The sequence below is a fragment of the Oncorhynchus keta genome, chromosome 18 (genome assembly GCF_023373465.1).
Source record: "Oncorhynchus keta strain PuntledgeMale-10-30-2019 chromosome 18, Oket_V2, whole genome shotgun sequence".
Classification (NCBI taxonomy): Eukaryota; Metazoa; Chordata; class Actinopteri; order Salmoniformes; family Salmonidae; genus Oncorhynchus; species Oncorhynchus keta.
In genome coordinates, this window is record NC_068438.1 from 21,330,642 (window position 1) to 21,474,820 (window position 144,179).

General features: G+C 44.3%; 4 protein-coding genes and 1 long non-coding RNA gene across 21 annotated transcripts in view; 2 read left to right on the forward strand and 3 right to left on the reverse strand.

Moving 5' to 3' along the window:
- tada2a (transcriptional adaptor 2A) overlaps nucleotides 1–7,738 on the forward strand; it is a 12,111-nt gene extending 4,373 nt beyond the window's left edge. Inside the window, exons 7-15 of the mRNA XM_035792185.2 lie at nucleotides 246–318; nucleotides 448–511; nucleotides 2,771–2,814; nucleotides 4,758–4,868; nucleotides 5,438–5,509; nucleotides 5,700–5,832; nucleotides 6,269–6,312; nucleotides 6,687–6,766; nucleotides 7,112–7,738. Coding sequence (XP_035648078.1) covers nucleotides 246–318; nucleotides 448–511; nucleotides 2,771–2,814; nucleotides 4,758–4,868; nucleotides 5,438–5,509; nucleotides 5,700–5,832; nucleotides 6,269–6,312; nucleotides 6,687–6,766; nucleotides 7,112–7,297 — 807 coding nt within the window. The 3' untranslated portion in view covers nucleotides 7,298–7,738. The remainder of the gene's footprint in view (nucleotides 1–245; nucleotides 319–447; nucleotides 512–2,770; nucleotides 2,815–4,757; nucleotides 4,869–5,437; nucleotides 5,510–5,699; nucleotides 5,833–6,268; nucleotides 6,313–6,686; nucleotides 6,767–7,111) is intronic.
- Nucleotides 7,739–18,680: 10,942 nt separating this feature from the next.
- LOC118397448 (dual specificity protein phosphatase 14) lies at nucleotides 18,681–28,699 on the forward strand. Of its 2 annotated transcripts, XM_035792188.2 has the most exons (3): nucleotides 18,681–18,991; nucleotides 19,248–19,376; nucleotides 26,541–28,699. In XM_035792188.2, exon 3 carries the CDS (start codon nucleotides 26,663–26,665, stop codon nucleotides 27,290–27,292), a length of 630 nt encoding a protein of 209 aa, XP_035648081.1. In that variant the 5' UTR covers nucleotides 18,681–18,991; nucleotides 19,248–19,376; nucleotides 26,541–26,662; the 3' UTR covers nucleotides 27,293–28,699. The 2 variants fall into 2 exon arrangements, with proteins under 2 accessions (XP_035648081.1, XP_035648079.1); XM_035792186.2 differs by lacking the exon at nucleotides 18,681–18,991 and having other exon boundaries at nucleotides 19,083–19,376.
- Nucleotides 28,700–33,590: 4,891 nt separating this feature from the next.
- On the reverse strand, nucleotides 33,591–81,084 carry synrg (synergin, gamma). 10 transcript variants are annotated; one of them, XM_052467615.1, is made up of 24 exons: nucleotides 80,998–81,084; nucleotides 71,458–71,498; nucleotides 70,467–70,603; nucleotides 69,594–69,721; nucleotides 69,280–69,385; nucleotides 69,002–69,116; nucleotides 68,092–68,358; nucleotides 66,699–66,977; nucleotides 64,925–65,002; nucleotides 64,562–64,758; nucleotides 61,673–61,927; nucleotides 61,376–61,512; nucleotides 57,608–57,723; nucleotides 57,143–57,208; nucleotides 55,114–56,112; nucleotides 48,169–48,741; nucleotides 46,800–46,966; nucleotides 46,521–46,574; nucleotides 46,318–46,414; nucleotides 43,794–43,942; nucleotides 40,610–40,720; nucleotides 40,281–40,319; nucleotides 36,094–36,126; nucleotides 33,591–34,776 (listed from the first exon to the last, which is right to left on the reverse strand). In XM_052467615.1, exons 1-24 carry the CDS (start codon nucleotides 81,030–81,032, stop codon nucleotides 34,645–34,647), a joined length of 4,311 nt encoding a protein of 1,436 aa, XP_052323575.1. In that variant the 5' UTR covers nucleotides 81,033–81,084; the 3' UTR covers nucleotides 33,591–34,644. The 10 variants fall into 10 exon arrangements, with proteins under 10 accessions (XP_052323575.1, XP_052323574.1, XP_052323580.1 ...); XM_052467614.1 differs by having other exon boundaries at nucleotides 64,925–65,005; XM_052467620.1 differs by lacking the exon at nucleotides 68,092–68,358 and having other exon boundaries at nucleotides 64,925–65,005.
- A 9,978-nt stretch (nucleotides 81,085–91,062) lies between these two features.
- Nucleotides 91,063–120,680, reverse strand: LOC118397449 (hepatocyte nuclear factor 1-beta-A-like). Of its 5 annotated transcripts, none has more exons than XM_035792190.2 (10): nucleotides 120,132–120,680; nucleotides 117,234–117,433; nucleotides 116,629–116,899; nucleotides 116,019–116,254; nucleotides 103,811–103,962; nucleotides 102,166–102,292; nucleotides 101,668–101,862; nucleotides 101,252–101,370; nucleotides 95,853–95,897; nucleotides 91,063–93,779 (listed from the first exon to the last, which is right to left on the reverse strand). In XM_035792190.2, the coding sequence occupies exons 1-10, from the start codon at nucleotides 120,494–120,496 to the stop codon at nucleotides 93,759–93,761; spliced, it is 1,731 nt and encodes a 576-aa protein (XP_035648083.1). In that variant the 5' UTR covers nucleotides 120,497–120,680; the 3' UTR covers nucleotides 91,063–93,758. The 5 variants fall into 5 exon arrangements, with proteins under 5 accessions (XP_035648083.1, XP_035648084.1, XP_035648082.1 ...); XM_035792191.2 differs by having other exon boundaries at nucleotides 101,686–101,862; nucleotides 116,007–116,254; nucleotides 120,132–120,679; XM_035792189.2 differs by having other exon boundaries at nucleotides 116,007–116,254; nucleotides 120,132–120,679.
- Nucleotides 95,904–101,196, reverse strand: LOC127908682 (uncharacterized). Of its 3 annotated transcripts, XR_008068021.1 has the most exons (4): nucleotides 99,840–101,196; nucleotides 99,111–99,272; nucleotides 97,005–97,139; nucleotides 95,904–96,464 (listed from the first exon to the last, which is right to left on the reverse strand). It is a non-coding gene; the product is annotated as an uncharacterized LOC127908682 (long non-coding RNA). The 3 variants fall into 3 exon arrangements; XR_008068020.1 differs by lacking the exons at nucleotides 97,005–97,139; nucleotides 99,111–99,272 and adding an exon at nucleotides 98,274–98,381; XR_008068019.1 differs by lacking the exons at nucleotides 97,005–97,139; nucleotides 99,111–99,272 and adding an exon at nucleotides 98,274–98,381 and having other exon boundaries at nucleotides 95,904–96,491.
- Nucleotides 120,681–144,179: the final 23,499 nt, after the last annotated feature.

A 144,179-nucleotide genomic window follows, 5' to 3' on the forward strand; every position in this document is an offset into this window, starting at 1 on the left:
TACATTCCATTTTTGTGTTCTGTTCCAAGAACATATCCCCATGTCATAATGAGTATGTTCTCATACTCTTGGCATATTATGATTGGAATCATAGGAAGTACTTAAAGATCAACAAAACCCTTGCCACCCATGTATGAATGAAGATATTAGTTCTCCTGATGGCCGCCTCACTGCAGTCTTACTGTACTCTGACTCATCTCCTTGTACCTCTGTGATTCTCTCCTGCTATTTGTCATCCTGTCTAGGAATTTGACAACTATGCTGAGTGGGATCTGAAAGACATTGATTTTGTGGATGATGACTCAGACATACTACATGGTGAGTTGAAAGTGCTATCATTGTATTTGAATTGAGAGAAAAGTCCAACCCTGCTTATGTTTATTGTACATGTACTGTGTTTTAATATCATCATTGCCTTGTCTGACAGATTTGTCTGGTTCTTTCTAGCGCTGAAGATTGCCGTTGTTGACATATACCATTCAAGGTTAAAGGAGAGAGGAAGAAGAAAGAAGTAAGTTGAAATATTTTGCGTTTAACTATAAAGATGTAATGGACTTATTCAGCTCAAATTCTTAGAAGCTTTGCCCTTTATCATATGCCTGTAATACTCTGCAAATGTTGCCACAATAACATTTTAATTGCTTTCCAAAATCACAAATGTGATACCTACACTAGTAACGTAACACTCTACACTAGCCTGTTAAAGAGATCATCACTGAAGCACTGGTTCAGAATCACCGGTTGCTATTAATGCTGAAAGGCTTAAACATTACACAACTCAAATTTGACTATTGTTTGACCTGGCCACCTTTTTAAATGAATTTGAGATGTTCATGGATTGTCACATTCCGTCCGTCAGTACTGGTCTTGGCCCCAGTGGTCAGTCCATTCATGTGGTAATACATCCATCATTAAATCGGACTTAACGAATTGCTGCTCCCCTAACTCTGTGGAATGGCATGTGGGGCAGGTATGGTATGTTAGCTGGCCAGAGCTCCCAGGACCATGCATGCGTGTCCCAAATGGCATCCTATTCCCTACATATTGCACTACTTTTGGTGGGCCCTGGTCAAAAGTAGTGCACTATGCAGGGAATAGTGTGCCATTTGGGATGCAAACACTGCTAGCCTACCCCCAGCTGGTGACATTTGTATTTTATTTAACCTTTATTTAACTAGGCAAGTCAGTTAATAACAAATTCTTATTTACAATGACAGCCTACCCCAGCTAAACCTTAACCTGGATGACGCTGGGCCAATTGTGCACCGCCCTATGGGACTCAATCACGGCTGGTTGAATTGAACCAGGGTCTGTAATGACGCCTCTAGCACTGAGATGCAGTGCCTTACACAGAACCCAAACTGGCTGTGTGCGTGCGCTATTGTGCATACATTTATTTTGTCCCCCTACACCAAACGCGATATCGACATGCAGGTTAAAATATCAAAGCAAACTCTAAACCAATGACATTAATTTGGGGACAGGTGAAAAATAATTAAACATGTATGGCAATTTAGCTAGTTAGCTTCCACTTGCTAGCTAATGTGTCTTATATATGCTAGCTTGCTGTTGCTAGCAAATTATTTATTTTTTATACAAATATTGGTATCCAATTGTTAGTAGTTACTATCTTAACTCATCGCTAGAACTCCCGTATGGGCTCGGGAGAGACGAAGGTCGAAAGCTATGCGTCCTCCGAAACACAACCCAACCAAGCTGCACTGCTTCTTAACACAGCGTGCATCCAACCCGGAAGTCAGAGGAAAAACCATGCACCTGGCGACCTGGTTAGCGTGCACTGCGCCCGGCCCGCCACAGGAGTCACTAGTGCGCGATGAGACAAGGATATCCCTACCGGCCAAACCCTCCTTAACCCGGACGACGCTAGGCCAATTGTGCATCGTCCCACAGACCTCCTGGTCGCAGCCGGCTGCGACAGAGCCTGGGCGCGAACCCAGAGTCTCTGGTGACACAGCTAGCACCCAGGATGCCCTGTTGCTAGCTCATTTGTCTTGGGATATAAACATTGAGTTATTTTACCTGAAATGCACAAGGTCCTCTACTCCGACAATTAATCCACACATAAAACAGCCAACCGAATCGTTTCTAGTCATCTTTCCTCCTTCCAGGCTTTTTCATCTTTGAACTTATATGGTGATTGGCATTTACACATTCACAGTATTACCACGACAACCAGCAAAACATTTGGTCTTTCAATCACCCACGTGGGTATAACCAATGAGGAGATGGCACGTGTGTACCTGCTTCTATAAACCAATAAGGAGATTGGAGAGGCAGGACTTTCAGCGCGATCTGCGTCAGAAATATTTTAGCCCATGGCGTTGCAGACGCTCGTTGGCGTGCGCGAGCAGTGTGGGTGCAGTAATTGAATAACATGGATTTCTACATTTATTTTGCGGCGCACGCGACGTGTCCGTTCTGGTCAGCATGTTAGTCCGCTGCGCCACTTGGGAGTGGTCTAATGGCAAAGTCCCAAGGCAGTGACCTGCAGGCCACAGAGTTCAGACGCAGTAGGCCTCACTGTCCGGTCCTGTTTAACATCACAGGAAGGCTACTTGTTGCAAAGCTGTTCTATATCACAATCACAACTTCAAGCTATGTGGTTCAGGTTCAACAGCTATATGCTACCATCACTCATTCAATTAATGTCAGTCTAAACCCACTACTGTTTTCACTCACTCTACCAGCCTGAGAGTTTGCTGGTATTTACCAATACCAGTTTACCTTATTAATGTTGTGTGTCTTCCAGGATAATCCGGGACCATGGACTGATCAACCTGAGGAAGTTCCAGAGTAAGTGCTCTCCTAACAGATTAGAGCTGGGTTGCAGAACCACCAGCAGACCAGGCATTAATATAACACCCAGACTGAATATGCATTATGTATCCATGGTTGCAATAATGATCAACAGTAACCTGTGATCCCGGAGGCACTGCCAGTGCTCTTATTTACAATGGACGCTGAGACGAGTGCCAGAGTGCCACAGCATAATTATTGCTCCACTATGAATAGATGCCTATGAAATGAACACTGCAGGTCTAATGACCAACTGTATTGGAGCTTTGAGCTCTTATTGATCCCATCTCTATGGCAGCGTTTCATCTAGCTTGGTAATATAATCAATGTTCATGTCCCACTTTTTATTCATGGAAGATGGGAAGGCAAGAGACTCCCTGAATAGATGTGTCCAATCAGTCCTCTTTTTCCTTTACTGCCCAGTGCAGTGCTATATCCAGGTCGTGCCCTGGGAAATTGGCTGTAGTTTTATGGGTGGAGGAGGACACCCTTACGTTTTTATTTATTATTTACCAGCCTCCAGTCACTACCGCCCACCTCCTCCCCCTCTCTCCTCTTATCTCTAGTCTTTCAAGACAAAAGAGAACCCAGAGTTGCCGTGGAGCTGCAGCCTGGTTGTCATGGAGACTGTCAAAGTGTGTGTGTCACGGTAATAGAAGCCGTTTCCAAGCCAGTGTCGTGCCTGGTCTGATCAGGCTGTTGCTCCAGGCAGTTTGACCAACAGTCTCACTCCCCTTATAGACATCAGTACCTCAGGACCACCAGTCCATTCCTGTTATGGAGTGTTTCAAATCTTTGACTTCGCTCAGCAGGACATTGACTCTACCTGTGTGTGTTTTGCTGCTATCTACACGTTCCTATCACTGTACAGCCTCCAAATCAATGAGGAACTCAGCTGCCAGCTTGAAGACAGACACAGATGTGCGGGCCACCAGCCTTGAGCTGCTGTCATACTACTACCCCACATTCACTGTGAACAGAATATAGAACTATCCAAGAAATTGCCATGTCTGCAAAGCCACCAGAGTCCATTCAATATATACCATAGGTATACAGGTAGATTCTTACGGCACAAAGTATGAAGTGGCTTTGAATAAATGGGTAATATGTTGCCGTTTGGGACACAAACACTAGCAATGATTTGAAAGGAGAGCAGCAGCAGCCCTTGAAGGGGGGTGAGGTGAATAGGGTGGTATGGGGTGACCTGCCCATCGGGGGAGCTTTTACATCGGCCATGGCAGGGTATCTCATTGATGCAAGGGGGTCACTCCATGTGCGATGTCTGGACATTTCCTCCTCTGGTGTTCCGCAAAAGCCTCTAATCTAACAATATTGAATGTGATACAGATCTCCAATACAGATCACTGCTGTCAAATTCTCTACAACAGGGCTGCCAGCCCCTCTTCCTGGAGATCTACCAAGTTTACAGTCCAACTCCAATTTACCAACTCATTCTAGTTATTTACTGCTCACCAAGACCTTAACTGGTTGAGTCCGGTATGTAGGGTTGGACTGAACCTACAGGACGGTAGATCTCGAGGAAGAGGGTTAGCCTGAACCTACAGGACGGTAGATCTCCAGGAAAAGGGTTAGCCTGAACCTACAGGACGGTAGATCTCCAGGAAGAGGGTTAGACTGAACCTACAGGATGGTAGATCTCCAGGAGGAGGGTTAGACTGAACCTACAGGACGGTAGATCTCCAGGAAGAGGGTTAGACTGAACCTACAGGACGGTAGATCTCCAGGAGGAGGGTTAGACTGAACCTACAGGACGGTAGATCTCCAGGAAGAGGGTTAGACTGAACCTACAGGATGGTAGATCTCCAGGAGGAGGGTTAGACTGAACCTACAGGACGGTAGATCTCCAGGAAGAGGGTTGGGCAGCCCTGCTCTACAATAACAGCTACATATCACATGACCATTGTGTTTTTGTCTTCCAGTTCTGGAGCGTCGCTACCCTAAGGAGGTACAGGATCTGTATGATGCTATGAGACGTTTTGCCAGGGTGGTGGGCCCCATCGAACACGACAAGTTCATAGAGAGTCATGCATGTGAGTTTAACATTATGATATTGTACATGCACACACAGTAGACATTTTGATGTTAACACCAATATAATTGTTTCTTCCAACCCCTCCCCCTCTGGTCTACACAGAGAGCAGTCACACATCCAGTGTTCCCCTGTGTTTAATATTGTGGGTAACACTAAGGTCATCAGCGTGGTAATGAGCCAGTCAGATTATCTCCTGTCCCAACGCAGCAGCAGACCCCAACGGGGTGACTGGATGTGTGAACTCCCTTTGAGTGAGAGGCGTGTGTCTGTGCATTTCTGTCTGTGTCTGGGGATGAGACATCATCTCGTTCTGATTGAAGGGCTGGGGCTTCAGAATAGCATGGCGCTACTCCATTGTTGTGTCAGAGAGAACAGCCGTAGAGCCTACCTGAGCTACAACTCTGGTCTGATCAGCTCTGATGTTGGGAAGCACAGATCTGAGGGGTAAAGAGTTTCTCACTCTGTCTGCCTTTCTGTTTGTCCACCTGTCTGTCCGCCTGTCTGTAGTAGAGACCGGTGAGGTGAGTGTGGACAGGCCTCATTGACCTCGTCCTCCTTGTCTTTCAGTGGAGTTTGAGCTGAGGAGAGAGATCGGCAGGCTACAGGAGTACAGGAGGGCAGGCATCCAGTCTTTCTGCAGTGAGTCCAGTCTACCCATCTAACCCCATCACCAGGGCCCATACAGCTCTAAAAATTAGTACAATTTGTAGGAAAATTGTGCATTTTGGGACATAGCCAGAGCCTCATTAGTAACTCCCTTGTGTCAGCCAAGACCCAGGGCTGACTGACTGCCCCAGTAACCCCCTCCCTCCTCTGTGTCCCCCTGCAGGTGCCAAGGTGTATGAGCGTGTGAAGCAGGTGAGGGAGGATGAGCGGAGGAAGCGGACCATGCTAGTTGATGTGCTGCAGTACATTCAGGACGGACGGGCCTGCCAGCAGTGGCTCAGCAAACAGGCTGCCATGTAATCCTTCCTCCTTACTCTTGTGCGGTGTTTCACTATCCATTCCTCTGGATCCTGTGGTTGTACATTCATGTTCAAGTCAATCACTAGCCCATCTGATTCCACTAATCAAGGGCTTGATAAGTTGACTAGTTGAATTAGGGGTGCTAGCACCGGACTATAACTGAGATGCCACCCACCTACTCTGGTTTATTACTGTGTGCTTGGCTCTAACGGCAACAAGTAGTGCTTGATTGTTTTGTTTTTTTAAACAAGAATAGCTCTACTTATCTTAAGCCCAGCTCTTGGGTATTCTCCAAGTTCTGATAATTATTCTTCATGAAGAAAAATAACAAAACTGCTAGTGTGTGTGATGATTCATTCTCTTTCTGGACGAGGATCTCAGAGAGTGAGAATTGTGTGTGTGCTGTAGTGACGCTATTATCTCACTTCACAGTGACGCTGGTATCACTCCTGTTGTCACCACCATCACCACATCAGGTAAGGACTCTTCATCTCCCACTCCCTCCCTTCTCTCCAACTTTTCTTGTTATGGCAACAGGTGGAGTCACGTTAATGCATTCTCAGAGATGCTCATTCAGAAATACGCTCGACAAACAGGACGGATATGTGTTTTTGTCTCTAGCTTTATCTTTCCGTTGTTATTCTGTAACCTCCAGTGCACAAGTAGGACACATCTATGTACACTCAGTCATTTCCATCCATTTACACTAATTTGCCTATTGTAAATATTTGTCTTTATTTTCCAACAAAACGGATTACCTGGATTCCTCAACCTGTCAGGTTGTCATTTAAAACAACAGAACAGTCAGGTTTTATGTCGGTTTAAATGTGTGTGATTAATTGTTCCACAGCAACAGGCAGGAGATGCGCCCCTCCTCTCAACCTGACTGGCCTGCCAGGGACAGAGAAGCTCAACGACAGGGAGAAAGAGGTACAAATAGAATTGCATATAAAATCCATTCTATTACATATGAATTCTAGGATCTCTGGATGTAAGGCTCTCAGCCCCACCAGGAAAGTACATGAATTCCCTACATAGTGCACTACTTTGAGTAGTACACTCTAACCCGAGTTTTGACTAACCTGATTCACCTTATTGGCCAGCTAGATTGGGGTTGGTGCAAAAATCAACATTACATTAGCTCTCCAGGAACAAGTTTGGGGAATACAGTGGAATTTGGGACGCAGTCATGAACAGAGGGTTGGGGTCATAGTGGGTCATGGTGACTGGTATTGTGTTGATGTAACATGGCGTCTCTCCTGTGGCTGTCTGCAGTTGTGCCAGGTGGTGCGTCTGGTGCCAGGTGCCTACCTGGAGTACAAGCAGGCTCTGCTGAACGAGTGCAGGCGGCAGGGTGGTCTACGGCTGGCACAGGCCCGGGCACTCATCAAGATCGACGTCAACAAGACACGCAAGATCTACGACTTCCTGATCAAGGAGGGCTACATCAACAAAGCCTAGGCCAGCCTGAGAGACAGGGTGTGTCCTAAATGGGACCATTTTCCCTATATAGTGCACTACTTTTGACCAGAGCCGGGTGTAATTTGGGACCCATTCAGAGTCAGGACTGTTCCAGCAGGGATCTTGGCTGGACTGGACACTAACTGATCCATTTTATACTCATGTTGTTTTGGTGAAATGATGTTGTCACGTGCTGTGAGAACTAAAGTTTCAATGGCCCTCCTTTGTTTGAATGTTTGTTTTTCTATCGTATCTCTAAATTTGTCATCAACTTCAGGTCTTACATTTTGCATCAGTCTTGCCTTGTATATGTTCTAACTTCTAACCAAACTGACATACCTTCCTATTTGTACAGTACTTTATTGTCAGTGACACAGCAGCAGATAAGAAAATAACAGTGTATTTATTTCTCCTGTAATAAAATGTTTTATGTAAAAAGTATTACAGTATATGGTGTAGTATTTTACTTATTATTGTGTAATAGCAGTTACCTGTTTATTAATGCTATTACATGATAACCAATTTTCCATCATGCTGAGTTGCTTTATGTAAGCAGGTCCTGTTCGTGACACCTCTCCCAGACTCCCAGTTTGACAATGGGCTCCATCTCTGATTTGATTCATTCTCTGCCAGTGGAGTGGGTCTGGGGGTCGTATACATAGTGTTTCAGACCCCCTCCCCCATCCATATAACTTTATTCTTTAAGATGTAAAACTGATCCTCGAATCGGTGCTCTTAATTCGATGTTAAATGAATATACGTTTTGGTGTGACGAGGGAGAACTACCACCTAGATCCAGCCAGCCCAGCGGCCTCTCCCTCCTCTCTCTACTCTGATGGCATTATCAGAGCAGCGCTTTCAATCTGATTACTGCCCCAGATCCCTCCTTTGATGATAAGGAGGAGGCTGCTTCCTGAAATGGAGGCCTTGGGCCTGGAAATGTGCTCCGCTTACAGGGAGGAAGAAGCCACAAAGTCTGTTTTGCAGCCTAATGTTCTTTCTCTTGTGAGGTTGTAGGTGTATGTGAGAGCTTAAAAAAGGTGTCAGCATTTATTTAACCTTCTTTCTGCTGCAGGGCATGTTGGTGTAAGCGCTGCCTCCCAGGTACAATGACTGGGCTTTCGATCAATGTGACTGCGGGGCCACGTGAGCCCTTATCTGCCTTCCAAGTGGGCCCAGGTTAAAAATAGTGCACTATATAGGGAACAAGGTGTCATTTCGGACATACACACTGCCACCCGCCTACCTCCTGGTGTCTGCCTGAAATTGTACATTATTCTCAAAGTGCTCTACTTTTGACCAGAGCCCATAGGCCAGGCCTGGTCAAAAGTAGTGCACTATAAAGTGAATAGGGTGTCGTTTGGGCCGTAGACAGAGTCAGGTGTCATGGGAGGAAATCAGGATGAGGTTCTGTGGGTGAGACAGAACATTTATCAGGCAGTAAGAAGCTCTGGGACATTCATTTTGAAACCAGGGTCTCATGGCCAGGTAAACAAGTTCATTTGTTGGGTTGTCTGGAGTTCTCTCTGGATTTATTGCAGCAGTTGACTTAGATGAGTGCTGTATACCAGGGTTTCCTAAACTCGATCCTGGGGCCCACCGTGTGCACTACACAGCTGATTCAAATAACCAACATCATCAAGCTTCAATTATTTGAATATGCTGTGTAGTGCTGGGGGGTGAAATATGCCCCCAGGGGAGGCCCCAGGACCAAGTTTGGGAAACCCTGCGGAAAACAACGGCCGGATGTTATTTGGAATAAAAAACTCATCAGTAAGTTTAGTTGTTCAAAATACAACAAAAGCTGTTGACGACGAGCTGTTGCTCGTCTTGGGGGGAGTGTAAAACCAAACAGGCTGGGCCCAGCTACAGTGTAAAACCAAGCAGGCTGGGCCCAGCTACAGTGTAAAACCAAGCAGGCTGGGCCCAGCTACAGTGTAAAACCAAGCAGGCTGGGCCCAGCTACAGTGTAAAACCAAGCAGGCTGGGCTCAGCTACAGTGTAAAACCAAACAGGCTGGGCCCAGCTACAGTGTAAAACCAAGCTCAGCTACAGTGTAAAACCAAGCAGGCTGGGCTCAGCTACAGTGTAAAACCAAGCAGGCTGGGCTCAGCTACAGTGTAAAACCAAGCAGGCTGGGCTCAGCTACAGTGTAAAACTAAAAAGGCTGGGCTCAGCTACAGTGTAAAAAGCTGGCTGGGCTCAGCAACAGTGTAAAACCAAACAGGCTGGGCTCAGCTACAGTGTAAAACCAAACAGGCTGGGCCCAGCTACAGTGTAAAACCAAACAGGCTGGGCCCAGCTACAGTGTAAAACCAAACAGGCTGGGCCCAGCTACAGTGTAAAACCAAACAGGCTGGGCCCAGCTACAGTGTAAAACCAAACAGGCTGGGCCCAGCTACAGTGTAAAACCAAACAGGCTGGGCCCAGCTACAGTGTAAAACCAAGCAGGCTGGGCTCAGATATAGTGTAAAACCAAGCAGGCTGGGCTCAGCTATAGTGTAAAACCAAGCAGGCTGGGCTCAGCTACAGTGTAAAACCAAGCTGGCTGGGTTTAACTACAGTGTAAAACTAAAAAGGCTGGGCTCAGCTACAGTGTAAAACTAAAAAGGCTGGGCTCAGCTACAGTGTAAAAAGCTGGCTGGGCTCAGCTACAGTGTAAAACCAAACAGGCTGTAAAACCAAGCAGGCTGGGCCCAGCTACAGTGTAACACCAAGCAGGCTGGGCCCAGCTACAGTGTAAAACTAAAAAGGCTGGGCTCAGCTACAGTGTAAAACTAAAAAGGCTGGGCTCAGCTACAGTGTAAAAAGCTGTCTGGGTTTAGCTACAGTGTAAAACCAAGCTGGTAGGGTTTAGCGACAGTATAAAACCAAGCTGGCAGGGTTTAGCTACAGTGTAAAACCAAGCTGGCAGGGTTTAGCGACAGTGTAAAACCAAGCTGGCAGGGTTTAGCTACAGTGTAAAACCAAGCTGGCTGGGTTTAGCTACAGTGTAAAACCAAGCTGACAGGGTTTAGCTACAGTATAAAACCAAGCTGACAGGGTTTAGCGACAGTATAAAACCAAGCTGGCAGGGTTTAGCGACAGTATAAAACCAAGCTGGCAGGGTTTAGCTATAGTATAAAACCAAACTGGCAGGGTTTAGCTACAGTATTAAACCAAGCTGACAGGGTTTAGCTACAGTATTAAACCAAGCTGACAGGGTTTAGCTACAGTATTAAACCAAGCTGGCAGGGTTTAGCTACAGTATAAAACCAAGCTGACAGGGTTTAGCTACAGTATAAAACCAAGCTGACAGGGTTTAGCTACAGTATTAAACCAAGCTGGCAGGGTTTAGCGACAGTATAAAACCAAGCTGGCAGGGTTTAGCTAAAGTATAAAACCAAACTGGCAGAGTTTAGCTACAGTATTAAACCAAGCTGGCAGGGTTTAGCGACAGTATAAAACTAAGCTGGCAGGGTTTAGCTACAGTATTAAACCAAGCTGGCAGGGTTTAGCGACAGTATAAAACCAAGCTGGCAGGGTTTAGCGACAGTATAAAACCAAGCTGGCAGGGTTTAGCTAAAGTATACAACCAAACTGGCAGGGTTTAGCTACAGTATTAAACCAAGCTGGCAGGGTTTAGCTACAGTATTAAACCAAGCTGACAGGGTTTAGCTACAGTATTAAACCAAGCTGGCACGGTTTAGCTACAGTATAAAACCAAGCTGGCAGGGTTTTGCGACAGTATAAAACCAAGCTGGCAGTGTTTAGCGACAGTGTAAAACCAAGCTGACAGGGTTTAGCTACAGTGTAAAACCGAGATGGCAGGGGCAGCAGGCAGATGTTAGTGTCAGTGCTCTGTGTGTGGAGATGCCATTTCTCTCTTCACCCACACACTGTCTGTTCATATGCACTCACCATCCCTCCCTTCCCCCGTCCATCCCTTCACCCCTCCCTACAAAGGTGAAGTTGTACTGACTTCCTTTTTGGGAAACTCTACTCTGTACATCCATTGAAGCTAAAGTGCATGCGATAGCTCCACTTTCTGCATTTTGCATAAAGCACAGAATGCAAGTGGAACCTGTTTTCCCCAGCACACAGTACTGTTGTTTTTCATTTTTGCAGCTGTTAATATACACTATATATACAAAAGTATGTGGACACCCCTCGAATTTGTGGATTTGGCTATTTCAACCACACCTGTTGCTGACAGGTGTATAAAATCGAGCACACAGCCATGCAATCTCCATAGAGAAACATTAGCTGTAGAATGGCCTTACTCCATCTCTCCAACAAGTCAGTTCGTCAAATTTCGGCCCAGCTGAAGCTGCCCGGTCAACTGTGAGTGCTGTTATTGTGAAGTGGATACGTCTAGGAGGAACAACGGCTCAGCTGCGAAGTGGTAGACCACACAATCTCACAGAACAGTACCATTGAGTACTGAAGCACGTAGGACGTAAGAATTGTCTGACCTCTGTTGCAGCACTTACTACCGAGTTCCAAACTGCCTCTGGAAGCAACGTCAGCACAAGAACTGTTCATCAGGAGTTTCATGAAATGGATTTCCATGGCTGAGCAGCTGCACACAAGCCTAAGATCACCATGAACAACTTTGTGGCAACAGTTTGGGGAAGGCCCTTTCCTCTTTCAGCATGACAATGCCCCCGTGCACAAAGCGAGGTCCATATATGATTTGTGGAAGAACTTCACGGGCCTGCACAGAGCCCTGACTTCAACCCCATTGAACACCGTTGGGATGAATTGGAACGCCAACTGCGAGCCAGGCCTAATCGCCCAACATCCCAAGCTCAATAATGCTCCTGTGGCTGAATGGAAGCAAATCCCGGTAGCAATGTTCCAACATCTAGTGGAAAGCCTTCCCAGAAGTTTGGAGGCTGTTATAGCAGCAAAGGGTGGACCAACTCCATATTAATGCCCATTGCTTTGGAATGAGATGTTCGACAATCAGGTGTCCACATACGTTTGGTCATGTAGTGTATGAGATGGATTGAAATGGATGGCATCAGTGCCCTTGTTCTAGTAGTCTCAACTACTAGATTAATCAGTTAAATTCTGTCTGCCTATGTTCAGTCATCAAGGAAAATCAATAGCTTGCAATACATCTGACAAACATATATTTGGATGAATAGCACTCACAGCTCTGTTGTGTACACATACACAGTAAGCACAAGACACTGTAAGATAAGATAAATTGACTCTTCAGGATCATGCACAGGAATTAATGTTTATTTGCTGATATTTTGCAGAGTCATCATTCAGTGCCTGTCAGGTCTCACCTCACATGATCTCGTTCTGTGCAGTTCTCAGTGTTGAAGTGAGGAAGCATTTTACAAAGCCCTAAGTATTGTGTAAACTCTGAAGAGACATTGGATAAAAACACAGCTCTCCTAAAGAAATGGGCATCTTGGTTTTAAAGCATCCCTCGTCTTCCTCAGTATCGATTTTCAACTTTGCTTTGAACTGCAGTGTTATTTGGTGAAAAGGGAAGAGAGATATTTCCTTCCAGTTGGTTGAATAAACAAGCACTCTTGGCTTTTTTTCTGGTCAGTGGAGTCCTAGGCTGTGTGCCAAATGACACACTATTCCATATATAGTATACTACTTTTAACCAGGACCACTAGGGTCCTAAATCCTATATAGTATCCCACTATTTAGGGAACAGAGTGCCATTTGGGACATACAGTGCATTCGGGAAGTATTCAGACCCCTTCCCATTTTCAAAAATCCTCATCAATCTATACACAATACCCCATAATGACGAAGTGAAAACAGCTTTTTAGATTTTTTGAAAATGCATTAAAAATAAAAAACAGAAATACCTTATTGACACAAGTATTCAGACACTTAGCAATGAGACTCGAAATTGAGCTCAGGTGCATCCTGTTTCCAATGATCATCCTTGAGATGTTTCTACAACATGACTAGAGTCTACCTGTGGTAAATTCAGTTGATTTGACATTATTTGGAAAGGCACACACCTGTCTATGTAAGGTCTCACAGTTGACAGCGCATGTCAGAGCATTAACCAAGCCATGAGGTCGAAGGAATTGTCCTGAGAGCTAATTGTGTCGAGGCACAGACCTGGGGAAGAATACCAAAAAATGTCTGCAGCAATGAAGATCCCCAAGAACACAGTGGCCTCCATCATTCTTAAATGGAAGAAGTTTGGAACCACCAAGATTCTTCCTAGAGCTGGCTGCCTGGCCAAACTGAGCAATCTGGGGAGAAGGGCCTTGGTCAGTGAGATGACCAAGAACCCGATGGTCACTCTGACTGAGCTCCAGTTCCTGTGGAGATGGGAGAACTCTCCAGGACAACCATCTCCACAGCACTCCACCAATCTAGGCCTTTATGGTAGAGTGGACAGATGGAAGCCACTCCTCAGTAAAAGGCACATGACAGCCCACTTGGGGTTTGCCAAAAGGCACCTAAAGGACTCACAGACCATGAGAAACAACGTTCTTTGGTCTGATGAAAACATGATTGAACTCTTTGGTATGAATGCCAAGTGTCACATCTGGAGGAAACCTGGCACCATCCCTACGATGAAGCACGATTGGTGGCAGCCCGGAATTGAACCTGATCAAACATCTCTGGAGAGATCTGAAAATAGATGTGCAGGACACTTCCCATCCAACCGGATAGAGTTTGAGAGGATCTGCAGAGAATAATGGGAGAAACCCCCCAAATACAGGTGTGCCAAGCTTGTAGCATCATACCCAAGAAGACTCGAAGCTGTAATCGCTGCGAAAGGTGCTTCAACAAAGTACTGAGTAAAGGGTGTGTATACTTACGTAAATGTGATATTTTTGTTTTTTCTTTGTCATTATGGGGTATTGTGTGTAGATTGATGAGGGAAAAAATACATTTTAGAATAAGGCTGTAACATAATAAAATGTGTAAAAAGTCAAGGGGTCTGAATACTTTCTGAATGCACTGTAACCCTGCTTCTGTTCCTGCTGAAAGGAAAACCACCCTGCTCCCTCCTGCCTGGACCCTTTCCACCATTATTACTAGGCAGTGATTAACACAGAAGTGAACATGTCTGCCATTGTCAACACGCTGGGTTCCCTTGGCAACCAGGTCTCAGGCATTCTAGAGTTTAAGTCTGGAATGCCTAAGGGGAAGGAGGAGCAATGAGGGGAGCTGTGTTGATAGCCACATACTCGTATATGCACAGCCACACAGCCACACAGCCACACACACACACACACACACACACACACACACACACACACACACACACACACACACACACACACACACACTCACACTCACACTCACACTCACACTCACACTCACACACACACACACACACACACACACACACACACACACACACGTTCTCTCTTGCCCTGTTGCTCATGCTCATCTGCTGGGCAAAAGAGTCGTGACTAACCAAAGCAGAATTGGAGTCTGCTGTAGCACTGACACCCCCCCCCACTTCTCCCCACATCCCTGTCCGTGTTTCTCCTCACTAACTGAGTCTGTAACCAAAGCCGAAGAGCAAGCAGCTGCATTCCATTAAACACATAACACAGTGTTTTTACACTCAATGTGGCACGCTTATTGAAGACATTTACTCTCAAGCATATTAATTATCAATCAGTCAAATTGTTATCCTATTAGGACAAAGAGCAACAACGAAGCTTGCAACCTCCCTCCTTTAGAGCTCTTTGATGCTCTGGCATCACAGGTTCTGCATGGTTTTCTTTGCAGTAGCTAGCAGCAGGTAAATGTGTTGTTTGAGGTGGGAGTAGTCCTGGTGACAGGGAGACACCATGCTGAGCCCAGACTCTCCTGCTCTGTTGCCAATGCAAACACTTACGATCCCAGGTCTATTTACTGTGGTTACAGCTGGAGCAATGCAGGGAGGGAGGCGCCCGCGGGATCAATGGCAGCAGCCAGGGCTTAATTTAGACCGCCAGCCAAGTCCAGCACATCTACTCTCCATCGCTGACCACAAAACACTTTCCACACGCCTCGTCTTACCACCTCACTGCCAAGGAGGATAATGCGTCAATGGCAGTCCCAAAATAAATGACAGAACAATCCGTGGCTCTTCCCTTTTGGTTGAGATAGTGTTGCAGCAAGGCTATGTGACAGAGCAGAGGATCAGGGTGGATCAGACTGTATTTTCTCAGATATCATAGTATTATCAGAGTATCAGGTGCTGTCTGAACTTTGTCCTACTAAATAATCTTTACACAGGCCTTTAATTCCACTATAGAGACTGTACTGTACCGACGTAAAACTCTGTGGAAAGATGCCATGCTGTCTAGAGACATGCCCATCTAAACCATTGACGCTCCCTGACAGACCCCCATACCCAAAGCCAGTCTCCTCTCACTCTAACCCATCTGGAAGTCTCTCTTTGTGGGAAAGCCACTCAGCTGAAGGGGCCTCCTGGCATGGAGGGTTCTGGGAGAGAGCAGTACAGTCTTAGACAAGAAAGGTGCTATGTAGAACCTAAAAGGGTTCCTTGGCTGTCCCCATAGGAGAACCCTTTGAAGAACCCTTTTTGGTTGTAGGTAGAACCTTTTTGGGTTCCAAGTAGAACCATTTCAACAGATGTTTCTACATGGAACCCAAAAGGGTTCTACCTGTAAACAAAACAGGTGCTCCTATGGAGACAGCCGAATAATGTTTTTTTTCTAAGAGTGTACTAACGTCTCTTAAGGGGCAAATCTCTCTCAGCTCCTGCCAATGCTTCTGGAATAACACTTATATTTATTCTGTAACGCTCTCTCTCACTGGGACACTAAAATGGGTTAGCTATCACGTCCAACATTCTTCCTAAATTATTAAATTTAACCTGGCTATCATGCCATGTTTTAATGTTCTTAATTTATTAGTGGGATTCAAGGTTCTCTATATGAGCCATTGATAAGCCATAGAGAAACAAACTGCATTGTTATCTAGTAGTTATACCCCACCAGTCTTCATTATTTACGTGGTTACATACTACAATGTTATGTGAAAAGATGCCTGTGTGTGAAATGTTTGACACTCCAGCAGGTGTGACAGACGTCACTGTGCATGCTTAACAGCTTTGCTTCTACAAGTCTGCTACAAACAAACTCTGTTATATACAGTAGGCAGCCGGATTCAAGTCATTGTGGCCCTAGCGCAACCTGAACCCTACGACTCATCTGAGCACCTCTCTGAGTAGCGGGTAGTGGTACCGCCCACCCATTTGGACCAGACAGCTCCATTGAAATGAGGTTGCAGGTGCTTGTTGTTTTGGGGTGACAGTGAGTGTACATTCTTAGCCTCCATTGCAGAAGGCTCTGGAACCATATTAAACCACCTCACCATCTCACCGCAATGCTTGTGACACATCTGACATTTCTGTCTCAATCGAGTCTCTCTCCCCCTCTCTGCAGCCTCCAGCACTCATACATGCTTTCCTCTCTGTGACTCTCTGTCTCTGTCCCCAATGGCACCCTATTCCTGATATAGTGCACTAAATAAGGAATAGGGTTCCATTAGGGACGCATACCCTGTCACTCTCCCTCTATCTTTTTTCAGTGTTGTCCTCCCCCTCTGTCCAAACACTCCTTATTAAATCTTACTGCTGGCTTGTATCTCCTTCATTCTATTGGCAGACATTACTATTTGCTCTGCTATCACAATTAGCTCCTTTCCAATGCATTTCTCTTGTGATTATTTGATTAGCACTGACATGTAGCATGCAGGAGCACCTGTCTCCTGCACCTCGTCCTGCCCTGTTCAATGAAATATGACAATATAGAAAGAGGAACAATGTATGACTAGCTTTCAGCACCCTGTGTGTCCAAAATTGCACCCTATTCCTTATATAGTGCAATACTTTTGACCAGGGCCCATAGGGAATAGGGCACCATATGGGACATACAAAGCTTTTCACTCCCCCCTCCTCCCTCCCCCTTGTTTCTTTGCCGTCCTGCCCATCCAATCTAGCCAGGCAGCCAGCTCTATATCACCAGTGTTGTGTTGTGTTGTGGCTGCACAGTCAGGCAGACCACTGTTTGTTTCACAGTTGATTGACTTTGGTGATTATCAGCATTGAAGGTAATTAGGAGTGACTTAGAGCAGGGACCATGCTTGGGTTTATGGCTAGGATAAACCCCCCCCCTCAGGATCTCTTTAAATAACATTAACTTTGACTGCATCCCAAATGGCACCCTATTCCATACATAGTGCACTACTTCACCAATAAGGCTCTGGTCAAAAGTAGTAAACTTTATAGGAATTACGGTCCCACATGGGACGCAGACTTTGGCATGCAGCAGCCCTGATATAGGCTGTGTATGGATGTAGTGAAGACAATGTAAATCGCAATGGCTTTATGGAAAGCCCTACAGGGGCAGCTTTTCTGCCTGGTCTGAGCTGTGCCATGGGTCATGTACGGTCATCCCACCCAGCCAGCAGACTGCCTCAGCACAGCTCACAGCTTGGGCTGCCTCCGCCTGCTCTGCTCCACAAGGAAATCAAACACATTACTCACAGGATAGGGCCTATAGTAACAGGCCTATGGAGTCCAGTCTTTGTGAAATAAATGTACCTCATTGCTTGCAGTTATTGTGTGTTTGTTGTTACGTTTCCTGAATCACATAATTCAAATGTAATGTGAAGAATGAAAGGATACCCAAAGGCAGAATAAGGTCAAGCGGTACACTGTAGTGCATGGAATTCTCCATCCTGTGTTCATTCTCTGAGCCTTTCGTTCAATCCCTTAATGAGACCAGCCAGACCTTCACAAGGGCTTGGTAACTGTCCAACAGCATTTATAGAACTGGGATGTCTATGGTTGAGTGCATTCCAAATGGCACCCGTTTCCTAATGTAGTGCACTACTTTTGACAAGGACCCACAGGACTCTGGTCAAAAGGAGTGCACTATGTAGGGAATAGGGTGCCATTTGGGATATAACATAGACATAACAGATCTGATTCCTGCTAAAGGTATCAGGTTTTCCTCTAATCTTTTCTATCTTTGTTTTCTTTGACTCCTTCAAACTCTGACCATGAGGGTCACTGGCTGTTCTGACAAACAACAAACACTGGCATTGTGTCTTGGTTTGGAACGTTTCAAGTTCAAGTATGCTTCCTTGCAGTTATATTAGTAGACATCGGTCAACTATGGCAGCCACAGGCATGAAAGATTATAGCAGAACATTTTATTGCTTTCGGTTTCTCTTAACGCATGGCCCTACTTTGACCTGTGGCTGTGACATTTTTTCAAAGATGCAGTTGTTCCTGTCTATGTTTTCAAAGAGAACTTCCTTTTGGAGAGATATCCCATGTGACCAGCTATGTGATGCAATGTAGGTGAAGTTCTGTAGACTACCTAGTAGCAAGTCAGATTTCACCACAATTTCATGAAAAATAACGTGTGGTACTCCCAACCTATTGTACCCTATCCATTGCAGGTTACACTGCACTAGATTATCTCTGCCTGTATCAAAGGCAATCATCTGGAACTAGCCAGCCATTTTGTTTTTCCCGCTAAAGCTGATCAGACTGAGTGAGGACATTTGCCCCATCTCAATGAAGACATTTCTGATGGAAAAACGGATGTTTTTGCAATAGACAAGAATAACATTTCAGCATTATGCCCACAACCAAAGCATGTATTTCAGTGGTCCAAACTCTACGTTTCCTTACTGTAGCCTAATTCACAATCATGCCTCCGACTCCGAGATCAGATGGTGAGTGTAAACATCTCTTTCTAGCTGTCAAGACAGCTTCTTCGACTGCGTTGTTTAGAGGGGAGGCGCTTCATATCTACCACCTAGGTTTTTGCTTCAGTACCGAATTTTTTCCTGCGCGACACAGTTGCTGCGCGAACGTTGGAGAGCTGGCTGAAAACATTTCATTCGCATGGAGTTCTCTCTCTGCTCACTTTGACATTTTAGTGATATTGTTACATAATAATTCATTAATATTCTATTTATTTCCCACAAGGCTACGACTGTGTGAATTCTCTGCTTTGCCAAATGTTCAGAGTTTTAATCATCTGCAACCGCATGCCTGGAGTGGTGTGTTAGCAACGCGCTTGGAAAATCACCGCCTCGGGCAAAGTAAAGTGGTTTGGTAAGTTGGTTTTATACTCTACTGTATGTAGCCTACAGATCAAATATCTAGATTTTGTTTTATTCTTGTGAAGATAATATTTTATGTAAAACTCACATATTATGCAAAGCATAGCCTATGCATGTCTTTCTGAATGATTTTCTACAATATCTTATTAGAAGCAGAGAAGGTAGGATATACTGCTTATCAAAGCCTGACAGTAGCCTATTAGTCAAGAGACCAAAACATGTTATCAAGCCTATATCGCTCTATATATATTCGCAATTCATTTGAATAATTTGTAGTTATTTTATTATATCCTGCTCATTTGGTGTGTGACTAAAAGGGGAATAATGTGTTTGCCCTACAATCAAATATACTAGTTAGTGTGTGATTTACAGGACATTACAGAAATCACAAGTCATTGTATTCTTGTTGTCTACTGGAATACTGTTCAACACATGGCATACACGCACACCTATTCACTTTGCGCGCACACACACGCACGTACACAAACACACTGTAACAGGTTGAGGTTTCCACTCTATGAACGTAGAAGGGATGAAAAGGAGAAGACTACTCAATAAAACAACCTTCCATAAGAAATACAGTATCCTCTTTTCCATGTATCTCCAACCTCTTTTTTAATACTGTACAATGTCATAGTCTGATCATCACAGGTAATACTATACCTGTGACATAAAAATAGTAGGAGATTGTACAATACTCACTCACTCACTCACTCACTCACTCACTCACTCACTCACTCACTCACTCACTCACTCACTCACTCACTCACTCACTCACTCACTCACTCACTCACTCACTCACTCACTCACTCACTCACTCACTCACTCACTCATCACTCACTCACTCACTCACTCAATCACCCCCATCGTGCCAGCTGGCCATAGGGCAGCAACAAAGGCTCTCTATGTTAGCAAATGCATTATAAATAAAGTGATACCTATCATATCATTTGTACTGTGTATTCTGCCACAACAACCAACGGATGTGTTCATTCTTTGTGTCTGTATCGACTAGAGAGAGAGAGCGGGATCAAATGATATACATTGAACAAATCAAACAGCATAGGCAAAACAAAAACAACATTTAAACAGCCTTATCTTATGGTCACTCCTCCATAATGTCCTGTCATTAAATGAGCTGGTGCTGCTGGTGGCTGGGGTCCACTTCTCTACCTGGGAGAGAGAGGGACTTTAAAACCCCAGGGCTGGACTCCCTGTGTAGCCAGTTACACGGCAGCTTCCACAGACAGGTGACAAATTGGTGGTGTGAATGAGCAGCACCCAGTCGATGGTGTCACAGGGAGGTGGTACTCTGCTCAGACAGGTGCCAAGATAGCCTAACCCTGACCTCAAGTGTGAGGTGTCATCTCTGATATACTGGAAAACATGCATAACCAACCAGACCAGATTCTCATCTAGCACTTCAAGTTAGGTTGAAGAGGTTCACTAATCGATGGCTGACCCGGCGAAACAACACATTTCTATGCATCTATCTGGTGAAAGTAACAATATATAATCTTTAAAAAAATATCAGAATCAGCTAAACGTGCAGAGCCCTTTATTGTACATAGAAGGCTCTGGGTAGGTGTACAGTTTCTCACAGCTCCCATTTAGCGATAGAATAAAGAGTAACTCTGTGGGAACACTGTCTATGAGGGTGAATTAATATGGATTGCGTTGTGGGAAAACAGCACACTGCTGCTTACATCCCTTTGTGTTCTGTTCAGACAGCCACTTGTTGATTCAGGAATTTTCAGTGTTTTCAAACACGTCTTGTCCGGCGGGTGTGATTGTCATTGAGCTGCTAAGCGAGCTGCACATGCCCAGTTCAGATCTGGTTTCGAATGTCCACATTTTTGGTGGGGGAGACGAGCCAATTTACGAGGCTCCATTTTCTCTGCAATGTCACTCACATTCCCCATTTGTGCTGTCGGAGGTGGAACCAGATCTACGCGAAATCTCCCCAAGCAGAGAGAGAGAGTCGATGTGCATCAGAGAATCTGTGATGGGCCTTGTGTTGACAGGCCCTGAAACACACACTGAGTGATGGGCTGTGTGTTTGCAATGCAGATGTAGGAGAGCCAAGTGAAGTCGAGCACCAGACACATGGCAGGCCCGTGTGGTGAAAACGGGCCCCGATGTGCCTCGAAAGCGGATGGACAGGTAGATATTAGTGTTAACACTGTGGAAGGTGCTAACCACTTGTATAAGCGTCCTGTAAATGTGTCTCAAGCTGCTCCCTCTCTCAGCTCTATTTTCCACTGACATATTTATTCTGGAGAATTAAACGACAGAGCAGATTCGATTGACAGAGAGGCATCTCTTTGCTCATCTCTGTGATAGCCCTTGCATAGTCTTCGTCCCTCCTCTTCTCCACTCCCTGCCTCATCAGCCCCTCTGCCCAGGCCAAGCCAGATATAAATAGCTATGTGGATGGAGGGAGAGAATGTCAGCAAAGCCAGTGCCATGGCACATCAGCACTTTGGAAGAGCCAGGCAGGAGTTTTGTGCTTATTTTCTGTTTTTTCATTCCCTCCATTGCCCTGCTGTTTTTGGCCGGCAGGTACTGCCTCACGCTGGTCACATGAGCTCTGTTTATACCTAGTTCTAACATGCAGCCTTTGTCCTGATCTTCAGGTGTTGATGATTAAAAGACGCATTTCGATCTGATTGTGATGAGATCTTATAAGTGTAAACAGACAAGATCAGGCCATGACAAAAGGACGGATGTTAACCGCAGGTATAAACAGGGCTTGGGTCACTGCAGCAAAACAGTTGGCCTTTATTCTGACTATGGACTAAACTTAGCCTTAAAAAAGATGCACAAAATTAATCTCAGGCCAGTCGGTGTATGTGGTATCTCCCAGGGGAGTCATGTACCACAACAATCTGAGGGCACACAACGTACGTAAGCGTGCCGAGGGGGTGATTTGATCATTTTGCTTTTTCAAACACCTGAAACAGCTTTTTCCTGCAATCTAGAGCCATACTCATATCATACTATGTAAAAAATGTATTTTTCTGCATATCTCAGCATACCTCATATCTCAGCATACCTCCTGTTTGTATCCTCCTGACTGGTGCTTATTATGCTTCTCTCCATCATTCTAAAATCTGGTAAAAGATTGAAAGGAATGTGAGTCTTATTCAGTACATTCAGTAATTGCTTCAAAAGTCTACCAGCCTTGCCAGCAGGCATGACAGATAAGATAGCTAGACAAGCTAGCTACTCTAACTTGATTGACAGCCTGAAAGGTTCCCAATCTCCCAACCTATCTGGGTTAGCTAAAGCCAACTTCATACAATTGCTCGGTGGACAGAAGTATTACAGAGAAACAATTTTTTTTCTGTTCATAAAGATAAAATAAATTAAAAGAAGAGGACAAATCTGAGGGGACACGTGCCTCTGTGCCCCCTATGGGCATGACGCCTCTGGCATATCCTGTCCACTTTCTCCCATTAAATATCATTTTGAATCAGTCACTATCTGTCTATACACAGTCATAAACTGCTCCTAGTATTGCTGTCACTGCAGGTATTTTATCACCAGCGGCAACTGTGAGAAAGATTGTGGTCAGCTGCACCTAAGTGTTCCATGGCAACCACTGCATTTGTGAGCAGTCAAGGTGCAGACCAGAGTGAATGGTAGCTCGGGAACCGGGCTGAGAAGATTTCTATGCAGTTAGCATCGGAGGGAAATAGGATAGCAGGATGTGTATTAGTCCTGGGGAGGGAGAGAAGGCAGGGGGATAAGGGAGACAAACAACTTGCTCAAACTGGGCCATATAGGTTCATTGATGGGAATGCAGCCTCAGCCCCCAGGCAGAATGACATTCCTGTGCTGTGCACTAAAGCAGAAGGATATTCCTGTTACTACCATTAAAACTAAGCTCTCTGGTACACAGCAGGCACTATCTGTCCTGGTTAGTGGCATTATGATATGTGTGTGTGTCATACAGAGAGAGCCTCAAAAAACAACCACATTGAGGTGGAGGGTGACATGGGGTGTGCAGGTGCTTTCAGCACAGACGGCAGATTTAATTCCTATTTAATGTGTTTGATTTGATCTGTGTGGCTTGTTAACCAGATTGTGGCAGAGAGGGAGAGAGACAGCTCCCCCGGCTAGTGTGCAAGGTGTGGATGGGATTGCGCACGACGGTGCAACAGTGTGTGAAGTAGTGCCTTAAGCTCTGTGCTCCCCCAGATAACGAACTTCAATTTAAATGCAGATGGATGAAGGGTCCTACTCATCAGAGACTGGAGCGATGTGATCTGTATGTAGGAGAACTAGAGGAGCTGGTGTTGTGTATCTGCCTCCAGAGGACTAATGTCCATATGGTAGATGGAGGCAGGGGGAGAGAGACAGACAGAGGGAGAAATAGAGGGTCAGAGAGAAACAGGGGGAGTCAGAGAAAGACAGGGACGGAGAGATAGGAAGGAAGGAAGAGGGAGGCCAACCGAGACAGGAAGACAGACGGAGAGACATAGGAAGACATAGGGAGACTTTATTTTCTATTTTTATTTGACCTTTATTTAACTAGGCAAGTCGGTTAAAAACAAATTCTTATTTACAATGATGGCCTACCAAAAGGCAAAAAGCATCCTGTGGGGACAGGGGCCTGGGATTAAAAAAAAATAAAAATACAATATAAATATAGGACAAAACACACATCACAAAAAGAGAGACAACACAATTCTAAATAAAGAGAGACCTTCGACAACAACATAGCAAGGCAGCAACACATGACAACACCGCATGTTAGCAACACAACATGACAACAACATGGTAGCAACACATGGTAGCAGCACAAAACATGGTACAAACATTATTGGGTACAGTCAACAGAACAAAGGACAAGAAGGTAGAGACAACAATACATCACAGAAATCAGCCACAACTGTCAGTGTCCATGATTGAGTCTTTGAATGAAGAGATTGAGATAAAACTGTCCAGTTTGAGTGTTTGTTGCAGCTCGTTCCAGTTGCTAGCTGCAGTGAACTGAAAAGAGGAGTGACCCAGGGATGTGTGTGCTTTGGGGACCTTCAACAGAATGTGACTGGCAGAACGGGTGTTGTATGTGGAGGATGAGGGCAGCAGTAGATATCTCAGATAGGGGGGAGTGAGGCCTAACAGGGTTTTATAAATAAGCATCAACCAGTGGGTATATACAGAGATGACCAGTTTACAGAGGAGTATAGAGTGCAGTGATGTGTCCTATAAGGATCATTGGTGGCAAATCTGATGCCGAATGGTAAAGAACATCTAGCCGCTCGAGAGCACCCTTACCTGCCAATCTATAAATGATGTCTCCGTAATCTAGCATGGGTAGGATGGCCATTTGAATCAGGGTTAGCTTGGCAGCTGGGGTGAAAGAGGAGCGATTACGACAGAGGAAACCAAGTCTAGATTTAACTTTAGTCTGCAGCTTTGATATGTGCTGAGAGAAGGACAGTGCACCGTCTAGCCATACTCCCAAGTACTTGAGTGAGGTGACTACTTCAAGCTCTAAACCCTCAGAGGTAGTAATAACACATGTGTACACCATAGGGAGACAGGGGGGGACAGGAAGACAGAGGGAGACAGAAAGGCCGAAGGAGACAGGAAGACAGAGGGAGACAGGAAGACATAGGGTGGGGGAGATATAGGGAGACAGGGAGGGACAGTGGAAGACAGGGAGAGACATAGGGAGACATAGGGAGACAGGGAGAGAAAGGGGAAGACAGAGAGACATAGGGAGAGACCGAGGGAGACAGGGAGAGACATAGGGAGAAACACATAGGGAGACACATAGGGAGAGACATAGGGAGATACATGGGAGAGACAGGGAGAGAAAGGGGAAGACAGGGAGAGACATAGGGAGACAGGGAGGGACAGGAAGACAGAGGGAGACGGGGAGAGACAAGAGAGAGAAAGGGGGAGACAGACTCAGCATGCTGTGGGTCCAAGGAGGGTGCTTATGTGGGGTGGGGAGGGACGGCAGGAATGAGACATTAGATTGGCACCGTAAGACAGTAGCTTCAGTAACAGCTCTTACTGTGCAGGGGAACAGTGTTGTCTCTCTGGAGCTCCAGTGCAGTGAAGAGAGGGAGTCACATTGAGCAGGTTGGCACATTTCAGACAACTATTCTGGTTCCACTTACTGGAAGCCACTGTGTGACCTGTTACAGGAATAAGTCCCCAGTCCAGTGCATTATTTTAGTTTGCTGTGTTGTTCAGTTTGTTCTTGTTAGCCTCTCCTGTGCTGTGATGAGGCAACTGGCTCTCTGGCTCCCCTCTATATATGCCTTCGAGGCGTTTTACAGCCACTGACCCACCACCATACCTTCCCTGAGGGGGTAAAAAGACCCTGGCTGGTACTGGCACTGCAGGCCACACACCCATCTCTCTCTCCTGGAAAAGCGATGGATGACTTGGTGCAACATTTGCCATACACAGAGCTGTTCTGTCACAGCACAAGGTCATCCAAAAAGATCAATATACATCATTTGATGAGTCATTGCAAATAGCTTTAATGGCACCATCCGATGTAATTGTGTAGGTAACTTCCAAAATAATGGAAACATTTGAGTAAATGAGGGATACCAAGTATATTGAAAGCAGGTGCTTCCACACAGGTGTGGTTCCTGAGTTAATTAAGAAATTAACATCCCATCATGCTTAGGGTCATGTATAAAACATGTAGGGCAGGCCATTATTTTGATTACCGTGGATATGCCTCCATAGGATGACAATGCCTCCATTCACAGGGCACAAATGGTCACTGAATGGTTTGAGGAGCATAAAAATGTCACCCATATGCCATGGCCGTCTCAGTCACCAGATCTCAACCCAATTGAACACTTATGAGAGATTCTGGAGTGGCGCCTGAGACAGCATTTTTCCATCATCAACAAAACTCCAAGTGATGAATGGTGTCGCATCCCTCCAATAGAGTTCCAGACACTTGAAGAATCTATGCCAAAGTGCATTGAAGCTGTTCTGGCGGCTCGTGGTGGCACAACGCCCTATTAAGACACTATATGTTGATGTTTCCTTCATTTTGACAGTTACCTGTATGTTTGCCAGTTGAATATTTTATTTTATTTTTTATATTTAAATGGAAAAAACTGATGCCCAATTTGGTCTGAAATTGGGATGTGTGCCTTTGTTGTTCCAGGTAAATCTCCTGCTGTCTGGTTCTGCTGTTCCAACATGACCTCAGGCCTCTGAAGACCTTTCTGTTATTCATCCTCCTGCTCTCTCTGTACCAATCTCCTGTCACTCTTACTCTATTCTACAATGGGTTCCCGCAGTCAAGGCAGCTTTTTCCACCATCACCACCACCACAGCTCGGTGGTGCCTACGGCCGTGCCAAGGCTTCTCACAGAGAACAGCAGTCTGCTAGGGGGCATCGCCCAGATCACCCCCAACCTCTTCCTGAGCCGGGGAAACGTGGCGTCCAACCGCAGCCTGCTGCTGTCCAAGGGCATCACCTGCGTGGTTAACGCCACTATCGAGCTGCCCAACTTCAACTGGCCCCACGTGGAGTATGTAAAGGTACCCCTGGCGGACATGCCCCACTCCCCCCTCTCCCTGTACTTCGACAGCATAGCTGATAAGATCCACAGTGTGGGGAGAAAGCGGGGGGCCGTGTTGGTGCATTGCGCTGCAGGGGTGAGCCGCTCAGCCTCCCTGTGCCTGGCCTACCTGATGAAGTACCACCGTGTGTCTCTGGCCGAGGCCCACGCTTGGGTCAAGTCCCGCCGGCCAGTCATCCGGCCCAACGGGGGCTTCTGGCGTCAGCTCATCGACTACGAAAGGAAGCTGTTTGGCAGGAACTCTGTGAAAATGGTACAGACACCTTACGGGGTGATACCTGACGTCTACGAGCGGGAGCGCAGGAATCTGGCACCCTACTGGGGCCTGTAGAGGAGAGCTGGGGCCTCGCCAATGGGAGGGAAGGAGACGGAGATTAAAGTGAGCAGGGCGGATGACCGACTCTGTTGCATCCCAGTCCTTCTCCCCTCCAGTCCTCCAGGGCTGCCAGCTCATGCATGTTCCCCCAGCAAGAGATGCAGAGTGAGATGAAGCGTGTGACTGTCTGTCTTTGTGAAGCTTAATTAATGAATGCATTGGGATGTAGGGAGTCTTAGTAATCAGTCACTACACTGCAGACTGGTTACTGGTGGGTGATGCTACACTAAACTGCATCAACCCCAGTCTGTCTGTCTCTGAGAGGGAGCAAGGCCTCCTCAAGTCTGGAATCCTCAGGACCAAAGGAGTAACAGCACCACGACCAAGCCAGACCCCAGATCAGCTGAAATGGCCAGACCCAGACTGTGACTTTGGAGTCTAGCTTGACTCCCCAGACTCCAAAGAACAAGAGCATTCTGGGAAGGTGTAGGTGGTGCTTTAGACTCAGCAATTCTGACAGGCAGCGGTGTGACTCACTGAAGTCCCGACGTAAAGTCATGTGATAGTTTTGTGCCAGTTTTGCTGTTGTCTTTAATGTGAGAACTAGCAGCAGCCTGTTCTCAGTTTAAAACTGTACAGAAATGTTTTGACAAATTGAATTATGCTCTTGGGAGATATTTGAAATCAAGAAAAGAAAATATATGGTGCCCAATGAATATTTAAAGCGGTTAGTGTATACACATTTTTAATCAATACAGTGTGTACACTTAAAGGTCCCTATTTACTATGGGGATGATATTGCAGAATATACTGTACTGGTACTAATATTGTACAATATTATGCTGTTTTAGAATGTCACCACCCTCTGTTAAGAGGAAGACAGTACTGTGTTAGGGACTTGGGAGAAACAGTTTCTATTTCCCTCTTTTTGCCTCGTATTGATGTTTAAGTGAAAAGAGGTCCTAGAAAGAATACAACCAGACAGTCCTGGGCTTAACTGGTGTACTGTCATTGATAAACCTTCCTCTTTTTGGGGGTTTGGAAGAAGTCTATACTCTATACATGAAAAGATTTTAGATAAAATACTAATATTACTGTAGCAAGTGGACAATGCCCTTGTCACAGGCGTAAACTTGACTTTCTGGTTACATGAATTTAGTGCTCTACTCAATCTATGGCTGAAACGTTACAGATTGTGCAATAGAAATGTAAAGGTAATTTCCGATTATGCAGCGTTTACCGTGAATGCAGTCTATGCGGACATTGCCTTTACATTTGTATTACGCTGTAACTCTGAACTTCAGCGATACGGATTGAATAGAGCCCTTAGTTTCATGCCCTAAGGCATTGAATGATTAACAAGCTAATGTAACTGTTTGTGTTCGAAATTTATGACAAAATAAAATAAATTACTGATATGCATTATTGTCAGTTTATACTTTGCCTTGTACATATGGAATAAGAATTTGGGGGAGATTTTCAAGTCCCTCACTCAAGCACCTGATTCATTTTTTTGTTTTAGCTGGGCTGAAGTGTGTTTTGGGTACTCTTATTTTTTTTATTTGATTGATAATGGTCAATATTCATCCTTGGTGTTGGTAAAGTCATCATCAGTTTGAGAGCTAATCAGTTAATTGTAACTGACCATGTTGATACTCATTGTAATATTCATAGTGATACTCACGTTCATTTGTAAGAAACATTGTTTGTCAGGTTTATTATTCAGACCAGTGGCGAATAAAGACGTAGTGAGGTTAACAGGACAATCAGTTTAGAATAATTGCAGCATTTTTCACTTTTGATAGATCCTGTTAAAGTCCTGCTATCCAGCCATGCCAACAGTGAGGATGGAATGATTATAACGTGGCTCTCTATAGCAACAAGAAGTTGCTGTAAAACATGATTGAATTTCATGGCTAATTTCAAAATATACATTCCTACAACTTAACCGTATGCTCTCTGTGTTTCTGTGACTTGAAATGTCTTTAATAGAGAGGTTGATATAAAAGTACTCTGTACACCGGCCCCTTCAACAGAAGACCATGGGTGCATCCCAAACGGCACCCTTTTCCCTATATAGTGCACCTTGTTTGACCAGAGCCCGATGGTGTCTGTTCGCAAGTAGTGCTCTAGAAGGGGAATAGGTTGTCATTTGATTTGGGATGCAAACTATTGATGTTACTCACAACCATTTTCCCCACAGAAGTCTTCAGATGTCACAGAAACGGTCTTTTCATTTGGAATGGCCACAGAGAACCAGACAGACAGTGATGGGGACTGTCTTGTGGCCCATTCTACTGAGGGATCTCCAGAATGGCCTACACAATAAACACCATTAACCACCCAGACACTGCCTCCATCAGCTGACAGGCCAGGCATGATGAAGATGGAGGAGGGATGGGTCCAAGTGATACATTTCTGTACCAGCTTGCTTTCCCCAATGGATTGACGCTCTGTGTGTGTGTGTGTGTGTGTGTGTGTGTGTGTGTGTGTATGTCTCTCTGATTCTCAGGGAATAGTTAGCCATCCTAGAGTAAACACATTTTTCATTAGCAGAAGCAGAATATGACTATTAATCAGGAAACCAGTAAGCAGAGCGATCTACATCACCCTGAACATCAAAGGCAGTAGACTGGGCAACAGTGCTGTAGTGCGGGCCATGCGGAACAAACTGCTGTGATGAACTTGGATGAGATGTCATTAGGCTGTAGGAAGGAGATGTGACTGGCAAATGAGCTCACAAAAACCTGCCTGCCTGCAGATTATTATGCTCTGCAGAGCTTGGAAGGTTGCACCCACACCGAATTTGTCTCTTAGAAGATTCTCCATTTTAAATTAGAATATGATTAAATGCAAATTATGTGAACAAGCAAATAATATTTCTTATGACACTAACATAGCAGTAATAGTAGTTACGTTATGTTGCATCGCCTCTCTGTAAAAAAGGAAAGCGTTCCTATTCCATCAATCTTGAACTTGAATTGATGCCCTGAACACTACAGATGTAGAATCTTAATCTGAGCCAGTTTGTTACAGCAGGAAAATAATCATGCAGCGACAGGAAATGTGAATTAACTAATTATGTGCATTACAATTCAGGGATATTTTTTGTAGAGGTTGATTTTACTTTAGGGAACATCAAGTGTCAATTGTTAGTGTGAATGACAAACTCTAGAAGCCTTTTAAAACCTTGATTTCACGACAAGTTTGCATTTCCTGCTGTGCAAGTAAATTCTCAAAATAGTGATCAAATTAAGATCCGACATCTGTATAACAGGTGAGGTTCGATTTTTAATTAAAGCAGCTTATACTGTTTTTTTCCCCTATTATATAAAAACCACGTACAGACGAGAGCATAGCCACAATATTCGGACAAATAATAATCACGCTTGTCACAGCATTGATGGCATAAGAGAAGACTGCCTAAAAGGGACATGATCTTCTAAAGCAGCAATCAATCCTCACACGGATTAAAACTACAGTAACCTTGGTAACCATCACCAATGGCAACGGTGCTGTTAGTGATGAATATTAACACTGAATCAATGCCTGGGCACAGTAATCAATTGCTGTGGCAAGTGGGCGTTGTGTAGGAAAAAATTGTGGAATAGGAAGAGAGAGAGTGTATTGTATGAATGATAGACTGAGTTCATGTCCATTTGAAATTGAAACTCAATAGAAAAATTGAGACAGAATGTGATGGGTGAGGAATAGCCCAAGCATCATCAAAGCACTGTGACAAATACAAATTGATTTGATATATTTGTCCATTACGAAACACTCTCTGTGTGTTCATTCCAAAACCATTTGGTACAACGACAATCATGGATGTTTCGGCAACCGATCACAGAATTCTTGCTCCGTCTCCATAGTCATATAGTTAAAGATTGAAGTTCAATCGAGAGAGAGAGACTAAGTAATTCAATTTAAGCAGGGTTGGATAAAGTCATTCTTTATCAGTCAGCGTTTGACTGTGATTCTAGCTTCTCTTCGAGACTGCCTTTCACTATCCATTCCCTTTTAGAATGAACTCACTGGGTTGTCTGGTTCAGATTATAGAAATGACATAGATGCTGAATACTGCTATCTATTTGAAAGAAAACATTTATAATAAATGAATGATTAATACATAGTAAGGAATTCTAATAGTTCCATCTTGTCATAGTTAAACTGAACAATTGAAAGTGTCTATAGGAGATATGACAAATCTTGTCAGTGCTTTCTTCAAATACCAAATAGTAATAAAAATACTCACTAGAGAATTAACGATAAAGGCAATTATTTATATCAGGTGACAATGGGCAGAAAATATGAAAGAGCCTGCGGCTGAAGAATAGCAGTCAATACAGTAGGGTAGCACTCCCATTCTCCTGAGGTGATCCTCTGAAGCACAGCCCAGCAGACAATACTAGGCATGAAGACAGGGCATGGGGAGAGACGGGTGGATATGCTTTTCAAATTTACACAGCCTTATTATTCAATAATTGATTTGTAATTTTCTGTAATCCAACAGCTCACAGTGAGTAGAGGACACGACAGCGAGAGGAATTCATTTTCAGCAGAATGTTCAATTAGGGAATGGCGAGAGATAAAATGTATGTTGGAGAACACACACACACACCTGTCCTGGACACACGAGACAGAATGATAATGAGACTGGTCCCATGCATGGTGCCACTGTAGGCATCTTTTTCATTTGATTGTTTTAGCGCGCTGTCCTCCAGCAATGGCACAGCAGGCTTGTCTGATGATAATGTACACTGCTCAAAAAAATAAAGGGAACACTTAAACAACACAATGTAACTCCAAGTCAATCACACTTCTGTGAAATCAAACTGTCCACTTCGGAAGCAACACTGACTGACAATAAATTTCACATGCTGTTGTGCAAATGGAATAGACAACAGGTGGAAATTATAGGCAATTAGCAAGACACCCCAATAAAGGAGTGGTTCTGCAGGTGGTGACCACAGACCACTTCTCAGTTCCTATGCTTCCTGGCTGATGTTTTGGTCACTTTTGAATGCTGGCGGTGCTTTCACTCTAGTGGTAGCATGAGACGGAGTCTACAACCCACACAAGGGGCTCAGGTAGTGCAGCTCATCCAGGATGGCACATCAATGCGAGCTGTGGCAAGAAGGTTTGCTGTGTCTGTCAGCGTAGTGTCCAGAGCATGGAGGCGCTACCTCCGCCTTTGTGTAAGGAGGAGCACTGCCAGAGTCCTGCAAAATGACCTCCAGCAGGCCACAAATGTGCATGTCTGCTCAAACGGTCAGAAACAGACTCCATGAGGGTGGTATGAGGGCCCGACGTCCACAGGTGGGGGTTGTGATTTACAGCCCAACACCGTGCAGGACGTTTGGCATTTGCCAGAGAACACCAAGATTGGCAAATTCGCCACTGGCGCCCTGTGCTCTTCACAGATGAAAGCAGGTTCACACTGAGCACATGTGACAGACGTGACAGAGTCTGGAGACGCCGTGGAGAACATTCTACTGCCTGCAACATCCTCCAGCATGACCGGTTTGGCGGTGGGTCAGTCATGGTGTGGGGTGGCATTTTCTCCCCCCATGTGCTCGCCAGAGGTAGCCTGACTGCCATTAGGTACCGAGATGAGATCCTCAGACCCATTGTGAGACCATATGCTGGTGCGGTTGGCCCTGGGTTCCTCCTAATGCAAGACAATGATAGGCCTCATGTGGCTGGAGTTGGTCAGCAGTTCCTGCAAGAGGAAGGCATTGATGCTATGGACTGGCCCACCCGTTCCCCAGACCTGAATCCAATTTAGCACATCGGGGACAACATGTCTTGCTCCATCCACCAATGCCACGTTGTGTGATTTTGTTGCCAGCACATTCAACTATGTAAAGAAAAAAGTATTTAATAAGAATATTTCATTCATTCAGATCTAGGATGTGTTATTTTAGTGTTCCCTTTATTTTTTTGAGCAGTGTATTTCATTTGGTCACAAAGTGATAGAGATGAAGTCTCTCTGGTCTCAGAAAAAGCATGCTACTGAGTGAAATAGAAAAGGTGAGAATCTCAATCCATTTGGCATTTTAGGAGAAGTACTGCTTATATATTGCAGCAATAGACTCTGAACATAATTGGTCCAGATTAAACGACGGATGATATTGGGACAATAGAATGCCTTCAGGATTCATGTTGACATTCAAACCAACCTTCTCAATTATATCAGAAAAGATTAGAAACAAAAAACAATTTGGCCGAATTGTGTAATACTCTGTAAATTGATTAGTATGGTAAAAGGCTTCCAGGTAATACATTAATTGATCAATGACCATGAAAAGTATTGCATTTATGCATCAATGTATTATTTATGTAAATATCATCACATCCCCATCATCATCAGTGCAAGTATATATACACTGGCACAGCAAGACAGAAAAACAAAACCTACAGCCAACAATCTTTAAGAGTTAAGACTCCCTTTCAAGTCCCAATGTCACAAAAATGTTCAAAACAGCACATGAACATTAATTTAGATAAAGCAGTCCCTATCCAGCAATACAAAAACATTCAAAAGCAGTCAATGTCACACATACTTAAAATGGTAAATATAAATTAAAAATGTTAACAGCCATGGAATATGCTTTCAGAGACCCGACCGTCAAAGTGATTCAGTACCAGCAGTGTAATAATACAAGTGACATCAAGGGAAACAACAGATAGCTTTACATCTCAGTTTGTCTCCAAGTTCCTTCAGTCTTCAATGTTAGTATATTGCAGTTTTAATAGTTTGGTATGGACTTGTTGAGAACAGGAAGAGTGCATTACAGAAAGTGTTGAGAGACCCACAACCATATTCATATAACTGTCCACATTCTCTCCTGCTGACATAGGGACTAGACCTCCATTGGGTTAACATAGCACAACATTGGTTAACTATCTGAATACTGTTTGCCGAAATAAATCAAGCCTGCCAGAGAAGTCACAAACATCAATGCTAAAAGGCTTCCTGTAACTTATATTGCATTATACTGTATATGAGACCAGACAAAGGAAAAAAGTAACAATGACACCATTAATAAAGTACAATTTTACAATACATTATGATGCAGAATAGGCTTTACTGTGTCAAGCCTTGAATTTGTACAAACTAGCAGATGTGCACTTCTTCACCACTGCAAAGAGCATGGAGACTCCCTCAGAGAGAGAAGGAAAAGGAGAGAATAGAAGGCTAATAAATAAGAGAATTCCAGTGACCTCTGAGGTCTCTCTCGCTCTGATCTCTGCGCTCGCAGCCCAAGGTGAGAGGCTGTGCGGTGTGCAGGGAGAACCCGGCTGCTGAACCTCGTCGGTGTTGATTACCCGGCGCCCGTTGCCATGGCAATGGTGTCCAGCGCTCAGAGCAGGTCGGGCAGAATGAGGCCCGGTGGTTTGGGCTCCACGCAGTTAATCCAAAAATTGGCACAGCTGGCGTGGTACTGGTGGCCCCCGTACAGCAGCTTGAAGTTGTCTGTCTCTGAGTTGAAAGCCTGGCGGAAGGGTCAAAGAAGGGCGAAATGGGGGTGATGGTTAGGACAACAAGGTTCAACTGAATAGTTAATAAACAGATGAACCTGGCAGGAGCTCTGGCTAACAAATAGAAAGCAGTGGTAGAGATAAATCAACAGGAACTAAATCATTCATCTATGAGAGTAACGCTAGAAGCAGGGATTTGAGGGCAGCTTAACCTGCATATCTCCACTGTGGCACACAAACAAGAGGTCAACAAAAACGGACCCTTTGAAAAAATATGACTCATGTTTGGCACAATGCTCGGTCTACTGATCAATAAGAGTGTTGCTCATTGCTCGATCTCCTGACAGTTAGTTGAATCTATCGAGATAGCTGAATGGCACTCCCACATAACATCTGAATATAGCCGTTGAGAAAAGTGAGTGAACTGAGAGGGGCAGAGAGCTGTTATGTGAGCTTGCATTTAGTTAGCTGAGCCCAGCAGAAGCAGCAGGTTGGTGATAAGGAGGAGATGCTAATGTTGGTGTTGTGCAGTTTAAGAGTTTGCATCCCTGATGAAATATCTGAGCTAAAGCATGAAAGAGAATGTGGTGAATCCTATCCTCCCACAGACAGACTGCATATACAACAACCTGGGAACACACACACACACAATATAGTATACTCATACCTGTCCACATACTCACAAACCATTTACAGTACATTTACTATGCTGCGCACATCTGTTGCCTTTCTCACATACTCCCGACACACACTCAGGTTTCACAATGTATTCTCGTTTCATCTGCCTCATCCAACTTCTTTCCTACAACCTTTATTTAGCCCGCCTGCCAAAGCCCGGTCTGTTGGAGAGGGAGTGGGGAAAAAACAGAACACAAAGGCATAACCCCTCGTCTCCTTCTCCTCTCTCTTCTTCAATCCCATCCCCTCTCTCTCACCTCGACCTCCCCAGTCCTTGCCTGCATAACCGGGATTATGTGCAATTTACCCATCAAACATGATTGTGCCAACAGACATGTAATGTGGGAGAGACATAACAGAAGTAGAAAGTGCTGGAGAGAGGATATGCTTGGAAGAGTTAGACCATTGGATGGTAGAATAAAACCTAAATGAAAAGGTCAGCATGATTAATCCTAGGTGTTAATTCTAACTGTAATCTAAAGGTTAATGACCCTCCATTAGGAGCACCTATAGGTGCTATAGGGCTACAGACTAGCGCTATAGGGCTACAGACTAGAAACACCACCTGTTAATGAGAGGGGCATCATGCATAAAGGTGGAGGCTACAGTCTACTGCTGCTTAAGAGGCGAAAATAAGTGAAGCATACCCTTACCCTTAACCTCTTGTCATGGTCTTTAGCCAGTGCCTGTAAGTAGCATAAGAGGTGTCAGCATTTTCCTGGTTTCATGCATTGTCCTGAGTAAGCAAAGTGAAACTGTACAGTAACTGAGGATCAGTCCGTCAGTATGAACGTAACGTTGGTACACCAAAGGAACTGAAAGAGCAACCCGTCTCCAGAACATTCCAAGAGCCCCAAAGTGAAAGAATCTAAAGTACCACCCTACGATCATCCATCTCATTTTCCAATAAACATCAAACAGGGATGGGCATCTTTGAAGCAGGATTCCAGACTCTGCAATAGATTTGAGAGAAATACTGTGCAGTCTGCAAACCCATTGAATTAGGCGCCCACTGCCAAGTAAACTTCATTTAATATTATTGGCCTTTTCCAGAGAAAGTCATAACCAAATTAAACTAAAAGATCACTTCAAATCCTCAAGATATTTCAGAATCTGACATTTATGAATAATAACGCAACATGCTGCATAAATTATTATTTGGAAAAAAACATCACTTTTACTTTTAGGAATAATTGCACTCATTAGCATTTATTATTGGGAGAAAATAGCAATACTTCATTAAACTCAAACGATCACAGAGTTTTATAGCTTGCTGCAGTCTCCAAGTTTATTTTTTATGTATTTATTTAACCTTTATTTAACTCGGCAAGTCAGTTAAGAACAAATTCTTATTTACAATGACGGCCTATGGGACTCCCAATCGCGGCCGGATATGATAGAATCTGGATTCGAACCAGGGACTGTAGTGACGCCTCTTGCACCGAAATGCAGTGCCTTAGACAGCTGTGCCACTCGGGAGCCCAAGTAACAAACTATGTTTAGATCCAGATGCTATCTGTTGCTTAGCCTGATAGCAGATACACTACATGTTCAAAAGTATGTGGACACCTACTCGTCAAACATCTCATTCCAAAATCATGGGCATTAATATGAAGTTGGTCCTTCCTTTGCTGCTATAACAGTCTCTACTCTTCTGGGAAGGCTTTCCACTAGATGTTGGAACATTTCTGCGGGGACTTGCTTCCATCCAGCCACAAGAGTATTAGTGAGGTCGGGCACTGATGTTGGGCGATTAGGCCTAGCTCACAGTCATCCCAAAGGTCTTCGATGGGGTTGAGGTCAGGGCTCTGTGTAGGCCAGTCAAGTTCTTCCACATCGATCTCGACAAACCATTTCTGTATGGACTTCGCTTTGTGCTCGGAGGCATTGTCATGATGAAACAGAAAAGGGCCTTCCCCAAACTGTTGCCACAAAGTTGGAAGCACAGAATTGTCTAGAATGTCATTGTATGCTGTAGCGTTAAGATTCCCTTCACTGGAACTAAGGGGCCTAGACCGAACCATGAAAAACAGCCCCAGACCATTATTCCTCACCCACCAAACTTTACAGTTGGCACTACGCATTGGGGCAGGTAGCATTTTCCTGGCATCCACCAAATCAAGATTAGTCCGTCGGACAGCCAGACGGTGAAGCATGATTCATCACTCCAGAGACCGCGTTTCCACTCCTCCAGAGTCCACTACAGCCTACGCTTTGCATTGTGCATGGTGATCTTAGGCTTTTGTGCAGCTGCTTGGCCATGGAAACCCATTTCATGAAGGTCCTGACGAACAGTTCTTGTGCTGACGTTGCTTCCAGAGGCAGTTTGGAACTCAGTAGGGAGTGTTGCAACCGAGGAGATTAATTTTTACACGCTACGAGCTTCAGCACTCGACGCTCCCATTCTATGAGCTTGTGTGGCCTACCACTTCACGGCCTAGCCGTTGTTACTCCTAGATGTTTATACCTCACAATAACGGCACTTATAGTTGACCAGGGCAGCTCAAGCAGCGCAGAAATTTGATGAACTGACTAGTTGGCATCCTATGACGGTGCCATATTGAAAGTCTGAGTTCTTCAGTAAGGTTAGTCTACTGCCAATGTTTGTCTATGGAGATTGCATGGATGTGTGCTCGATTTTATACACCTGTTCAGCAACGTGTGTGGCTGAAATAGCCAAATCCACTCATTTGAAGTGGTGTCCACATACTTTTGTATATATAGTGTATTTATGTGCTTTAGCCAACCCCCTTGTCATGCCATATTGACATGACGTCAAACATGACTTAGCAGATCAGTCTGGGTTTTAGCTAACAGGCTACATGTGTAGCTGTTGCCCATACCTAACTCAACATATGAGGATGATTGGACGAAGAACTTGGAGACAGGCCTCCAATGGATAAGATAAAACCCAGACCCGAGTCAGCAGTATCAAAGACCAACAACCTAGCTCCAGTCTCTCAATGGTGCCCATCATAATATTATGCCAGTGATGCCATCACCACCACATGCCTATCTCTAGTTGGTAGACAGACAGAACCTACCTGTACTCTGAAGGACAATAGTATTATCAGCTTCTGTATTAAAATGCTTTCTGTGATTTCATTATTCTCAGAGGGGATGCTATTCTGTGTTTGGCTTTTATGCTTTCTTACGAATGATCATGTAGACAAAAATGTAATTAAAAGGTGAGTTATTCATCTGATGTCAGGGGAATACAAAAAAACAACAAATATTATTTAGCCTGAGTCACTCCACACGAGAGAGCGAGAAAAGCACAGAGTGTGTGAGAGAGATAAGATAGAGAAACAGAATGATAGAGAGAAATTGCATTACAGACAAACAGAGACAGACAGGCAGGCAGAGAGACAGACAGAGAGAGAGAGAAATACCCTAACCCTCAGCAGATTTCTTAGCTCCTAAGCTCCCGGCTCCTGCCTGGTCTGATGCGTGAGGCTGTGAGCCACATCTGCTGTCTAAACTCAGTCCAGACTCCAGAGTCACATCCCTCTCAGCCATCCTCCCTCTGCCTCGCCTCATCAATCTATCTGGCTAAATGATGCAGGGGAACAATGCAAGAAACAATCAAAGCAATCTTGCCCTGCAGACCGTACAGTCAAATATATTATAAATGGTCCCCAATTTGACACCTAGTTACTGATGATCAGGTTTTGACAAGTGGAAAAGAAAGTGTCACAATAAACACATTTTAAATCATAGTAGAACTCAAATGATGAGATGAGTAGTTAGAACACACAGATATTGATGCGTATGGCATAGACTTGCTGTTAGTAGCTGGTAAGAGGTGAAGTGAAAGGTGGCCGTCAGATGAAGGCATCAGCGCTACAAGCCTGATAAAGTTGAAAAGTTGAATGCTTCACTGACCCTCCAGAAACCTTCCCACAATTCCCTCAGCCCAACCAGAGGTGCCAAAAGTACAACTTTACTCTTATCACGTCCTGTCTGTCTCCTTTAACTCTATTTTTACCTCCCTCTTTTTCTCCTTCTCTCCCTTCCAGCAGAGTTATCATCTTAACAGTTATCATCATCTCGAATAGGACTCAGAAATGAAGATGACCTGAAATTATTGTGGAGGGGAATTTGGTGTAATAGGATAGCCTGGTCATTTCTAATGCATCTGTGCGTGAACACAGTGCTGCATCTGTGCGTGAACACAGTGCTGCGTCTGTGCGCGAACACAGTGCTGCGTCTGTGCGCGAACACAGTGCTGCGTCTGTGCGCGAACACAGTGCTGCGTCTGTGCGCGAACACAGTGCTGCGTCTGTGCGCGAACACAGTGCTGCGTCTGTGCGCGAACACAGTGCTGCGTCTGTGCGCGAACACAGTGCTGCGTCTGTGCGCGAACACAGTGCTGCGTCTGTGCGCGAACACAGTGCTGCGTCTGTGCGCGAACACAGTGCTGCGTCTGTGCGCGAACACAGTGCTGCGTCTGTGCGCGAACACAGTGCTGCGTCTGTGCGCGAACACGGTGCTGCGTCTGTGCGCGAACACGGTGCTGCGTCTGTGCGCGAACACAGTGCTGCGTCTGTGCGCGAACACAGTGCTGCGTCTGTGCGTGAACACAGTGCTGCAGCTGTCGGCACTGGTAACGTCTCAAATGGCACTCTATTCTCTAAACAGTGCACTACATTTGACCAGGGCCCATTGGGAATAGGGTGCCATTTGGGATGCAGGCAGTGTGAAGGGAGGGAGCTGTGAGAAGAAGAATGTGCTGTCATTTTGGCACCCCATCGCCTGTCTGTCAGTGGAGAATTTGGCCCCCAGGCCCCCAGTAGGAGAGACTGAAGTGAGATTCAGTTGACAGTTCACTGCATCATACTCTTTTAAACAGACGTCCAATAGTTGTCTCTTCTTTGCTCTGCAAAATGTTCAAAGTCAAAGAAATGATCATTTAGTTATTATGCGTCAACCACTAGTTTAAAAACAACTGGCAAAATGGCAAAATGATTCATGGTTTATTCAACTTGAGAAATGTGTTGGAACATATTTGTAATCAAATGTTTCAACAGTTGTTGGGTCCATCTGTTGAGGGATTGAGGGTGTGTTGGTTGGCAATCGTGATTGTGTGTTGACTGAGAATTAGTGTATGTTTACAGTATATATGTTGACTTGACACAAGTGTGTGCCTGTACATGAGTGTGTGCAGACCTTGCTGCGTGAGTCCACGTTGAGCAGGCACACCCCACAGGCCAGCTCCTTGGCGTTCTTGATGCCGTGTCTCAGGATACAGGAGGAGAAGTCCAGCGAGCTCTCATCAGGCTGTACAGAAAAACACACAGATGCACACACATTTTAAATACTTTATTTGAATCCACAAATCAAATTACATTCAAGAAGGATTCAAAACATTTCAAAGGTCTTTGTATGCATGGACACTTAAGGACAGCTGAATAACAGAGCCAATTGTTTTTGCTTTAGGCAGGCCTGCAATCTGGAGGCCACGTACTGTAAGCCTATGTTTGTGATTGAGACACACACAGGTTGGTGTCAGATTGATCACCTGATCATAGGACTCCACTGTGGGGCACACTATGTTGCTATGCCTCACATCAAGAACCATTTGTTACTTCACAAAACACTGCATGAAATGAGGGATCTACGGTTGAAATTTTAGGAAATGTACCATATGTGCAAGGATTTTAGTCGGGTGCTAACCAATTTACATTTAAAAAACAAGTTATTTAAGCAATAAGGCCCGTGGGGGTGTGGTATATGGCCAATATGTCATGGCTAGGGCTGTTGTTAGGCACGGCACAACGCATCAGGGCGCAACGTGTTCAGGGCGCGAACGACCCGGTTTGTACCTGGATACAGACCACAGTACACATGGATTTTGTGTTGTAGATACAATGGGGCAAAAAAGTATTTAGTCAGCCACCAATTGTGCAAGTTCTCCCACTTAAAAAGATGAGTGGCCTGTAATTTTCATCATAGGTACACTTCAACTATGACAGACAAAATAAGAAAAAAAATCCAGAAAATCACATTGTAGGATTTTTAATTTATTTATTTGCAAATTATGGTGGAAAATAAGTATTTGGTCAATAACAAAAGTTTCTCAATACTTTGTTATATACCCTTTGTTGGCAATGACAGAGGTCAAACGTTTTCTGTAAGTCTTCACAAGGTTTTCACAAACTGTTTCTGGTATTTTGGCCAATTCCTCCATGCAGATCTCCTCTAGAGCAGTGATGTTTTGGGTATGTTGCAGGGCAACACAGACTTTCAACTACCTCCAAAGATTTTCTATGGGGTTGAGATCTGGAGACTGGCTAGGCCACTCCAGGACCTTGAAATGCTTCTTACGAAGCCACTCCTTCGTTGCCCGGGCGGTGTGTTTGGGATCATTGTCATGCTGAAAGAACCAGCCACGTTTCATCTTCAATGCCCTTGCTGATGGAAGTAAGTTTTCACTCAAAATCTCACGATACATGGTCCCAATCATTCATTCCTTCACACGGATCAGTCCTGGTCCCTTTGCAGGAAAACAGCCCCAAAGCATGATGTTTCCACCCCCATGCTTCACAGTAGGTATAGTGTTCTTTGGATGCAACTCAGCATTCTTTGTCCTCCAAACACAAGGAGTTGAGTTTTTACCAAAAAGTTATATTTTAGTTTCATCTGACCATATGACATTCTCCCAATCTTTTTCTGGATCATCCAAATGCTCTCTAAGCAAACTTCAAATGGGCCTGGACATGTACTGGCTTAAGCAGGGGGACACGTCTGGCACTGCAGAATTTGAGTCCCTGGCGGCGTAGTGTGTTACTGATGGTAGGCTTTGTTACTTTGGTCCCAGCTCTCTGCAGGTCATTCACTAGGTCCGCCTGTGTGGTTCTGGGATTTTTGCTCACCATTGTGATCATTTTGACCCCACGGGGTGAGATCTTGCGTGGAGCCCCAGATCGAGGGAGATTATCAGTGGTCTTGTATGTCTTCCATTTCCTAATAATTGCTCCCACAGTTGATTTCTTCAAACCAAGCTGCTTACCTATTGCAGATTCAGTCTTCCCAGCCTGGTGCAGGTCTACAATTTTATTTCTGGTGTCCTTTGACAGCTCTTTGGTCTTGGCCATAGTGGAGTTTGGAGTGTGACTGTTTGAGGTTGTGGACAGGTGTCTTTTATACTGATAACAAGTACAAACAGCTGCCATTAATACAGGTAACGAGTGGAGGACAGAGGAGCCTCTTAAAGAGCCAGAAGTGTTGTGAGAGCCAGAAGTCTTGCTTGTTTGTAGGTGACCAAATACTTATTTTCCACCATAATTTGCAAATTAATTAATTAAAAATCCTACAATGTGATTTTCTGGATTTTTTTTCTCATTTTGTCTGTCATAGTTGAAGTGTACCTATGATGAAAATTACAGGCCTCTCTAATCTTTTTAAGTGGGAGAACTTGCACAATTGGTGGCTGACTAAATAATTTTTTGCCCCACTGTATGTGGTAGTAGAGTGGTGGCCTGAGGGCACACACTTCATGTGTTGTGAAATCTGTTGTGAATGTATTATAATGTTTTTAAAATTGCATAAGTGCCTTCATTTTGCTGGACCCCAGGAAGAGGAGCTGCTGCCTTGGCAGAACACTGCTCTAAGGAATACACATTTCTCTTTTCATTTATTCATTAACCAGCTCAATAAACTGAAGTAGAAATGTGTCTTTAATCTGGGAAATGAAATGAAATACAGTCCATTAGTCTGTTGGCAGCAGAGCTGTGTGAACAGGTGAGTGTGCCCAGACAGCTCCTCTCTCTCTGAGGGCAGAGCCTGCAGAATCAGAAAGCAGCTGTGGGTCTACGGTCTGAGATAACTCAGATTACTACTCACTCACTCCGTCTCCCTCTACCTCCCCCTGTCCCTCTCCCTCTTTGCTTCGCTAATTCTCTCTCTTTCTGTACTGACATTATCTCGAGTCAGGAGATGGTCGGTCTGTTTTATCTGCTGGCATTTGAGAAGCAATGTTCTTTGTGAGGCTGACTGAGGCAGTGAACTGTCAACTGAATCTCACTGCCTCTGTTCTCCACACATCACTACAGCCTACAACAGACTGCTCTACACTCCCCATCCACACAGCTACACACACTAACAGGTACCACCATAGGGCTTGGTTTAGTACACTGTCACACAATCAAGGTTTCATTGACAATCCTACTTTGCATGAGTCAATGATAATCCACTCAACATTTAATCAGGAACATTTTCTAGACAAAGCAGTTAGTTACAATTAAGTTTCAATTTCTCAGGTCGATGTGTAGCCTAACCCACTGCATTGGAGGAAGGGAGGTGTGTGTGCGTGTGCGTGTGCGTGTGTGTGTGTGTGGACGGTGTTTCTTACCGCCAGGTTGGCCAGGGACATGAAGCCCATGAGGTTGTTCCAGACGCGGCTGATGTCCTTCAACAGCTCCTGCAGCTTCTCAGAACATACGGCTGTGGCCTTGATACCCAGCTCCACACGCTTGGTCACGCGGTACACCTCCACCACACCTACCACATAAACACACTTCGACGTTAACACACAACCTTAACACACCTGCTCCCTGTTCTTTCCCACAGCCAGCTCCAACATCAGCCAAGGTTAGACAGTGAGAAATACAACAGGGACAATAAAAAAATGTTTCCAGGAAAACAGCTAACAGGTCTACAGTCCCCTATGTTGAAACATGCTCTGAAGTTGTATCATTAGACTTTTGGCAGTGCCACGAGAAATACCTGGAGGATAACAGCAGCAAACATATTAAAATAGCCCTCTGAAGCTGGATCAACCTGACATAATGTTGGCTGTAACACTACGCTCTCTCTAAGGGTTAACGTGGAATGGTGATTGACAGAGTTGTTGTTCTCCGTTGAAAGGGGGACAGCTCAGAGTTTTATAATGGTGTGTTTTTGGAAGAAGGCTCACAGCAGTGGTGGTACACGGTGTTCTGTTCTCAGCCCCTCACAATGCTATGTGTGCCTGTACCAATCTCACAGCTCATTAAAAAGAGACACCGTTGTCTGTCTGTCTGTCTGTCTGTCTGTCTGTCTGTGCGTATCAAATGACACCCTATCCCCTTATAAAGTGCACTACCTTTGACCAGAGCCCTATGGGACCCAGTCTAAATGAATAAGGTGCCATTTGGGATGCATCCACAGTTAGGCCAAGCACAGATAAGCCATCACTAGTACACACAGTGTGTCAGGCCAGCAAAGATAAGCCATCACTAGTACCCACTGTCTGTCAGGCCAGCGAAGATAAGCCATCACTAGTACCCACTGTCTGTCAGGCCAGCGAAGATAAGCCATCACTAGTACACACAGTGTGTCAGGCCAGCAAAGATAAGCCATCACTAGTACCCACTGTCTGTCAGGCCAGCGAAGATAAGCCATCACTAGTACCCACTGTCTGTCAGGCCAGCGAAGATAAGCCATCACTAGTACCCACTGTCTGTCAGGCAAGCGAAGATAAGTCAGCACACAGTGTGTCAGGCCAAAAGATAAGCCATCACCAGTACCCACTGTCTGTCAGGCCAGCGAAGATAAGCCATCACTAGTACCCACAGTCTGTCAGGCCAGCGAAGATAAGCCATCACTAGTACACACAGTGTGTCAGGCCAGCAAAGATAAGCCATCACTAGTACCCACTGTCTGTCAGGCCAGCGAAGATATGCCATCACTAGTACCTACAGTGTGTCAGGCCAGCGAAGATAAGCCATTACCAGTACACACAGTGTGTCAGGCCAGCGAAGATAAGCCATTACTAGTACCCACAGTCTGTCAGGCCAGCGAAGATAAGCCATCACTAGTATCCACAGTCTGTCAGGCCAGCGAAGATAATAATATAATATAATATATAATATATGCCATTTAGCAGACGCTTTTATCCAAAGCGACTTACAGTCATGTGTGCATACATTCTACGTATGGGTGGTCCCGGGGATCGAACCCACTACCCTGGCGTTACAAGCGCCATGCTCTACCAACTGAGCTAGTATCCACAGTGTGTCAGGCCAGCGAAGATAAGCCATCACTAGTACCCACAGTCTGTCAGGCCAGCGAAGATAAGCCATTACTAGTACCCACAGTCTGTCAGGCCAGCGAAGATAAGCCATTACTAGTACCCACAGTCTGTCAGGCCAGCGAAGATAAGCCATTACTAGTATCCACAGTCTGTCAGGCCAGCGAAGATAAGCCATTACTAGTATCCACAGTCTGTCAGGCCAGCGAAGATAAGCCATTACTAGTATCCACAGTCTGTCAGGCCAGCGAAGATAAGCCATTACTAGTACCCACAGTCTGTCAGGCCAGCGAAGATAAGCCATTACTAGTACCCACAGTGTGTCAGGCCAGCGAAGATAAGCCATTACTAGTACCCACAGTGTGTCAGGCCAGCGAAGATAAGCCATTACTAGTACCCACAGTCTGTCAGGCCAGCGAAGATAAGCCATTACTAGTACCCACAGTCTGTCAGGCCAGCGAAGATAAGCCATTACTAGTACCCACAGTCTGTCAGGCCAGCGAAGATAAGCCATTACTAGTACCCACAGTGTGTCAGGCCAGCGAAGATAAGCCATTACTAGTACCCACAGTGTGTCAGGCCAGCGAAGATAAGCCATCACTAGTATCCACAGTCTGTCAGGCCAGCGAAGATAAGCCCCCAATAGGATCCACAGTCAACTCTGTAGTGCTGGACAAATCTGTCAGAGGGGATCAGGCAGAGTTTGGGGTTCTCGCTGAAGACTGTTGGGCCTTTTTAAAGCTCAGGACCTCCCTTTCGGTGTGTGTGTCAGTGATGTATGTGTGTCAGTGTTGTGAGTTTGTCAGTGTGGTGTGTGTGTGTGTGTGTGTTAGTGTGGTGTGTGTCAGTGTGGTGTGTGTCTCACCCAGTAGGTACTCCATGCCCTGAGCAGACTGGATGACCTCAGTGCAAACAGTAGACCTGCTGATGCTGTTCAGGGTGTTGTTGGCTTTAGTGATGACCTGGGGACAGAGACAGACAGCAGAGTGGGTTAGGGTTACACACACAAACACATGTGCGGATATAGCAAAAAAAGGAGAGGAGGAACAGTCCTGTACAATATCTTACCTGTAGAGCACTCACCAGACACCTCTGCCACTCATATGCATAGCGCTCACTCTCCTGAAACAACATGCAATAGTTGTTAGAATGAGTTCAGATATATGAGAAGACATTTATACATTTCCATAAAAAAATACAAAAAAACAAACGTATTAAGGCCAAAGCCTCTGTGGTTTGCAACTGAAATCAATGTCTACTGAATATGTAAACCCTCCACAGAGCATCTGGATAATTGGCAAATGTAGTTAACATGTCTGGGATAGTGTGACTGTGTGTGGGTCTCACCTCCACCTCCCCAGTCAGGTCCTTGTACTTGTCTCTGATGACGGGCAGGGCAGGCTTCTTCTCACTCAGGGTGCTGGAGCGGTCTCTGAAGGGCTGCTCCGGGGCCGGGGAGGGGGGCGAGCGCCCAATCTCCTTCTCCCCCAAACTGTGGCTACGCTTGTGGGAGCCTGAGGCAAGGACAAGTGTACAGCACTTTGAGATATCAGCTGATGTACGAAGGGCTATATAAATAAATTTGATTTGATTTGATTTGAGTAGCGAGTGTCTTGATACGTACATATATAGTATATACAGGCAATGTCTGGCATACATACAGTATATACAAATGCCCTTTTAAATGGTCACTTATACCAACCCAGAGATGTTGGCTAATTCCAGATATGCACCTGTTTGTTTATTATGGCATAATTGGGACTTTTTACCCGAGCTCATATTCTGTTGTGGCTAATCACTTCCGGACAAGGACACAGACAACAAACACTTAATTTACAACAAATGATAATTATGCACAAAACAGCGCCACGGCACCCAACGCAAGTATGAATAATTAATGAGGGCTCACTCACTCACACACACAGAAAAAATGGACAGATACATACACACAAACACGAAAATAGACAGGCACACGAAAAAAGACACAGTCACATGTTGAGCCCAAACTATTCAACACGGGCTTTGTCTGTCTGAGTCTGTGTGTGTGTGTGTGTGTGTGTGTGTGTGTGTGTGTGTGTGTGTGTGTGTGAGAGAACCAGGTAATCATCTCCTGCAGAGACATGCATCATCTTCCCCACAATTTGACAGCAGTAATACATTCCCCCACTACCACACACACACACCGATCAGATAACCATTCAATAAGGACAGGGGAATAACAACTGAAAATTAATTACATTTAACTGGGAGAGAAATCAATGAGGCAAATGAGCTTTTATAACTTTGGAGGTAGAAAAAGCTAATGAACTATGCATGAAACATAACACTGGAAAACAACAGTAAAAAATGAACACCCAAGGAGTGAATACAGTTAATTTCGTATAGGCACAGATTTCTTGGCCTTGTTGTTAATTCATCTGCCTGTGTACCAAGGATGTGCACAACAATGCCATCTATTGTCTGACAGTGGAACTGCACTGAGCTGTCGGAGGGGCCACAGATGCTCCAATAAGAGGTGATGAAAGTCCTGACATCAGGGCCAGCTGATCTGATTCACACCACTACATCAGAACTAGAAGGCATGTTGTAACTGGATGCAATTTACATTTTGAAACCAGCATTTACTGACTGAGGATCAGAAAATTAATGTATATCTACTTATCAGTTGACTTCCAAAAATAAATAATCGAAAGAGAGTACAGGTCAGATGACTCACCTTGTACAGAGAGGTCAAAGGTGGCGAGTTCGCTCTTGATCATCTCTTCACTGGACTTGACCTTGGTCTGAGAGCTGGCCTTCAGAAAGTCTGACTTCCCAAACTTGGCCTTGTCTCCATGAAAGGCCCCGAACTCATCTGAGGCCTCGTTCAGGTTCACCTCAGAGCCCGGCTCGGCCGCAGGGGAGTCTGACTTCTCCGACACAGTGCTGGCAAAGTCCCCAAAGTCATCATCTTCATCCCCACCCAAACCTACCGGCTCACAAGTTCCAAAGTCAGCAAAGGCCTCAAACTTGCTGTCGGTCGACACACTATCGTCTGTTGAGAAGGTGGTGATCTTCGTCTGGCAGGTGTGTGTGATGGGGATGTTTTCTGTGCTGCCGAACGGCGTCTCCTTCCTGTGGACTACGTCTGAGGAAGGGAAAGAGGAGGAAACACCAACACCGTCCAGGACCAGATGCTTCTTGGCCTGACCCTGAGCAGACAGGCATTCCTCTCTTTCTGACCAATCATAGCTGGCCAGCCTGCTGACTGCTGAAGTTCCAAAGGGGTCAAACTTCATGTCGTCTCCTTCTGTAATGACAACACAAAATACACACTGGTGGCTCTAAGTGGGAAAAGCATAGTGTGCTGAAATGATGGCAACTAGTCAGTCAGTCATGATAGAGTGACAAGGCATCTGGCGAAGCTTTGATATGTTATATGAAACATACTTACTGTGGAAGCCATATTCTGTTTCTGATGCTGAATTTGTGTTGACTTATAACAAGCAGCTTTACTTTGGTCAGAGTAACACCCCATCTCCCCTACATTGTGACAGTGAGATCATATGCACTGCATTTAATCTAGTGTTGCACTATAGTGTGTGTGTAAGGGTTCACTTATTAGGATGTGATCACCAGCTTAAAGGAGGGATAAAAAGCTGAAATTGATTGTGTTCTAAAAATGTATATTTCCAATTGGTGACATAGACGACAGAAAATATAGGGGTACAACATACGTCGCTCACATACAGATACAGACTCACTTGATCTGTACAGTCGTGGGCAAAAGTTCAGAATGGCACAAATATTAATTTTCAAAGTTTGCTGCTTCAGTGTCTCAGTGTTACTATAGAATACTGAAGTATAATTACAAGCATTTCATAAGTGTCAAAGGTTTTTATTGACAATTACATTAAGTTGATGCAAAGAGTCAATATTTGCAGTGTTGACCCTTCTTTTTCAAGACCTCTGCAATCCACCCTGGCATGCTGTCAATTACCTTCTGGGCCACATCCTGACTGATGGCAGCCCATTCTTGCATAATCAATGCTTGGAGTTTGTCAGAATTTGTGGGGTTTTGTTTGACCACCCGGCTCTTGAGGATTGACCACAAATTCTCAATGGGATTAAGGTCTGGGGAGTTTCCTGGCCATGGACCCAAAATATCGATGTTTTGTTCCCCGAGCCACTTAGTTATCACTCCATCATGCTGGAAAAGGCATTGTTCGTCACCAAACTGTTCCTGGATGGTTGGGAGAAGTTGCTCTTGGAGGATGTGTTGGTACCATTCTTTATTCATGGCTGTGTTCTTAGGCAAAATTGTGAGTGAGCCCACTCCCTCGGCTGAGAAGCAACCCCACACATGAATGGTCTCAGGATGCTTTATTGTTGGCATAACACAGGACTGATGGTAGCGCTCACCTTGTCTTCTCCGGAGAAGCTTTTTTCCAGATGCCCCAAACAATTGGAAAGGGGATTCTTCAGAGAAAATGAATTTACCCCAGTCCTCAGCAGTCCAATCCCTGTACCTTTTGCAGAATATCAGTCTGTCCCTGATGTTTTTCCTGGAGAGAAGTGGCTTCTTTGCTGCCCTTCTTGACACTAGGCCATCCTCCAAAAGTCTTCGCCTCACTGTGCGTGCAGATGCACTCACACCTGCTTGCTGCCATTCCTGAGCAAGCTCTGTACTGGTGGTGCCCCGATCCTGCAGCTGAATCAACTTTAGGAGACGGTCCTGGCGCTTGCTGGACTTTCTTGGGCGCCCTGAAGCCTTCTTCACAACAATTGAACCGCTCTCTTTGAAGTTCTTGATTAACCGATAAATTGTTTATTTCGGTGCAATCTTACTGGCAGCTATATCCTTGCCTGTGAAGCCCTTTTTGTGCAAAGCAATGATGACGGCACGTGTTTCCTTGCAGGTAACCATGGATGACAGAGGAAGAACAATGATTCCAAGCACCGTCCTCCTTTTGAAGCTTCCAGTCTGTTATTCAAACTCAATCAGCATGACAGAGTGATCTCCTGCCTTGTCCTCGTCAACACTCACACCTGTGTTAACGAGAGAATCACTGACATGTCAGCTGGTCCTTTTGTGGCAGGGCTGAAATACAGTGGAATTTTTTGGGGAGGATTCAGTTCATTTGCATGGCAAAGAGGGACTTTGCAATTAATTGCAATTCATCTGATCACTCTTCAAAACATTCTGGAGTATATGCAAATTGCCATCATAACAAACTGAGGCAGCAGACTGAAAATTAATATTTGTGTTATTCTCAAAACTTTTGGCCACGACTGTAATTGTGACAGTGGAATATTTGTTTTGATAATATCAATAGGTTTAGGCTAAAGTGATACTTCGGTATTTTGGCAACGAGGCCCTTTATCTACTTGTGGATACCATTTTTATGTGTCTGTGTCCAGTATGAAGGATGTTAGAGGTAGTATGGTGAGCCAATGCTAACTAGCGTTAGCACAATGACTGGAAGTCCATGGGTATCTGCTAGCATGCAGATAGCGCAATGACTGGAGGTCTATGGGTAACGCTAGTTAGCAATTGCACTAGCTAGCAACTTCTTTCAAACCGTATGCCGAGACATAAAAATGGTATCCACAAGTTCATCTGACTCTGGGAAGTAGATAAAGGGCATCATTGCCAAACTCCCAAAGTATCCCTTTAATTGCTACTGAAAAGGAGAACATGGCATTGACCTCTATTCATGTGATGTGTCACATGTAAATTAACCAAGGGTTGAGTTAGCTGTCCTCTGATACAAATGAAATAGATGTCCTGAGAGGGTTGGCTGCTGGGGCTGAGGTAGATTGGAGATCAGACAGTTCTGAGGCAGATAAGACAGGATATGAGGCCCTGCTGTAGAAAACCTCTCCGTGGTTTTCTCTAGGTGTGTGACAATACTGTAGCACAAACTATTAGGAGCAGACAGTTCTGCTAACATGACAATACAAAATGACATCCATTTCATGAGATTGCCATGGCAACGTCAGCCGTGGAGTGGAGCAGTTCTGTCTGTATTGATTATCTACCCCACAAACTGTGTTGTACAAGCAGAACACTGTTCAATTCGGAACATATCATGCAGGAATCATATAATTACTGGCAACACAAACAAGCACACATTCTTACAAGTGCTCACAGTCACACACTCAGAGATACACACTCCTAAGATACAGTATAACCTGCAGGCACGTGTGGATCCCCGTCGGCATAGCCTAATGCGTGACACAACCCTTGCACACAAAAAAGCAATTTGTGAAATTGACAAGGAACTAGTGTAGTAGTAAGCCGAATGTAGCTAGATCATAATCTGCCCTCAGGATAGGGAAGGGAGAAAATAAGACGGTACGCATTTCAGCAATACCAATAGTAATATTTATTACGACAACAAGAGAGAAAGATCACAAAATACTCTGAGAGGTCTATTGTTACAAGAGGTTTGTCAAACTAACACTTGTAAAAGTATATTTGAATCATTTAGAATACTACGGCATGCAGAGTCAGAAAAGAAGAAAAACAAACGGTAAAAGAAAGAAAAGCCCCAGAAGAATATAGATGCAGAATGAGAAGGCACAGTCACAGACTAAAATTAGTACATCTCGGTAGAAGAAGACACACTGTAGTTATACTAACAGGGTGGAAAGCAACAGGTTGATTGATAGAAAGAGAATTGAATACAGAACACTTGAAAAGCCAAGGTGATTTAAAGGACAGGTTCAAGGCAGGAGAGTGATTAACCCTTTGAGGACCTGAATGCTTCTCTACTGTTCTCGCCATGATAGTAACTCAAATGTCAACAGCAGACTTTTGAGATAAAATAAATAAGGGTTTTGTCAATTTTAAATCACAACTGTTTGTGTCTTACTACAATTACATAACGTCAACATCATATACATAGGATATATTTCAATGGTCTAATACATTCCATTGCTGAGAATTTGGAGGAAAGGTACGGACCTCCAAATCCATTATTTACCATGTAAACTTGTCAAGTGATCTAGCTACATTTCTCTCCATTTGTGTTTTTTGCATGATTCTTTATAAAAACCATTCTGCTCAAGCTCTCAAAGGGTTAAATAAAACAAGTGGACTATCCTACCACAAGAACTTAGAGAGGGTATTCATCTTGTCCAATCACATGTGACAAAATAGATTTAAAGAGACAGTATCATTTTTCTCTCGATACCTGTTTGTTCTAGGCTCCTGTGTACAAGCTCTTAATAGTAGCCATTCAATAACTAACAACCAGATGGGGTTTCTCAAGACAACAATCTGAACCAACCTAAAATATTTTCCATAACTTGCCTATCCTCATATATACATTTCATCTTCAAATAGTTTACACAACACATTGTTTAAAATAATATCAGGAAGTCTATCTAGTTTGAAAATAAATATGAATTTTCCTGTAATAAAAATACACTATTAAATCTGTATACATAGTCTTTTTTTCTTTCCTTAATAAAAACAACTAGTAATACTGTTATGCATAAAAATGTCATCTTATAATATGTTCTTGTCAATTTCACAAATTGAACAGGCAGGCAAAAGAAGCAAGGCAGGGAGGGTATCACTAACTTCAGTGTGTTCTCAGAGAGCCTGTTCATGGACCCACACATAACAAAACATACCTGAATAGCAAAGACAAATGAAAAGGCTTCCTTTTGAGCTGCTCTGACCCAAAGGAGCACCGGTTGGGAAAAATAGATACTGTCTCTTTAAGGTTGGTTACATTTTCTCCAGGATTGAACACAGTGCAAGCATGGTGAGGCTTTCACACTCCAAGGCCTGCTACTGTACGCTTTCTCAGCGATGAGATTGGTGCTGTCCAAGAACAACAATACTGATTGGATGAACGTGGGTCAGAATAGAAGGAAAAGAAATTAACAGGTTCTGGGGAATGTTTTCAATGCTCCACTACACTATCTTCATCATATTAATGGCAACCATTTTGCTGCAGCTCTGGGATCAGTTGCCATTGGTTATTGTCTTACTCTCTCCTTCGAGAGTAGCCTAACCATTTCAGTTGATTTATTCTGATGTGCAATAGAACTGAAACAAATAAATTGTCATCATTACATCAATCATTTCCGATTTAGAATAACTCAAATGGTCAATTCCTAGATGGAATTTGATTGAGATGCCCCTTGCCCAAACTGCTAAAACAAATGAACTGATATGTTGGCTAGTGTTGAAATATTATAGTTTATATAATAAGGACATCTCACTGCAAACTGGGTGCTAAAAGGAGTGTGCTGCTCAAACACAGAGGCTGTAAGGAGAGACCTTGTACTTGAAGGAATATATGAGACATGACATGGAAGATGAGATGCTTGGTAAATTAATTATGATCATGGGAAGGGAGAGGAGAGGGTGCTGATATGGACAATGCCTGGACATTAAGGCTAATTAGATTCCATGAGAGCGTTTCCATTTAGAGGTTCAGGGCAGGGCAGACCCTGAGAGCAGTGCCTTTGTGCCTCTGTCTGCTATGCCGACCTTTGACCACTTTGTAGTGATGTGGGCTGTGTGAGACCACTTAGGATAAGGGAGTTGGAACAAAAGCACTAAGGGAGATTGATACCCAACACTGGGAGTGCCAAGGTATACTATATGGGTACTCTCACACACTGTAGGAAAAAAAAATTAAAAAAATCACTCGTACACATACAAAACACAATCAACCAATCACACTCACACATACCAACACACAATGAGCAATCAAAACAATTTACTCAATGCAATATTAAACTGTAGAGGTTGAGGTGATTTCTGCCATTCATAAATACGTTCTGCCTTTTCCTAAATACTTTCTTTTCACATAATAAGTATGTCCACTATCAGGGAACATCTTTCCACATGTTTCTTGTACGCCTCTTATTATCATCATGCTTGATTTGATAACTGAGCATTAAGCGTCAACATAATATAATCAATCTGAGGAAGAATTTGGCTTGCTGTGATTAAAATGAAAGCCTATTGCAGCATACAGGAACTGGCCATTCTGAAAGTGATGAGAATATATAACATCTCCTGGTACAAAGGCCCATCACCATTACATGGCCCTGTGTTTATCTGCATTTAGCTATTTTAGTCTCATCCCTCAACACACACATAATCACGACTAGGGAGACAACAGGTGCATTGAGGTGATGTGCAATGTGGGCTATGACAGCACAGACAGGGAATGAAGGCCAGTGGTAGCATAGAGCAGACTGACTACATCACATCAACCTGACTGTCTCTCATCGACTCTATATGAATGGAGCTAAGAGGAGGCAGAGAGGCCTGTGCTTTGTGTCTGTGCTACAAACGCTAAACAAATTAACAATAAATTAATTAATCTAAAGTACCTTAATATGTTTAATAAATAAATATTAAGTGAATAAATACGCTGAAACGAATACCAGGTAATGATGGGTTTGGGAATGAATGACTGGTGGGTGTGATGAGATATGATAATAGTGTGTGGCGTTTGACTGTCTCATGATTCAGCAGTGATGTGGATGAGCTAGCTCACTGCTTTGCCTTCTAGTCTAACTCCTGGTTTAGTGCGAGCTAAGGGGCACTGAGGGGGGTGGAGACAGAGGGGCCACCGCCAGGCCTACGATTGGTTCTTTATGTGTGACTGGGCGGGGTCTCACCAGAGGAGGCGCACTAGTTCCTCACCTGTGGCGGGGGGTTGGTGGGCCGAGAGGCCCAGCAGATCCAGAGAGCTGTCTGACATCACGTGCTTCAGGTCTCCACCCATGTCTGACAGCTTCATGTCCAGCTGCACTGAGAGAGCGTCCTCAGAGTCCTCCTTGCCCACGCTGCTGCCCCCGATGGATGGGAGGTCTAGGGACTTGACTGAAGCCGAGTCCTCCTTGCCTCCTTGTTTGAAGGCTGCCACCTTATCCACCAGGCTCTTCTCCGAGGCCCCCAGCGCTGTGCAGAACTTGGACGACTGGAAGTCGGTGAAGTCATCTGCTTCGCTCCTGAGGGAAGAGAACGAGCCGCCGGCGCTGTGCTTGTTGTCGTCATATGCCAGGCCTCCTTCCTGAGACAGCTGCTTGAACACGTCATACTTGTCAGAGCCCTGCTGGGGGCGCTGTGGAGTGGTGGTGGTCTCTCCTCTCCCCCGTGACCTCCCCTCTCCAGACCTCAACCCCTCACCCTTGGCCTCCCCCCCAGAGCTGCCGAAAGCCATGAAGTCTGCAAAGTCATCATGAGACGCTGCCACACCTCCTCTCACACCAGGGCCAATAGGAGCAGCCTCCGAAGAGGAGGTGGGGCCAAAAAGGGAAAAGTCACCAAAGTCCTCGGCCCCACCCCCGGGGGGCTTGGCCCTGCCTGGTGGGAGCACTAGGGAGGGGGGCACAGAGGGGAAGGGTCTGGGCTTGATCTCAGCAGGGGTGGGTGCTGTGGGAGCCATAGAGGAGAAGAGATCCAGGTCAGCCATGTTGAGAGGGTTTTTAGGCTGAGAGAGAGAGACTGCTGGTTGTTGTTGTTGATGTAGCTGGTGTTGTAGTTGCGGAAGAGACTGAGAGTTCGGGAAAGCAGGAGGGAAGGCTGGCTGAAACATTTTGGCCTGGTCTGAAGGTTCTAGTGGAGAGATGCTGTCGGCGGTTTTAAAGTCTGTGAAGCCATCATCCACACTGACAGACTTGAAATCGGCAAATCCTTCCCCTGCGAAACAAACAGAATAATTGAAAGGCATTGCAAAAGCATTTAACACAGCAGCCAGACAGGGAGGACATTGGCATGACACAGAGTAACATCAGTCGCCTCACTTCCAGTTTTTTCTCATTTCACAATCCTACAAGAAAGAGTGGGGATTAGTTACGCGTCTGTCACATGGAGAGACCTGCGCTGGGCTGTAGTCCGAGACACTGCTATGAGAGAACAGCAGCAGCAGACAGCAGTGCACAAACCAGGCTGGGCTGTCTACAGAGACAACACCACCACATGCACTTGCCATCTGTCAGTCCCTAACTGGGACAGCACATGATTAAGCTACGACTTCAGAGGAATGAAGTCCCTTCCTACAATCTACAAAGACTTCCTCAGTATGTTTTTAGATTTTTAGAACCACACAATCATGACAGGAGGGCTATAAGAAAACCTACAGAGGAAAAGTGGGTAGAGAGAGTTGTGGTTGTAGGGGCTGTTCACACCACTGCTGTTTTGTGGGAAAGATTGAACTAATGGGCTCACTATGGAGAGTGAGCCTGGCAGGCAACACACAGGAAAGGTCACTGCAATCAGACTCAGGCAGGACTTACTGGAGTCATGGGAGCTGCTGTCCCCATCAGAAACTGTTCTAGTGAAACAGGGAACAGCAGGAAACAGACCAACATCAGGGCTACTGCTGAATGTACTAAGTACTCTGGAAATGTGTGCAACATAAAAGCACACAGACCACTCAGATATTATACAAACAGCATTCTTCTTGGTACACAGTCTCTCTCCAACCTATTTCTGTCTACCTACAAAAACAAGTCATCCAAATAATTTTTTCCTCCAAGGCTGCTGTGACTTTGTGTTTGAAGGTCTGTCAGTTTCTTCCTCTAGCCATCTGTTGAGTACAGGGACCATCTCAGAGCCCAGTCCCACAACGCACTATCTGTCAAAAGGCTTGGAAGCTGTGGGGTTTGGCTTGTGAACTGCATGTGTGTGACCCAGCCCAGAGCCAAGGAGGAGGGAGAGCTCTACTTACCTACTGGTTTCCTGTCACCTGGTGGCTCTAGCTGTCGGAACACACTGTATTTGTCTCCGTCAAAATCTGGGTCAAACGAGATAAACAAAGCAGGTACGCTTTCAACTGAATGATAAATGACAGCGTATTTGGCAGGCAGGCAAATGTACTGTACTACAATACCACTCAAATACTATTAGGCAAGTATTCTACGACAAACATCAGAAATGTCTTCTATTTTCTACACATCTGTTAGTTGTGGTGGAGGATGTGTATCAGAAGTGATTAGTTGTTGAGGTGTGTGTGTGTGTGTGTGTGTGTGTGTGTGTGTGTGTGTGTGTGTGTGTGTGTGTGTGTGTGTGTGTGTGTGTGTGTGTGTGTGTGTGTGTGTGTGTGTGTGTGTGTGTGTGTGTGTGTGTGTGTGTGTGTGTGTGTGTGTGTGTGTGTGTGTGTGTGTGTGTGTTGTAGGGCCAGATGAGTGTGTACCTGAGGCAGGCTGAGTGGGCTCTGGAGGCTCCTCCACAGAGAGCTGCTTGAAAACAGCATACTTATCAGAGGATGACGAGGAGGAGCCAGAGACCGGAGTCAAAATGGCAGGAGCACTGCAGACAGACAACAAACCATGCTCAGTCCACAGGGGAGTCTGGGGCTGCGTCCCAAATGGCACCCCATTCCCTACATAGTGCACTACTTTTGACCAGGGTCCTGGTCAAAGGTACTGCATTGACCCCATGTATGTAGGGAATAGGGTGCCATTGGGGACACACCGTGGGGTCAATGCTGCGCCCATCTCCTCTACCTTAATCCCCTTAAGCTGCCTGAGCTGATTGGACACATACAATGGTGAAATTCCACTGCAGTTGTACACCATACTGGACCGCAGATGAGACCCAGGAATCAAAAGCCTGGAGGGAATGAGGGATCTCTCCTGAAGCCTTCCACTGAACATCATCTCGTTAAGAGCCATTGTACTGCTGCTGTCAGAGTACACCTTTCTATCCTGACTGGCTGAAGATTCAGCATGGGGCTTCCTTTAAATTAGAAAGGGATCTGAAACCGGGGGGATTGGAGATACGCAGGAGGAAACAATTAAGCTTTTGTTTTTGAGGAAGTGGAAGGGGATTGTAAGTGACTATGCCACTCAGACGTTAGATCCTTTATTTCCACATTCTCTTTGTCTTATAAGATAACGGGCTTTGGGCTGCCTCTCCCTGAGAGACAGACTCCCCACGCAGGGATTGAACAGTAATATAAAGCAACTCTACTGTCCACTGAAATGGATTCATTAAGAGATGGCGAGGTGCAATTGTTATGCTGGAGAAACTACTACAAGCAACTAAGTGACCATGTACTTGTTACCCACAATACCTGGATAAGATGTAGAATTCAGCTTTACTTCCATACAGAATGTGTAATCTCATTTAAAGTAATACCAAACACTGATCCAGCCACTGAAGTCAGTCACTCCAGTCACTCCACTCACTCACTCACTCACTCACTCACTCACTCATTCACTCACTCACTCACTCCAGTCAGTCCGTCAGTCCGTCCGTCACTCACTCACTCCAGTCAGTCAGTCCGTCACTCCAGTCAGTCACTCCAGTCAGTCAGTCCGTCACTCCAGTCAGTCAGTCCGTCACTCCAGTCAGTCAGTCAAGTCAGTCAGTCAGTCACTCCAGTCAGTCACTCCAGTCAGTCAGTCAGTCACTCCAGTCAGTCAGTCAGTCACTCCAGTCAGTCAGTCCGTCACTCCAGTCAGTCAGTCAGTCCGTCACTCCAGTCAGTCAGTCAGTCCGTCACTCCAGTCAGTCAGTCAGTCAGTCCGTCACTCCAGTCAGTCAGTCAGTCCGTCACTCCAGTCAGTCAGTCCGTCACTCCAGTCAGTCACTCCAGTCAGTCCAGTCAGTCAGTCAGTCAGTCCGTCACTCCAGTCAGTCAGTCTGTCACTCCAGTCACTCCAGTCAGTCAGTCCGTCACTCCAGTCAGTCCGTCACTTAGTCACTCCACTCAGTCACTCCAGTCAGTCAGTCAGTCAGTCCGTCACTCCAGTCAGTCAGTCCGTCACTCCAGTCAGTCACTCCAGTCAGTCAGTCCAGTCAGTCAGTCAGTCCGTCACTCCAGTCAGTCAATCTGTCACTCCAGTCACTCCAGTCAGTCAGTCCGTCACTCCAGTCAGTCCGTCACTTAGTCACTCCACTCAGTCACTCCAGTCAGTCAGTCAGTCCGTCACTCCAGTCAGTCAGTCCGTCACTCCAGTCAGTCACTCCAGTCAGTCCAGTCAGTCAGTCAGTCCGTCACTCCAGTCAGTCAGTCTGTCACTCCAGTCACTCCAGTCAGTCAGTCCGTCACTCCAGTCAGTCCGTCACTTAGTCACTCCACTCAGTCACTCCAGTCAGTCCAGTCAGTCAGTCCAGTCAGTCAGTCCAGTCAGTCCAGTCAGTCACTCCAGTCCGTCACTCCAGTCAGTCCGTCACTTAGTCACTCCACTCAGTCACTCCACTCAGTCAGTCAGTCACTCCAGTCAGTCAGTCCAGTCAGTCAGTCCAGTCAGTCAGTCCAGTCAGTCACTCCAGTCAGTCACTCCAGTCAGTCCAGTCAGTCACTCCAGTCAGTCCAGCCAGTCAGTCCAATCAGTCACTCCAGTCAGTCAGTCACTCCAGTCAGTCAGTCACTCCAGTCAGTCAGTCACTACAGTCAGTCAGTCACTACAGTCAGTCACTCCAGTCAGTCAGTCACTCCAGTCAGTCAGTCACTACAGTCAGTCAGTCCGTCACTCCAGTCAGTCAGTCCGTCACTCCAGTCAGTCCGTCACTCCAGTCAGTCTGTCACTCCAGTCAGTCCGTCACTCCAGTCAGTCAGTCCGTCACTCCAGTCAGTCAGTCCGTCACTCCAGTCAGTCAGTCCGTCACTCCAGTCAGTCAGTCAAGTCAGTCAGTCCAGTCCGTCACTCCAGTCAGTCCGTCACTTAGTCACTCCACTCAGTCACTCCACTCAGTCAGTCAGTCCAGTCAGTCAGTCACTCCAGTCAGTCACTCCAGTCAGTCACTCCAGTCAGTCAGTCAGTCACTCCAGTCAGTCAGTCCGTCACTCCAGTCAGTCAGTCAGTCCGTCACTCCAGTCAGTCAGTCAGTCCGTCACTCCAGTCAGTCAGTCAGTCCGTCACTCCAGTCAGTCCAGTCAGTCAGTCAGTCAGTCCGTCACTCCAGTCAGTCAGTCTGTCACTCCAGTCACTCCAGTCAGTCAGTCACTCTAGTCAGTCCGTCACTCCAGTCAGTCCGTCACTTAGTCACTCCACTCAGTCACTCCACTCAGTCAGTCAGTCAGTCAGTCACTCCAGTCAGTCACTCCAGTCAGTCCAGTCAGTCAGTCAGTCCAGTCAGTCAGTCCAGTCAGTCAGTCCAGTCAGTCACTCCAGTCCGTCACTCCAGTCAGTCCGTCACTTAGTCACTCCACTCAGTCACTCCACTCAGTCAGTCAGTCCAGTCAGTCAGTCACTCCAGTCAGTCCAGTCAGTCACTCCAGTCAGTCACTCCAGTCAGTCAGTCACTACAGTCAGTCACTCCAGTCAGTCCGTCACTCCAGTCAGTCAGTCCGTCACTCCAGTCAGTCAGTCACTCCAGTCAGTCCGTCACTCCAGTCAGTCCGTCACTCCAGTCAGTCCGTCACTCCAGTCAGTCAGTCCGTCACTCCAGTCAGTCAGTCCGTCACTCCAGTCAGTCAGTCCGTCACGTCAGTCCGTCACTCCAGTCAGTCAGTCAGTCCGTCACTCCAGTCAGTCAGTCCGTCACTCCAGTCAGTCCGTCACTCCAGTCAGTCCGTCAGTCAGTCAGTCACTCCACTCAGTCAGTCAGTCAGTCCAGTCACTCAGTCAGTTAGTCAGTCCAGTCACGTCACTCCAGTCAGTCAGTCACTCCAGTCACTCCAGTCAGTCAGTCACTCCCTCCAGTCAGTCAGTCAGTCAGTCACTCCCTCCAGTCAGTCAGTCACTCCCTCCAGTCAGTCAGTCACTCCCTCCAGTCAGTCAGTCAGTCAGTCAGTCAGTCAGTCAGTCACTCCCTCCAGTCAGTCAGTCAGTCAGTCACTCCCTCCAGTCAGTCAGTCAGTCAGTCAGTCAGTCAGTCAGTCAGTCAGTCAGTCACTCCTCCTGTCAGTCAGTCAGTCACTCCCTCCTGTCTGTCAGTCAGTCAGTCACTCCAGTAAGTCAGTCAGTCAGTCACTCCAGTCAGTCAGTCAGTCAGTCAGTCAGCACTGTACCTGTTCTGGTGCAGAGAGGATGTGGTGGTGGGGAAGGTTTCCCCTGACTCCCCCTGGAACTCAGTGAAGGGCTGATCCCCTCCTCCTGCCCTGGGGGCCTCCTGGAAGTCCTGGAAGTCATCATCGTCTGCTTTCCCCTAAACACACCACCAAGACGATGGACACATGAGTGTCTACTAAAAGTGTCTACTAAATGGCATAAATTAAACATACTATTATACATAATGTGAAATGAAACCACATGTATCTGTATATACTATGGAGAGGCTTGGTTGGCCCATTGGCTGGATGTGTTACCGGTACATGTGGGAAGTTGGTGATGAAGTTGGTGGGTGGTTGGGCCGAGGGTAAAGGAGCAGCAGGAGGAGCCCTGCCCATGACTGTTGGTGCAGACATGGCCATGGACACAGGGACAGAGGGCTGAGTCATCATGGGCTGCTGGTGTTGGTGCTGGATGACAGGGGCCATAGCCATGGCCAGGGCAGGCAGGTTGGGCACCGGGGGAGAGGGGAACTGGCTCAGGATCTCCACATTCATGGCTGGAAGACCACTCTGCAGGGGAGGGATGAACAGGGATCAGTGGTCAGGTTCAGATGAGGCTGCGTCTCTAGAATGATGGACTGTTAGTGTGACATTACTGAAAGTCCAAGTTAATGTGCTTAATGCGTTAATGTGGATTTTCACATGTTAGACATTTACAAAGTTACTTAAACGGGGGCATTAAACATCGCAAAGTCACCGTGATCATATATTATACAGACAATACTGTCAGTATGAGTGCATCGTTATTATAAAGCAGTGATGCTGGAAAATTGAGATTTTTTCATCCAACTCAATCACCTATTAACATTCTATTCCATCCAGCAGGAACCAGACAGATGTTTTGCTGAAATAAATTATTAATTAAAGTCAAGTTCCATTTTAACAGCCTCCACTGGCGCGGCTTCCCAAACCTTTTCATCACTCTACAAAGGATGCAGCTCATGGCGGCACTCCCTCAAGGCTCTTACATTTACATAACTAAATAAGTGTTATTATTCTCGCTGTGGCAGGTGGCGGTGGAGTGCAGATTGAGTTGTGAGGTGCCTGGGGGTGCTGATGAGCGGCAGGGCAGATAAGAGGTCTGCTGTCACACTATAGGCTGAGAGGAGATCCAGTCACCTTCACCTGGCTGCCTGAGCTCAGTCACACCACCACCACCACCACCCTCTCAGAGCAGAGATTCAGCACAGTCACTCACTATCAGTCTCAACTGCACACGTCGTAGCATGTCTCAACTGCACACGGCGTAGCATGTCTCAACTGCACACGTCGTAGCATGTCTCAACTGCACACGGCGTAGCATGTCTCAACTGCACACGTCGTAGCATGTCTCAACTGCACACGGCGTAGCATGTCTCAACTGCACACGTCGTAGCATGTCTCAACTGCACACGTCGTAGCATGTCTCAACTGCACACGTCGTAGCATGTCTCAACTGCACACGGCGTAGCATGTCTCAACTGCACACGGCGTAGCATGTCTCAACTGCACACGTCCTAGCATGTCTCAACTGCACACAGCGTAGCATGTCTCAACTGCACACGTCGTAGCATGTCTCAACTGCACACGTCGTAGCATGTCTCAACTGCACACGTCGTAGCATGTCTCAACTGCACACGTCGTAGCATGTCTCAACTGCACACGTCGTAGCATGTCTCAACTGCACACGTCGTAGCATGTCTCAACTGCACACGTCGTAGCATGTCTCAACTGCACACGTCGTAGCATGTCTCAACTGCACACGTCGTAGCATGTCTCAACTGCACACGGCGTAGCATGTCTCAACTGCACACGGCGTAGCATGTCTCAACTGCACACGTCGTAGCATGTCTCAACTGCACACGTCGTAGCATGTCTCAACTGCACACGTCGTAGCATGTCTCAACTGCACACGTCGTAGCATGTCTCAACTGCACACGTCGTAGCATGTCTCAACTGCACACGTCGTAGCATGTCTCAACTGCACACGTCGTAGCATGTCTCAACTGCACACGTCGTAGCATGTCTCAACTGCACACGTCGTAGCATGTCTCAACTGCACACGTCCTAGCATGTCTCAACTGCACACGTCGTAGCATGTCTCAACTGCACACGTCGTAGCATGTCTCAACTGCACACGTCCTAGCATGTCTCAACTGCACACGTCGTAGCATGTCTCAACTGCACACGTCGTAGCATGTCTCAACTGCACACGTCGTAGCATGTCTCAACTGCACACGTCGTAGCATGTCTCAACTGCACACGTCGTAGCATGTCTCAACTGCACACGTCGTAGCATGTCTCAACTGCACACGTCGTAGCATGTCTCAACTGCACACGTCGTAGCATGTCTCAACTGCACACGTCCTAGCATGTCTCAACTGCACACGTCCTAGCATGTCTCAACTGCACACGTCGTAGCATGTCTCAACTGCACACGTCGTAGCATGTCTCAACTGCACACGTCGTAGCATGTCTCAACTGCACACGTCGTAGCATGTCTCAACTGCACACGTCGTAGCATGTCTCAACTGCACACGTCGTAGCATGTCTCAACTGCACACGTCATAGCGTCTCAACTGCACACGTCGTAGCATGTCTCAACTGCACACGTCATAGCATGTCTCAACTGCACACGTCGTAGCATGTCTCAACTGCACACGTCGTAGCATGTCTCAACTGCACACGTCGTAGCATGTCTCAACTGCACACGTCGTAGCATGTCTCAACTGCACACGTCGTAGCATGTCTCAACTGCACACGTCGTAGCATGTCTCAACTGCACACGTCGTAGCATGTCTCAACTGCACACGTCGTAGCATGTCTCAACTGCACACGTCATAGCATGTCTCAACTGCACACGTCGTAGCATGTCTCAACTGCACACGTCATAGCATGTCTCAACTGCACACGTCGTAGCATGTCTCAACTGCACACGTCATAGCATGTCTCAACTGCACACGTCATAGCATGCAGTAGGCCTAACTATTGAAGTGAAGTAAGGTGCAATGAAATATAATATTAGGGACTGTCCTTTACTTCACAAGAAGAAAAGATCACAGTGAAGGATGGTCTTATGTCCCCACTGACAGAAAAACCCCTAAAATCTTTCTGTTGTTAATAACTCCGACCCTTTAAAAAACACAAGGTGATGCAAATGCCTACCTGTGCCACACCAATCAGAGCAAGGACTGTGTAGAGCTCCTCCTTGGTCAGCATGCCAGGCGTGGTGCGATTGGCTGAGGCCCAGATCTGGCCCAGTGCTTCCCTGGGCAGGCCTGAGGACATCAGGATGGGGTAGAGCTTGGCTGTGTCGATGCCCCCCGGAGTCATGGTGAACTGCAGGACCTTTTTGAACATCTCTGGAAAGGAGAAAGATAAGGCATAGCAACAGGTCAAACATATTACAGAAAGACTGGGTAGAACTAGGAGGTTTTCTCTGATTGACTTGTTGGAAAGGATTTGAGTAGACACAATAGACCATAATACATAATTGGTAGAAATCTGTTCAAAAACGTAGGCGTTTACCTGGGATGAGGCTGTCGTTGTAGAGCCAGCCTGGTACCATGGGCTGGATGTGCTCTTGTTGAGGGTAACCACCAACACCTGCTGTCAGCAACACAGGGACAGTTAGGTTAGGAGCTGAAGCAGAGACTTAGGGCTGGGTGTACTACCTGCTCTGCATCTCACCAGACCAGAGCCTGCCTGTATAGTATTCTCCACATGACTGGAGATCTAAGTAGAAGTGTAATGCTGCTCTGCACTGATTCACTAAGGATGCATCCCAAATGGCACCCTAGTGCATTACCTTTGACCTTTGGCCCATATGGACCCATAACGGGAATCAGGTGCCATTTGGGATGCCACATCCTAAGCTTCCTGGTGCTTCATACAACTATTCATCTGTCCTTGGACCAGGACCAACTACTCCAACAGCTCCTGAGAGGGAAGAGAGGGTTGGATTTGGGTTGTCAAATAAATAAATGAGCCTGTCTCTGCAATTCATACTAACATTGATCTAAATCTTCTGTGCAACCATGAGGTCATTTTTTCATTAGTGTACTAGGGTGGAGTTAGTGTAAAAACAGGTGTAAAAGCAGCTCCTAAAATACACTTAACAAGGTGCATTTGGAGAGGAAGATGCCTCATTGGAAGCCTCAGACTAGTACGTCGAAATGACAAATGTTGACTCAAGCAGCAAATCCTCTCATCAGACCTCTATGATGAGGAACCTCCACATTTCCCTGGGACAGACAGCGAGCGACTGAGGAGAAAGACAAACGAGAGAAAATAGATAGTAGCAGAGTGTCAGAGCAGCTGAGTGGCAGAAAGGCAGAGCGGCAGAAAGGCTGAGCGGCAGAGGGGCTGAGCGACAGAGGGGCTGAGCGACAGAGGGGCTGAGCGGCAGAGGGTTGAGCGGCAGAGGGGCTGAGCGGCTGAGTGGCAGAGCAGCAGAAAGGCAGAGCGGCTGAGTGGCAGAGCAGCAGAAAGGCAGAGCGGCTGAGTGGCAGAGCAGCAGAAACGCAGAGCGGCTGAGTGGCAGAGCAGCAGAAAGGCAGAGTGGCTGAGTGGCAGAGCAGCAGAAAGGCAGAGCGGCTGAGTGGCAGAGCAGCAGAAAGGCAGAGTGGCTGAGTGGCAGAGCAGCAGAAACGCAGAACAGCAGAAAGGCAGAGTGGCTGAGTGGCAGAGCAGCAGAAACGCAGAGCGGCTGAGTGGCAGAGCAGCAGAAAGGCAGAGCGGCTGAGTGGCAGAGCAGCAGAAAGGCAGAGCGGCATGCAGAATCCGACTGAGGCACCAGCTCTAGACCCACGGGACTCCAGTAGGTACGGGTCAATCCAAGCGTAGCATCTCATCCATGTTAAACCCAAGCAGTCAGCAGTCAGCAGCACGCGTGCGTCAGTCTCTCTCTGACGGCGTCAAATGACACCGATTCCCTACAGAGCTCTATTTAGGAAATAGGGGCCAAGCAGAAAGATTCCTCAGCTATATAGGAGAGTCCCGAAGCACTTACCCAACAAAACAGGATGAATGACATCAAGAGCTTTTAGGGTTGGTTAGTATGATTTCCATTACAGATAGGACAATCAAGAGAACCATCAGGGGTAGAAGACAGTAAAATCACATTGTCTCAAGTCTTATTAGTCAACGTTGAAGTGTTTGCTGCAAAATAAGAGAGAGGAATCAGGGGCATTCAAACATTCGCTTGAAAAAACAGGCCCCATGCTCCGCGCTGATTGTGTGTTAATTCTGCAGTGATCGAAGGCAGAGAAAGAGACTGTTAATAAATGGTTTCTTTTCTCACCACCATCACTACTGGTTTGGGGAGGAGGGGGGTCGGCTGCTGGTGAGGGGGCTGTGGACCCCAGTGCTGGTGCCTCTGGTTGTGGTGTTTCTATAGTGAAAGCAGAACTCAGGTCCCCAGGAGCCTCAGCCCAGTTCCGGGCCTTGGTGCTGGAATGAAACTGGGCCGAGACTGTAGCTCGGTTAGGGGCCAGGGTCCTCTGGGACTTAAAGCTAACCTGGGCCTTCTTTTCAGCCGTTAAATCACACGAGGAGAACAGTTTCTCTTCCAGGGACGGGCCTAGAGAGGTGGGTGAGGAGGAACACAGCTGATTGATATCACAACCATTCATAATGCCTGTTTCTTAGTTCTATTGGCCCCTGAGGGTAGAGCAAATTTGGATTCAACAGAAACTGACCATCATTACTTTACAGCTGTCAGTCAGTATGCAAATCTCAACTCAGGGACACTAAGAGTGTAGAAATGTAGTGCTTCAGCAGCTTCACACATTACACGACAAATATGTTCAACTTCTGCACCTAGATGGAGCCACTGGCTACTTATTGAATGCTACTGATAGGCTAGTCTATCACTTTCCAAATCGGTGGCACTGGCAGCATATCAAAGAGCTAGAGCAGTGGTGTCAAACTCATTTTGCCCCGGAGGCCGCATTAGGCCTTCAGCGAGGTCCGGAGGGCCGCACTAAAAATTGGTTGGAATTTTCGATGGTCCATGTCTGTTTAGCTTTCATTTCGGTGATTATAAGTGAGCTGGAAACAGTCAAGAAACTGTAGGAATATAGGTCCATTATAATTTCTACAGTTTCTACCTGGTTTTAGTCATTAAAAATGACCACCCGCGGACAGGATTGGACACCCTCGCATGCCGGATCTGGCCGTATGTTTGACACCCCTGTGCTAGAGCAGGTTTGCGCCATCTAATTGGCTCATAACAGATGGGAGACAAGTACCAGCTCTGTCTCCTGTCCTCCTGATGTGTTTACTGTCTGTCAGAATCTTCCATCTCTTCCTCACTAGAACTGACTTATCAGAGCCTCTGCCAGCCAGAGTGAGCAGTGACAGTCACGTGTTACTGGGAGTATTCTACTAAATGTCAGTACTGATTTGAATGGAGGCAGAACTGGTTGTTGGGTACAGCACTCACACGGTTTACTTTGTAGTGTGCGTTAACTTAAAGGCTGAAGCGATCTGACCATCTGTCGTGCCGTCTGTATGCTTACACACAGTAAACTGACTACAAACCAAGTCTGACGCTAGAGAGTCTTCAACACCACGATGCGGTACGGCTTATTGTCGCATCAGCAGCACTGGTCACAATTTCCACACTGTGTTATTGGTTGATTATGAACACTAAACACTGACTTAATAGGTTGATGTGAACAAAAAACAGTTACCTTGAAATGCAGATGGGGAGCTGGAGTTGACAGTAGAGTGTTGGGTGGCAGTAAGAATGGACATAGAGGCAGGGAGGGACTGGGGGAAGGGGGCAGAGGAGGGTCTCTGACCAGGACCTGGGTCTAAAGAATGGGGATGGGCCTGGGAGGAGGGGGGGAAGGAGGAAGAAGCATCTAAGGGACCCTGCATAAAGTCACTAAACTCGTCATCGGGGAAAGCAGGGGGGAGGGAGTGAGAGGTGACAGAAGAGTGAGATGGCGATGAGTCTGTAAAAATGGAGAAATAATGATAATGGCAGAACAAGACAACACAGGCTACGATGACGGGAGGTGGACACGGTGCACAGTGCTATAGTAGTGAAACAAAGGCTAGTTTGTGCAGGATCAGAAAATGTATGACACATTTAAGATTTCATTTTATATGTTTATCATATGAAATAATAAATATGATAATGTCCATAGTTAGTATGAACTAAGGATGTCAGATCAGTTAATACTAAATAAATACGGTGTTTAGTTTGATGTTTGCTAATAGACAACATTCTGTAACGCACAAGGTAATGACAGTGAGAGACACAGTAGGTCATGTTAAAGATTTTTTTTAAAGTGAAACGTGACAGAAAAACAGAAGATTATGTTGGTCTCCTACTAAGTATGATATAATCTTTGTGAGAGACAGAGGCAGATACAAACTGCTCTGTCCATTGCAACAGCTGCTGTCACATAGGCTGGTGACTGCCAGCCTGTCTGTCTCGTCTGGGTGTGTGCCTACACCCCAGAGGCAGCCTTATCATTCTCAGGGGAGGCGGTTCAGTCAGGCAGCAGGGGAGTGGAGCTGTGTCCTGACTTCTGGAAGACAGATGCGGAGGAAACACAGAGTGAAGGACAATGACTGTACTGATGAGTGTACCTGGCTTCTTGGGGTGTGAGGATGGCGTGGGGTGCATCTTGGCGTCTCTGCTGAACCCGTCCAGGTTGCCTTTGATGGCCTCCAGCGCGTCGTCCCGACTCGCCCCCATCTGTCCCTGTGGATGGGACAAAGCAGGGCTCAGGAGGGGAATGTGTCTAAACTGACAGCATGGATGCATTCTACATTGCACCCCATGTGTCTTTATCACACTGTGGGAACTGGGACAGAACGAGGGCAGTACTGAGGCAGTAGCCAGGCATGATGATGATGTGGCTCACCTTGGGTTTGACGCTGCTCAGCAGCCTCAGCTTCTGTTTCTGCTCCTCAAACTGCCTCCTCTTCCTGTCCTCCTCCAACATCCGCTGCTGCTGCTCTAGACGCTTCCTACACAACATAACACACAGAGAGCATACAACTAACACACACTGACCACATAGACAGACAGAACAACATGTAGAGAGAGAAAAACAGAGGGGAAAGAGAGAGAGAGAGGGAGGGAGCGAGGGAGGGAGCGAGCGAGCGAGCGAGCGAGCGAGGGAGGGAGGGAGGGAGGGAGGGAGGGAGAGCAAGACAGACAGAGAAAGGCCCTTACTGGTGTTCCTCGGCCATCTGTTTCTGCATGTCGGCAGTGTACTGGGGCCCGGGGCCCCTCATGCTCATGAACTGTGGCTGGCCCATGAACTGCATCCCTGGGGCCTGCATTCCCATGGCCATCCCACCCTGCACAGAATGAACGCACGCACACACACAAAGCGGAGGTCTCGTTAGCAATCATAGCATTCAATATTATCACAGCAGTAGCAGGAAACCAATGCATTTCTAAAGTGGTTGTCATACAGCAGTCACTGCATAACTACAACCACTTAGACTGGGTAAAATGTGTGCTATTAACACTATGCAATGCAGAGATGTCCTAACATGACAGCAGTGAATGGAGGAAAAGTTGTCATTTGATAAAAGAAAGAGCAAAGAGACCTAGATAAAGGCAGAGGATTTGGTAAGGATGAGGCAATACCCTGCAAAGGGCTCCTTCTTCTAAATGTCTAGCCTGAATGAGAGAGGTAGCTTGAGGCAGTCTGCTCTCTTATAAAGAGCAGCATTACAGGAGAGATGGTCTTGCCCTTCTTCTTTTGGCTAATTTAAAACCTCAGAGGACCACATTGCCAGTAATGTAAAACAGAGTACCTTCACTCTAGAGTAGGGGTGTCAAACTCATTCCACGGAGGGCCGAGTGTCTGCAGGTTTTTGGTTTTTCCTTTCAATTAAGACCTAGACAACCAGGTGAGGGGAGTTCTTTATTAATTAGTTAAATTAATTAATCAATCAAGTACAAGGGAGGAGTGAAAACCCGCAGACACTCGGCCCTCAGTTGAATGAGTTTGACACGTGCTCTAGAGTAATGAAAGGAATATGTTGTGGCCATTGCCTTCAAATACACACACTCGTACACGCACACACAACCCACCTGCATAGGCATGGCACCAGGAGGCATCTGGCCTCCGAAGTTCATTCCCATCATTCCTTGCATGTTGGGCTGCATTTGGACTTGAACCATACCAGGGAATCCCTGTTGTTGCTGCTGCTGCTGCATGGGCATCATACCTGGACGAAAACACACAACAAATGTCCAGTCAATCATAAGCTCTGCAAATGGCTATACTGACAAAGGGTTGTTGCAAACCGTAAAGATAACATGTACTATATAAGTAGAGTTGGCCCAACTGGACTGGAGTGTGCTAATGGAACTCCCCCAGACATAGGCTAGATGAGCATTGTGCCAGTGAATTATTATTTCTAACACATTTTCTGGACAGCGAAGAGTAAACAGAGGCTTGGAAACAACCCAATCTGTTTTGCCTGTGTGAGTGGAGTGCTGTGACAGCTCAGAGTAAAACAGAGGAGTACTAGGGAATAGAACTAGAGAGTGCGTTTGTTTGCACAGATGCTCTGGCTGACAGTCCTCCTGGAGCCTCCACATGATTTACCATATAACGCCCCAACCGGGCTGAATAATGGGTTATGGCTCATCCAAAGTGCTGCATGCATTCTGATGCGTATTGAAACATCTAACGACCCCCAACACAGCCACAAGGGGGTGTGTGTGTTTGTTTACCTAATAATCTATCAGGAACAGATAGGACATAAGCCTAGGCCCTATGTATTGTATTTGACTGATGGTGTTGTTGATAGTGCACAATGCACATCTGAACTGACTTCACTCTGATAGATAAACATCCTTATGAGTTATTGGTTAGGTCTATTTACTGAATTTAAAAATGGCTCAAGAAACCAGGGCACATAGGAGAGTGAAGTGCCTGGGGAGATTTGGAAAAGTAGTGCTGACTGACAGGACACGTCACAAATGGCACACTATTCCCTATATATAGTGCACAACTGGTCAAAAGTACTGCACTAAATAGGGAGCCATTTGGGTTGTAGAGTGTAGGATGACTCACCTTGTGGCGGTCCCAGGCCCCCTCCAACAGGATAAATAAAACTGCAGGAGAAGGAAAAACACAGGTCAATAACACAGCTAGAGACAAGCCTAAAGGGAAGACTAATGGAGAACATTGAGGCTGAAATCATTCAACTGTCACTCATATAGGTTCAGAGATGTTAGAAATCAAACTGGATGGACAACAGAAATAGAGGAAGGACTGAAAACAAACTAAATATAACTATTGTAAAAATGGATTGTGTCTGCAAAATGTGTATAATATGTATAAACTGAAGGTAGTGTCATTGTTTATTAGTTTACTCCAATTGGGGGAGGGGTGGTAAGGTTTGGGGAATAATAAAGGAATATTTTTTTTTTATGTGTGTGTATGTATATATATATATATATATATATATATATATATATATATATATATACACACATACATATATATATACACATACATACATACAGTTGGAAGTCGGAAGTTTACATACAGGTTGGAGTCATTAAAACTCGTTTTTCAACCACTCTACAAATTTCTAGTTAACAAACTATAGTTTTGGCAAGTCGGTTAGGACATCTACTTTGTGCATGACACAAGTAATTTTTCCAACAATTGTTTACAGACAGATTATTTCACTTATAATTCACTGTATCACAATTCAAGTGGGACAGAATTTACATACACCAAGTTGACTGTGCCTTTAAACAGTTTGGAAAATTCCAGAAAATTATGTCATGGCTTTAGAAGCTCCTGATAGGCTAATTGACATAATTTGAGTCTATTGGAGGTGTACCCGTGGATGTATTTTAAGGCCTACCTTCAAACTCAGTGCCTCTTTGCTTGACATTATGGGAAAATCAAAAGAAATCAGCCAAGACCTCAGAAACAAAATGGTAGACCTCCACAAGTCTGGTTCATCCTTGGGAGACATTTCCAAACGCCTGAAGGTACCACGTTCAACACTGACTCAGTTACACCAGCTCTGTCAGGAGGAATGAGCCAAAATTCACCCAACTTATTGTGGGAAACTTGAGGAAGGCTACCTGAAACGTTTGACCAAAGTTAAACAATTTATAAGGCAATGCTACCAATACTAATTGAGTGTATGTAAACTTCTGACCCACTGGGAATGTGATGAAAGAAATAAAACACACGACTTCAACTGTGTGTATATATATATATACAGTGCCTTGCGAAAGTATTCAGCCCCCTTGAACTTTGCGACCTTTTGCCACATTTCAGGCTTCAAACATAAAGATATAAAACTGTATTTTTTTGTGAAGAATCAACAACAAGTGGGACACAATCATGAAGTGGAACGACATTTATTGGATATTTCAAACTTTTTTAACAAATCAAAAACTGAAAAATTGGGCGTGCAAAATTATTCAGCCCCTTTACTGCTTTCCTTTGACCTGGGCTTGATGTGGAGTGAGAGATTCTGGCTCACATCTGTTCTCCCTCAGATTTAGCCTGTAGCTTTACAGAGCTTTAATAGCAGCGCTATGCTACGCAACCACAGCAAATGAAACCCCCTGGAATAACAGTGCAGATTAACCCAGAGTGAGATCAGCAGTGCCAGTGATGCGAGCTGTGGGCTCTGTATAGGCCATCGTAGGACTAATTTAAGGCTTGAGCCATGCCACCCGGTGCTTCTACCACAGTAACTAGCGTACCAGATCCTTGTCTATCATTAGGCCTAATATGCTTACTTCTTTTCACTCTGGTAACAAATTTCAACAAAAGCACTGATCATTCAATATTAATGAACACCTAATATGAGCCTTAAATTATGTAGTGCATCTATCTATTGCAATGTGCACTCACTGCACAGTAACCTAATGTAAACCATACTTTTGAAGCCTTTCATACTTTAAATTCTCTTGGCATTTTGGACACAATTAATGAATAATGTGCACACTGAAAGTTCTGGAAGCACCAGTTGTCCTATTAGCTAGGTTGTTGTCCTACATCTTAGTCATGTACCCTCCCAAAATCAGATTAAACAGCTCGGCTTTCAAACATTAATATGATACTTAACTATGAACCTGTCTTGAGCAATTCATCCAAGTACAATTTCTCAGTCTCACTCATCCAACCACTTTGAATGAAGATTAATGCTACATTTAGCTGAGGTTTTCCCACAAGCTCAACAGAACTCCAAAAGTGATCTAGTACATGTTGCTATAGTACAGCTCTCCTATCGCAACTCCCTATAGGCCTAGTGGTGTGCTAGTCAAATCATACTTTATTTGCCACATGCGCCAAATACAACAAGTGTCAATGGGTCAATGTAGGGTCAATGTAAATTGTCCGTGGCAATTTTTATGAGTTGTTCAGCAGTCTAATGGCTTGGGGGTAGAAGCTGTTGAGGAGCCTTTTGGTCCTAGACTTGGCTGACAATTTTATGGGCTTTCCTCTGACACTGCCTATTATATAGGTCCTGGATGGCAGGAAGCTTGGCCCCAGTGATGTACTGGGTTGTTCACACTACCCTCTAGCGCCTTACAGTCAGATGCCGAGCAGTTTCCATACCAGGCGGTGATGCAACTGGTCCGGATGTTCTCAATGGTGCAGCTGTAGTACCTTTTGAGGATCTGGGGGCCAATGACAAATCTTTTCTGAGGGGGAAATGGTTTTGTTGTGCCCTCTTCACGACTGGCTTGACTATGTTTGCACCATAATGATGTGCACACCAAGGAACTTGAAACTCTCGACCCGCTCCACTACAGCCCCTTCGATGTTAATGGGGGCCTGTTCGGCCCGCCTTTTCCTGTAGTCCACAATCAGCTCCGTTGTCTTGCTCACATTGAGGGAGAGGTTGTTGTCCTGGCACCACACTGCCAGTTCTCTGACCTCCTCCCTATAGGCCGTCTCATCGTTGTCGGTGATCAGGCCTACCACTGTTGTGTCGTCAGCAAACCTAATGATGGTGTTGGAGTCGTGTTTGGCCACACAGTCGTGGGTGAACAGGGAATACAGGAGCAGACTAAGTACACACCCTTGAGGGGCCCCAGTGTTAAGGATCAGTGTGGCAGAGTCTTGTTGCCTACTCTTACCACCTGGGAGAAGCCCATCAGGAAGTCCAGGATCCAGATGCAGAGGGAGGTATTCAGTTCCAGTGTCCTTAGCTTAGTGATGAGCTTCGTGGGCACTATGGTGTTGAACGCTGAGCTGTAGTCGATGACCAGCATTCTCACATAGCTGTTCCTTTTGTCCAGGTGAGAAAAGGCAGTGTTGAATGCCATTGAGATTGCGTCATCTGTGGATCTGTTGGGGCGGTATGCGAATTGAAGTGGGTCTAGGGTGTCCGGGAGGATGCTGTTGATGTGAGCCATGACCAGCCTTTCAAAGTACTTCATGGCTACCGACGTGAGTGCCACAGGGCGGTAATCATTTAGGCAGGTTACCTTCGCTTCCTTGGGTCCAGGGACTATGGTGGTCTGCTTGAACCATGTAAGTATTACAGACTCAGTCAGGGAGAGGTTGAAAATGTCAGTGAAGACACTTGACAGTTGGTCCACGCATGCTTTGAGTATACGTCCTGGTAATCCGTCTGGCCCAGTGGCTTTGTGAATGTTGACCCGTTTAAAGGGTTTGTTCACATCGGCTACCGAGAGCATTATCACACAGTCATCCAGAACAGATGGTGCTTTCGTGTATGCTTCAGAGTTGCTTGCCTCGAAGTGAGCATAAAAGGCATTTAGCCTGTCTGGTAGGCTCGCATCACTGGGTAGCTCGCATCTGGGTTTCCCTTTGTAGTCTGTAGTAGTTTTCAAGCCCTGTCACATCCGACGAGCGTCAGAGCTGGTGTAGTAGGATTCATTCTTAATCCTGTATTGACACTTTGCTTGTTTGATGGTTCGTCTGAGGGCATAGCGGGATTCCTTATAAGCGTCCGGATTAGTCTCCCGCTCCTTGAAAGCGGCAGCTCTAGACTTTAGCTTGATGCTGATGTTGCCTGTAATCCATGGCTTCTGGTTGGGATATGTTTTGACGTCATTGATGCACTTATTGATGAAGCCGATGACTGAGGTGGTGTATTCTTCAATGCCATTGGATGAATCCCGGAACATATTCCAGTCTGTTTTCTAACAATTGCTAGTAAAACAGTCCTGTAGCTACGAATAATACAGATGAGAACTCTCTTGGTAGATAGTGTGGTCGACAACTTAACATAAGGTACTCTACCTCAGGCGAGCAATACCTCGAGACTTCCTTAATATTAGACATCACGCACCAGCTGTTAATGACAAAAAGACACACCCTCCTACCCCTCGTCTTACCAGAGGTAGCGTCTCTGTTCTGCCGGTGCATGGAAAATCCTGCCAGTTCTATATTGTCTGCTTCTTCATCCAGCCACTTCTCCGCGAAACATAAGATGTTACAGTTTTAATGTCCCGTTGGTAGGATAATCTTAATAGTAGGTCATCAATTTTATTTTATAACGATTGTATGTTAGCAAGGAGAATGGAAGGCATTGGGAGCTTATTCGCTTGCCTCCGGCTTCTCAGAAGGATCCCCTATCTGCGTCTACTTTCCCGGCGTCTTTTCTTCACGCAAAAGGCGTGGATCTGGGCCCGTTCCAGTGAAAGCATGATATCCTCCTCGTCGGACTCGTTAAAGGAAAATGTTCTTCCAGTTCGCGGTGAGAAATCGCTTTTCTTATGTCCAGAAGCTATTTTCGGTCATAAGAGACGGTAGCAGCAACATTATGTACACAATACACAAAATGCAAAAAAAATTGGTTGGGAGAATGTACTACGTCAGCCATGTTCTTCGGCGCCATCTTTTCTTTTCTTAGACCCATGATATGTCAGACTTTCTGGTCAAAAGTAGTGCACTGCATAGATGATAGGGTGCCATTTGGGACATAACATCAGTGCTATGCCAGGCAGCAGGGTCAATGAAGAGTAGATTCATGCCTCTGGCTCCTGTTGACAGCCTGGTATCAGGATGGGTTTCATTATTTCCAGGCTTGCTGCCAGCACATCGCTTGCCTGCTCCTCTTCCCTGGCTCAGTGTGCCACATTCTGTCATCAAGTAGCATGCCTACACCACACACTATCAGTCATACACAACACAGCAGAGCTATACACAGCTAGCCCCGGTCACGTTCGCTGATCTGAGACCACTCTTCTTTAACTGCACTGTTGATTAAGGGCCTGTAAGTACGAATGTCATGGTAAAGTCAACACTTGTTGTATTCGGCGCATGTGACAAATAAAGTTTGATTTGATTTTATACACTCCTCACTAATAGGGAAGGGGGAGAGGCCTGAATAATACCTATAGAACCAGAGAAAGTCTTCTCTACAGATCTTAGGTTTCAATATGGATTAGTTCAGCTGCTCAGCACTCTAAATCAGCACTTCACCTATATCTGACCCCCACCAATGGACTTAAAGTACACCAATGCCAGGACAAGAAATGTCTCCAGAACATTTGTTAGCCAGAGACAAACATCACCTGTTATTTTCTATGAGACCATATGTGAGATAGGCTACTCTGGCCAGCCTAATCTGTAAACCTAATCTTAAACTATTTGGTTTCCTCAGCTGCAGTATCTGTATCACCTGGCTGGTCGGGTTCAGAGGCATGTAGCAGGCAGACATTCATTATTCACACTGCTCAGCTCAGGCCCAAGCTGGTGATGAAAAAGTCATGAGGCGAGCCTTTTCATCTCCACTGTAGGACGAGCTGCTGCTTCACCAATATCAACAGGCTCATGCAGGAGTCAGCAGGACTCAAGATTTAACTAAATATTTACCATTTATCATAGACCTCTACTTCAATCACTAATAACTGAGAGGAGATTTAAAACCAAAGCCTTATTTCACTACAACAGCTCAGGTTTAACACTTGAACTGCCTGGCCTTTCAGCCTAGAAGTACGCTGGTGATTCGCTGATCCACCTCTACGCAGAAAACACCATTCTGTATATATCTGGCCCTTCTTTGGACACTCTGTTAACAAACCTCCAAATGAGCTTCAATGCCATGCAACACTCCTTCCGTGGCCTCCAACTTCTCTTAAATGCTAGTAAAACTAAGGGCATGCTCTTCAACCAATTGCTGCCCACACCTGCCCGCCCGACTAGCATCACTACTCTGGACGGTTCTGACTTAAAATATGTGGACAACTACAAATACCTAGGTTAGACTGTAAACTCTCCTTCCAGACTCACATTAAGCATCTCCAATCCAAAATTAAATCTAGAATCGGCTTCCTATTTCGCAACAAAGCCTCCTTCACTCATGCTGCCAAACATACCCTCATAAAACTGACTATCCTACCGATCCTTGACTTTGCGATGTCATTTACAAAATAGCCCCCCACACTCTACTCAGGAAACTGGATGTAGTCTATTACAGTGCCATCCGTTTTGTCACCAAAGCGCCATATACTGCATATACACTGCGATCTGTATGCTCTCGTTGGCTGGTCCTCACTACATATTCGTCAATAAGTCTTTGCTAGGTAACGCCACACCTTATCTCAGCTCACTGGTCACCATAGCAACACCTACCCGTAGCACATGCTCCAGCAGGTATATTTCACTGGTCATCCCCAAAGCCAACACTCCCTTTGGCCGCCTTTCCTTCCAGTTCTCTGCTGCCAATGACTGAAACTAATTGCAAAAATCACTGAAGCTGGAGACTTATATCTCCCTCTCTAACTTTAAGAATCAGCTGTCAGAGCAGCTAACCGATCACTGTACTTGTAAACAGCCAATCTGTAACTAGCACACCCAACTACCTCATCCCCATATTGTTATTTATCCTCTTTCTCTTTTGCACCCCAGAATCTCTACTTGCACATTGTCATCTGCACATCTATCACTCCAGTGTTAACGCTAAATTGTAATTATTTCACCTCTATGTCCTATTTATTGCCTTACCTCCCTACTCTTCTATATTTGCACACACCGTACATAGATTTTTCTATTGTGTTATTGACTGTACGTTTGTTTATGTGTAACTCTGTGTTGTTTTTGTCGGCAGTGTCTTTGTCGCACTGCTTTGCTTTATCTTGGCCAGGTCGCAGTTGTAAATGAGAACTTGTTCTCAACTGACCTACCTGGTTAAATAAAGGTGAAATATATATATTTTTTAAACACACTAGAGAACATTGAGAACTTAACTTTTATCCTTTTAGGATATTCATCAGATTCATATCAAGCACCTAGACTTGAATAATAGCGCATAAACAATTGTAAAGCATGAATTGCATGAAGAAATATTGGTGAAAATATATGACTAAATATAACAATAAAAAAACGTAGGCCTAAAGTAAATTCGACACTTCCAGCCAATGCCTCATTAACATTTTAAAAGTCTAATAAATACATTTCATATATGCTTTCGGAAGAATAATCATTTGGTTGTGCTTTTAAAGGTCTTAGGTAACATTAGAAAACTAAAAAAACTATTATTTCAAAGAACATAATAGCATTTTCATTAGTTTGTTATTTTAGGCTATAAGTAAGTCCATCACAAAGAACTCTATTATAATTTTGTTTCGGTAGGTCTATAGAAACATCGCAGAAATAAGAAAAAGTATTTAAAAGAAAATAGAATAACATATTTTACATGTATTATGTTACTAGTCTTTGCTTAGTTGCCAGAGCAATGTTGAACGCATGGACAACACAAATATTCTTGGAAAAAGTGATATTCGAAAAATAGAGCTGCACCTCTTGAATTGAGTTACTTGACAACGGTATCATAGAAACTGCAGAATATGTCTTTCTGATACTATATAGAAAGCAAAAATGTTTTTACACACATGTGACTCTGAAGATGCACCCACCCATCTCTTCATTGTACAATTTGACAACTGATAATATTATCACTCAGACTATTGTCAATTTAATCTTGTCTATAGGCTATGTCTATAGGCTAACTCTTATTGTGCGTGAAATTAGTTTTGGTATAGTTTAGGTGTAGTTTCGATGGGCCGGCTACGCGGGCTGACTGGCATCGTTTGTTTCCCCTTGGATAGCCACGGACAAGTTTTGCATTATTCTCAAGGCCTAGTGCAGCACATAGCATGTTTTCATTTCCCTTACAATAAATGTGATTAATAATATAGTTAAATAAATAAATAACTCAGTACTGTAACAGCTTCTTTTTAGCAAAGTAAAACATCAAAAGAAAATTAAATTAACCTACTGTGCCCGGTCAAATTATTTGCCATAAACATGAGTGCCAACGCTGATAAATAGGCGTAACACAAACTCATCATTACAATATTGTCTTTCCAAATTAAATCAACCTCTTCAGCCTCCTTATCATTCAGTTAGGCCTAATTTTTTATTAAATTGTTAAGTAAATGTGCACAATTATCACCCATTCATCCAGTAAGGAGATACGCATTAGCGCCTGGGTGGGTACCAACATTCTACAGTGCATTGTCTCGGCGTGTTAAGTTGGGAATAGGTGTGAGAAAACAGTTAAAAACATTTAGGAAAAGTCAAGGCAGGCTCAAGACCTTGCTTTTTTTTGGGAGGGGGGGCAATAAATAAAAAAAATACAAATACAAACATCAGTGTTTGTTGGCCTATGGTGGTTCTAGTGTTAGAGCTGACTGACTGAACTACAATAGATCTATTATAATATCAGACCAGAAGCAAAGATCAGAAAAGCAACGTTTTTAGTCTGAGCATGGATTTATCTTTCATGAGGGAGATCTAGGCTATAAGCAGGTGAGAGGAGATCATGATAAAGCCTAGATTTGGCCACTGAAAGTATAAGGCCATGGCAGCTTGCACGTCATGTCATCCCACATCTGATCAAACATCAACTTTGTCCAGGAAGATTCACCATGGCAGCACGGGTTAGCTGCTTTAGTGCTTGAACATTTAGGGATAACATCTCATGGGATTTTACCTCGGTTTTATACGAGTTCCCAGTTGTCTTGAAAGCACCATCACCATTGAAGGAGGTTGGAGAGAATGTGTGGATGCTCTGATGTATAACGTTAGTTGCTACCTTATTAGCTCGGGCTATGTTATCTCACCACCTTGTCAGCTCAATCCAACAATCTGAAAATGTTGTGTTTAGGTATCGAATCATCTTAGCACAGGTATGGACAGGCAGGCTGTTTGCACAAGCTAGTTAGCGTTACAGTAACGTTAGCTAGCAAACAACATCTGACAACTCAACTGACCCGGCTACTAGCTAACGTTAGCTGGATGGCTAGTTAGAAAACTACATTACCGTGCTGCAAATACGCCTTATATCAGCTATACCATATTGTTCATGTTATTATTGGCTATTATTATTCGACAGCCAGCAAATATGTAACACAGTACAGCTACCGTTAGCACTTCACCAAAGCTACATTCCTATGATAGTTAGCTAATTTAGGTAAGGTAACATTATTAGCTGCCTGTCTCGCCTACCAGAAACGCTCATTCTTCACTCGCTATTCCGTATGTAAATAGAATTTTCGAACAACTTAAACCACAGCGATCAAGTGCAGAATACCGTCAGACAAATAATGGACTCATTTCTTCTTTTTTTTTTTTTTACACACATAAAATAAGTACCTGCCACCTCCCCCAGATCCTGGCCGTAACGCCATCTTGATAACAGTTGTCTGTGACTACAAAAAAATCGTCGGCAGTGACGGATCTTCCGGGTCACAGTTTTTCTTCTCCACAAGATGTCGCTGCTGTGCTTCTGTCAAACTCAAAATGTTTAGCCTTGCATCCATGGAACATGATGCCAAGGCTCTTGGCAGGTTTACCGTAAGTATGTCAATTGTGTACCTGTCTTCATTATATGGAGAAGATGCTTCTCATATCATGAAGGGTCTAGAAGAAATCATTAAAATCACAAGACTAACCTTATCAAATAGTCCCACATTTCTCAGTTATTTTAGATTTGAGATAAATTAATTTCACTAAGTCACTGTTGATGATTAATTGTCCTAGGTCTGTTCCGTATCACTGACATTATAACCCTCTCCTGGGCTGGATTGGATTAAACCTGCCTATGCAAGGTTTGCAATATGTGTGTTTTACATAAATACTGTCAGTTCAACACATGCATCAATCATGGTGTTTTTCCAGTCGCTCAAACACTGATTTTATTTGATTACATGGGAAAAGTTATCTTCATGGGTAGGCCTACTGCAACATGAGGTCAATTGACTTGACCCCTCAGTCTTACTAATTGATAAGATAAAATTTCCCTAATACAGATGTAGGATCTTAATTTGATCAACCTGTTGCAGGAGAACTATCCTGCCATGGAGGACATTTTAAACATTTATTGTATTTGAGGTTTAAAAAGGTTTATTTGAAGTTTGTAATTTCCACTTTGACATTTCATACTTTATTTTCCCTTTCGAAATGTTTTATCAACCCCTACAAAAAATGTTCATTAAATAGAATCCACATAATAATGAACATTTCCTGTTGCTGCATTTTTTTTTTTATGTAGCAAACTGGCTCAAATTAATATCCTACATCTGTATAACTGTTATCAGCATGTCAAATAAACAGATATTCTTTACAGATTGTTGTATTTCATGGCACCTGCATTTGTCCCATGAAGGATTTGTCTAACATTTATACAGGATGAATGAGGTATTGAGGCTATTTTGTGGCCCCTCACAGAAATGTTTTCAGCAAGCATCTTCATTGTTGCACCAGGTAGAGTTACAAGGATGATCCCTTCTCCCATTGTTCTGTGGGTGTTGTTGTGAAAGATTTACAGTTTAATGAGGGTAGGGTGAGGCATAAGATGACAGGCCCCTCTGCTATCCATCACCCGGTCTGCCTCACACCCAGCCTCTGCCCCGGATCTATTCAATAGATACGTTCACAGTCATATCCACAACAGAAAGAGCAAAGCCACCAGCTAGGATTGACTGCATTTATATCATTTTTACTCTAAATGCATCTGATGCTTTCAGTAGTTCACAGTTCAGGGTAGATCCTGATTGTGTAGAATAATACCCAGATATGCAAAGAAGGATATTGCATATTTATACCTTTGTGTATACCAGTGTGCATCCACATTGGTATACTGTACTTTCTGACAAAAACTACCATTGCTAGGATACAATTTGCTACAGGTAAATGACTGCACTACAAATATAAACAAATTACTTAACCCCTCAGTGCACATTGAATCCATATTAGTACACTGACACATGGCTAATGACACAAATTTAACTGATACTTGGTGCAATACATTCTTTTAAATAAAATACTAACTACTCTTTACTAAACTCTTATTACAGATACACTTATTAGCAGTTGTCCTATCCTGTGATTTGTTTGATTGTGAAGTGCTGATTTATATAATATATTTTGAAGTAATTTAACTTTGTTTGCTACTTTCTGCTCCTTGTGAATCTCCTCAGCAGCTCCTCATCAGTCTCCTCAGTCCCTCCTACACAGCTCTTTGAATCCATTCACAGGCCTTGAAGAGAGCATGGGTCTCCTACCCTGCTGGGAACCAAGAGTTTAGCTGGAGGCCAGCAGAGTCAGGCAGGTCCCCCTACTGTGGAGCTGCCTGGGCAGGCTGTGGGCAGGCAGACCCCAGAAGTAGCCCTGTGAGAGAGGTGGACATTAACCAAGGGCCACTCTGGGCATCCCACCATTCTCCATAAATCATTAACCTCTTCAGCACCAGGCCAGTGACAGCATCAGCATGACAACTGCAATCTGTCAGGATCCTTCTGTACTGTATATGATCTGTCTCTGACGGTAGAAGACGAGATGAGACACATCTCATTTACTATCCATTTAGGAACAATGGGCCAAAAAGAACCCTCATTCTTATTCTGACCTATTCCTCTGATGGCCTGCTAGTAAGATTGATTCCCTCAGGCTGTGAAAGGACTCCCTATTGGACTCATGTATCCTTTAACAATGTAATGTATCACATCTGATGGTTTATGGCCTACTGGATAAGATAATTTGTTGATATTTGTAGGGCAGTAATTTACTTGGAGCAATTTGTATCCTGGGAATGGTTATTTCTGTCAGAAAGTTTAGTATAAGCTACTCTGACAATAAGTCTCAGAAGTATAGCACTTACGTAGCTCTATTGACTGTTTGTTTCTCCACTTCAGTTGTGTTGTCTCCTGTGTTTATGATACACAACTGTCAGGCTCTCAACTAAATTGTGGCTTATAATAGATAGACCATCTTCCAGGAGGATTTGTCCCACTTTTTCCATGTTAATTGATCCCTTTGTGATGACCTGGACAACTACTTTTTCATTCAGTATGGCATAAGGGGTTATATACTTGCACGCTGAAGGCAATAAAGTAATTCCACAACAATGAATGAGCAGGTTACATCCACTTACAGTACTAGACATTTTTACTTGAAGTAGGAATTTATGTCAGTTTAATTGCTAAGAAAAATGACTGCATATTAATTATATGCCGAGGGAAAAAGGAGATTTTTTTTATTTTTTAAATATCACAAAAGCAAAAGAGTTTTCAAATGTAATCTGAACCTACAACAACAAGGAATTGCATTGAAATGCGTATGTAAGAAAGAACCAAAGGCCTCCTATACTGTCTATACTTGTCAAACTACATCTCTGTAGGTGGTAGTGAGGGAGATGTACGGTGAAGGGCTATGATTGTTCTAAATCAGGCCTGTCTGAGAACAGAAGCACAACAGAGGAGCTCTCTCTCAGTCAGATCAAGGGCTTTGATGGAAGACGCCTCTATCAAAGCTGCTGTATACATGTGTATGTACTTCTCCATGGAGGGCCGGCCGGTGGGCCTGAACTCTGTTCGCTGTGGCCAATTAGCCCTGGTGGAGAGTGGCCTCCTGACCCATAACCCCTGCTGGGCAGTCTTATCCATTAACCTCTTGGGCCTCAGCTGGAGTTGATGTAATACCCATTCTTTTGGGACTGCTAAACACACGGCCACATTCACCCTGCCGCTTCCACTTTCCGTCCCTTTGTCCAATCCCTCTGTTCCCCACATGTCCATCTCGCTCCTTGCGATGACCTCTGGGTCCCCACTGGACCTGAAGATTCACTCCTCTCTCTTGGCAATACACCAGTGAACAAGTGTAAACTCTCTGGGTGGTGAAACCTATCCTTACATGTTCTACTCTCTTATTACAATTTAGACATGTTGTAATTGGTATCTGCATGACTTTTCTCTTTCCGGCTTAACTTTCTCCTCTACCTCCCTTCATCACCAACTCCACATCTTCCTTTTTCTGTCTTCTTTCTTTTTCACATTGTGGTCAATGACATGAATGATGACAACACCATGTCGGTGATTAACTTGAGCTCTCTGGCTAGAGATTCCATAACAGAGACAGACTGGATGACAAATGGGGACAGAAGTCGGGGAAGAGACTGTAGGTTCATTTGTTTAACAATGGTTGATGGATCAACATCACACCAAATACTATTGAAACAAAAACAATGATGTAAGACTAAAATAAATGCACAAGTAGAATCACTAGATTCTATGTTCAGATATTACAAGCTGCCTAGCATTTAGATTGCCCACCAATTTTAGTTAGGATATAATATTTAAAGATAGACAGTCAAATATTTCCTCTCACAGAGCCAAAATGCAAACGTTGCCAAAATGATGCAATAAAACACACAATGACAATGTACAATATTACATATTCAGTCCAATGCTATTGTCAATATCTGCTCACATGCACAAACATAATCTGTGATTTCAATTGTAAATCAGATGAGCCCCAGAAAAATGTAACTATTTATTGAATTATAATTTGATTTAAATAGTTGTGTTAGCCAATAGGCTATTGGGTGACTTTAGTGCTGTATAATATAGCATTGTAAACTGCCTTTTCCAAAAGGATGCAAATGAGTATAGTGCTCTTTCTTCTATAACCTGTGTTTCTTTCAGTGAAAAGTAGTAAATGAGCAAAGTCAGATCTTTAGTGGCTCCCTGGGCCTAAAATCAAAGGGCTCATTGATAACCAAACAAAGCAACATCATTGGATTACAAGGGTTTCCCCAGCGTGACTCCTCCTCTTAGAACTATGGAGGACAGTCTCTTTCAGGGTCTTTCAGTTCTCTTTAAACTCAGGATAGAATAGCTCAGACAGAGTATTACCAGAGTAATTTATCATCACATTACATGAACTCTCACAAGAAATATCCAATCACCCTCCTGTATTTTTCTGTCCCTCATTGTGTTTTCAGGTTTTCTTGGACAGCACAAAATAAATTGCATTGTAACACTTCGTAAAATAACATGCTCACTGACTCACAGATTAATTGATCAAAGTTGTCCCCTTCCAGAGAAAAAAAAACATGGGGGCTAATCTTGAACGTTGCTTTTTGTATGGCTGAGATGAGATCCTGTCATAAACAAATAATATGCAAAGCACTCCCTGGTGTCAGTGGGGGAGAGCCGACCTTGAGAGTTGGACACTATAAACTGGATGAATGCTATACTTAAACCATATCATATTACTCCACAGAGGATGCGGTTTAAGTTCAGACTTGAGACACTATATGTTTGTTTTAGTTTTGAGAGAATGTTGTAGTATTGTACAGGTGAATTAGTTTTGTCTAACTCTGACTCCCACTATAACTGTGTTTTCAAAACAGTTTCTACATATGAATATTTCCATCCTCCCCATGTGTCATCCTCCCCATTTTCAACGTTTGTAATAAAGTTTGCATGAAGGAAAGACCCTTGGGTATTCAAGCAAAGAAATGATAAACTAACCTGTTAATGATTCACTCATTTCAAGTGCAATACATTTCCAAATAATTTCTTTCTCAACCATAACAAGTAAAATGTAGTATTACTTTGATAAGGAAATAGTGTATACCAATTGGTTTTATATTTGTAAGTATAATCAAATAATGATCAAGTTATCAGGGGCCTCATTTTTTTTTTAAATTGCTTAATTACAAGCAAACCTGCACCTATGAAAGTTTTTGGAATGAGGTCCCCTGGTATGTCAGGATATTACAGTATGTGCAAGTCAAACATTTGCACATTAAAATACAGACACACACACAAATGTCTCAATAGCAGTCAGGTCCTCATTAATTAGCCCATCATAAAACAGCTGAACTCTCACCTGGAGACCTAAAAGCCTGAAGGCAATAAAGGATCTATAAATAATCATACATTTTCTTCAAAATATCGGAAGTCGGAAGTTTACATACACTTAAGTTGGAATCATTAAAACTTGTTTTTCACTCCACAATTTCTTGTTAACAGACTATAGTTTTGGCAAGTCGGTTAGGACATCACTTTGTGCATGACACAAGTCATTTTTCAAACAATTGTTTACAGACAGATTATTTCACTTATAATTCACTGTATCACAATTCCAGTGGGTCAGATGTTTACATACACTAAGTTGACTGTGCCTTTAAACAGCTTGGAAAATTCCAGAAAATGATGTCATGGCTTTAGAAGCATCTGATAGGCTAATTGACATAATTTGAGTCAATTGGAGGTGTACCTGTGGATGTATTTCAAGGCCTACCTTCAAACTCAGTGCCTCTTTGCTTGACATCATGGGAAAATCAAAAGAAATCAGCCAAAACCTCAGAAAAAATATTGTAGACCTCCACAAGTCTGGTTGATCCTTGGGAGCAATTTCCAAACACCTTAAGGTACCACGTTCATCTGTACAAACAATAGTACACAAGTATAAACACTATGGGACCACGCAGCCGTTGTATCGCTCAGGAAGGAGACGCGTTCTGTGCCCTAGAGATGAACATACTTTGGCGCGAAAAGTGCAAATCGATCTCAGAGCAACAGCAAAGGACCTTGTGAAGATGCTGGAGGAAACAGGTACACAAGTATCTATATCCACAGTAAAACAAGTCCTATATCGACATAACCTGAGAGGCCGCTCAGCAAGGAAGAAGCCACTGCTCCAAAACTGCCATAAAAAACAGACTACGGTTTGCAACTGCAAATGGGGACAAAGATCGTACTTTTTGGAGAAATGTCCTCTGGTCTGATGAAACAAAAATAGAACTGTTTGGCCATAATCACCATCATTATGTTTGAAGGAAAAAGGGGGAGGCTTGCAAGCCGAAAAACAACATCCCAACCGTGAAGCATAGGGGTGGCAGCATCATGTTGTTGGGGTGCTTTGCTGCAGGAGGGACTGGTGCACTTCACAAAATAGATGGCATCATGAGAAGGAAAATTATGTGGATATATTGAAGCAACATCTCAAGACATAGGTCAGGAAGTTAAAGCTTGGTCGAAAATGGGTCTTCCAAATGGACAACGACCCCAAGCATACTTCCAAAGTTGTGGCAAAATGACTTAAGGACAACAAAGTCAAGGTATTGGAGTGGCCATCACAAAGCCCTGACCTCAATCCTATAGAATATTTGTGAGCAGAACTTGTCACGCCCTGGCCATAGAGAGGTTTTATTCTATTTTGGGTAGGCCAGGGTGTGACTAGGGTGGGCATTCTAGTTTCTTTATTTCTATGTTTTCTGTTTCTATGTTTTGGCCTGGTATGGTTCTCAATCAGGGACAGCTGTCTATCATTGTCTCTGATTGGGAATCATACTTAGGCAGCCTTTTTTCCTTTGTATTTTGTGAGTAGTTATCTTTGTTAGTGGCACAATAGCCCTTGTAAGCTTCACGTTTGGTTCTTTGTTTCTTGTTTTGTTGGCGACATTTACATAAATAAAGGAGAATGTACGCTCACCACGCTGCACCTTGGTCCAGTCATTTCCACCACGACGGCCGTGACAGAGCTGAAAGTGTGTACGAGCAAGGTGGCCTACAAACCTGACTCAGTTACACCAGCTCTGTCAGGAGGAATGGGCCAAAATTCACCCAACTTATTGTGGGAAGCTTGTGGAAGGCTACCCAAAACATTTGACCCAAGTTAAACAATTTAAAGGCAATGCTACCAAATACTAATTGATTGTATGTAAACATCTGACCAACTGGGAATGTGATGAAAGAAAAAAAAGCTGAAATAAATCATTCTCTCTACTGTTATTCTGACATTTCCCATTCTTAAAATAAAGTGGTGATCCTAACTGACCTAAGACAGGGAATTTTTACTAGGATTAAATGTCAGGAATTGTGAAAAACGGAGATTAAATGTATTTGGCTAAGGTGTATGTAAACTTCCGACTTCAACTGTACATACCCACCACCCCTCCACTGTCCTCTTCTGTAGGCAGCATAGGTTATCGATTGATATGGGACGAAATGTATACTTATGACTTAGCAGCAGAGGAAGGTCAGAGGCAGAGCTATAGAGATATACTGTATAGTTCTGATCAGAGACACCCAAGAGGGCCCTGTGCAGCCTCTCACATGGCCTCTCACATGGCCTCTCACATAGCAACACAATCATGCTTAACCTCAGCTGAGCAATGTGAGAGATGGTGTACAGGGTGTATGAATTACACGTCATACATGTTGTTAGCGGTGGCGTGCCATCTAAAGACCTAGCCCACCCATAATAACAATGTAAGACTCCCAATATGGTGCTTACCGAGACACCAGACTGGGCCTTTCAAGTTGTTCTTTCTGAGGGATATTTCAGTTGTTATTCCAGGCAAGTGGGAGAGGTTGGTCTGTCTGTCGCACAGGGAAGGAATGAAAATAATTCTCTGCAGTGACAATATTATGGTTTAATATGTGAACGTTTTCATGTCTTTGTTCAGATCATAAGAAATGTACTGATGATGCTTAGAGCACACCATGGTAGGTGCACTTTAGGCTCTGTCGTCTTATCACATAGCAATACTACAGATCTCTGTAGAGGGCGCTGTCGTCTTATCACATAGCAATACTACAGATCTCTGTAGATGGCGCTGTCGTCTTATCACATAGCAATACTACAGATCTCTGTAGAGGGCGCTGTCGTCTTATCACATAGCAATACAACAGATCTTTGTAGAGGGCGCTGTCGTCTTATCACATAGCAATACAACAGATCTCTGTAGAGGGCGCTGTCGTCTTATCACATAGCAATACAACAGATCTCTGTAGAGGGAGCTGTCGTCTTATCACATAGCAATACTACAGATCTCTGTAGAGGGCGCTGTCGTCTTATCACATAGCAATACTACAGATCTCTGTAGAGGGAGCTGTCGTCTTATCACATAGCAATACAACAGATCTTTGTAGAGGGAGCTGTTGTCTTATCACATAGCAATACAACAGATCTCTGTAGAGGGCGCTGTCGTCTTATCACATAGCAATACTACAGATCTCTGTAGAGGGCGCTGTCGTCTTATCACATAGCAATACTACAGATCTATGTAGAGGGCGCTGTCGTCTTATCACATAGCAATACAACAGATCTCTGTAGAGGGCGCTGTCGTCTTATCACATAGCAATACTACAGATCTCTGTAGAGGGCGCTGTCGTCTTATCACATAGCAATACAACAGATCTCTGTAGAGGGCGCTGTCGTCTTATCACATAGCAATACAACAGATCTCTGTAGAGGGCGCTGTCGTCTTATCACATAGCAATACAACAGATCTTTGTAGAGGGCGCTGTCGTCTTATCACACAGAAATAATATAGATCTTTGTAGAGGGCGCTGTCGTCTTATCACATTGAATACTACAGATCTTTGTAGAGGGCGCTGTCTTCTTATCACACAGGAATACTACAGATCTTTGTAGAGGGCGCTGTCATCTTATCACACAGGAATACTACAGCTCTTTGTAGAGGGAGCTGTCATCTTATCACATCGAAGTACTACAGATCTTTGTTGAGGGCCATAAACACAGAAATTGACCAACAGGGCTCACTGCGTCAAGGGTTATGTGCATTGTGTTACACATTGCTCCAACTTGCAAGAGGCACGCACGCACGCACGCACTCACACACACACACACACACACACACACACACACACACACACACACACACACACACACACACACACACACACACACACACACACACACACACACACACACACACATCACACACACACACAGGGACAATGTGACAATGTGTACTCCTGGGAATTCAGTGTGTCAATCAGATAGCTTGAATAAACATGATTTGCAAAGGCATGAGGTGTGTGGGGTCATCTGGTCGATAGGAATACATTCCTTTCACACTTCTCATAAGGAAACGGTCAGGTGAAAAGGTAACACTAGGGAAGGCTAATGTTGTCAAATGCCATGAAAGTTTTGGCTATGGTTAGGGTGATAACCATTTCCCTCAAGGTCCCTCATGAGTCATGACTAAGTATGCATTTAACAAGGGAGGAAGAATCAATGTATTGCAAAATCTGTTTACCACTCTTCCCACTGGGCAAAATCTGGTTGAATCAATGTTGTTTCCACATCATTTTAACAAGAAAATTAAATGTGATGACATTGAATCATTGTGGAAAACTGATTGGATTAGAAAAAAGTAATAAGTTTAAGGGAATTTAGTCTTTTTTTCACACAACTTTGAACATAAATCCAATGACATTGGTGAAATTGTTTGTTGATTTCACGTTGAATTCAGGTTAGTTGACAACTCAACCAAAAGTAAATCAAAACTAGATGTTGAACTGATGTCTGTGCCCAGTGGGTTATTATGGCATCAGAAAATAGAACCTTTCTGTAAATACACACGAAAACAGAAAGCACTGACCAATACTGATTCATTCATTTTGAAAAAAAGCTTTACTTGAATATCGACATTTTCTCAGAAAGTATAAATAATGATTTTAAAAGATTGATTTCCATTTAATACAAAAATAATACATCAAAGAGAAAATCACTTTGTCTGTCATCTACAGTTGCAGGGGGCCGTGCATGTCCTCTGGTTAGATGGCATGTCCTCTGGTTAGATGGCATGTCCTCTGGTTAGATGGCATGTCCTCTGGTTAGATGGCATGTCCTCTGGTTAGATGGCATGTCCTCTGGTTAGATGGCATGTCCTCTGGTTAGATGGCATGTCCTCTGGTTAGATGGCATGTCCTCTGGTTAGATGGCATGTCCTCTGGTTAGATGGCATGTCCTCTGGTTAGATGGCATGTCCTCTGGTTAGATGGCATGTCCTCTGGTTAGATGGCATGTCCTCTGGTTAGATGGCATGTCCTCTGGTTAGATGGCATGTCCTCTGGTTAGATGGCATGTCCTCTGGTTAGATGGCATGTCCTCTGGTTAGATGGCATGTCCTCTGGTTAGATGGCATGCCCTCTGGTTAGATGGCATGTCCTCTGGTTAGATGGCATGTCCTCTGGTTAGATGGCATGCCCTCTGGTTAGTATGTTTAGAACAAATTGAAACAAGGTAGTACACAATAATAACAAGGTAGTGACCTATTGAAAGGGAGTCTGTATGTGCCTACACCAGAATATGGAGGTGGAGAGGGTATGACTTCCATTTAGAAAATATAATATAAAAATAATTATTCAGAAAACAAACAGGCAGTCAAATGCAGGCTTCACAAATACTCATGATTAAAAACCTGATTGTTTGTAACCTGTGGTTGTTTTTCTGGACCCCCCTGGTGGATTGGGATTGCAAAAGTAACTAATATTGTTTGTGTGGCTGGCTGTCCAACTCTCCATAACATTCCTTAACCTCTGTGGAATCCAGCCTGATTACAAAGGTTGCTGTCACAACAAGAGGCGCTTTCATCTTCCACCCCTTCACAAATTGCAAGACCCATATCACTGTTTTGCTTGCAAATACTTGTAAATACTGTCATTATCACAGGGGGGAGTCCCTGTTATGATTTATGACGGAGATTATATGTTTTTAAAACGCTCCAATTCCATATGTGTCTTTAAATGAGGAAACGTTGGGAATGAGGAAGTGGAAGGAGAGGGGATGGAGCCTGGGAAGGCTAAAGTCCCATTCCTGAAGTTCACCTGAACCCTATGAGCAAGCATCAGTCAGAGAGAGGTCTCCCAGGAAGGCAGGCAGGCAGGGGATTGGGACTATGTGTGTATCCTAAATGGCACCCTATTCCTATTTTGTGCAACACTTTTTTACCGAAAATAGTGGATTATACAGGGAATAGGGTTTGGGACAAAGCTATAACTAGGTTTGATGGCATACAGTGAATATTTGAGTCAACCCTCCCACAAGGCAGACTTTGTTTATGATGTCATGGCACGCTGACTCTCTCTTCAGAACGAAACATGGGAAACGGGCGAAAGAAAAACACCCAAAGTTTCCAACTGAATTTCTGGCTACTGTACAGGATGTACAGGATGTACTGTACATGTATATAAAAACAAAATAAAACTTTGGTGTAATGTTTTGTGCAGTGTTGTGGGCAGCTCTGACAACAGAAACAACATGGGGGTCATTAAGTTCATAGAGTAATGGTGCGTCTCATAAATTCCTCTGTCTAAGTGTGGAGTACTGTACACGTTTCAGTCTTCTGGGGCTTCATTTGCACTTCATATGCACATTGCATAGTCCTTAAAAATTCTAAAGATTGTCATATCTTTCAATCACAGTTTAAAAATGGAACCAAATAAAAAATACAAATATATTGTCTATTATATTTCCCCCGTGTTGGGAAATAACAAATGTTGAATTCCTTTAGACACATAAACAAAGTTCTAATTATTGGCACTATTGACTGTTCAGTACAGAAAATGACATTATGAAAAACCAACATGGAAGACTCCTTCAAACAGAACAGGTATGTATGTATATGAAATATCTACAAAAAACGATACAGTTGCTCAGGACAAGGTTAATATGATTGTCATCCAGTAGTTCTGATAGTTGTGCATGGATGTTGATAATATACAGTATAGTGGGGAACAGATTATTCAGATCTGCCATTATGAGTGGGCACTTGGCTAGATGGAATCACTCAGTCCCCCATACACTCCTTCCCCACCACAGCCCAACATAGCTGTGCCGACTGAGGCTGATTGTGTCCTCTCAACTCAGCATCCATATGTCTTCATCTTTTCACATCAGATCACAGTATCACGTTAGTTCTTCATGGACATCCACTCCACCAGTCTTATTCTTACATACCACCGTGTGTCAGGCATAATGTGAAGATCCATTTGTTTTGTTAGAGAAATGAATACTGTTTTCACAAAATTGCTTGTAGTGAAAAATCATACATCCTTGTTGATCCTCTGAGTCAGAGGATATTCAGTTCCTCCTCCCTTCATTTAGGTGTCTATTAATGCAAACCTGCAGTGTTTGTTTCTCTCCCCATCTCTCACTCCTCCCGCCCTCCACCTCCGCCACTCTGGATTTGTTGACTGACTCATTGTCCAGTGCACTGTTGACAGTTATTAGGAGTTGTCACAGTTACCGCAGTGAGAGGGTGGAAAAATGTGCTCCTGTTGCTAGGCACCAAGGAAGTCAGGTGCGTACTCTCACCAGGCTTGAAGAGGACACTGCAAAAAGAGAGAGCGAGAGAAAGGGGAAACAAACGTCAGAGTGAGTACATCACACAAATAAATTAAGAAAATCTATTCAAAAACACAAGAACCATTTTCTGGTGAGGATGTTTATAATATGTGGTGTCATGATAATATAGGTCCCATTTCTAAAGTCCCCTGGGTATCCGATTCAGATAGGATGTAAACGGCCTACCTACGCCACACCTGACCAAATACATCCCACATTCTTCTTCCGCTTCACTCTGAAAAGCCTTGTTTACATTCAAATGGCCTTTTGGAGATTGTTTGTGGAATTTATTTTTTCCTTTCTCTCAAGAGGTGGAGGCAGTTGACCAGCAAACAGCCCTACCTGATAAAGGTGGACAGCTGCTCAGACCACAGTCTTTTGACACTGTGCTCTAAGTGGAGGTAAGTTTAACATGGGGTGAGAGGAGAGGGGGGTCCTCAGCAAATACGAGAGTTATAAAGCCTCAGCGTGTTGGTCATGTCATAAGAAGAGCCTACTGGTCTCTCTGCACCAGCAAGTCCACATAAAGGCCTGATAAGACGAGAGGCAGCCTGGGAGAGCCTGCTAGCTAATAGCTGTCTAAACGCTGTCTGGTTTAATAATATAATAATAATATATGCCATTTAGCTGACGCTTTTATCCAAAGCGACTTACAGTCATGTGTGCATACATTCTACGTATGGGTGGTCCCGGGAATCGAACCCACTACCCTGACGTTACAAGCGCCATGCTCTACCAACTGAGCCACAGAAGGACCACGGTTTAAATGCGGGTACACCTATAAAGCTACAAGTATACCATGATACCATCAAAGCATAGCTCAAAACTAGAAACCAATATGTTGAGGTTTATTTGCATTGCTCTGAAAAAACATTACTGATGGCCGTCTTGGGTCTCGTTACTGAACACATTACACAGGGTCAATGTAGAACAATGGGTCCTACATATATCAAACCAAAGGCAGCCAGTCAGTATCTAGTTAAACCACTCTATAAAGGGAACAGGTAGGTTTCAAGCCCATCGGAGCATCTGCCACATCTCAGCCCATCAACCCAATGAGCAGTGACAGTGCTGCGGCCCGGGCGATGTAGAGTGCTCTGTCTCAGGCAGCGTGGGAAATTGAGCGTGTGAAAGCAAAACACCGAGGAAGGCATTTCAGGCTACAGCGATCACTGAGACCAGGGAGAAGTAGGAAAGAGGAAGAGCTGTAATTACAAAAAAGACCCCCCCCATAATAGACCACCCCCCACAATAGCAGGGAAGTCAGTAGCAGGACACAAGCCTCCTGAACTTTGATTACCAGTGGGGTTCATTTCCTGATCAGGGGACGAAGTCTGGCCAGGGATCGGCCAGCCTTCTCTCTCCCCAATGGAGAGGAAAGCGAAAGGAGGCATCGTTAATCAATTTAAGTTCAGGATGATGGCACAGGTGAGTGATTGGTCCGGCCTTTCAAAGGAAATAGGAATTCTGAGGAGTGTCCATACACCCGACTCCTTGGTCCAATGATTGAGATTTGTGGTCCACATGCTCTGACAAAATCAGAGTGAACTGAGTACTAGCGTCAAACCCAGCATCAAAGGCAGAGCCAGGCAAAAACATTAGCTGTGAAACCGTTAAGTAAATAAATAAAAGTTGCATTAATCCAAATCTCATTGGTCTGATCTCATATTGCCATTCATTGACTTTACATGCATAAGAAGGGTAGTGTGTCTTGATTATGTGAGTTAAGGTTACTGTATCAGTCTGTATAAACATTAATGTATGCCTATAAAGTCATGGAAAGCACACACATTTACTACGCAAAATATGGTATATTGCACACAAATATTCAGTAGAATGGTCTTGGCTTTGGGACAACAACACATCCCATTTGGATGAATTCACTGAGCCAGTCCAGTTAAACTAAGTTAGCTTGGTCCCAGATCAGTTTGTGCTCTTGCCAACTCCATTGCTGTCATTTTCAAGACAAACATAGTTGGCATGATGGCACAAACATACTGGCACTCAGGCTAAAACTAAGTGATTTTATTAAGTGACAGTACTAAGAAAATAGTATTTACCCAGGAGAGACCCCCCAGTTGCACCATCTTGTTTACGGTAGAATCCTAATGTAACAGGGATTAAACAAGTCAACACACAATCACAACTCAAACACCTAGTGTGCGTTCCAAAAGGAACCCTATTCCCTTTTGCCACTGGTCAAAAGTAGTGCACTAAGTAGGGAATAAGGTGCAATTTCAGACAGCCCTACTGTATCCTAGTCTATCAGCCTACTGTATCTATCCTAGTCTATCAGCCTACTGTATCTATCCTAGTCCATCAGCCTACTGTATCTATCCTAGTCTATCAGCCTACTGTATCTATCCTAGTCTATCAGCCTACCATATCTATCCTATATCAGCCTACCATATCTATCCTAGTTTATCAGCCTACTGTATCTATCCTAGTCCATCAGCCTACTGTATCTATCCTAGTCTATCAGCCTACTGTATCTATCCTAGTTTATCAACCTACTGTATCTATCCTAGTTTATCAACCTACTGTATCTATCCTAGTCCATCAGCCTACTGTATCTATCCTAGTTTATCAACCTACTGTATCTATCCTAGTTTATCAACCTACTGTATCTATCCTAGTTTATCAGCCTACTGTATCTATCCTAGTTTATCAGCCTACTGTATCTATCCTAGTCTATCAGCCTACTGTATCTATCCTAGTCTATCAGCCTACTGCATCTATCCTAGCCTATCAGCCTACTGTATCTATCCTAGTCTATCAGCCTACCATATCTATCCTAGTCTATCAGCCTACTGTATCTATCCTAGTTTATCAACCTACTGTATCTATCCTAGTCTATCAGCCTACTGTATCTATCCTAGTCTATCAGCCTACTGTATCTATCCTAGTCTATCAGCCTACCATATCTATCCTAGTCTATCAGCCTACCATATCTATCCTAGTCTATCAGCCTACTGTATCTATCCTAGTTTATCAACCTACTGTATCTATCCTAGTCTATCAGCCTACCATATCTATCCTAGTCTATCAGCCTACCATATCTATCCTAGTCTATCAGCCTACTGTATCTATCCTAGTCTATCAGCCTACTGTATCTATCCTAGTCTATCAGCCTACCATATCTATCCTAGTCTATCAGCCTACCATATCTATCCTAGTCTATCAGCCTACTGTATCTATCCTAGTTTATCAACCTACTGTATCTATCCTAGTCTATCAGCCTACTGCATCTATCCTAGTTTATCAGCCTACTGTATCTATCCTAGTCTATCAGCCTACTGCATCTATCCTAGTTTATCAGCCTACTGTATCTATCCTAGTTTATCAACCTACTGTATCTATCCTAGTCTATCAGCCTACTGTATCTATCCTAGTTTATCAACCTACTGTATCTATCCTAGTCTATCAGCCTACTGTATCTATCTTAGTCTATCAGCCTACTGTATCTATCCTAGTCCGTCAGCCTACTGTATCTATCCTAGTCTATCAGCCTACTGTATCTATCCTAGTCTATCAGCCTACCATATCTATCCTAGTCTATCAGCCTACTGTATCTATCCTAGTCTATCAGCCTACTGTATCTATCCTAGTCTATCAGCCTACCATATCTATCCTAGTCTATCAGCCTACCATATCTATCCTAGTTTATCAGCCTACTGTATCTATCCTAGTCTATCAGCCTACTGTATCTATCCTAGTCTATCAGCCTACCATATCTATCCTAGTCTATCAGCCTACTGTATCTATCCTAGCCTATCAGCCTACTGTATCTATCCTAGTCTATCAGCCTACCATATCTATCCTAGTCTATCAGCCTACCGTATCTATCCTAGTTTATCAACCTACTGTATCTATCCTAGTTTATCAACCTACTGTATCTATCCTAGTCTATCAGCCTACTGTATCTATCCTAGTTTATCAACCTACTGTATCTATCCTAGTCTATCAGCCTACTGTATCTATCCTAGTCTATCAGCCTACTGTATCTATCCTAGTCCGTCAGCCTACTGTATCTATCCTAGTCTATCAGCCTACTGTATCTATCCTAGTCTATCAGCCTACCATATCTATCCTAGTCTATCAGCCTACTGTATCTATCCTAGTCTATCAGCCTACTGTATCTATCCTAGTCTATCAGCCTACCATATCTATCCTAGTCTATCAGCCTACCATATCTATCCTAGTTTATCAGCCTACTGTATCTATCCTAGTCTATCAGCCTACTGTATCTATCCTAGTCTATCAGCCTACCATATCTATCCTAGTCTATCAGCCTACTGTATCTATCCTAGCCTATCAGCCTACCATATCTATCCTAGTCTATCAGCCTACCATATCTATCCTAGTCTATCAGCCTACCGTATCTATCCTAGTTTATCAACCTACTGTATCTATCCTAGTTTATCAACCTACTGTATCTATCCTAGTCTATCAGCCTACTGTATCTATCCTAGTTTATCAACCTACTGTATCTATCCTAGTCTATCAGCCTACTGTATCTATCCTAGTCTATCAGCCTACTGTATCTATCCTAGTCCATCAGCCTACTGTATCTATCCTAGTCTATCAGCCTACTGTATCTATCCTAGTCTATCAGCCTACCATATCTATCCTAGTCTATCAGCCTACTGTATCTATCCTAGTCTATCAGCCTACTGTATCTATCCTAGTCTATCAGCCTACCATATCTATCCTAGTCTATCAGCCTACCATATCTATCCTAGTTTATCAGCCTACTGTATCTATCCTAGTCTATCAGCCTACTGTATCTATCCTAGTCTATCAGCCTACCATATCTATCCTAGTCTATCAGCCTACTGTATCTATCCTAGCCTGTCAGCCTACTGTATCTATCCTAGTCTATCAGCCTACCATATCTATCCTAGTCTATCAGCCTACTGTATCTATCCTAGTTTATCAACCTACTGTATCTATCCTAGTCTATCAGCCTACTGTATCTATCCTAGTCTATCAGCCTACTGTATCTATCCTAGTCTATCAGCCTACCATATCTATCCTAGTCTATCAGCCTACCATATCTATCCTAGTCTATCAGCCTACTGTATCTATCCTAGTTTATCAACCTACTGTATCTATCCTAGTCTATCAGCCTACCATATCTATCCTAGTCTATCAGCCTACCATATCTATCCTAGTCTATCAGCCTACTGTATCTATCCTAGTCTATCAGCCTACTGTATCTATCCTAGTCTATCAGCCTACCATATCTATCCTAGTCTATCAGCCTACCATATCTATCCTAGTCTATCAGCCTACTGTATCTATCCTAGTTTATCAACCTACTGTATCTATCCTAGTCTATCAGCCTACTGCATCTATCCTAGTTTATCAGCCTACTGTATCTATCCTAGTCTATCAGCCTACTGCATCTATCCTAGTTTATCAGCCTACTGTATCTATCCTAGTTTATCAACCTACTGTATCTATCCTAGTCTATCAGCCTACTGTATCTATCCTAGTTTATCAACCTACTGTATCTATCCTAGTCTATCAGCCTACTGTATCTATCCTAGTCTATCAGCCTACTGTATCTATCCTAGTCCGTCAGCCTACTGTATCTATCCTAGTCTATCAGCCTACTGTATCTATCCTAGTCTATCAGCCTACCATATCTATCCTAGTCTATCAGCCTACTGTATCTATCCTAGTCTATCAGCCTACTGTATCTATCCTAGTCTATCAGCCTACCATATCTATCCTAGTCTATCAGCCTACCATATCTATCCTAGTTTATCAGCCTACTGTATCTATCCTAGTCTATCAGCCTACTGTATCTATCCTAGTCTATCAGCCTACCATATCTATCCTAGTCTATCAGCCTACTGTATCTATCCTAGCCTATCAGCCTACTGTATCTATCCTAGTCTATCAGCCTACCATATCTATCCTAGTCTATCAGCCTACCGTATCTATCCTAGTTTATCAACCTACTGTATCTATCCTAGTTTATCAACCTACTGTATCTATCCTAGTCTATCAGCCTACTGTATCTATCCTAGTTTATCAACCTACTGTATCTATCCTAGTCTATCAGCCTACTGTATCTATCCTAGTCTATCAGCCTACTGTATCTATCCTAGTCCATCAGCCTACTGTATCTATCCTAGTCTATCAGCCTACTGTATCTATCCTAGTCTATCAGCCTACCATATCTATCCTAGTCTATCAGCCTACTGTATCTATCCTAGTCTATCAGCCTACTGTATCTATCCTAGTCTATCAGCCTACCATATCTATCCTAGTCTATCAGCCTACCATATCTATCCTAGTTTATCAGCCTACTGTATCTATCCTAGTCTATCAGCCTACTGTATCTATCCTAGTCTATCAGCCTACCATATCTATCCTAGTCTATCAGCCTACTGTATCTATCCTAGCCTATCAGCCTACTGTATCTATCCTAGTCTATCAGCCTACCATATCTATCCTAGTCTATCAGCCTACTGTATCTATCCTAGTTTATCAACCTACTGTATCTATCCTAGTCTATCAGCCTACTGTATCTATCCTAGTCTATCAGCCTACTGTATCTATCCTAGTCTATCAGCCTACCATATCTATCCTAGTCTATCAGCCTACCATATCTATCCTAGTCTATCAGCCTACTGTATCTATCCTAGTTTATCAACCTACTGTATCTATCCTAGTCTATCAGCCTACCATATCTATCCTAGTCTATCAGCCTACCATATCTATCCTAGTCTATCAGCCTACTGTATCTATCCTAGTCTATCAGCCTACTGTATCTATCCTAGTCTATCAGCCTACCATATCTATCCTAGTCTATCAGCCTACCATATCTATCCTAGTCTATCAGCCTACTGTATCTATCCTAGTCTATCAGCCTACCATATCTATCCTAGTCTATCAGCCTACTGTATCTATCCTAGTCTATCAGCCTACCATATCTATCCTAGTCTATCAGCCTACTGTATCTATCCTAGTTTATCAGCCTACTGTATCTATCCTAGTCTATCAGCCTACCATATCTATCCTAGTCTATCAGCCTACTGTTAGTGAGTGCTCAGTTTGGGAAGGGGGTTGTGTGTCGGTTGTGAGGAAGATGTGGTGTGTTAGTAGATAAAGAAATTGATCAATCAAATCTCTAATGGGAGGCTTGCACAAGATACAGTACAAAGCCTCAGCAAGCTGGGAATTCATTTTCAAGCTTTCCAACTTACATTTACAACCAACTATCTTAGTTTAAATGTAGCTTATGACCGAAATGTATGCAAACTCCCAGAGAGCAGGAAAAGGGATTATATGCACATGCTCTAATACACTGAGGACAGACACTGAGGACAGACACTGAGGACAGACAGAGAGGGGAGACTGTATTGACTGAGTCAGGGCCAGGGTAGAAGGGGGGGGCCTGATTGTGGCCTGTGTTAGGTGAGACTGAGTCATCTTATTGACTGACCTGTTTGCTGGATGACATGGAGCTGAGAGTACTGAGGCTGTTGGCGTCTGTCACCACCATGGTCGAGGGAAACCGTGACTGGTGAGAATACTGCGGTGGCTCCTGCTTATGAGGGTACACTGCCAAAGACAAAGACATAGAGAGAACGTCTCATTGTTAATTTTACCCCAATAGATTCACCTTTATTAATGGGTTAGCATTAGGTTTATGATTAGGGTTAGGATTAGGCTACATCTGTACATGCTGAAATGTTGTTTTAAAATATCTTGTCAACTCCTTATGGAATTGTCACGCTAAACATGACGTGTCAATGAGTGAAAAGGTGTTGGCAAGACAGCCAACAAATATCTGGGACAAGACTATATTGGCATTATATCCCATCTATGACATGGCATTAGCAACCGTTTAGTGCTTACTAAGAGGCAGGTACTGACTGTGTGAATGAGTCACGGTGGCCATGAAGGGCTGCTGGTTCATGTGGCTGGGGGACTGCTGCATCAGGCCATGCTGGTGGGGACTGTGGAGCTGCTGGGAGAACTGCACCGGCTGCAGTGCTGCAAGGCTCCCCGCCACGCTGTTGATCACAGGCACTGACTGCGACGTGTTCAGACCTACAACCACATAGAACTTAAGTTATTTGGCTCATATCTAAAGCATGACAATACAAGCATAACTATATTCGCAATGTAGTGCATTACTTTTGACCACTATGGGGCGTGGTTAAAAGCATTGCACTATATAGTGATTCAGGTGCCAATTGGAGCTCAACCATTGTGTACATACGAACATAGAGGTCATACGAGAATATGTACGTAAAGAGAGGAGAATAAATGGACAGTTATTACATTAAGAGTATAATTTGTGGAGACATGGTAATACAGAGCACTGGCTGGTTGGTTGATTGGTTGACTCACTCTGTGCGATGGTCATGACTCCAGAGAGAGGCATGATGAGGTTCTGTGTCTGCTGGTGTGTGTGGTGGGAGCTGTGGATGTTGGTCAGCGTGCTCACAGGTGGCAGGCCTCCACCTGACGCAGACATCTAGAGAGAGAGACACACTAAGAAACTTAGTGACACCATTCTGGACCAAGAATGAAGTCATGTACTGACAATATCCTAAATCTAACATGCTAACTGGATATAAGGATGGTTAAATCAGGGTATATAGTAAAGCATGGCGATCACTTTAGAAGTGAAACCAGATGCTCTCAGCAATGCAGTTCACACGGATAAATGTTGAGTTAGTTCTGCTGCTTTTGTCTAACACTGTGCTTGTGTAACTCCAGTCATCTACACCGAGCAAACAATGAGTAGAAAATAAATACAAAATAATCCAATAATGAAGCGTAAAAGCACAGATTGAAAGTAGTAGTGTGTATGCATGTGTGTGTGTGTGTGTGTGTGTGTGTGTGTGTGTGTGTGTGTGTGTGGGTGTGTGTGTGTGTGTATGCATGTGTGTGTGTGTGCGTGTGGGTGTGTGTGTGTGTGTGTTCATGCACGCAACTGTTTTCACATTTCCTGCCAGCTGCTCTGAGAAGAGGGGATGGTCAGACAGTGGATTCGTCTCAAATGGCACTATATTCCCTATATAGTCCAATACTTTTGACCAAAGCCCTATGGGTCTTGGTTAAAAATAGTGCACTCTATAGGGATTAGGGTTGCATTTGGGACTTAGACAGTCATCTGTACGGTCATCTGTACGTTGCCCATAGATAACAAACTGTCTGCTCTGACCTTTTCCCTATACTGACCCTACAAAAATCTAACTTCCTACTGACAGGGGATAATGATAAATGCACTATGAATCATCAGGGATATTCTTACTAAATAAAGATTGTGATGTTCAACTTTGTTGGATTTAAACAACACAAATCTGGTTAATGCCATAATATCGTTATTATTCTGATCCTAAGAATACGATATAATTGTTTTTTGGGACAAGCGTTCAAGAGTTAGAAATGTCTGCATGTACGGTACTGGCCAAGTTTCACCAATCAAATATTGGAATAGGACAGAGGGCTGAGTTTCTCCCCTCGAGCTCCCTTTTCTGAAAGTAGAAAAAACATTGAGCATAATCAAGTGCTATCGTCATTTCCCAGGCAGAGCAAGCAGTGCTGAGCGCTCCACCCTCCACTTCTCATTACAAGGCATTTAATCAATAAGCTCAGAATGCTTCTTTGTCAAGTTTATTGGCTCAGCTCTGGACCTGCCCAGTTCACTATGGTGGTGAAGGCTGTACTGTATGTTAGGCCTCAGCCATGGCCTGCCACCTGTCTCTACTTTCCTACAGAGATCAGCACAATGCTCTAACTGTTGTTCCCTACAGACTGTTCCATGGGAGTCTGGCTCAGGGACCTGCTTTATATGTCTATGATTGCATTCCAAATGTCACCCCATTGCCTTATATAGTGCACTACTTTTAACCAGGGCCCATAAGACTCTGGACAAAAGTAATGCAGTACAGAGGGAATAGGGTGCCATTTGGAACGTACCTCATGTTAAATGCAGCCCTGGTCCTTATCTAATCAGAGGCTAGGAGGGCCCAGGTGTGTTACTCACCATCTTGGCGTCAGGTGACAGCAGACTGTGGCTGGGGTCCAAGCCTTCCGGAGACACCTGCTGTAACACCGACTGGCTGGTCGCCATGCTGCCGTGGTGACTGATGGTCGTCGAGGAGCTGACCTCACCGGGTCCCTGTTGGCTGTACCGCACTGGAGAGAGAGAGGGAGGGAAAGAGAGAGAGAGAAAGAGAGAGAGAGAGGGAGGGAGAGAGAGAGGGATGATGGGGAAGAGAGAGGGAGGGAGGGAGAGAGAGAGGGATGGTGGGGAAGAGAGAGAGGGAGGGAGAGAGAGAGGGGGATGGTGGGGAAGAGAGAGAGGGAGGGAGAGAGAGAGGGGGGATGGTGGGGAAGAGAGAGAGAGATGGAGGGGAAGAGAGAGGGGGAGGGAGAGAAGGAGACAAGAGAAAGAGTGAGAGAAATTTAGAGTTTGTTTCTTGAACTAACAACATCTGTGTCACACAGGATAACAGTATATAGGGCAGAGAGACGGTAGCAGGCCTCTCAGTATAACTAAGTGTGCTGTGTCCAAGCAGTCGCTCCAACCCACCAGACTCACCTGCTCTTTGACTCAGACAGGGAGAGCAGAGCAAACAAACACACTGACCCCTCCACTGGTGCTATCAGCCCAGCTCAGCCAAGGCCATTCAGTGTTTACAATACACCGTACACCAGCCCCCCATAACCCCAGTCCTAGACTTTATGAAGTCATACACCATTTTTTTAATTTAGGGGAACCCATTTACAATGGTACCCGGAGGACAACAATACAATAAACAAAACATCATCAATAAAAACACAATTAACTACAAATTAGAGAATCAACACTACAGCTTCAAACATCACAAATACAATTATTTACATTCAATCCAAACAGTTGCAATTCTCATTAAATCCATTCAACAAGTCCTAAACTGTCCTAGAGGCACCAGAGAGTCAAAATGTAGGGAGTTTTGTTGGCTATACCAAAGAATGGGGGGCACTAAAACTGAAAGCAGATGTACCTAAATCGGTGCGTACGAGAGCAACCTTGAAAGATAACCATCCCTGTGAATGGGTTTGGTGTCTCGTGTTTTTTATTTTAACAGTGAAGTAGGTTGGAAGCTTAACAGTTTAACAGTGAAGTGAGCTAGGTTGGAAGCTTAACAGTTTAACAGTGAAGTGAGCTAGGTTGGAAGCTTAACAGTTTAACAGTGAAGTGAGCTAGGTTGGAAGCTTGTGTAGTAGATATTTTAAACAAAAAGGGTGTAATGAACTTTAACGAGGACCAGTCAACCTTTTGATACAGGATGCAGTAATTTGTGTTAAAACTGTCATGTGATAAAGCAAAAGGCACTATGGTAGATGGCCTCCATAAGTTGAAGAGTAGTGGCTGTTGCATTCTGATAAATGGTGTCACCATAGTCAAGAACTGTCAGGAAAGTTGACTACAATCTGCTTCCTGCTGTTTAGGGAGAGGTATGATCTGTTTCTTTAAAAGAAGGCTACTTTTCATCTCAGCTACTTAACTAGCTCATCTGCATGTTTTTTAAATGTCAAATTATTGTCAATCCAAAAGGCCATATATTTTTTTTATAAGCGGGAAACTGCTCGATGAAAGAACCAGCCAATGCATAAATGTGTAAGCCATCTGAAGCACTTCTATGAGAATTAGAAAGCAGCAAACATTTAGTTTTTCCCGCATTAAGTACAAATTTGAAATCATCAAGGGCTTTCTGCAAGGCAACAAAATCAGATTGCTTCTCCAACATAGCCTAGTCAGCCGTAGGGGCAATAGCGTACATAACAGTGTCATCGGCATACAGATCAATGTTACAGGTTTTTTCAGATGGACCAATATTATTTATATAAATAGTAAAGAGGACAGGTCCCAAAATCGACCCATGACGGGCACCTTTAGTAATATCCAGATACCTTGACACCATCAGAAAGCACACATTGTGTTCTGTCTGGCAGATAGTTCCAAAACCACTTGCAAGACACCTGGTCGAGGCCCATTTCAGACAACCTTTAATTGAGTAGGGGATGGTCAACAGTATCAAAGGCCTTGGATAGGTCTATAATTATGGCAGCACAGTGATTCCAACCCAGCATGGAAAGGATCTCTCTGTGCCCAGGTATAGGTATGGAAGTGAAGAAATGCCTTCTACGTACAGTATGTCATCAATAGGGAACCCTGTCATGTTCTCACCTATCCTTCCACTCTCCAAACACTTAGTCACCGAATTCTGTGACATCACTGAATGACCCATCATCTCTTAATCCCGTGTCTAGACCCCTTGTTGTCTCCCACCTCCATTCGCCACCGGGGGCCAAAGGAATGCTGCTCTCCTCCTGTCAAATGGATGTTTGCCAATCCTGGCCCCCTTTGATACCAACAGAGCAAACATTACACAATTACAACCAATGTCAAACACATTCTTATCCTGTAGTCTCAGACTCACACAGAGACTCCCTCCCTCCCCCCTACAGAGCAGAGCAGTGGGCTGTGACACTGGGCCAGTCCCAAATGGCACCCTATTCCCTATATAGTGCACTATTTTAGACCAGGGTCCATAGTAGTGCACTATGTAGGGAATAGGGTGCCATTTAGGACAGTGTTTACTCTCAGATCCCAGATCATCCCTGGGCCCTCTGTCCCTGACCCACGCATGTCACACTGAGCTCCCTGGCTGCCACTGTCCCAGATAGTCACAGACAGTCACAGACAGTCACAGACCGGGGACACAAAGCACCATATGTCTGCCATAAAATAATGGAACATCATATCTCACCCAAAATAAAGTTGATCCTTAGCAAAAACATGATCTACTGCCTGGGGAATACAACTAAATCAGACCAAAGAATGTATCATTTACATCTTGACTATTTCATCCACTAACAACTAACATGTTGTCCAATCTTTCCAGGCAGACCACAAGAGAACCACAGACAGAGCTCATATTCTCCTGAACAACACACTAGCAACCCCCCACTCTTATTAACACCGCTACAGGACAATAATGCACTCCATTGGGCCCATAACCACCATAGCCTCACAATGGCAGAGGACTCATAAACAGGCATTTACAGTATCTCCAAGCTGGGCAACCTGTAAAGTGTCAAGGGAGTGAGGTGCTATTCTAGCCAGTTTTGTCTCCCTGTGTCAGGCAGTAATTCTGGCTGCAGAGAACCCTAATCCCATTAAGGAAGGCTTCCGTCGTCTAGTTGGTGTGAGGCTATTGGTAATTTGGACGGAGGAGAAGGGCTCCATTTCTGGGACACCAGTGGGGCGGCCAGCAGTGTTATTGGGATATTATAAAGATGCTCTCAATATAGCTTGAGATTAAGAAATCTTTCTTCCTCACGATTTTTTATTTTATTTTTAAATTTCACCTTTATTTAACCAGGTAGGCTAGTTGAGAACATGTTCTCATTTGCAACTGCGACCTGGCCAAGATAAAGCATAGCAGTGTGAACAGACAACAACACAGAGTTACACATGGAGTAAACAATAAACAATACACAAGTCAATAACATAGTAGAAAAAAAAATCTATATACATTGTGTGCAAAAGGCATGAGGAGGAAGGCAATAAATAGGCCATAGGAGTAAATAATTACAATTTAGCAGAGTAACACTGGAGTGATAAATGATCAGATGAACATGTGCAGGTAGAGATACTGGTGTGCAAAATAGCAGAAAAGTAAATCAAATAAAAAACAGTATGGGGATGAGGTAGGTAAATTGGGTGGGCAATATACCGATGGACTATGTACAGCTGCAGCGATCGGTTAGCTGCTCAGATAGCAGATGTTTAAAGTTGGTGAGGGAGATAAAAGTCTCCAACTTCAGAGATTTTTGCAATTCGTTCCAGTCACAGGCAGCAGAGAACTGGAAGGAAAGGCGACCAAATTAGGTTTTGGCTTTAGGGATGATCAGTGAGATACACCTGCTGGAGCGTGTGGTACGGGTGGGTGTTGCCATCGTGACCAGTGAACTGAGATAAGGCAGAGCTTTACCTAGCATAGACTTGTAGATGACTTGGAACCAGTGGGTCTGGCGACGAACATGTAGCGAGGGCCAGCCGACTAGAGCATACAGGTCGCAGTGGTGGGTGGTATAAGGTGCTTTAGTAACAAAACGGATGGCACTGTGATAAACTGCATCCAGTTTGCTGAGTAGAGTATTGGAAGCTATTTTGTAGATGACATTGCCGAAGTCGAGATTCGGTAGGATAGTCGGTTTTACTAGGGTAAGTTTTGCGGTGTGAGTGAAGGAGGCTTTGTTGCGAAATAGAAAGCCGACTCTAGATTCGATTTTTTATTGGAGATGTTTGATATGAGTCTGGAAGGAGAGTTTACAGTCTAGCCAGACACCTAGGTACTTCTAGATGTTCACATATTCTAGGTCGGAACCATCCAGGGTGGTGATGCTAGTCGGGCGTGCGGGTGCAGGCAGCGAACGGTTGAAAAGCATGCATTTGGTTTACTAGCGTTTAAGAGCAGTTGGAGGCCACGGAAGGAGTGTTGTATGGCATTGAAGCTTGTTTGGAGGTTAGATAGCACAGTGTCCAAGGAAGGGCCAGAAGTATACAGAATGGTGTCGTCTGCGTAGAAGTGGATCAGGGAATCGCCCGCAGCAAGAGCAACATCATTGATATATACAGAGAAATTAGTCTGCCCGAGAATTGAACCCTGTGGTACCCCCATAGAGACTGCCAGAGGACCGGACAACATGCCCTCCGATTTGACACACTGAACTTTGTCTGCAAAGTAGTTGGTGAACCAGGCAAGGCAGTCATTAGAAAAACCGAGGCTACTGAGTCTGCCGATAAGAATATGGTGATTGACAGAGTCAAAAGCCTTGGCCAGGTCGATGAAGATGGCTGCACAGTACTGTCTTTTTTCGATGGCGGTTATGATATCGTTTAGTACCTTGAGCGTGGCTGAGGTGCACCCGTGACCGGCTCGGAAACCGGATTGCACAGCGGAGAAGGTACGGTGGGATCCGAGATGGTCAGTGATCTGTTTGTTGACTTGGCTTTCGGAGACCTTAGATAGGCAGGGCAGGATGGATTTAGGTCTGTAATAGTTTGGGTCAAGGGTGTTTCCCCGTTAGAAGAGGGGGATGACCGCGGCAGCTTTCCAATCCTTGGCGATCTCAGATGATACGAAGGAGAGGTTGAACAGGCTGGTAATAGGGGTTGCGATAATGGCGGCGGACAGTTTCAGAAATAGAGGGTCCAGATTGTCACGCCCAGCTGATTTGTACGGATCCAGGTTTTGCAGCTCTTTCAGAACATCTGCGATCTGGATTTGGATAAAGGAGAAGTTGGGGAGGCGTGGGCGAGTAGCTGCGGAGGGGCGGAGCTGTTGGCCGAGGTTGGAGTAGCCAGGAGGAAGGCATGGCCAGCCATTGAGAAATGCTTGTTGAAGTTTTCGATTATCACGGATTTATCGGTGGTGACCGTGTTACCTAGCCTCAGTGCAATGGGCAGCTGGGAGGAGGTGCTCTTGTTCTCCATGGACTTTACAGTGTCCCAGAACTTTTTGGAGTTAGAGCTACAGGATGCAAATTTCTGCTTGAAAAAGCTGGCCTTTGCTTTCCTGACTGACTGCGTGTATTGGTTCCTGACTTCCCTGAACAGTTGCATATCGCTGGGACTATTCGATGCTATTGCAGTCCACCACAGGATGTTTTTGTGCTGGTCGAGGGCAGTCAGGTCTGGAGTGAACCAAGGGCTGTATCTGTTCTTAGTTCTGCATTTTTTGAACGGAGCATGCTTGTCTAAGATGGTGAGGAAGTTACTTTTAAAGAATGACCAGGCATCCTCAACTGACGGGATGAGGTCAATATCCTTCCAGGATACCCGGGCCAGGTCGATTAGAAAGGCCTGCTCGCAGAAGTGTTTTAGGGAGCGTTTGACAGTGATGAGGGGTGGTTGTTTGACCGCGGACCCGTTGCGGATACAGGCAATGAGGCAGTGATTGCTGAGATCCTTATTGAAGACAGCAGAGGTGTATTTGGAGGGCAAGTTGGTCAGGATAATGTAATTAGGGTGCCCATGTTTACAGATTTAGGGTTGTACCTGGTGGGTTCCTTGATGATTTGTGTGAGATTGAGAGCATCTACCTTAGAATGTAGGACTGCCGGGGTGTTAAGCATATCCCAGTTTAGGTCACCTAACAGAAAAAACTCTGAAGCTAGATGGGGGGCGATCAATTCACAGATGGTGTCCAGGGCACAGCTGGGAGCTGAGGGGGTCGGTAGCAGGCGGCAACAGTGAAAGACTTATTTCTGGAGAGATTCGTTTTTAAAATTAGATGTTCGAACAGTTTGTGCATAGACCTGGAAAGTATGACAGAACTTTGCAGGCTATCTCTGCAGTAGATTGCAACTCCACCCCCTGTGGCTGTTCTATCTTGACGGAAAGTGTTATAGTTGGGTATGGAAATCTCAGAATTTTTGGTGACCTTCCTAAGCCAGGATTCAGACACGGCAAGGACATCAGGGTTGGCAGAGTGTGCTAAAGCATTGAGTAAAACAAACTTAGGGAGGAGGCTTCTGATGTTGACATGCATGAAACCAAGGCTTTTTCGATCACAGAAGTCAACAAATGAGGGTGCCTGGGGACATGCAGGGCCTGGGTTTACCTCCACATCACCCGAGGAACAGAGGAGGAGTAGGATGAGGGTGCGGCTAAAGGAGCAGATTTATGGGCGTGGTAGAATATATTCAGGGCATAATGTGCAGACAGAGGTATGGTGGGGTGCGGGTACAGCGAAGGTAAGCCCAGGCACTGGGTGATGATAAGAGAGGTTGTATCTCTGGACATGCTGGTTATAATGGGTGAGGTCACTGCATGTGTGAGAGGTGGGACAAAGGAGGTATCAGAGGTGTGAGGAGTGGAACTAGGGGCTCCATTGTAAACTAAAACAATGATAACAAACCTGAGTAACAGTATACAAGGCATATTGATATTTGAGAGAGACATAGAGCAAGGCATAAAGTAATCGCAGGTCTTGATTGGGAGAGCTTGCTAAAACAACAGGTGAGACAACAACAGTTAGTCAGCTAACACAACAACAGCAGGTAAAATGGCGATGACTAGGCAGAGAGGGTCGGATTAACTACACACAGAACCTGAGTTTGCGGCTGAGGCCGACAGATAAAACATAAATAAACAGAATGGAGTACCGTGATTAATGGACAATCCAGCAGGCATCAGCTATGTAGCCAAGTGATCATAGTGTCCAGGGGGCAGCAGTAGATGGAACAGAGAAGCCGCCACTAAGCTAGCAGGCGACACGGTGTTTAAAGTTAGTAGCTCGGGGGTGGTAGGGGGGGTCTGCTCAGACCAGTCAGACCAGTTGTGGTGGTGCGGCGGGGGGCCGTGTCGACAGAGAATCCAAGCCAGATGGCGAAAGAGGTATTGTAGAATTTAGTTTCCTGGCTCACGGCTAACTGGTGCTAACTTCGTGGCAGTGGCGTTAGCCAAGGTCCAGAGTTTACAGCAAGGATCCGGTGGAGTATTGGGCTCTGGCCGTGTATGAGTGGGGTTCGGGTGAACAGCTGAGTAGGCCAGGAGGTGGGCCTCAGGGATAGCTTCGGTACTGGGTGCAAGCTAGCTGTGGAGATCAGAAGTAGTGGACCAGGGATTACGGCAGGAATCCGGCGTTGTTGTGGAGAGACAGTTCGATACTGGTAGACTGGCGAGTATTATCCAGGCTAAAAACAGGGCTGGCTGTGCAGAAGGTAAAAGCCGCTAGCAGTGGCTAACAATGACTAAACAGCTTGTAGCTAATTAGCTGGTTAGCTTCTGGAGGTTCTTGAATGTATTCTAAAATTAAAAATAATAGCGATTCCGTATCACATTGGGTGAGGCAGGTTACCGGAAGGTATAATCGAATAAAAATCGAAAAGAGATTGAAAATAAATATGGGTCCAGTGAGTGGTTGGGCTGGCTGGGGACACGGCAATTCAGACAGTTAGCAGGCCTGTGCTAACAAGCTAACAGTTAGTAGGCCGGGGCTAAACAAGCTAGCAGTTAGCAGACCGGGGCTAAACAAGCTAGCAGTTAGTAGACCGGGGCAGGCTAGCAGTTAGCAGGCCGGATTAGCAAGCAAGCAGATAGCAGGGGCTAGAAAGTTAGCCTTTGGGGAACGTCGCAATGGGGTTAAGTCTGTTTTTGCCTCTTCATGCGGTGACGTCGATAGACAGGTCGTGGAATTAACAGGGTTCCAAGTAGCTCTAGGTAGCTAGCAGGCCTAGCTGGTTAGTATAATGGGCCTTCAGCGGGCGTCGCGCCTGAGGGGCCTGTTGGAGTCCTCGGGCAGATTATGTCGGTATTCCAGTCGTAGGGGTTCCATGCCCCATACCGGCTGTAGAAGGGGTCCGGATATTGTAGCCCAGGAGTATGCTTCGGTGGTAGCACAGGAGCTCTGGCCGGGCTAGCTTCAAGCTAAGTGGATGGAAACGCTAGCCAGGAGTAGTCATCCGGGTTTGCGGTTAGCTAGTTGTGAAGATCCAGATGAAAATGTTCAGTTTGCGGTGGGAATCCGGGGATAAAAATAATAGGTCCGTTATGTTCTGGTTAGAGTCACGTTGTTCTAACTGGCGAGAGCTATTCGAGCAGAAGGTTAACTGATAACCGCTGGCAATGGTTTGCTGACTGATAGCTGGTAGTTTAGCTGGCTAGCTTCAGTTGAGTGATTCCAGATCCGAATTAAATATAGATACTTTAGGGGGGAAAAAGCAGATCCACACTGCATTGGGTGAGGTGGGATGCAGGAGAGTATTTAGATGTTGAGGTTTAGCAAAAATATTTTAAAAGATATGCGAAGAAAAATATGTAAAAAACGATATATACAAGGGACACAACAGGACAAAGACGTCTGACTGCTACGCCATCTTGGATAACTGACAGGATGACATTATATTGCAGAAAAAAGTAACTCAAAATTGAAACAACTACTGTACTTTCTGGCTGCAAGACATTTGACCATTTGACATTTTACATTCTAAAAAAGGTAGCTATCTCCCCTCTATCACTCTCTAAATTGTCATCTTAAATAGTGTTTGAGCTAAATCAACCCCAATAGCCAAGCACTCTGAGTATTGGACCAGGGGTGACTAGAAGTAGACCAGGGGGAGGGTGAGAACCCTGTGAAGGGGAGTGATAGAGTAGGCAGCAGGGAGTTACAGCAGGTTTAAAAGGCTTCAGTGCTCTGTGTGACACATGTAATATCAAAGCCTCTCTCCTCATCCCCAGGCACTGGTAATTGTAGCTCCAGTGCATACGAGAGACCTCCCGGGTCTCTGCAGGACGTAGCAGGCCTTTGTACCTCTCTGTCCAGGCTGGGGCTCCCAGTGGACAGAGCCGGGCCAAGCATAGGGCAGGCCTTGCCTCTCTATCCCTCGGCCAGGCCAACTCCCACATAGCCTGGGGTGACACAAGGCATTGAGGGAACACAACCTGCTCACTGTTTTTCCCTCTTATAATATATGATGTTTTACTCTCACCTTTGTTAAATCAAATCACACTGTTTTCAGAGGATTACCAAATGAACGGAACGTGCCCATCACACCAGTCTACCAGATATTGAACCACACTCCCCTCACTGCCGTCTTAATCTTACAGCTAAAACCTTTCCAGTGTGTCAGATTAGGTGGGAGATTAATGAATCAGCAGGCTTTGCCGTCTGAGAGGAGGGAATAGTCTTCAGACAAATGAGATATCAGCAGGTTATCAGGTGTTCAACTCAATCTCTTAGCACATTTTGGTGAAAAAGATGCTACTGTTGCTGAATTATTTGTGCTGATTGGCCCGTCAACGTTTCTATCTCAGCTTTGATGCAGGTCAACATAAAGAGAAGTCCTATTTAGAACCCCAGACAGAAACAACAAAAAAGAAAATCCTCCCACCTCTATACTTTGTTGAGAGATGTATGAAACTTGCTCCCCATGCTCAGCTTTCAGATTCACCCTCAAAGTGGCCGAAACATTAATCTTTTAACTTAAAATAAAACAATGACTTTTTAATGGTCACTGAGCGTTACGCCTTTTCCTTTTCAATGATAATCACATTTTTAGGTTGCACCTCGACTCACGTTGCTTAAGCACCCTCCACTTCTTTCGAAGAAATAAACCTGACAACTATAAACAACAGAACAGTATGGTCACGTCATCCTTCTCTCATGAAGTATGGTAAAACACACAGACACAGACGTATTGGCATCTGTTTGTAATAGAACAGGGTTGAATTCCAATTACCTGTTCTCATCTTTTCTATAAAAGCACAGGTTGTATGGTTAAGTGAATGATCCAAGAGGAAACTACGGCCCTAAAAGTATCATGGCTTCAGACACAATGGATCATTCAGCTGATGAAACAGTTCGATTAGACCAACAGTGTGTGTGCATCACCTGTTTACATTTTGAGACGTGACTAGTAACAGAAGACATCTATACATTTGTTTTGTTTGGTCTTTTGCCAAACACTGACAATAGAATAACCTCGTCTGTCCCCCCAAAATACTATTTGACCGTTTTGGCCAATCAAGTTACCTCACCTTTATCAACAGAAGTAAGAGAATCAATGACAACTCCAGGAGAAAGAGGTTTTCTTTGATGTGACACTTTAGTGACCTCCCACACATAACTATTGTAGTGGCGATAGCTGAAGGAGGGGGTTACCCACACAAACCTCTCTATAGGCTGGAGCACAAGGGGTCATCAGTCCTGTCTGGCCAGAAAAGAGCCAATACCCCAGAGGACAGCTCCTGCTGCTCTGGTCTGCAGAGCACCCAGCCTCTCTCAGCCACTATACTGCCGCCCCATAAAGGTAAGGAGAGCTTTAAAACAGGCCCTCCCCAAGGCCCAGCTGAGATAAAATAACCTAGGTTACAGTCACTGCAGTCTTCTAATACACCACAGACAATAGGGACCCCTGCCAGCCTGGGGTATAGAGAGGAGAAGTCAGGGGAGCCCCTTATCGAAGGCCTGGGAGATGTAGTAGCCAAGGATTTTAATTGTCCATTCAATCATGCATAATACAGGCCGTGGCCTAGCAACACGATGAGGCAACCTGCTGGGGTGCTATTGTCAGGCCAGGGGCTGACAGTGAAAAACAGCTGATGCTGTCGGCAGGACGCCGGCAGGACACCTTGTAAGCAAGCAACCGAGGATTAGGGGGAGCAAAGTACCTTCTGCTTCTGACCTTTACCCTCGCCCTCTCTACAACCAGCCCCTTCTCCCTCACCTCCACACAAGCCTACCACTGAACCTACCTCCTTACTTTGCAACCTGAGGTCAATGCTTGGTCAGGTGTGCTAGGAAAAACCACAAGCAAACAGAGCATGGGCCAATGGGCCCTGTATAACCAAAGGTAAAAGAGCAACCCGAGGCAAACGGCTTGTTTTTCTAGAGAGTTGACCTCGTGTTCAAACATGAAAGAACAACACGAGGCTTTGATTGAGTTTCTTCAATCATTGCTTTTATGGTGGTAAGCGATGGCACTGAGGATAATGCTATGCCAAGATATCAGCTCCATTTTATGTCTTATAGAGGCGAAGGTGGACGCCTAAATTGCACTGAGTGCAAACAGCATTATGATATCAAATGGTCAGTTCATTGGATCCCCCAAAAAGTCACAAGCAACCGACCAACCTTATGCTTTTATGAATGTGGAAGTAATGGTTGTAGGTTCAGCTACTGCTGAATCCCTCCGTGACCCTGCCCTGACCCTGGCCTGTCACAGGACTGCTGCTCTTTGTGCCACTCTCCTGCTCCTGCCTGCCTGCCTGCCTGCTGAATTTGGAGTGGAGATTTCAGGTACAATGTGGATTGTTCTGTGTGTTTTTAAAGATCATAATAACAATGACATTTGCTCAGCTCCCTAAGTCACTGTTATTGATCACTTGCCCTCCTCTCTCTTCTCTCTCCCTGATGTCATCAACTGTTTTTCTTGCCACTTTTCACCCTCTCTTGGGGATGGAAATAAAATCATCCAAAGCTTTTGCCAACCATTGTTCTTAAACTGTCAAAGGCATGTCCCTGATCAAGATGCCATAGTGATTACATGCAGTCAGATCATGGATGAGACAGGTACAGCAAGAAGAAAGACCACAATTGAATGTTTCCATTGTTGTGTAGTATTATATTAGATATAATAGCAGAGTAATGTACTGTGATATGCATGTGGTGTGGAGACGCTACCTTGCATCTTACTAGGGGGGGATGCGCTGATCTGGGAGCTGTGGTGGTGTGGGGAGTTGTGGCTGTGAGACAGGAGAGGGTTCATGCTGTGGGTGGGTATGGGGTAGGCGTCCATCGCCAGCTTCTGACGGAAGGCCTCCTCCTTACGCCGGTTGGCAAACCAGTTATAGACCCGTACCTCAGTGACCAGGTTAGAGCCCAGCCCATGAGCTTTAGACGGAGACACCCCTCTCTGAAGACACTCAGCCCTATAGGAGGAGAGATTGAAATAGTATCAATGGAATACAATGGAAAAGAACAAAGGGAAAACATAATGATAGTTGCATTGGAATGATAGTTGGATAGTGTAAACAAAGAGAGACATTAAAACCTGTCAAAATCATTCTAATCTAAGGCCCTGTGCTGCAGTATTGATGGCGTTAGTATCAAATATGTGCCAAACATTCAATTATTCAATGAGAGAACAAATCTGTATCCCAAATGGAACCCTATTCCCTCTATAGTGCACTACTTTTGACCAGAAACATATTGGCACCAGTGCACTAAATAGGGAATAGGGTGGCATTTGGGACTCAACCAAAAAGGTGCAACTTTCTCATTCTCCAAAGCCTCCTCCCCTCACCTGTTGCACTCTTCCACCAGCGCCTCCCGCTCCTCTTTGCTGGGGTTCTTCTGTCTTTCATAGGCCTGGTAGAGGATCTGTTGGGATGCAGGCCCCCATTTAAAACGGTTCCGTCTCATTTTCTTGCAGGAGGGTTCCGAGCCCACCTCCTCCCCTTGTTGCCCCATACCCTGACCAGGAGGGTTGAACTCTGGGAAGAAAAACAGCACCTGATCCTGACTGCCTTTCTCGGTCATATTGCTGTCAGAACCTTGCACTGCCTGGTTGAATTCTGAAAAATAAGAACAAGGTCACATAAAATATTGTATTGGGGGGGAATGGAGACAAAATAAACCAATAACAGAATAATAAGAAATAAGACATAATTTAACGAGGGACAATTGCACAATACAGTATGTAGCCTAAGCCATAATGATAAATCAGACACATTTGAGGCATTGGCTTACTGCAAAATGTTTCTGACCATATGCATAGCCGAGATATGACATTTATGTTCATGCACATTGTGTTGTGGGTGGCCATTAGAATTATGTCGCCCAGGCCAACACACCTCTGAGCCTCTAACTGTATCGAAGGCTGTGTGAGAAACTCAAATATTAACTTACGTCTGAGAACTTCCCGCTGTTTCCTGACATACCAGGTGTAGAGCGCCGCTCGCTTCTGAGTTTTCATGGGCGTGCCTTTGTTGAGGTGCTGTGAGAGGTGAGACTGATTTAGCCCGGTTACATCCACCACCTCACGTTGTGGTATGTTGTGCTGTTGCATGTAGCCTTTGATCATTCGGGCGGCACGCCAGGGGTCCTCACTGCGGTTACATAAAACACATAGAACCTAAATACATGTTATTCGTTCTATTGGAACCCTAATAGCGTTATGTGTATAATGGTGTATAGGTTGTGGTGCTACATTAGCACTCACACTAATAGAACCAGTTATCTAACGTATTATTCATCGGCCAAATAAGTTCCGAACCAATCTACAGCACCCAGCTACAGCACCCAGCTACAGCACCTAGCTACAGCACCCAGCTACAGCACCCAGCTACAGCACCTAGCTACAGCACACGCATGTATTTCCCTTGGTTTATTCTATTAGACTTCTTCGCCTGATGCTATCCGTGTTATCCCCAAGTTTTGGACAATTGTTAAGTACCCTACTAAATGACTGTTAATCATTATAAAATAATGTACTTTTTACTCCATACATTTTCCCTTACACCCAAAGGTACTCTCGAATGCATTTGGAATGCTTAGCAGGACAGGGAAATGGTCCAATTCACGCAATTATAAAGAGAACATCCCTATACTGCCTCTGATCTGGAGGACTCACTAAACACACATACTTTGTTTGTAAATTATGTCTGAGTGTTGGAGTGTGACCCTGACTATCCATATAACCTTTTTTTGTTTTTAAATAAGTTTTGCTTAATAAGAAATTTGAAACGATTTATACTTTTACTCTTAAGTATATTTGAGCAATTATTTTTTACTTTTGATACTTAAGTATATTTACAACCAAATACTTTAAGATTTTTACTCAAGTAGTATTTTACTGGGTGACTTTCACTTTTACTTGAGTCATGTTTTATTAAGGTATCTTTACTTTGACTAAAGTATGACAATTGGGCACTTTTTCCAACGCTGGTGGTGTCATAATACATTCAATAACCTGAAAATACTCCGAATCAGAGGCCTATTTTCAATTCAGTGTTTTGACTGTAGCTAAGAGGCAAAACTGAGAAATTAGGAAATCTAAATCCTAGACCTTGGCCTATAACCGATCCACGTTTTTTGAAACGTCAATATTTCATAGCGAATGTGAGATTTCAAGGATATAGGATACAGAAATATATTACAAATGTTACCAAATTAGGTTATCAAATAATCTAAACTCCACGATTTGGAAGGGCCGAGAGTACATTGGTTTAGAAGTGCAGAATTTTACGTCAGCTGAGTCTGACACACACTGACGTTATAGCATACATTTTCCTATTTGGACAATAAACCCATAGGCCTAATTAAATTCAGACTAAATAATCCCAGAATCGAGTATGAATCAAATAAAATAAATAAGTTATTTGGTCAAATAAATTAATGTTGTTTGGTTAAATGTAGGAAATTGATAATACATTGATAAGAAATTGAAGAAATTGATCAGTTCAAGGCTTCCATCCAAAATTGCATTCAATTATCGAAGAATACATTTGCCCATGGGGTAAAATCATCTGAATTATTCCAATGCTTCAATTATATCAATAATAAACACAATTGAATTGCACCCATCGATGACAACGCAATAGGACGCTTTATGTCGATAAAGAACATTTATTTCAAACGATTTAAAAGGCCTAGCCTATGTGCGCAGCGTGCTCTAAAATAGTAAAACTACACTTACATAGCCTATACCATCACAGACATCTCAGATTAACTATGGACTTCACATGGGTAATTGTTGCAAATCTACACACAACTGTTTGTTTTGGAGAATTAAATCTGCGGGTTTATACATTGGTTTAGATGTTGGTTTATAACTTTCGACAATGAATAACCAGATCTCCATTCACTCTAATCATACGACACTGTGTATCTTTCAGTTGATGATTTATAGAATACAATTAATAATAACTTAACTACACGTGGGTTAGTTTTGATTTTCTGCTGGCCAGTTGATCATGTTACTAGCGTAATGAATGAACATTTATAAATGGCTTTTAGAAGATAAATGAAGACAATATGAACATTTACAAAGAGTAAGGCCTTTATAGACTACATTCATAAAACAAAATAACATTTGCTTTAAGATATGTTGCAATATTTCGCCAGAACATTATTATTAGTAGTAGAGCCTATATCTAGTGCAACATTGAATCCTACGTAATAAACAAATACGTTGATGTGAATTAACTTTCTCTTCTTGCATTGCCAGATATAATTTAAGTGAGAGAGATCGAGTAAGTTAAATATAAATAGATCTCGTTAAATGTATAGTTTTCTAAGCGAAAAAAAATTATAACCCGTGTGGATAATTAGTAACTAAAACGCGAAAAGTACTATTGGCGCGTTATTTTAATTTGTCAACACAAGGAACATTGAGACCTATTGCCAAGCGCTTGACATGTAAATTTAAAATACGTTTTTACACTAATTTTGTCATCATTCTAAAATACAGACACAATGCAGATACACTTCTGAGTATTGCGGTCAGGCAAGTAGGCTATAGTTTTCATGGGCCACACGTCTGAAAATTATTCCAGGAAGAAATAACTTTAACAGGCAGATAACCCTAATTGTTGTCCTAATTTACCCTAATTGTTGTCCTAATTTGTCAGACAATGTTAAATATAAAACGCTTTAAATGCACTGAAATTACTCCTACATCTAAAATAAGTAGCCAGATAAATAACACAATATTATTTTGGTTATGCGCCTATACCCTACACATTCATTCGGTAATGAACATCCCTAAATGTGTGAAATGAAACATTTAAAGTTCTATTCACTTACGCTAATATTCGGTCAACTTCTTCCCTCTGTTCCGCTGCTTCCTCGGTGTTAAGTGACTGGAGTTCTTTCAGTATCGGTGGGGTATCGAAATCGTCCCCGTCCTCGGACCCCTCATCTCCCGACAGTTTGCCCTTACTATGCCCATTGGTCAACGTAAGAAATACCGGCTTCGAATCATTTCCGTTGATTTTAGAACTTGGCGGAGACATCTGTAGATTCTCCAACTTAACTCCAAAGCCATTCGGGCTGGGGTCCATATCGTCCAACGCTTGGATCAGAACATCTTTGGTAACTCCGGAATCTAACAAGGCGCTCAAGAGCTCCTGTTGGAGAGATGTCAACTTGGACACCATTTTCGAGAACATTAAAAAAAAGTTATATTCTGAACTAAAAGGGTAAGGAAGGTTGGGGAGAAGAAAGATCTAAAAAAAATAGAAAAAAAGTCCGTTCTCCCCTCCTCTCCTGCTCCAGTGTTTATGTGAATTCCCTACTCCTGACACCTGCTCGGAGAATCTGGTTCACTTCCCAGTTGAGAAGAGTGATATAATTTGCCATGATGCTTTCGGAGGGCAAGGAATATACAACATGGTAATTTGTGGGCTGGCTGATGGGGCCTTTATGCAAATCATAAGAAGAAGGCTGCACTGACTAACTGAAGCAGGTCGACCTGACAGTGTTTACACTGCAGAGCTGTTGCTTTTATTGGCTCTGCTTATCAGCAGCACAACTTTCATGAACTTCGGACTGTTGTATAAAGACTTTGGTGAAAGAGGAGGGGTGGTATACTTGTGATGATAATAATAATAATAATAATAATAATAATAATAATAATAATGATGATAATAATAATAATAATAATGATAATAATAATAATACATTGTAATTATAATAATATTGTATAGACAATATAAGATATTATTAATTAGTGGTTCTCTTTAAATTCAACAGAAAAACATGCAAAGTGACAAATTCAAAATTATTCACCTACTGTATAAAAGGTCTGTCAGTCTTGGGCTTGTGTTTTTGTTTTCTATATCTTTCTCATAGGCTTTATAGTCTATAATAATATCTGACCCTTTTAAACCCCTTTTACAGTTCTTTTTCCATATATATCAGAATAAACATTAGAGGAGGAGGAGCCCTTCCGTGAACAGATCAGCGCTGTGATCATGGCCATAGTTCAAACGCTCCAGAGGCACAATGGCACGCTGGGGGACGCACGAGATTCACGGGGCGAACAAGCAGGTGCTGCTGATTATCATAGTGGGCCTACATCATGGGGCAGGTTCGGTGACCTGTAGGACGGGGAGAGCTAAACAAAGTAAGTAGGCTACTAGGGAAGAGTTGGTCGGTACAGTCATAAGAACAAAATGTCGCCTGATATTATTTTATTTTTAATGTAATATTAATAAATGTAATAACATTGTTCAACAAATTGGTTAACACTATGTGCATTTTATCATATCTGATACAGTGGTATTACCTGACAATAATTATACAGCCCTTACTGTCAGTGTAGTATCAATACTCGTGGTTGATCATTATATGACCAGAGGACAGAGCTAATCTACAGGAATTTGTCTGCTAATAATGTTTACATTATGCCTATGTTATGCCCCATGTCATGTAAGGATAACGCTCATAAACTAAGACTGTATTGAATTGTATTACTTAGGCAATTCCTAAATGTATACACATTTTCTTTATAAATATAAATTCATTATTGTAAGTCGAGGCCTATACACTATATATACACAAGTATGTGGACACCACTTCAAATGAGTGGATTCAGCTTTTTCAGTTGACACAGCTGTTGTTGTCAGGTGGAAACAAATTGAGCACACAGCCATGCAATCTCCATAGACAAACATTGGCAGTAGAATGGCCTTACTGAAGAGGTCAGTTACTTTCAACGAGGCACAGTCATAGGATGCCATCTTTCCAACAAGTCAGTTCATAACATTTTTGCCCTGATAGAACTGCCCCAGTCAACTGTAAGTGCTGCTATTGTTAAGTGGAAACATCTAGGAGCAACAACAGCTCAGCCATGAAGTGGTAAGCCACACAAGCTCACAGAACAGAACCACCAAGTGCTGAAGCACATAGGGCATAAAAATCGTCTGTGCTTGGTTGCAACACTCACTACCTAGTTCCAAACGGCCTCTTGAAGCAATGTCAGTAAAATAATTGTTCATCGGGCGCTTCATGAAATGGGTTTCCATGGTAAAGCATCCACACACAAGCCTAAGATCACCATGCGCAATGCCAAGAGTCGGCTGGGGTGGTGTAAAGCATGTCGCCATTGGACTCTGGAGAAAACGCTGCCTGCCCGAATGCATAGTGCCAACTGTAAAGTTTGGTGGAGGAGGAATGATGGACTGGAGCTGTTTTTCATGGTTCGCACTACGCCCCTTATTTCCAGTGAATGGAAATCGTAACTCTACAGCATACAATGACATTTTACATTATTCTGTGCTTCCAACTTTGTGGCAACAGTTTGGGGAAGGCCCTTTCCTGTTTCAGCATGACAATAACCCCATGTATACAGAAATGGTTTGTTGAGATCGGTGTGGAAGAACTTGACTGGCCTGCACAGAGCCCTAACCTCAACCCCATCGAACACCTTTGGGATGAATTGGAACGTAGACTGCGAGCCAGGCCTAATCGCCCAAGATCAGTACCCAACCTCACTAATGCTCTTGTGGCTGAATTGAAGCAAGTCCCCGCATCAATGTTCCAACATCTAGTGGAAAGCCTTCCCAGAAGAGTGGAGGCTGTTATATCAGCAAAGGGGGGACCAACTCCATATTAATGCCCATGATTTTGGAATGAGATGTTCGACAAAACAGTTGTCCACATACTTTTGGTCATGTTGTGTATCTTATAGAATCTATATCATGTTGTTTGGTGGAAACTCACAGTGTCCACATACTTTTGGACATGTAGATTACTGTATAATTTACCATCGTATATTGTAATATTATAATATAAACTTTATAAAGGTGGGAATGTGGGAATGGGTCATGTCCTCATTGAATGTCATTTTGTCTGACGGTTTTGATATCTGTTCATCATGATCCATTACACTATTACAACAAACGTAATACTAATATAGAAATATAGTTTTGTTTCTTCAAACATGGATATGTCATGTGAAAGAATATAAGTATTATTGTTTTAATTACCCACAATCCTCTAAAATCAGAGTCACGTGCCAAGATATATGAAATTAAAGATGATTAAAACCAAAGACTTCAAATGAGTTCAATCACTCCATTGTCTCTCTCTTTGGTTATCCACATGAAAGATACTTACATTTTGAGCAACATATTTAGTTCGATTTATTCTCAAATCGTTTTTGGTCAAATTAAATGTACAAATAATTTAAACAGTTTGCATACATTAAAAATATATATATTTTGGGGGTATCTTGACCCTTTATTGAGACAATGATGAAATGACAAAGAGATAGGTGGAAGAAACAGGCTGGGTTGGAGGGTTGGAGCGGGGAACTTAACCCCTGTCTTCGATGGGAAGAGGGGTAACGTGTCTAATCCGGGTGCGTTATCACTAGACCAAGGGCTCTGCACGACCTGCGTTCATTTTTATTAAGTATATGATGGTTGTTGTTGTTTTTTGTCAATTTCAATTCACCCCTGAATAATTTTCTTACCGTGTAAAATTCCACCGAAATGTGCCGTTTTACTGCCTAAATAAAGCATTGAAAAAATAAAGGTGAAGTTCCACAAAAACAATTCTCCATTTACCCTTATCATGAATCAATATTTAGGCAATAAACCATTTGCATTTCCAAACCATTGATTGTATGGGAAAAACAGTTTTTGTGTTTTGGTGCTGCCATTTACATGTACTGAAACCCTCAAAAACTGTTTTCATTAAAAACACCAATATTAAGGTTGAAAAACCACTTTTGGTGTTTCAGTTTTAAAACATTTAACTTCAGTTTTAAAACACATTCTGTGAATTAAAACACTTACATTGGGTTTACGTTTAAACACTATCCAAACATCAGATCTCAGTTTAGGCGCACTACTTCATAGTTTCATTACACAATCATGGTGTTTTGAGACTTTCTATTTTGATATTATCATCCACCCATTCATGATTTGTCTTTCTTTTTCAAAATTGCATGTCTTTTTTCTACTTTAAAGTGCAATAAAGTGCTATAAAAGTTGAATACATTTTCATTATTATTAGTGTAAAAAATAACTCAATAGGAAAATAAAAAGAGGTATGATTGCAACATTTCCTGAAGGTCATTAGTGAAGTGATTCATGTTTGTAGATGCTGGAAATGACTACGGTGCAGGTTCCTGTTATTTTCACATGCCTCCAAAAGATCTGTCAACTATTAACAACAAATAATAATAAGCAGTAAAAACTGTTTATCCAAAACACAGTGCATCATCTGGCTTGGCTGTTGTGAAAGAAGCAGACTGTGTGTTGGAGCATAGCGGATAACACTGACGGACACAGGATTCTCATATGAGTTAGTGACACAGGCAGGGACAGTTGGGAAACAGAGACAGGGACCATATCTGTGTCCTAAATGGCACTGCATTCCCTATATAGTGCACTACGTTTGACTACACTGCACTACTATGAGGCCTTGTCAAAAGTAGTGCACTCTATAGGGAAGAGGCTGTCATTTGCGATGAAGACCATCAGAGGACGTCAGCAGTAGTCCTATTACAACCTCAGTCATATGCAGTGCAGTGGCCTCGGAGTTTGGTCTTCAAACCACTTCAGTATAACTATCTATATTTGGTTGTACTTTGGACTGTTATGGACTGTACCAATGACCACTGTTACAGTATTCATTAGAATATTGAAATCAGATTCAGCTGAAATAAAAGGACCACCACACTGAAGGTCATGCAAATCATTACCCAAAATATATATCAACAGGGCCTAACAAACTGGGATGCAAATTGAAAACAGTGACATTATTCAGGACTGCTTCAATAACTCTTGGGAGTTGTATGAAACAACATAGATAGAACAACAGTAGCACATTTATCCACATAGTTTATACATGTCAACACATACTGTATGTGGTTTTTACCTTAATTAAAACCATAAGAGAGAGTCTACATTGATAGATGTGTAGTCTCCATATTGTTCCCTGACAGTTGGGAGGATGGGATTCACTTGAGAGGATGGGAGAAGACCAGGGAATCACTCAACATGGGCTGATAAGGAAATAATCCCTAAAGCTGGAGTGACAATACAACTGACAAATCACAGACATTCTGATTGAGATATATTAAACCAATATCATGTAATGGATCAACAACACCTAGCGTAGAAGTGGGATTGATTATAAAAGGGCCAAGCCAGGATATGACAGTTAGTATGGGATCTGGACCCATCTGGTGTAGGTAAGTTTGGTATCTACAGTTTTAATGGAAGTGTGATGAGTCCAAAGGTTCTGAGATGAACTCTGAGTACAGGTGGTGACCCAAACTGCGCTTGGCTGCCATTTCAGTCTTCAGTGACCTCTTCCCCCCCAACCCTCCTCCCGCTAACTTTTATGATGGGTTTGGGGCAGAAAGCGGAACATTTGGAAACTCAGACTGAAAAGGGCAAGGGCTGCATGTCGTGTGCGTGAGATCCAGGAACCAGAGACCATGTCCCGTTCCACAGACTAACCTGGACCTTACCCTCCTCACACTGCACTCCCTGACCGCTCTCTGCTCATCTCTCCCTCCTGAAGATGGCTTGAGTCTCTTGTCATTTGTTCACTGCCTCTCTCTTTTGCAAAATTATTCTATACACACTCAGCACTGGTCTTTCATTGTATGTTCAAAGGACTTTCTGCATTAGATACTGTTACAAAATTCACACATAATTTTTAGTAAAACAATTTTTGTGTTTTATGACCGTGTTTTACCTATGACCAACTATTCTTACCCATGCCCCTTGTATAAGGAAATGTGGAGATAGGTGTTGTCTTACCTTGGCATGGGACAGATCGAAGGGGCAATCCTTCACACCTACATAACAAAGAGTCAGTTTCAGTAGCATAAGGTGTGTTTCGTCTGCTTTGGCACAGTATGATAGGATCTATATCTGTCACATAAAAAGATCACTGCAGCTTATCGCATGATTAACAAAAATATTACCTACATTTACCTAATTTAAACTAGAATGATCCCGTTGAGATAAAAAAATCACCTTTCCAAGATAGTAAGAAGAGTTGTGGCTTTATTACACAATTAGCATACAATTCACGCCTCCATTACACCAGTTTTCCTGATGTTGGGACCAGATAAAACCAAAAATGTCATTAATCAATCAATAACTGGGACAATCTCATGCTAATGATAAATCAATCAGTTATTTGATTGATTAGAGAGGCAGAAGGGCTTTAAATGCATAACATTGAGTTTCCATTTGAAACATTAGCGGCTTTGATCTCTGACAGAGGAATGGGATTTCATGACTGTCCCTGTAATTCACAGGGAGAGTTCAGCCAGTGATGTGGCTGATACCAGCACACACCATCGTAGCCTAATACTTATTGACTTCCTGATAAAGTGATACAGTAGGACACCGAAGAGGAAAGTGATGAAAAATGCTACTGTTATCTAGTCAGGCCCTCCTCCCTATTGTTAAACATGACCTGTGGATGATCCTGGCCTGACTGAGGCCCTGACTGTCTGTCAGCTAGGGACAGCTATGTTAGCTCTGTCAACACCCATTGGAGAGGGTGTGCGATTCTTTGGGATTTTCTTGAATCAGTCCCAAGACATGAAAGTCTCTATGTCATGTTTGCTCTTATGCATGAGGTGTTTCTGGTCAGGTATTGCTTATTTTCTTCCTTTTTTTCTCTTTGTTAAATCCAGTCAGATCAAGGAAGTTTTGAGATCACACCTTCATTCATCAGAGAGCTGCTGTCATTGGTTACCCCAGTACTGCTGCTCATTCCATGCACCAGTTCTGGAGGTCTACGTCACCGGCCTCTAGGCAGCACTGAACAGACTCATTACGCACACCTGATTCTAATTCCCCTGATTAGTAATTGTATATATGTGCCCTCTTTTAACCATTGTCTTGTCGGTTATTGTTCCCATGTCCATTAGTTTGTGAGTACCTGTGGTTTGTTCTGGCGTGTATTGTGCACTTGTTATTACGGGTCTCGTCCTGTGTAGGGAATTGCAGGTCTCGTCCTGTGTAGGGTATTGCAGGTCTCGTCCTGTGTAGGGTATTGCAGGTCTCGAACCTGTGTAGGGTATTGCAGGTCTCGTCCTGTGTAGGGTATTGCAGGTCTCGGTCCTGTGTAGGGTATTGCAGGTCTCGTCCTGTGTAGGGTATTGCAGGTCTCGTCCTGTGTGGGGTATTGCAGGTCTCGTCCTGTGTAGGGTATTGCAGGTCTCGTCCTGTGTAGGGTATTGCAGGTCTCGTCCTGTGTAGGGTATTGCAGGTCTCGGTCCTGTGTAGGGTATTGCAGGTCTCGGTCCTGTGTAGGGTATTGCAGGTCTCGGTCCTGTGTAGGGTATTGCAGGTCTCGTCCTGTGTAGGGTATTGCAGGTCTCGTCCTGTGTAGGGTATTGCAGGTCTCGTCCTGTGTAGGGTATTGCAGGTCTCGTCCTGTGTAGGGTATTGCAGGTCTCGTCCTGTGTAGGGTATTGCAGGTCTCGTCCTGTGTAGGGTATTGCAGGTCTCGTCCTGTGTAGGGTATTGCAGGTCTCGAACCTGTGTAGGGTATTGCAGGTCTCGGTCCTGTGTAGGGTATTGCAGGTCTCGTCCTGTGTAGGGTATTGCAGGTCTCGTCCTGTGTAGGGTATTGCAGGTCTCGAACCTGTGTAGGGTATTGCAGGTCTCGAACCTGTGTAGGGTATTGCAGGTCTCGTCCTGTGTAGGGTATTGCAGGTCTCGTCCTGTGTAGGGTATTGCAGGTCTCGTCCTGTGTAGGGTATTGCAGGTCTCGTCCTGTGTAGGGTATTGCGGGTCTCGTCCTGTGTAGGGTATTGCAGGTCTCGTCCTGTGTAGGGTATTGCAGGTCTCGTCCTGTGTAGGGTATTGCGGGTCTCGTCCTGTGTAGGGTATTGCAGGTCTCGTCCTGTGTAGGGTATTGCAGGTCTCGTCCTGTGTAGGGTATTGCAGGTCTCGTCCTGTGTAGGGTATTGCGGGTCTCGTCCTGTGTAGGGTATTGCAGGTCTCGTCCTGTGTAGGGTATTGCGGGTCTCGTCCTGTGTAGGGTATTGCAGGTCTCGTCCTGTGTAGGGTATTGCGGGTCTCGTCCTGTGTATTTATTAGAGGTTTAACATCACTCTTTTGTTTGGGTTACATCTCTGTGTTTTTGTATACGTGTTTGTTTTGGGCTTTGTCCCCATGCCTTTTCATGGCATGTTGTATATTTTGGGTGGAGTTTTAAAACCCCCTATTATGAATTCCTGTGCTTGTCTCCAATCATTTATACAACATCAGAGAGATGCAGAGAAAACAGTTTCTCTTTTCTTCTATTACTCACTCACCTCTCTGACTTATCTCTCCAAGTATTTTTCTTACTGTGTAGACCAGAGTCATCTTCAATTGAAGATGACTGGCAACCAAGACCAGAACTTAGATGTGTGCAGTAATGTTAGCATGCCAATCGGGGCAGTGCGACCCCTTGCATCATTCGGTACACCCCCTCTTCCCTTCCCGACAGTCAGGAGCAGGTTGCTCCCGGCACCAGCTAGGACAGGCAGGCTGCACACTACAGTACAACACACCACCACACCAAAGCACTGATTCAGATGGCCTTGGGGCTGACTGGGGCAGCCCTGCTCAAACTTGGCCCCTCATACTGAATCTCAGGGGGGCTGGTGTTATTGTATAGGGCCGGGGCTACACAGCATAATCAATTCCTCAGTTTGAATGGTATCCTTAATACTTTCTAAAGGAGTTTGCATCAGCACAGTAAATAACAGTCCAATATACAAAACAGATTTGAGTAGATGACATCTTAAATTCACCATGCACAGTGAGGGAGTTTTGAGGAACACCTCTGTCTGTGTGTAACATACATGGTACACTCAGTAGAAGCTACAGCACCTTCCCCTTCCCTGCTGTTGCACCCATCTTCTCTAGCCTCCAGCTGCAATCAACCTGCTGCTGTTTCTCTGGCAAGCAGGCCGGTCTGCCGGTGGTCAATATTGATTCAGGGATTGAAGCAACAGCCACTTTGTCAGAGTATAGGGAGCCGGCGACGGTATCTCTGACTCTCCAGGTGTAAACGTAATATGGCTGGCTATCCTATGGCTGCAAGTCAGGGATGGCAACAAGCACAACATGTAATACAATCTAAAACGCACAATGATTCCCCTTGAACTCTGGTGTTACCCCCTTCCAGACAGCTGCAACAATTTCCTCCCAGAGAGGCAACTGTAAACATAGTAGTGGACTGACTCCTTTGGGTAGTGAACTGACTCATTTGGGGTTAGCATGGTAGTGAACTGACTCATTTGGGGTTAGCATGGTAGTGAACTGACTCCTTTGGGGTTAGCATGGTAGTGGACTGACTCCTTTGGGGTTAGCATGGTAGTGAACTGACTCCTTTGAGGTTAGCATGGTAGTGGACTGACACCATTGCGGTTAGCATGGTAGTGAACTGACTCCTTTGAGGTTAGCATAGTTGTGGAATGACTCCTTTGGGTAGTGGACTGACTCATTTGGGGTTAGCATGGTAGTGGACTGACTCTTTTGGGTAGTGGACTGACTCATTTGGGGTTAGCATGGTAGTGGACTGACTCCTTTGGGTAGTGGACTGACTCATTTGGGGTTAGCGTGGTAGTGGACTGACTCCTTTGGGTAGTGAACTGACTCCTTTGGGGTTGGCATGGTAGTGAACTGACTCCTTTGGGGTTAGCATGGTAGTGGACTGACTCCTTTGGGGTTGGCATGGTAGTAGACTGACACCTTTGGGGTTGGCATGGTAGTGGACTGACTCCTTTGGGTAGTGAACTGACTCCATTGGGGTTAGCTTGGTAGTGGACTGACTCCTTTGGGGTTAGCATGGTAGTGGACTGACTCCTTGGAGGTTAGCATGGTAGTGGACTGACTCCTTTGGGTAGTGAACTGACTTTAGCATGGTAGTGAACTGATACCTTTGGGGTTAGCATAGTAGTGGACTGACTTTGGGTAGTGAGCTGACTTAAATTCACCATGGTAGTGAACTGACACCTTTGCGGTTAGCATGGTAGTGAACTGACTCCTTTGGGGTTAGCATAGTAGTGGACTGACTCCTTTGGGTAGTGGACTGACTCATTTGGGGTTAGCATGGTAGTGGACTGACTCCTTTGGGTAGTGGACTGACTCATTTGGGGTTAGCGTGGTAGTGGACTGACTCCTTTGGGTAGTGAACTGACTCCTTTGGGGTTGGCATGGTAGTGAACTGACTCCTTTGGGGTTAGCATGGTAGTGGACTGACTCCTTTGGGGTTGGCATGGTAGTGGACTGACTCCTTTGGGGTTGGCATGGTAGTGGACTGACTCCTTTGGGGTTAGCATGGTAGTGGACTGACTCCTTTGGGTAGTGAACTGACTCCTTTGGGGTTAGCTTGGTAGTGGACTGACTCCTTTGGGGTTAGCTTGGTAGTGGACTGACTCCTTTGGGGCTAGCATGGTAGTGGACTGACTCTTTTGGGTAGTGGACTGACTCATTTGGGGTTAGCATGGTAGTGGACTGACTCCTTTGGGTAGTGGACTGACTCATTTGGGGTTAGCGTGGTAGTGGACTGACTCCTTTGAGGTTAGCATAGTTGTGGAATGACTCCTTTGGGTAGTGGACTGACTCATTTGGGGTTAGCATGGTAGTGGACTGACTCTTTTGGGTAGTGGACTGACTCATTTGGGGTTAGCATGGTAGTGGACTGACTCCTTTGGGTAGTGGACTGACTCATTTGGGGTTAGCGTGGTAGTGGACTGACTCCTTTGGGTAGTGAACTGACTCCTTTGGGGTTGGCATGGTAGTGGACTGACACCTTTGGGGTTGGCATGGTAGTGGACTGACTCCTTTGGGTAGTGAACTGACTCCATTGGGGTTAGCTTGGTAGTGGACTGACTCCTTTGGGGTTAGCATGGTAGTGGACTGACTCCTTGGAGGTTAGCATGGTAGTGGACTGACTCCTTTGGGTAGTGAACTGACTCCTTTGGGGTTAGCATGGTAGTGAACTGATACCTTTGGGGTTAGCATAGTAGTGGACTGACTCCTTTGGGTAGTGAGCTGACTCCTTTGGGGTTAGCATGGTAGTGAACTGACACCTTTGCGGTTAGCATGGTAGTGAACTGACTCCTTTGGGGTTAGCATAGTAGTGGACTGACTCCTTTGGGTAGTGGACTGACTCATTTGGGGTTAGCATGGTAGTGGACTGACTCCTTTGGGTAGTGGACTGACTCATTTGGGGTTAGCGTGGTAGTGGACTGACTCCTTTGGGTAGTGAACTGACTCCTTTGGGGTTGGCATGGTAGTGAACTGACTCCTTTGGGGTTAGCATGGTAGTGGACTGACTCCTTTGGGGTTGGCATGGTAGTGGACTGACTCCTTTGGGGTTGGCATGGTAGTGGACTGACTCCTTTGGGGTTAGCATGGTAGTGGACTGACTCCTTTGGGTAGTGAACTGACTCCTTTGGGGTTAGCTTGGTAGTGGACTGACTCCTTTGGGGTTAGCTTGGTAGTGGACTGACTCCTTTGGGGCTAGCATGGTAGTGGACTGACTCCTTTGGGGTTAGCATGGTAGTGGACTGACTCCTTTGGGGTTAGCATAGTAGTGGACTGACTCCTTTGGGTAGTGAGCTGACTCCTTTGGGGTTAGCATGGTAGTGGACTGACTCCTTTGGGGTTAGCATGGTAGTGAACTGACTCCTTTGGGTAGTGGGCTGACTCCTTTGGGGTTAGCTTTGTAGTGGACTGACTCCTTTGGGGTTAGCATGGTAGTGGACTCACTCCTTTGGGGTTAGCATGGTAGTGGACTGACTCCTTTGGGGTTAGCATGGTAGTGGACTGACTCCTTTGGGGTTAGCATGGTAGTGGACTGACTCCTTTGGGGTTAGCATGGTAGTGGACTGACTCCTTTGGGGTTGGCATGGTAGTGGACTGACACCTTTGGGGTTAGCATGGTAGTGGACTGATTCCTTTGAGGTTAGCATGGTAGTGGACTGACTCCTTTGGGGTTAGCATGGTAGTGGACTGACACCTTTGGGGTTAGCATGGTGTAAGGTAGTGAGAGAAACACAATGATGGCTTGCACAACTTACAAAGAGATGAGTTTGATTTCATGACCCTTCACTGGGACCAAGCTCATGTAGTGAAGAGGGTTATTTAGATGGTGGATGGATGGCTCAATCCCATATACCCTGCACCCTGTGCACTTGTGGAGAACTGAGAGGATTTGACAGTTGGAAGCAATATGGTAATAGCTCCCCCTTTCCCTCTAATAGACTAAATGGAAGTTTCACCATACTACTACTACCAATCACATCCTATCAGATCTCCACAAGTGCATAGGGTGTAGGGCGTAGGGGTCCATTTGGGCCTTCATGTAGACAAACTAGACAGAGAATGATTACACTTTTTCAGGTTTACTGATGAACTGACCACAATTACAGCCATGCATCAACCATAGAGATCGAGGACTCGTTGTGTCTGAGCCATTATATCGTCTGTGACAGCATGGACAGCGCCATTGAGGCTATCTCCATTTTGAAGTAGTACATTTATTTTCTTCATGATTCGCTGATCCTTCCTGATGAACCATTTGAACATGATTCCAACAGGGTCACCAAGAGGGATCAACCAACGAAGTTGGCCTCTATCATTCTCTATGGCATCAATTCAACTTCTTCCTGAGGTGCGTTGAGTTTGCTTGAATGTTTGCTACGTTGCGGAACGGTTTGTACTGAAACGTTCTTGTACGTTCTTGAACAAACTTTGAGGTACTTTTCCTCCCTTTTGGTCGGTGTGGCGAGGTCTGGCTTGAAGCAATAAGTAAGGTATTTAAAGGGCAGTGGCCATGTTGATAGTGTTCCACAACTCAACCCCACCCCGTTTTTCAACTGGTCATTCAGTACAGCACTGTTTCCATTCAATTCAACGTTTCAGAATGTAAAAACGTAGTGAACGCAGCTCTGCTCTTTCCCCACAAGTACAAACATCTGACCAATCAGAATAGTTGCTAGGTAGGTCATCAATTAACATAATTCCAAACAACTGATTCACGAGAACTAGTCAACAGTGACTAAAATGAATATCTGCAATAAAATATTTCTACAATCAAATTGAGACCTAGACCAAGCATTTAATTGCAAAGATTGTACCCACACTTCACAGGAAGGACTTAACCTTTGTGTCATACTTCAACTGTAATTCTGTCAAAGTTGGTGCTGTGTAACACTTTCAGGTCTGCAGAAAGGAACACCAACTAATGCTGCCCAATTAATCAGGGTCCTGGCACAGAAGTTAATAACAGTCAGGTTCCATCCCAAATGGCACCCTTTTCCCTATCGTGCACTACTTTTGACCAGAGCGGTATGGGCCCAGGTCAAAAGAAGTGCACTATATAGGATACCATTTGAGACGCAACCTCAACCTCCAACAGAGTGACTCTGGGAAAACAAATGAGACCAAAAACACACACGGGCACGTTGAGGCATGAGAAAAAACGTCAAGGTAAGTGTGTGGACCACCACCATCCAGGACAACCAAAGCCCATTTTCTTCTTGTGAAAAACAATGTGTTCGTTCACCAACATTTACTGAAAGGTCCCAGGAGATAAATGTGAGTTTGGATCTTGTACACTGTTTGTCATGGATGACTTGTGCAGACAGCCAAGAGGCCACATCACACCTCTCCTGATGCAAACTCCCACTCAAGGCCGACCTACGCTCTTCTCCTTCCTCATCCATCAAAGCAGAATTCACCCACTACACCATAAAGCTGCAAGCTGTACATTTCTCTTTGTTTCAGAACAGTTCCTATCCATCCCAGCCTAAGGCCTCAATTATACACTGGACCTCCATTATTCCAAAAGGAGACATGGACTATAAGATTGTCAGGTCTACATCCTTTGAGAGCAAAATTATATTACATTGACATTTTAGTCATTTAGCAGACGCTCTTACAGTGGGGCAAAAAAGTATTTAGTCAGCCACCAATTGTGCAAGTTCTCCCACTTAAAAAGATGAGAGGCCTGTAATTTTCATCATAGGTACACTTCAACTATGACAGACAAAATGAGGGGGAAAAAAAACAGAAAATCACATTGTAGGATTTTTAATGAATTTATTTGCAAATTATGGTGGAAAATAAGTATTTGGTCAATAAAAAAAGTTTATGTCAATACTTTGTTATATACCCTTTGTTGGCAATGACAGAGGTCAAATGTTTTCTGTAAGTCTTCACAAGGTTTTCACACACTGTTGCTGGTATTTTGGCCCATTCCTCCATGCAGATCTCCTCTAGAGCAGTGATGTTTTGGGGCTGTTGCTGGGCAACACAGACTTTCAACTCCCTCCAAAGATTTTCTATGGGGTTGAGATCTGGAGACTGGCTAGGCCACTCCTGGACCTTGAAATGCTGATGGAAGGAGATTTTCACTCAATCTCAAGATACATGGCCCTATTCATTATTTCATTTACACAGATCAGTCGTCCTGGTCCCTTTGCAGAAAAACAGCCCCAAAGCATGATGTTTCCACCCCCATGCTTCACAGTAGGTATGGTGTTCTTTGGATGCGACTCAGCATTCTTTGTCCTCCAAACACGACGAGTTGAGTTTTTACCAAAAAGTTATATTTTGGTTTCATCTGACCATATGACATTCTCCCAGTCTTCTTCTGGATCATCCAAATGCTCTTTAGTAAACTTCAGATGGGCCTGGACATGTACTGGCTTAAGCAGGGGGACACGTCTGGCACTGCAGGATTTGAGTCCCTGGCGGCGTAGTGTGTTACTGATGGCAGGCTTTGTTACTTTGGTCCCAGCTCTCTGCAGGTCATTCACTAGGTCCCCCCGTGTGGTTCTGGGATTTTTTTCTCACCATTCTTGTGATCATTTTGACCCCACGGGGTGAGATCTTGCGTGGAGCCCCATATCGAGGGAGATTATCAGTGGTCTTGTATGTCTTCCATTTCCTAATAATTGCTCCCACAGTTGATTTCTTCAAACCAAGCTGCTTACCTATTGCAGATTCAGTCTTCCCAGCCTGGTGCAGGTCTACAATTTTGTTTCTGGTGTCCTTTGACAGCTCTTTGGTCTTGGCCATAGTGGAGTTTGGAGTGTGACTGTTTGAGGTTGTGGGCAGGTGTCTTTTATACTGATAACAAGTTCAAACAGGTGCCATTAATACAGGTAACGAGTGGAGGACAGAGGAGCCTCTTAAAGAAGTTACAGGTCTGTGAGAGCCAGAAGTCTTGCTTGTTTGTAGGTGACCAAATACTTATTTTCCACCATAATTTGCAAAGAAATTCATAAATAAATCCTACAATGTGATTTTCTGGATTTTTTCTCTCATTTTGTCTGTCATAGTTGAAGTGTACCTATGATGAAAATTACAGGCCTCATCTTTTTAAGTGGGAGAACTTGCACAATTGGTGGTTGACTAAATACTTTTTTGCCCCACTGTATGCAGAGCATATTTTGAAGCCGCTTACTATGGTAGATATTAGTCTGCACCTGTGTCCTGCAGCGAGCTGTGCTCTCACACCATGCAAAGAATGAGGAAGACCCACATTTCCCTGAGCCTGTGGTAAAAAAGGCAACCTTTGTTTTTTTTATTTGTGAGTTAGCCATTGGTGACGCTGAACTAGTCAACTCTGAAGGCATTTGCATGATTCTGCCTCTAATTCAAATGCTCTTCAGTGCTTTGATGGAATATGCAGGGTTCAAATCAACGGCCATTCCTCATAGGTCACTTGAACAACTGTAGTCTATAGGGCTCCTTTTCTACTACATATGTCACAAGGGGTATCAGGCAGAGTACTACGGAAACTACATATGGCCTCACTGCTGCCATATACTGAGGAATGAGCCAAATAGCTGCACTAAAACCAGGTGTGTAAGGCCACAGCTAAAGTATCACAACAAGCTAATCCAAACCCTAATTCACACATGTATAAATACATACAGTACCTCTATTGACCCCAATCAGATTAGACTGAAAGCAGTGTGTCAAGACCAAGCTAGGTGTGGCAGTTGGTGGTTAATCGCATCAGAAAAAACAAATTCGGACTTGAGTTGTTAGATGAAAGGAATTCAAATCAGATCCAATCCATTAACTCCTGTTGTCAATGGTTAGGCAAACAATCTGTTACAAAATGTATAGCACATTAAAAGCACTCTTTATTTAATGATACACTTAAAGTAGATGTGTTATTATCCACTCCATTTGACAAATTGACACAATGGCCACAGCGAAAATAAGACAGTTCAGTGAAATGTTTTCTTGCTTTCTTGAGAAATAGTCTCAGTACTTAATGTAATGTAATCCAATTTCCTGTTGTGGATTTGCATAACGCAATCAGAGGAAGAGGTGGGAGAGAGTGCAAGATAAATGGGACAGGGCAGAGTTTATTCTCCCAGAACTGATTCTAACAGGTGGATACACTGACAGAATCCTCCCTCATCTCCATGCACCAAGCGCACAAGTGCACACTTGCAATCTCATTGGTTAGTCTGTGCCCGGGCTAGTTCCAGTGACTTAGGAAGGACCCACAATGCTCAATGCGCAATGACCAGACCACTGATGCATGTTAGGGTGAGGTCTGGCTAGGAATCAGGAGTGCATGTGATTTTGGTCACCACCCTCCTCCTACACCTGCCCTCCTCCCCCCCCCAGCCCAATGTTTCCCTTTCTCCTCCTCCTCCTCTCCACAATGAAAGATTCAGAGGTTACTAACTGCTTGGCTTCCTCTGCAATTAGAGCCGGGTTCACTGCCCCTTTATTAATGCAGAGGCACACACCACTGCCATTAGCAGCCATGAGAAGTGGAATGTTCTGACTGAGACCCTGCAGAGCAAACATGGGCACACACACACACACTCTGTGACACACGCATGCACGCACACAAGCATGTACACACACACATACAGAGAGACACGCACAAGAATGGTCCACCACCCAAAGGACATCCAACCAACTTGACACAATTGTGGGAAGCATTGGGGTCAACGTGGGCAATCATCCCTATGGAACACTTTTGACACCTTGTCGAGTCCATCCCCTGACGAATTGAGGCTGTTCTGAGGGCAAAGTGGGGTGGGGGGGTATACTCAGTGTATAAGGAAATATAGTGCATTTCAGATGCAGCCACATATTCAACATTCCCTGGAACAGCCAACATTGGCCTATATGTGATAGGATATAGGTTAGGTATGGTTATACACTGAGTATAAAAAAATATTCAGATTCACCTGGTCAGTCTGTCATGGAAAGAGCAGGTGTTTTTAATCAAATCAAATCCAATTTTATTTGTCACATACACATGGTTAGCAGATGTTAATGCGAGTGTAGCGAAATGCTTGTGCTTCTAGTTCCGACAATGCAGTAATAACCAACAAGTAATCTAACTAACAATTACAAACTACTGTCTTATACACAGTGTAAGGGGATAAAGAATATGTACATAAGGATATATGAATGAGTGATGGTACAGGGCAGCATAGGCAAGATACAGTAGATGGTATCGAGTACAGTATATACATATGAGATGAGTATGTAAACAAAGTGGCATAGTTAAAGTGGCTAGTGATACATGTATTACATAAGGATGCAGTCGATGATATAGAGTACAGTATATACGTATGTGTCACGCCCTGGTCGAAGTATTTTGTGTTTTTCTTTATGTATTTGGTCAGGCCAGGGTGTGACATGGGTTTTGTATGTGGTGTGTAGCTTAGTGGGATTGTAGCTTAGTGGGGTGTTCTAGGAGAGTCTATGGCTGTCTGAAGTGGTTCTCAATCGGAGGCAGGTGTTTATCGTTGTCTCTGATTGGGAGACATATTTAGGCAGCCATATTCTTTGGTTGTATTGTGGGTGATTGTCCTGAGTGTCTTGATGTCCTTAGTCTGTGTTAGTTTGCACCAGTTAAGGCGGTTTCGGTTTTCACTACGTTTATTGTTTTGTAGAGTTTGTGTTTATTCGTGTTTACGTTGTTTAAATAAACATAAATCGCAATCGACACGCTGCAGTTTGGTCCGACTCTCCTTCACCATTAGAAAACTGTGACAGTATGCATATGAGATGAATAATGTAGGGTAAGTAACATTATATTAGGTAGCATTGTTTAAAGTGGCTAGTGATATATTTACATAATTTCCCATCAATTCCCGTTATTAAAGTGGCTGGAGTTGAGTCAGTGTCAATGTCAGTGTGTTGGCAGCAGCCACTCAATGTTAGTGGTGGCTGTTTAACAGTCTGATGGCCTTGAGATAGAAGCTGTTTTTCAGTCTCTCGGTCCCAGCTTTGATGCACCTGTACTGACCTCGCCTTCTGGATGATAGTGGGGTGATGATAGTGGCTCGGGTGGTTGATGTCCTTGATGATCTTTATGGCCTTCCTGTAACATCGGGTGGTGTAGGTGTCCTGGAGGGCAGGTAGTTTGCCCCCGGTGATGCGTTGTGCAGACCTCACTACCCTCTGGAGAGCCTTACGGTTGAGGGCGGAGCAGTTGCCGTACCAGGCGGTGATACAGCCCGCCAGGATGCTCTCGATTGTGCATCTGTAGAAGTTTGTGAGTGCTTTTGGTGACAAGCCGAATTTCTTCAGCCTCCTGAGGTTGAAGAGGCGCTGCTGCGCCTTCTTCACGATGCTGTCTGTGTGAGTGGACCAATTCAGTTTGTCTGTGATGTGTATGCCGAGGAACTTAAAACTTGCTACCCTCTCCACTACTGTTCCATCGATGTGGATAGGGGGGTGTTCCCTCTGCTGTTTCCTGAAGTCCACAATCATCTCCTTAGTTTTGTTGATGTTGTGTGTGAGGTTATTTTCCTGACACCACACTCAGAGGGCCTTCACCTCCTCGCTGTAGGCCGTCTCGTCGTTGTTGGTAATCAAGCCTACCACTGTTGTGTCGTCCGCAAACTTGATGATTGAGTTGGAGGCGTGCGTGGCCACGCAGTCGTGGGTGAACAGGGAGTACAGGAGAGGGCTCAGAACGCACCCTTGTGGGGCCCCCGTGTTGAGGATCAGTGGGGAGGAGATATTGTTGCCTACCCTCACCACCTGGGGGTGGCCCGTCAGGAAGTCCAGTACCCAGTTGCACAGGGTGGGGTCGAGACCCAGGGTCTCGAGCTTGATGACGAGCTTGGAGGGTACTATGGTGTTGAATGCCGAGCTGTAGTCGATGAACAGCATTCTCACATAGGTATTCCTCTTGTCCAGATGGGTTAGGACAGTGTGCAGTGTGGTTGAGATTGCATCGTCTGTGGACCTATTTGGGCGATAAGCAAATTGGAGTGGGTCTAGGGTGTCAGGTAGGGTGGAGGTGATATGGTCCTTGACTAGTCTCTCAAAGCACTTCATGATGACGGAAGTGAGTGCTACGGGGCGGTAGTCGTTTAGCTCAGTTACCTTAGCTTTCTTGGGAACAGGAACAATGGTGGCCCTCTTGAAGCATGTGGGAACAGCAGACTGGTATAGGGATTGATTGAATATGTCCGTAAACACACCGGCCAGCTGGTCTGCGCATGCTCTGAGGGCGCGGCTGGGGATGCCGTCTGGGCCTGCAGCCTTGCGAGGGTTAACACGTTTAAATGTCTTATTCACCTCGGCTGCAGTGAAGGAGAGACCACATGTTTTCGTTGCAGGCCGTGTCAGTGGCACTGTATTGTCCTCAAAGCGGGCAAAAAAGTTATTTAGTCTGCCTGGGAGCAAGACATCCTGGTCCGTGACTGGGCTGGGTTTCTTCTTGTAGTCTGTGATTGACTGTAGACCCTGCCACATGCCTCTTGTGTCTGAGCCGTTGAATTGAGATTCTACTTTGTCTCTGTACTGACGCTTAGCTTGTTTGATAGCCTTGCGGAGGGAATAGCTGCACTGTTTGTATTCGGTCATGTTACCAGACACCTTGCCCTGATTAAAAGCAGTGGTTCGCGCTTTCAGTTTCACGTGACTGCTGCCATCAATCCACGGTTTCTGGTTAGGGAATGTTTTAATCGTTGCTATGGGAACGACATCTTCAGCGCATGTTCTTATGAACTCGCACACTGAATCAGTGTATTTGTCAATATTGTTATCTGACGCAATACGAAACATGTCCCAGTCCACGTGATGGAAGCAGTCTTGGAGTGTGGAGTCAGCTTGGTCGGACCAGCGTTGGACAGGCCTCAGCGTGGGAGCCTCTTGTTTAAGTTTCTGTCTGTAGGCAGGGATCAACAAAATGGAGTCGTGGTCAGCTTTTCCGAAAGGGGGGCGGGGCAGGGCCTTATATGCGTCGCGGAAGTTAGAGTAACAGTGATCCAAGGTTTTACCACCCCTGGTTGCGCAATCGATATGCTGATAAAATTTAGGGAGTCTTGTTTTCAGATTAGCTTTGTTAAAATCCCCAGCTACAATGAATGCAGCCTCCGGATAAATGGTTTCCAGTTTGCAAAGAGTTAAATAAAGCTCGTTCAGAGCCATCGATGTGTCTGCTTGGGGGGGGATATATACAGCTGTGATTATAATCGAAGAGAATTCTCTTGGTAGATAATGCTGTCTACATTTGATTGTGAGGAATTCTAAATCAGGTGAACAGAAGGATGTGAGTTCCTGTATGTTTCTTTCATCACACCATGTCTCGTTAGTCATGAGCCACACGCCCCCGCCACTCTTCTTACCAGAAAGATGTTTGTTTCTGTCCGCGCGATGCATGGAGAAACCCATTGGCTGCACCGCCCCGGATAGCGTCTCTCCAGTGAGCCATGTTTCCGTGAAGCAAAGAACATTACAGTCTCTGATGTCCCTCTGGAATGCTACCCTTGCTCGGATTTCATCAACCTTGTTGTCAAGAGACTGGACATTGGCAAGAAGAATGCTGAGTGGTGCACGGTGTGCCCGTTTCCGGAGTCTGATCAGAAGACCGCCTCGTTTCCCTCTTTTTCGGAGTCGTTTTTTGGGGTCGCTGCATGGAATAAATTCCGTTGACCTGTTTGTAAGGCAGAACACAGGATCCGCGTCGCGGAAAACATATTCTTGGTCGTACTGATGGTGAGTTGACGCTGATCTTATATTCAGTAGTTCTTCTCGACTGTATGTAATGAAACCTAAGATGACCTGGGGTACTAATGTAAGAAATAACACATAAAAAAAACTGCATAGTTTCCTAGGAACGCGAAGCGAGGCGGCCATCTCTGTCCGCGCCGGAAGACAGAATGTTTTGTATACTCTGTATATGTGTTGATGGAGCTCTTGGACATCGACATGAAGAAGCATGTTTTTCTGGTGCAATAAAGACACTATCTTTATGACATTGTTAACCATTTGAATATGTCATGAACGTAAATGACAAAATGATGGGCCTACTGTATAAGCCTCATGCCTTATCTGGTCTGTCCAAGGCTATAGCATGCCCTTGTTCACCTTCAAGATATTCATAAAAGACAACTGATCCATCCTTATAAATAATACAAACTCTAAACTTGTCAATATAAAGAAAATGTACCCATTTACTTGTGAATTGCCACGAAACAACATGCTCTAGATTCTTTATAAGATACTTTTGGTCATGTAGTTTATGTGGACACCTGCTTGTCGAGCGTATCATTCCAAAATCATGGGCATTAATATGGAGTTGCTCCCCCCTTTGCTACAACAGCCTCCACTCTTCTGGGAAGGCTTTCCACTAGATGTTGGAACATTGCTGCAGTGCCTTGCTTCCATTCAGCCACAAGAGCATCAGTGAGGTTGGGCACTGATGATGGGCGATTAGGCCTGGCTCACAGTCAGCATTCCAATTCATCCAAAAGGTGTTCAATGGGGTTGAGGTCAGGGCTCTGTGCAGGCAGATCAAGTTATTCCACACCAATCTCGACAAATCATTTCTGTATGGACCTCGCTTTGTGCTTGAGGGCATTGTCATGCTGAAACAGGAAAAGGCCTTCCCCAAACTGTTGCCACAAAGTTGGAAGAAAGAATCATCTAGAATGTAATTGTATGCTGTAGTGTTAAGATTTCCCTCAGAGCCTAGCCCGAACCATGAAAAACAGCCCCAGACCATTATTTCTCCTCCACCAAACCTTAGTCAGCACTATACATTCTGGCAGGTAGCGTTCTCCTGGCATCCGCCAAATCCAGATTAGTCCATCGGACTGCCAGATGGTGAAGTGTGATTCATCACACCAGAGAACGCGTTTCCACGGCTCCAGAGTCCAATGGCGGCAAGCTATACACCACTCCAGCCGACGCTTGGTCTGGTTCTTGGTGATCTTAGGCTTGTGTGCAGCTGCTTGGCCATTGAAACACATTTCATGAATGCTCTGACGAATGGTTATTGTGCTGAAGCTGCTTCCATAGGCAGTTTGAAACGCGGTAGTGAGGGTTGCAACCGAGGACAGAGGGAGTTTTACGTGCTGTGCACTTCAGCACACGGCGGTCCTGTTCTGTGAGCTTGTGTGGACTACCATTTCGCGGCTGAGCCGTTGTTGCTCCTAGACATTTCCAATTCACAATAATAGCACTTACAGTTGACTGGGGCAGTTCTAGCAGGGCCAAATCTGACAAACTGACTTGTTGGAAAGGTGGCATCCTATGATGGTGTCATGATGAAAGACAGCTCTTCAGTAAGGCCATTCTACTGCTAATGTTTGTATAGGGGCGGCAGCGTAGCCTAGTGGTTAGAGCGTTGGACTAGTAAGGTTGCGAGTTCAAACCCCCGAGCTGACAAGGTACAAATCTGTCGTTCTGCCCCTGAACAGGCAGTTAACCCACTGTTCCCAGGCCGTCATTGAAAATAAGAATATGTTCTTAACTGACTTGCCTGGTTAAATAAAGGTAAAGTTTTTAAAAATTCAAAATTAAAATATGGAGATTGCATGGCTGTCTGCTTGATTTCATACACCTGTCAGCAATGGGTGTGGCTGAACTAGCCAAGTAAAGGGGTATCCACAACTTGAAAATATACTTCTGAATATATAATGTATGTCACTGATTCGCTAAAATAAACCATGTTTGAATGCTACTTAGGACTGTTCCTATATTGCATGTAATTGTTTTATTTGATTTCAAAACCATCAGTCTCGACAGCAAGACCTCTTAGAACTCTACAGCTCTTAAAGGAGATTTTTACTTTGGCCATAAACCGGGACAATATAAGCTGAAAACGTGGCAGTAGCAAGAATGACCTTTATGTTCCTTTGTGTTAAGTTTTTTTCTTCTGTCAGCAATTTGTTTGCCTGGTCTGACAGCCACAGTAGCAGGTTATCTATCCCTGTCTATAAGCTGTTTTTATTTAGTTTTTCTGCTCAATGTTAATGAATCACTAAATGTGTGAGGAATCAGCACATTTACTTTTACCTCAGACACCAATCAATGCTGGCGTGGTCCCACAAAAAGAGGACTAAATGGGAGCATTGTTGAACTCACTTACTATACTGGTACCTCATCCTCGTCCAGGCATAGTAGACCACAATCACCTTTGGTGCTATGAGGACTTAAGAAGTATTTTATACATGAGAAAATGAATGCAAAAGATGTATCTCACATGTAGAAGAACCAATTACATTTGTATGTAATCATATGTGCACAAACACAATATCTAACCATAAAACAGCTGGCAGTGTACTGTTTCCTGCCTACCATCCAAGTGATAGCTCCAGATGGAATAAGGACAGGTCTGATAAATGTGTTCCAATCAGAAGATAAACAGAGGACCACATGGAGCAGGTAAACATAAGTCTACTGTACACTACACCAGCAGCCGTCGGCTATGTAATCCTCTAAAGCCTGCAGTACATCGAGAACCCTAAATTCAATACAAATCCATGACCCCTCTTATGGAAATAAAGGAAATTAGAAGCTACTGTTCTCTAAAAATGTAGGATACTATAGACCTACTATTTACAAAGCTCTA

Bases quoted from the DNA above. Each gene is read 5' to 3' on its own strand.
- LOC118397448 (XM_035792188.2), top strand. From the start codon at position 26,663: ATGGGTTCCCGCAGTCAAGGCAGCTTTTTCCACCATCACCACCACCAC.
- synrg (XM_052467614.1), bottom strand. From the start codon at position 81,032: ATGGCGTTACGGCCAGGATCTGGGGGAGGTGGCAG. The intron at 65,006-66,698 runs GTGAGAAAAGAA...TGTTGCTGACAG, and splicing joins CCAAACCAGTAGTGATGGTG to CAGGTGTTGGTGGTTACCCT. The intron at 46,967-48,168 runs GTGAGTCATCTG...TCCTTGCCTCAG, and splicing joins CTTTGACCTCTCTGTACAAG to GCTCCCACAAGCGTAGCCAC.
- LOC118397449 (XM_035792189.2), bottom strand. From the start codon at position 120,496: ATGTTCTCGAAAATGGTGTCCAAGTTGACATCTCTCCAACAGGAGCTC. The intron at 117,434-120,131 runs GTAAGTGAATAG...ATGTAACCGCAG, and splicing joins GAAGTTGACCGAATATTAGC to TGAGGACCCCTGGCGTGCCG. The intron at 116,255-116,628 runs GTGAGGGGAGGA...CTCCTCCTATAG, and splicing joins CTGGTGGAAGAGTGCAACAG to GGCTGAGTGTCTTCAGAGAG.